We start from the raw sequence: 121,954 nt of genomic DNA, 5'->3' as shown, positions 1-121,954 counted from the left end.
ATTTAATAATATTCGTCACTACCGATGAGGTGATTTAATGTTTTTAAGCATATTATTTATCAACTTATTGTTGTAAAATCAGATATAATTAAAAGACTGCCAATTAAATATGATTTAAATTACTAATATATTATTTTTTCTTATTAGTTGATAAGTTATGAAAATATAAAATAATATTCATCAACTTATCGAAAAATTAGAAATATTGAATATCAATTGAGTAAATATGATTAAATTACTTATATTATTAACTATAATACAGCTTAGAAATGTAAAAATAAATATAATAATATTCGTAGATAGTAAAAAGTGGTTTGTTTGTATGCTAAGGAGGGTACATTTATTATATACAAATATGTTAATATTTATAGCATGATAATAAAATAAAAATATGTATAGGTCTAAAAAAAATTACATATAATACTCATATAGGTAAGTTGGTCTACAAATAATACTAATTTACATACTAAAGAATTTACTTAGGATCAGATTAACTGTCACATAATTTATGAAAAGGTTTTTCTAAAGCATATTTAAATCAGATTATATAAATAGGAGGAAGATTTTTTTATAAATAATTTTATTCATATTGCTTTACAATGATGTATTTGTTATGGAAATTACACGATTAAGAAGATCTGTCAGGTATTATATAAAATATATGAATGATTAAATATGAGGATAAATTCAAGTATAAAATAGAATGTTTTATGAGAGAATATTTAGTTTGTTAAAATGCATTGCCCAGAGCAGTATGTTAAAGATAATGGTCTGCAACGGAAGGATGCCAAGGATATTTCAAATACATATATTAAAAAAATGGTTTGGAAATCTAATGAAATAGTTTTAGACATAGGATGTGGACCAGGCGATGTAACCTCAGATATTCTTTATCCTTTATTAAAGAATAAGATCAATCAGTTGGTTAGTATAATATATTTTAATATTTTTTAAAAGTAATTTGTATTTATATTAATATTTTTTTTTTTAGGTTGGTGTTGATAAATCAATAGAAATGATTGAATATGCTAAAAAAACATATGGATGCTCCAAGATAGATTTCAAAGTTTTGGATATTGAAAATGCCAATGATTGTTCTTTTTATTTGCACAGATTTAATAAAATATTTTCATTTTTTTGTTTTCACTGGGTTTGTAATAAAGCTGATTCTTTTTGTAATATGAATTTGATGTTGAAAAGTGGTGGAGAAATTTTGTTAACCTTCTTGTTTATCAATCCAATAGTTGAATTGTATAAACGTATGGATACAGAATGGCAAAAATATATTAAAGTGAGTATTTATGTTATTATTTTTTTCTTTTCAAGTTTATTTTAATATAATAACTTTTTGTATATAATTATTTATTATGATATTTATACAGTAATTTGTAAATCATCAAGAAAAATTAAAATTTCTTAGGCCTTGGTTTTATTAAAATTAATTTATTGATATAAAAAGTTAAAGCAAATTGTTATTGGTTTATTTTTGCTTTTTAAATGTATGATCAGATCTAGATAGAACTCGTGAGTTACCAAGTATGACTTGGTTGGTTAGACATTATTTTGATAAATTAAGTAAATTAAGTAATTAATTTAATTGTTCTAACCCATTTTAATAGATTTTGTGTTAATAAGAATTCTCTAACTTAGTGAATCGGTACTTATTATATCTGGAACTGTGATAATGATCAAAATGATAACTTTACATATTCAATTTTTTCATTTTTTTAATTATATTTTTTATAATAAACACAACAAATTATTTACAGGATTTAAAACAAATATCATATGATTTTTACTCACAAGATAAAATGAGAGAAACTATTATCAAGGCTGGATTTCGAATTATTAATTTAGAATTAAGTGTCAAAAAATATACATTTCCAGACATGTCATCACTTTTGAGTAATTATGACCACTTGTTTTTTTTAATCTTAAGTTTCAACAAAAATGATTTTTTAACTATTTATAATTATTTACTCTTCATATTTTATAATTCATGCTTTAAATTGAATCTAATATCTAATTTCATAAACTTGAATATCTATGCTATTGTTCTCCTCAAAATGTTCAAGTATTGAAAGTCTTTAGTTTTTAATAAAAACTTATCAATTTAAACAAAAATCATGTCAATTTATTTTTAATTTATTAAAAAAATCTGATTTTATCCTAATATTTTTTATTTCAAATTTATATAAATAAATACACTTTTATTCATGCATTTCATTATATTTGGCTTATGAATAATATAGAATATTAAAAATTTAATTATGTAATAATTATTATTTACTTTTATTGATAAATTTTTATAACTTCTGTAATAACAATGAGTTTGGTTTATGTAGTTAAAAAATTATACTGTCATTTTACTTATCAAATAACCTAAATATTGCTTATTGCTATAATATAATTTACTATTTCATTATATTAATAATTTTTTCATATCTAAATTTATCTGTTTAATTTAATTTTTGTAACTAACTCCCTATTGTTCAGTTTAATGATTTAAAAATTAATCTGAATAACTCACACAATATTCCACTTTTCTATTAAATATAGTACATAACTTATGTATTAATAATTTAACCTAATCTTTATTTATTCTTTTTTTTTTTGTCCATTTAATTGTAATATAGTATTCATTTACTAGTAAATTCTCATCTACTTCATTTAAAATTCTTCAACACAATTAAAATTTTTAGATTATTTTTTTATTTAACCTCTTGTATTTTGCTTATGTATATTATATATGACATACATTTTTACCTAATGATTATTATAAAACAGAACTTTCTTTAATTCTGTTCACTTAATCTAAAGTAAATATTCATTGATATATAATAAATTAGTTTTCTTTAAAAATTTTTATTTAACTTTTATTCTGTTCTTTATCTAACCATTATTTAATTTATAATAAACAAATGATATCCAATGTTTTATTTTGAGTGTCTCGAAACCTAATTAGTATTTAGAAAATATGTTAGTTTTAGATTCTTTAATTTTTAATATATAGTTTATAGAACCAACTTAAGTGATACAATACTAGATTTACAAACTAAAATTATCTTTTTTAAATTGCTTAACATATACAGGTATATCCCTCTTTAAATAATTTTGGCCTATGATGCTAAATCACATTTTAAAATCAACCCTCCATAAAAATAAGTTAAGTTTTCTGGTCTATTCCATTTTTTATCAATAGCTTAGAATTGTAAAAATATCAAAGAAAAGTATTTCTGTTACTACAGTATTAAGCTATTAAATAACCTAGATATTAAAAGTTTTCAAACATTTTTGTTGCAACTTTAAAAGTAATTTATTTTTATATTGTTTCTTGATTATTTATCTTGTTTATTATTTATGTTTAATAGGTGCCATTAAATCAGTAGATGATATGTACAATATTTTGCCACAACATTTACATGACAGATACTCCTTACATATTAAGGATAAATTATATGAGACAAAAATGATTGAAATATGTCCAATTACTGGAATAATAATCAATCCATATCTTACTATTACTGTGCATGCTATCAAAGATTAAAGTTTAATTCAGAAATATTAAATATCATGATACTTTTTAGGTTACTTTATAACTAAGTATTATTAAAGAATTAGAATAATTAAGTAAAATTCCTCTATTTATACTAAGAGTATTACTTTGGGACGTGTTATTATAAAATTCAGTGACAGTGGGTGGACTACACTTCCTTAAAAATTGTGTTCAATTATTGGTTGAGAATCTACCTACTGAAAATCAGTAGTTGCTAAGAATTTTTTTTAATATACATTGACTATATTATATTATATGAGGTGTATAAAATAATTTATATTGTCATTTTCCTAATTTCATTCAAAAATTTATTAAACTAAACTATAAGATAACATCTTTAGAAATGTTTATTTTAAATTATTTTTAAATTTGAAAATATTACAATCCAATTTTTAATAAATTAGATATAATGTATCAATCCTATATTATATACAAAATTATACATTACCAATATAGATTTAACTAATATTGTAGTGATATACTCTCGTGTTAAACTCAATACCAAATTAAAAGATTTTAAAAAAAATGTATTTTAAAAATATATATTTTAGTTTTTAAGTGGTCATCCCCCTTATTTGTTTTCATATCTTACAAATGCATGATATAGCAAATATATTCTAAGCATTTAGCTTAATTAATTGTCAGTAATTTTTTGTAATTTTTGTTTTGTTGTTTAAATTTTGAAGCAAGTTATAAAAGTATATAAATTATTAATTTAAGTTAAAAAATGCTTAATACTTCCAATAAACCACATATAATGAGATTTCCTTTAGTTCAATTGTACTGATATTAAAAATGATTGCTGAGCGTAAATTTGCTATGTTATGTCTTATAAGTTATGAGCTAAAGCTTATACACTTATGTAAGATTTGGACAACAAATTTAAGTCAGACATCCTTTTAAATAAATTTATTTAGAAATATTGATTTGATTCTTTGTAATTAACTTAAAACTAGTAAGAACCATTGGATACCATTTAATTAATTTAGTTATAATTGAATTTATTCATTATATTTTTGCTAGAATAGTTGTGATTAGATTTATATTATATATTAGATACATAACAATTTATGCATAAAAAACTAAATACAGTAGGGTCTTGTTAATCCAAACACAGGCTAATCCGAATGACACAGTAATCCGAACGGGCTTGGAAATTTCCACATCGCTATACTAATACACACATGTATCATAATTCATAATAATATGCAATATAAGTACTTATTAACTGGCTATTTATACATAATTATAATGATTTAATTGATTTTGATTGAATTCATTGTGTTTTTCAACAAAGAATTTTATGAATTAATACTGCAGTATGAATAAAGATTAATTTCAAAATTTAAATTTCAAGAAAATTGATTTTTTTTTAAGTCATAAGTAATCTGAACAAATTTTTAATCCGAATGATCCCTTTTCTCATTCTTTTTAGGATTAACGAGACCTTACTGTATAGTGGCTTATTAATTAATTAAATGAATAAATTTGCTAATTGAATATATTTTGTCCTTAAAATAAAACTCATGTGTTGATTCTAGCCTTTTATAATTGGAATAATTTGTATATTGTTCTTATCACATTTAACTATAAACATTATTCTAGTTCTTAAAAAATTAATTTTTAAATATTAAATTTGTTCTTAATTTATAAAAATTAAATAAAAAATTTAAAAATAACAAAGTTTTTCTTGTTGTGTTTAAATTGTTTTTAGGAAAACATTATGTTTCGTTTAGGTGTTGACAAACTTTTGCCTTTGCTGTATGTTATTACTTTCAATATTAGATTCCCAGTATGTATTATGTAATTCCCAATTTTTTTACATTATATTTTTCATATTAATCAAAAACATTATTTTTAAGATTATATATTTATGGCTTAAATCTTAAATAATTTTTAATATCATATGATCCTTAGTTGTTTCACTCTGGACAAACAATAACAACAAAAAATCCACTAAAAGCATATTTTTAATGTTTAATTGTCTATTGATATGCTACTTCTACATTCAGTCATGATCTTATCATAGATGAAATTTCCTGTAAGCTTGCAAAAAGAAAAATCCAAAATTCTAAAATATTTATTTCTAGTTATCTTTTTTATCTCTAACCTAATACTGTTATTATTTTCCACATTTATGGTAATTTTCTATAGGTATAATAATATCTATATCTTATAAACCCCTTAATTCTTTTCATTCTTATATGAACTATAGGTCTTTCATAATTTTCTCAAGGATTTGAAATTTTTTTTGTTAAAACATTTTACTAAAGAAATCTTATTCGACTTATACTATGTGATTTGAGAAGGGATCCCATATGTCCCGTATTTTACTGGATTGTCTCATATTTGAATGAAGTATCCTGGTGTCCTGATGCTAGTTTAAAAATAATACTTTTGTCCCATATTTTGGATAATCTGTCTCGTATGTACCTTATTTTAAAAATTAAATTTTTTCATATCATTTAAGTTTTTACCTAAACCATTATATCTAAATCAAATGATAATTAATAATTATTATTTGATTATGATTGTGTTTAACTTTATTTTATAATATATTTAGTGACTGTGAGAAAAATGAAATGTTACATCAAGGCTAAAATATGTAATTTTAGCTACCAAATGTTTGCAAAGAATCAGTATGACAAACATCACATGTTTAATTTTGTAATATTTTAATTGCCTTGCCCCTTTTCAAAATTAACATCAATATAAATTATAAGTATATGTGTGATTTAAAATGCCTCGTATTAAAAAATAAAATAAATCTGGGATCCCTAGAATTAAGGAGCAAACATTCTATTATACCAACAAATTTATAGTCAATGAAATTTCCTCTTTGAAAAAAAAAACAATTTCTTATGAGTGGTTTCCTGAGTGCAACAGCCATTTTACAGCGTGATATCCAGGTCAATAAATGTTATTGAATAACAATAATAATTTGAAATTTTATTTTTATGGTAAAACATTTTTAATTTGTGAGAATTGTTGTTTCTCGTTGAAAACGTAACGAAAAAAAATATAGCCTAAAAAAGATATTATATAATGTGTATAAATGATGTAAATTATTTTATAAATATTGTCCATATTGTTTATAGTTGAGATAATAAGGCCATAAAGGAACTTAAGCCTCTCAAAAAAAATTTAATTTACCTTTTTACGCCTATAATACTCGATATTTCATATCAAAATAATCGTTAATATCAAGAAACCACAAAAACTTCCAAAGTCATATTTACGTATTCCCTTCGACCATATGAACAACTTTATTTCTTAGTTTTAAGTTTTTATGGTTGACGTTTACTCTAATTAATTTTGTATTGGTTAAGTTCTATTGGAAAAATTAGTTTAAACACCATGAAAATATACTGTAATAAATTCACTACCGTTTGTTTACCATATACTGTCAGGGTTAATATATTTTATAGATGGCCATTAAAGGAAAAACCGTGCAATTTAATTCATTGTTCTTAACAAAACAATGCTGAAAACATGCTTTTGTCTATAATATATATATAAATAACATATTGTATATAAAATTCATTTAAATGTATAATTTTTAGTACAACTAAGAAATAAACTACCATACTTATGTAAATATAAGTTAATAGTGTGTCAATGGTATTTTAAGCATGAATAATAAATGGCTTGAAATCGATCATTAAATTAATCGATTTTTTTATACAACTTGGCTTTAGTATACCTATTACTCAAAGTGACTAAAAAGTAAAATAGACTATACAGTGGTTTATTTTTTTTTAGATATTCTGGTTTTAATAAGAGCTACTTAAGAACTTAACCTATGAAAATATCGTACCTATGTGTATATATTTAAACTTCTAGTAAGTTATTCTTATGTATACAATCTTATATTAAATTAAAATTTCATTTTTATCAACCAAAAAATGTATTTAAATGACTGTACTTTCTTATTTAAAAAAAAAATATCTTGTTATGTTCTTCAATATAAATAACGGTATTAAAATAATAAACATCTGTTTACTAAACCCGGGATAATGAACGTCACCGAATACGATGAAATGCGCCCCCGTCAGTGTGGTCATTACATACTATTAAATTTGAGGATATTAACACTTCGATATTGTCTTTCAACGCAGTACTGTACCTATATTGCCTATTTGTTACGCCGTGCAATACGCATTACGTGCAAGTTTGCCACATAAGATTAAGTTTTTGTTAAAAACTGGGAAAGTCGCTCTACCGCATTACTTGTTTTGAGAGTATTTCGTTATTGAGCATAAGTCACTGTTTCGATGGACGTGTCAAATTCAATTTTGATTATAAATCATAACGTACTAAACATGTTTCTGAGCGAATAGCTGAACGTTTATAAATTATTGCCAACCCGTCACATTTCGCCCGTGATTGGGTTGTTTATTTTGCCTTCGAACAATGATATATTGATATGTAGAATTTTTTATTCAAATTTTATCGTTTAATAATGTGATCGGCTAGAAAATATAAAAAACGGTTAATGAAAACGTATCGAAATGTTTCTAGCGGTGTTAAGTATTTTGATAACTTCTTTAAAAAAAAAAATTGGAAAAATATTAAATAGTGTGATCAGAAAATTGGGATACTTAAATAAAATACACCCCCTCTTACCCTTCCAGACTAAAAAAAAATAATTAAAAATCAGGTGATGTGGTGACATTCAAGAGGGTATTTGGAACAACTCTGTGAAAAAAAATGGAAAAAATAAATAAATAGTGTTGTCACAAAATGGAAAAAAAAAAGGCTTGTCTTTGCAGACCTTGCAGAGAAGTCCCCCAAAAATTAGCTTTGTTCTTAATTTTTCAAGATTTTTATTATTAACTTTTGAGTTAATTAAATCTTACCTAACCTTTATAAATAATAGTCTAAAACAAAGATTCAAGTGTTGCTATAGAATACCCATTACGAGTAGTCATTACCCAGCAACACCCGTAAGCACGTCTATGAATATTAATATTATGTATCTAACTGCAGCCATATGCTGCAAAACATGTAAAATATTTATATGAAAAGATTATATAATAAAACACAAAATGTGTGTACAAATTTTGATCAATAGATATATTTTTAATATCAAAAAAAAAAAAAAAAAAAAAAAAAAAATACATATAAAATCAAAATCTATAAAATAAAAGTTTCAAAATGTATTATTATAAAAAAATACGAAAATACAAAAATACCTTACTCGAATTTAGGGTTAAAATATAGCTATGTTTTATTATAAGGTAAAGTAATAATGCACAATTCTATACAAATTCATTAGTTATGATAGTTGAACCGTTGAACGTACTAATCTTTATAAGATGTTTTTTGTTGGTTTTTTCAGTGTTGTATGTATCATTTAGTGACAAAACGTTGAACATTAGCATAATAGGTTAACGGAATCCTCTTGAAAATAAAATAACGAATTTCAATAATTTATTCTGTATTATAATAATCATAATACTATGTGTGATTTTTCGGATCGTGATATTTTAGGAGTTAGATTGACTATCTCTTATCACGAAGCGCTTTTCATATGTACTGCGTGAATTAGTAGCAAGTATAACATAGGTAAATTGGGATTTCGAATGTTAAGCTACTAAATCTGGATTTCGGATTATGAAAATCGAAATTTTGGATTTAACATTGTGGATTTCTGTATTCTAACTAAAAAAAGTCAATTTTTTTTTTGTATGTAGTAATCAATTTCACAAATTTTTTCTATTTTAAATATAAAAAATACCAATTTAATGTTTCAAAATCTGAATTCTGGACTTTAAGTGATAAAATCCTGATTTCGGATTTCGAATTCCAAGAATCCGGATTTTCAAAACTCGACAAATCCGGATTTTCTTACTATTATAAAATACATAATTATATCTCACAACTTGTATTTATTTTTCAGCATCATAAAAATAAGCTCTATGCGACTATGCATTTATATGATGTTACTTTATTATATTACTGCAAATGAAATGTAATATGCGATAAATGATAATATATGTGGTAAATAATCATTAATCGGAAATACTTGTCACTTGTTGTTATGGGACTAATATTATAGTCCATAATGGCTAGTGCACTAGCTATACGGTAATCTCAAGTTTTTTATTAATTTTTTAGATGGACTGATGGACGATGGTCAAGTAATGGATAATATATAATAATATATTTAGAAATTAAATAGATGTAATTTAATTTAGTTATTTCTCTGTTAATATTTTAATCTGAATATAGGTTATAAATAGAGCAAGGACTTTCATGCATTCGCATATTTTTTTGGTTTACTTTTGCGTATGCAAAGTAAGTACTCATAATGTTTGTAACAAAAATCTCAAAGTTTTTAGTGCATATTTTTGCATATTTTGACGTTTTTGTGTTTAAGGACATATTTTTTGTTTATAAGAGCATATTTTTAGTTTGCAATGCATATTTTGAAGGTTTTTAGAAAATCATGTTTTCAGTGAATATTTTTCATGATTAAGGATACAAATTATTTTATTTAACTATTTCTATACTCTCATAAAGATGAAAGAGACTCATTTTATCATAGTTGCGAAACTGTAGATTAGATTAAAATAAAGTGATATCAAATTCAGTTAAAACTTATAGAGAGATAATACAAAATTATTAAAATTAAATATTTAAAGAAAAAATATAATTTTTAATGTATTAATTTTTTTAAAGGGATATTTAACTGCATATTTTAAATTTTTTGATGCAAAAGTGCATATTTTTAAATCCATATTTGATGATTTTTTTTTTTTGCTCTAGTTATAAATAATTTATACAATAATAAATTAAATATTTGATCCCACATAATAGGCTATTTATCTCGATATAGTACATTATGACGTGGCTACTTTGACACAAGGTCCTATTTTAGTATTTGTTAATAATTATAGATTAATATATATCACAATACTAACTTAATTAAAATATACAAATAATCTAATTAAATATATAGAGAATGGCATTAAAAATGTATTATTTAATTTGTTATACTTATAAATTACGTGTTATTTATCTTAAAATATTTAGAATATTATATGTTCATCGACAAGGTTATGTGTATATTCGCATAATCTAATCTAAATTTTTGTTTTGGAAGACTTTTGCCTGTTACTAATATTTACGAAAGTAGGTTACCTCGTTTACTTTGTATTATCCTTAAATATATTATAAATGTCCACAATTCCAGGTCATTTGACTCATACATTTTCATTTGAAAATTAGGGTGGCAATTTTCAGTCATATCTATATTCGATGAAATTTTTTATTATTATGATCAAAAAAACGAAGAGTTTTTTAGTTTTTTTAAGTCTTATGATGAGTATTAAATGTTTTCAAAATAAATTAATAATTTCTTCTATTATAATGTTTGATTCATAATAGATAATGAACAGCATATTATGCGTTTAAGTACTAGACATACATTTTACAAAACTGTTGTAAAGTAAACCTCCCTTTTTTTTTATCAAAACTTTGCATTTTGTAATTTATGTGTCATAATATTTTGAAATCATATCACGTTCCATTATTTCAAACTTAGTCGTCACTCAAAACTTGTCGACGCCAGGTCAGCATCCAGCGGCCAAGTTGATAAATTATGTTGTAATTAGTCGTAAAAGTTGAGTCATATTTTTATTTTATGATTCCAATTGAGTTATGCACGAAAGATATGCCTATAAAATTTACGATTTTGACTTTAAATTACTCGACTAATGTCTACAACCAGTTAACAGTTTCTTTATTTTCAAAATTAAATTCAATTTCACCTTTCGGTCAGCGTTCATCGACACATTTTGTTATTGTTGAAATATCAATTGATTAATTTATTAGAAGTACCTATATTTTTCCAAAATAAAAACAACAGTTGAGTTTTTTTTTTTTTTTGATAATTTTATAAGTATATAAAACAGTTTTAGATACAGTTGAATAATTACCTATCTCTTTTATGCTAAGCTTATGTTGAAGATAGAGAGCAATAAAATTAAATTTAAATTAAATTATGAAATTTTATGATATTATTGCTTACGTAGTTTCGTTAGTTACATATCGTAATGGAATTTATGATTATTATCTAATCGATAAAATTAGCTAAGTATTATGTTTTAAAATAAAATTGGTCAAAAGCACTTTATCATTAGGTATGATTAAGTTAGCATTTATTAAAGAAAAATCACAGGTTTTTTGTTTTTGTGAGCGCTCAGCTCTTGTTTAAATGCGAGTATAAAACAAATTAAAAATTAGAACTAATTGAAAACGCCAGAAGAACGTCCCTTCAGCAAAAAAAAAAAAAAAATTAAACTCACTCGTTCGTCTATCTCTATCTGCTTAAAGGGAAATAACTTACTTACACACTTGATTTTTCAGATCTAATTCAAAAGTTTAGTAGATTAAAATCTAGAAAAAAAAACCGTTGTCTTAAATTCTAAATCGTGTAATTTTTTTTATTATTTATACATTGGCTAAGTTGAAAAATGCATCATCACTTTGATTTTATGTACAATGTACATGATGTATATCAGTAAACATTTATTCAAATTAAAAAACTGTATCTACATTTCTTTACTTTTATTTATATTTTTAATTTCATTGTTTTATTTATATTAATCATCATTAAATAATTACTTATAGACTTATGGTATAATTTATTTATAATCTTATAAAATAAATTGAATATAAAAATTCCTATAGCAAAATGACTGCATTTATAATTTAAGTTGATAATTTAGAATTTAGATAATAATTAATTTTGGGGATCCAAAACTCCTAAGTTGAGCTCTTGATATATATGAAAGTCAATAAAGGCGGTGTTTCATATGATGTTTAACTTTAAAATATTTGAGAAGTAATAAAAACAAAAAAAAAAATATATATATTAAATTTGTTAAATTTATTCGTATGTTTCATTTATAATGTAAGTCATTTGTATAAGACTGTTATTAAAGTATAAATTTTATGAAAACTTTAAATTCATCACTGGTGCCGATCAAAGGAATACTATAATTCACCCCTCCTCCCACACACAACCCTTAAACCGAGAATTGGAGATACACTAATACAAGTTTTATAGCCCCGTCATCCATATAAAATATGTGTTATATTTATATACATAGGTATACTTCAGGTTCTTTAAATTAAAATTATAAATCTATTATATTTTGATCAATATGCTGTCAGATTTCAGTCAATTGCCTAATTTGTATCAATTAATTTTTATATTCTTTAATCATACATGTTTCTGCATGCTTATATATTTATTTATGCATTGTGTATGAATATTTTTTAACATTTAGTATACTATAAATTTAAAAATCACATAATCATTCAAATTTACGTCGTGAAAATTAAGAAGCATTAATAATTTATTGTGACAGTAAGTACTCAGTAGTAACTATTAGAATAGGAACACTGAAATTGTATAGTATCAAACCATTTCAAAGCTCAAGTTTAATGTATAAAATATGATCCTAAGCTAATAAAATAAAGTTATATTTTGTTAAGTTTCATGAAATTTTGATAGTTGGTTATTAATAATAAATTGTTTACATAATATTCGTAAATTTATATTTTTTTAATTTAAAATGTAATAATTAAATTTGAAATAATTACGGAGATAAAAGCAAACATTTTGTTTTCATCGATATGCAAAAAATTGATTGTATATTAATATCATGTCAAATTTGACTTAGGAGTTCTATTAAATAATTAGGTAATAACAGAAACAAAAAATGTTTCCTGTCGATTTTGAATAAGTTACCAACGCGTCTAACTAATTTTTCACCATTAGAAAAATGACAATAGAAATGGGTCTTAAATAAGTTTTTGTTTTCACAAAAACAATAAAAATAAAAATGTTCATAATTTTATTCAGTAATTTCACCGTTCCCATGAGAATGGCGCCTGAGTTGCTTTACCCTCATGCTGGGCCTATATAATAGGTAGGTATAATAAACCATTTTCTAGTATTTACTATTTAGTGGTACACTATGTGATAGATATGGTATATCAACATATAAACCTTTGTAAAAAAATTGTCTTTATTTTATTTTTAGTACGTTGTATAAATTAAATTTAAGATGTATTTATTTACAAAATCTTTTCAGGTCACAAAAATAAATTGTTTTGTATTGTTTCTATTGGTGCAGTGCCTATTTGTTTACATAGAGCTCACTAAATTATAATACTTCAAACACTTGCACAAATGATTTTTGTCCTAAATTACCGCGCGTACTCTTTGCCCTTACAAGGCGAAATGCGTAATCATTTATGGTATATTGCGTACTATAAATTTGTTATTTTGGGTTGGTTTATTTCATCTTCGCCTTGAATGATATACTCCCAGTCCACCCCTATCCTTACCTAATAAAATTTATTTACGAGTTTGGAATCTTGGATGTTCGGTAGTACCTCGTTAGCCGCGGTGTTGTCCGCGGATCGTGTTCAAAAACGTAAATATCAGTCAGCTGTTCGGTGTTTTGTTATTTGACATCGACCGCGAGAACCAGTGGACCGGTAACCATGGTAACAACAATGCGCCGGGGAAACCGGTTGGCCCAGACAACTACTAGCACCAGCACAACCAGCAGCTGCTGCCTACTACAGCCGTCGTCGTCGTCAACTCAGGAGGGCTCAACATTTCGGAGTTTCGGATCGACCCGGTCCGTCCGGTCGCTGCTACGCAATCGTGGTAGCGGTGAGTAGACCGGCGGCCGAACTGGTTGCGTTTTGCGAACCCATGGAAACGAAATAGGTAACCTTTAAAATTATAAACAAAACGGTTTTTTTTTTACTATTATTATTATTATTTTATTTTATTTTTTGCGGCATTTCCTTTGTTCGAGTACACACACACATTTACTACATACATAAGCATAGGTAGATAGGTACCCGAAACACCAGGTGTTTTTCACGGACAACGGACAACGGATACGTAACTTAAGCAGCCGTCTCCTTTAGTTCTTACATACGTACATGTACACTCACCCCTGCGGCCGCACGCACCACCACCAAACACCAATCACCGATCACTGTCGTTTTTCAGCTGCTGCTGCTGCTGCTGTTTGACAAAGCTTACAGTGCGGCACCCGAATATCCGATAAACCGTACACAGTATACTCGCAGTCCGGTCGTTTTACGTATGCATGTGCGTGCCCAAGAATCCACCGGAAGTGCGTCTTCGTCTTTTTCTCTTACGTCGTCATTGTCTTCGTCTGCGTCGTACGAGTACGCGTCCATCCGGTTCTTCTCGTCGCCACCCTATAGCTAAGCCCTTTGCCACGGGCCAACGCTGTCCACAGGTGGTTGCGACTCGTCTATCTCAATCCGTGTCAAGGACATTGTGTTGTGAATCCATCCTCTCTCCCCGTGTGCGTTGTATATTGTGTGTGCAATCTGGACGTCATTTACTCGGTCATCTCGTCCAGGACTTGTTGAAACCCGTACCGTACAACCGTTTATGCTTACATCTATTGTCACTACCATGGTGTCCCCATTATCTCGATTGCAGTCCAAGACATTCCCGGCCATGTCATCCATGCTACAAGAAAAGGAAAACTATGAAGAGCTCAATCAGATAGGAAATGGTGAGGGTGACTTGGAAAGATATTTTTAAAAGTGTAATGTAAAATATTAATCTTAATAAATTTGTTACATAGGAGCATATGGTACTGTGTACAAGGGTCGAGATCTTGTCAATAAGGGTAAATTTGTGGCCATGAAAAAAATCAAAATCCCTTTAGCCCAGGACGGTGTACCCATGACTACTCTACGTGAGATTGCTTTACTCAAGCAACTTGATCAACAACAACATCCGAATATTGTCAAGTATATATCAAACAAATCCTGTGTAATTGTTGTAAATATTATTCTATTTCACCTAATTTTGTTACTTAGACTTTTGGATGTTGTACATGGTCCTAGACTATACAATGAGAAATGCATGACACTTTATTTGGTGTTTGAACACATTGAACAAGATTTAGCCACCTATATGGAACGATGTCCAAAACCAGGAATGTCTTCTGAAATCATTAAGGTATTGTCAATATTTATTTACATTATATCTGATTGAGTTATTTAATTTATTATTTAGTACCTTTATACATCCTAAATATTTTTCCATTTAAATTTTCAGTTTTAATCTAATATAAGATTATTTAAATATTGAATTTTAGTAAGTAAAAGTCTGTACTTAAATTGTTTAGTACTTTCTATTGAAATATCTACTTAAATATATAGAAAGCATTATTTTTTTTTTTAATTTAAAAGTAATAAACTTATTTCAATAAACCTTTTAAATCTTAATTTAAATCAAAGTTTTGTAGTATGTTTTATTAAAACTATTAACTTTTAATAGATTTTGATAAAAAGTTATGTTAATGTGTTTAATCACAGTATAATATTTTTCAAATCAAATCTAATAACTTGATTACAAAAATATTAAATGTCAACACGTTAGTTAATAATCATAAATAAAAATTTATTATCTTTCAAAATTCCAAATCACATTAATTTTAGAAAATTATAGTTCATTATTATTGAATATTTAGGATTAAAGTTCACTTCTTTACTAATAAATTATTATATTTTACTTATAAAATAAGATTTTAAAAAAAACCTAGGCTTCCTAATTTTATTTATTATTTTTTATAACGTAATTTAGAAAGTTAGTATCTAATTTTGGTCATAATAATTAATAATACCAGTCACATAATGTTATGTTTCTATAATAGATACCTTTAGTATAAAATATTATGTAATAGGTTTTTTAGAAATGATACTTATAATAATATAATATTGATATCTCAATAGAATGTTTATTGCGTTGACTTTTAAATTTTATTAATATTTAATACTTATACACAAATTGTATTCAAGTAAATAGCGGCTTAATTAAATTAAAGATGATTTATCATTAAATGAGTAATGTCATTCCTATTAGTTAATTAATTTTGTAAAAGCATTCAAACTATCAACATAAAGGTATAAAGTTGTTTATTTATTATGCCATTTTTTATTGTTGATGAATTTTCATTATCAATTATAATGTTTTTGAAATTAACACGTATGAATTAGTAAATAAATACATTTCACCTGTAATTGAATACATAAAAAAATATTTATTAGAAGGTTTGAAATAATTTTATTATACAATCATATTTTAAATTTATTTAATAAAATTAAAATTTGAGTAAAAGTTATACATGAATAATAATTTTATCTTTATAATTTAATTATTTTTAGGTATTTTTAGTATATTTTGTACCTTATAAATTATATGATATTTTATTTTTATCTTTAATGTTTAAAAAATCTTAAGCATTTTGTAGTTACTATCAATATTAGCTAAAAAAATTTGAGATGTGTAATATTGCTATGAAATAAATTTTGTTTTAAATGAAATTGGGCTAATTATTAGTAAGGCATCTTTCTTTTGTCATTTTATACTTAATTGTTTTTTCAATAGACACTTATATATACATTAAAAATTCTTTAATTATGCAATAAAAACCATTAAACTGTGCAATATAAACTCATAAATCCCTATAATAAAATAAAATCTATTAATAACCTTGTCCAAATATTTTTGATTTCAATCTTAAATTAATTAATGTATTTATATTTTTACTCATTTATATATTTATTATTGTTTTTATTAAACTGAATGATAATTATTATGCATGATCATTTAACTTTCTAAGTATTTTTTAATATTACATATTTATATATAGATCGTATTTTGAACATTTTCAAAAAAAAAAAAATTGTTTTTATAAATATTAAAAAAATTAATAACTGATAAGTTAGAATTTAACAATAACTTAAATAAAAAATTTGTCTAAAATTTAGAAGGTATTTTAAATAATTTTACAAACACATATCAAATATTCCAAAACCCTTAAAAAATAAAATTGTATATACTTAAACACACGATCTTAAGAAAATGTCTATATTATCTAGCATTTAATATAACTTATTAGATTAAATATAAATAAATTAACTTTCAAGCCAGTGCTTAAATACCAGTGTATTTATAACATGGTTTTACTGAATAAAATATTGTAATGTCTAAAATTTGACCTTATTTTGGGGGGATTTATTCGGGACATTTGGGTATTACCTTATTTCAGATGCACTTGGAACATTTAAAAAGGGTCATTTTAGGACATACAGAAAACCCCTAATAAAAAATCTTTGGATGGTTAAAAAAAAAAAATTATTGTTTTATAAATTTTACAATTCTTAAATTGTTCAAAACCTAAAAACTTTTAGTGTGTGCTTTTTGACATTTTTCTTATCAAATTAAAACATAAATTATTAAACATTATTCACTATTTATCATATAAAAATTTATTTTACTCGTCCATTTTACTTATTATGATTTAATACACAATAAGTAATTTTTTATTAGTGGTTTGTTTTTTTTTTTTTGTATTAAGAGGACATTACTCCCGTGTGTGTTGTCTCTGTCTTACAAATGTATGACATATCAAATATTTATTCAATTGTTCTTATTTTATGTATCAATATTTAATAATTGATAAAATTGGTCTGTAGTTTTAAAACTTTTTTTGGTCTTATAAGAAATATATACTCTATACAATTAAGCACAAAAAGAATATATGAGATAGGGAATTTAAAAATATTAATGGGGTTACGTTAATACCTATGATAAAACTTAAAAGTAAAAACATTCATTTGGGATTCATACAATATTTTTAATTTTTTAGTAAATTAAGAAAATGTAAAATTTTTGCAAAAAAAATTATTAGAGAGTAAAGCATCTCCTACCTTTATGCTTGATAATAAGTCAATTTTCTCCATTATTAAAAATTATTACACAAAATTGAAACTGTTGAATATAAATTTGCTATTTTTTATGTTTGTAATGATTTGTTAGACAGAGAAAACACATGTAGGTGTGGCATCATATCTTGGGTACATTTTATATAAACTAGAAATTAAATAATATTATTTATTTTATTTTTCTAGAGTGTTATGCGACAAATATTATCGGGAGTTGACTTTCTTCACTGTAATCGTGTTGTACATCGTGATCTCAAACCACAAAATGTTTTAGTGTCCAGTGACCTAAGAATTAAAATTGCTGATTTTGGTCTAGCCAAAATTTATGATTTTGATATGAAGTTAACCTCAGTTGTAAGTAAATATTTAATTTAATTAGAATATAAATTATAACTTGTATGTAGGCTTGGAAGTTATAGGAGTTTAATAGGCAAAATATGCATAAAAAATTGTTAAATTATGAAAGTATTAAATATGCTTAACAAACATTTAAGAACCAATGAAATATACATTTAACATTTTTGATTTTTATACTTACTGTTGTGTAGTTTAAATTTTTAAATTGGTTTACTATAAATCAAGAGCATGTAGAAAAAATATGCATTTCCCTATTACTTTCAAGCCTTAATTATAAATTTAATATTGAAAAATAAATTGTATGTGTTGTGTTTTAAATGTATTGCTACTATTTAGGTTGTAACATTATGGTATAGAGCACCAGAAGTTTTATTAGGTTTACCTTATGCTACTGCTGTTGATGTGTGGGCTTGTGGCTGTATTATGGGAGAGATGTACAAATTATCTCCTTTATTTAATGGCGAATCTGAAGCTGAACAGTTAGATAGGATATTTAGGTAATTAATGATTAGTAAAAATATTGATTATAAAATTGAAATGGAAAATAATTCTAGGGTAATTGGTTTACCATCTGCACTAAATTGGCCAAAGAATGTTTCTTTATTGAGAAGTTCTTTTGAGTCTTATTCACAGACTTGTTTGAAGACTGTAATTCCTGATCTATGTTCTAAGGGAGAAGATTTGTTAATGGTGAGATTTCTTTTATTAATGCTTAATGTTTTTTTACAAACTTATTTTTTTTTATTTTTAAATACATTTTTGATTAAATTGGTTAAGTATGAAAATGTTAATTTGTTGTAATATTGCATTAATTACATAAAACAAATAGTTTAAATACATGTGTGTGTGTTTTCAGAAAATGTTGATATTTGACAGTACTGAACGAGTGTCAGCTCGTGAGGCTTTGAAACATCCATACTTTAATGAAACATAAATTTGATTTTATCTTCCTTAGAGACTATTAATGTAAGTAATAAAAAAATAAACTAAATTGTCATTATAAAAATAAATGTATGGTACATTTATATGGACATTGTGTACATATTGTCAATACTTAAGAACATATTATAAGTATCTTAGTTTTTTATTTAAAATTCTTGTGCATTATATTATGCATGCTAGTATATTGTATCCTATGTTTATTGCAATATCCAGAATCAACTACAATATTTCAATCACATGATTAATATCATAATATTAAATAGTCCTAAAATTATTTTAATTACTAAATATTTTATGTTTTTAATTTTCAATATTATTATAGTATATACTATATAATATAATTCTTTTTTAAAATTATTTATGTTTACCCCTTAAATAGTGGGTTTGTGGTGTCCTCTTAATATTAAGTTACATTTTTTTGGGAATTTCATACTCCTAAAACACTAAATTAGATAATCTATTATTTAATATATTTTTTTTTTTTCAGAAGTTTATTTTAATGCATGCAGATACTTAGTTTGTATGAGTCTAAGGCAACGTATAAGTTATTATACTAAACAGTATTGCAAGTCTCAAAGAAAATAATAATATTCCTAATTAGAAGTTACAATTTGAGTTCCACTGTGGTTAACCATTTGCGTAGAACAGTTACCAAAATATTATAACCAGTACATATTTGTTTACCAACTAATTAATTTTAAGATCTCTCACTGTTTATATCCAACTTTGGATCTCAAAGTTTTGTAATTGACCTTACATTTTGAAAATTATTTTTATTTTGCTCAATGACCATACTTTTAAATCAGTAAATCAAAAGACTTGCCATTTTTCTGTCTTTGCTGACTTACTTTTCTGTGTTAACTTCCTTTTGTCTGTACTTGTATAATTTAAGATTTTTTTTTCTAGTATTTTTCATTTTGTGCACTGACTGGATTTTAGTGCAAAAAATACATTTGTACTTCCATATGATATTTTGTAAATATTTTATCTTATGTATTTTGATGAATAGTGTGGGTTTTGATTATTAAAATTGGGTCTGTACCTTATTTTTTTTTTAATTTAAAAATATTTTTTTATCTTCTTTCATTTTTTTTAATTTTATTTATTTCAGTCTTAAAATATATTTTTATGTTTAGATATGAAATAAAAGGACTGTTTATTTTTTAAATATATGTATTATTATTTTATACTAAAGCTTTTGAATTTTATATAACAACATTAGGAATGTATTTTGTTATAATTTTTAAAATCTAAATAATATCTTGATGTTATAATAATCAAGTAATCATTATTTGCTGTAGAAAGTAATCAATGAATTAAATTAAGCTTACATTGGTTGGGTTGCTGTTCTAAGAGACATCCACAAAAATTTACTTAAATGTGTCAGTGTTTTATTTTGATTAAAAATCATTAGTTGTGACTTTATATTAATAATTTTAATTTAATACACATTATACATTTATACATAATATTATTTTACTATATATTGCATATATTTAACTGTAGTAATTATAAAATTTGCTAGTAATAAATATTATAATCTGATAAGGATATGGTAGTAAAAAATATTAATTTTGTTAACATATAATTTATTTAAAAAAAAAAAAATTAACTTATAAGTATTATTAGGTAACAATATTTATATGATATTAATTATCTTTATAAACTTATTAACTTAATATTATTATATCACATACATTATTTTCTTTAATTGCAGTGCAAATATAGTTAAGATTTAAAAAAAATATAAATTTACCAAAAATTGACTTTCTATTACTTTAATAAAAAATATCTCTAGAATACCTATTTAATTAGGTAAATACTAGCTAGTGCGACTTTTAACATTTTTAAGGTTTGTACAGGAGAAAAAAAGTTGAGAAGTTAATTTGTTGGAAAATTTTTTTATATGTTTTTCTGTTTCTTTTGTTTTGAATTTATACCTAGTTATAATCAATCATTTGATAAAAGTCTTTTGATTATGAATTGTTGGTGCATAGCCGCACCAACTCACAGTAAGTCACACTTCAGTGACTCACTAGTCACTGTGTGCTATAAATTATTTGATAAAAAGTATAACCTACCTATTATTTGCTATAAAATAAATTATAAATTTAAAATGATGTAAGTAATTATTACATTTTATTAAAAATGTTAAAATACAATAAAACAACCGCAGAACAGATAAAAATAACATTGTTTTAGATTTATTCAGCAATCATAATATTATATAATAGTCAAATCCATTTAAGTGAACCGACATCATTAAGTTTATTTATTTTTATTAAATATCAATAGTGTTAAACTATTATAATAATATATTAATATGTATGTATTTGGAAAAATTTATGACATTAATTTAATGTTTATATCGTAGGTATTATTTACGCGTTTTTTTTTATTCTAATCATGTGGAGAACGGTTCTGTTTAGGCATAGTCGTTGAAAGTTTTTCGTTGTTGGACTTGTTTTTTGAAGTTGACGGGTTATTGATATGGCTGTTGCTGGTATTGTGCAAAGGTAGTCTGTCGTTCATATCCTGAAATACGAAGTTGATTTTTAGAAGATTTGTAACCATAATACAATTTCTTATGACAAATTTGTCCAAACGTAATTTATTATGTAAATCGCATCATAGGTATAATAAAAATCAATCATATTAATCAGTGGCGGCGGGATATAGGATTATTTGAAGCAATTGCTTCATGTTTGAAAGCTCTTTGGCCACTGCTACTTATTAAGGGTGGTGGTAAAAATATTTAAAATATACAATATGCTTCAAAGCCTCCACAATTTCGCGCCGCCACTGATATTAATTGTATTTGTATTATTGTTGATGGAGTGACGTCGTATTCAAATAAAATTATAGATATCGAACGCTTTAAAATTAAATACCTTATTTAATGTCTACCTATATATTTTTTTATTCTTCTCATTTTATAATATTATATGTTTTTATATTATATCTTGATAAAACATGATATCAAAACAATATCTGAATGATAAAAAAAGAAACAAATTGGTGGGGCTATTAAATTTATTTTTACACAAAAAAATTAAGTAGGTAAATCAAAATGTATTAAAGTTTCAACAAACAGTACGTTTATGCAATCTACACGATACATAAATGTAATTGTATAATAGTTTACATGTTTAATATTATATTGAAAGCTTGCGTTATGCACTCATGTGCAAGTATTTCAATAATGATTGGAAATGTGAAATGCAATAATATTATATAGGAACCTACCTATATTATATATTTATATATGTTCAAATATTTTTGTCGATTTACAAAAATAGTATATCTTTCATTTGTTACAGTGATCGGAGATCTATATTAGGAGGTAGGTACTTACGCTAGTATTACGAATTTTAGAACATCTGGGATAGTTTTTTTTTTTGTTAGTGCACGATTGAAAATGCTAAGAAATAAAAATATGTATAAAAAGCTTAAGGTCTGGGCTATTTTTTGATTACCAAGTCTCGAATTTCTTATATAAGAGGCATAGTGTTATATTATATTATTATAATCGTGCATAACGACCATTAAAAGGCTTACCGTCGTTGTAACGGTGACATTGCTGAGTCCACCACCATTGTGAACGGTCATCAGCGCATTGGAAATGTTCGTTAAGTCATGGTGTAACTTTAACACTTGGTTGGTGGAGTAAGCTACCGTTCTAGTCACTTGATCAGACTGTGTTTTGATGAGTTCCGACAGTTCCGCGAACATTTTTTCCTCCAGATTGCTTTGGGTTTTCAACGTTTTCGGTATTTGTTCCAAAGTTGTGCTCTCGGACTTGCTCCTGAAAATAGATAATCCTATTATCCTAAATTTATTCTATTATACTTTTTACAGATTATAGTATTATACTGTGTGAATTGCAAAGAAAATAAGGTCTATTTGAGTAAAACAAAACCGTCGAATTGCATTGAGGAATTTTTATTCTATATTTTTTTTGTTACTTGAAATAGGTACCTAATCTTACAATAAGTTCTGTACCTTATACAAAAGTTTATATTTAATAAATATAAAATAAAACAATAAAAAAAATCTGATGTGGTATTTATTCTTTATTGACTTAGTAACTAAAAAAAAAAACTAAATACTATTTAAAATATCCACTGTTTGCATTTATATACTTTTCCTAAAGATCTATATTGTATGGTCACTCGTCTATGACCATACGCATCAATTCTAATGAATTTGAGTTTAGGCAAGGCAATGAATTTTACATTCATATACCTACATTAGGTAGGTACGTATGTCCTATTTAAAAAAAGTACTTAAAAAAAATTGTAATTGCTCTCACTTGTTATCAATACGATCTAATATCCTTTTCAATATATCGACCATATCATTCTCGATTTGCCGTTCGTTTGATTGCAACCGGTGACAATTGTCCATAAATAAGTTTTGTCCATCTACGAGTAATTGCAAATTTTCTTTGAATTTGGCTTCGAGTTCGTTTTCTGAATTTTTCTGAATTACTGTTATTTTGTCGATGGCCGCTTCCAAAAAACCTATAAAAATGTATTAAAAAAAAAAAACTTACTCTATCAATATTTGGTGACTAGTTCGTTGATCGATCGCCAGGGATGGTATCTTTTTCAATATTTAATGTTATGTGTTAATGTAATAAAATTATTATTTTAATAATACTAGCGAACTTGACCTTTTGAAAATATGTGATACATGTATTCGATTAATATTAACTACATAATTTTATTGTTTATTTTATACTATGTACGATTAGATATAACAAATTGAAAATATAGAGCGTTCAAACATTCAAAGACATAATTCATTCATCATACATTAGGTAACCCATGGGCGTCCCTAGGGGGAGGCAAGACAGAGCACTTGCCCTACCCCCTAAAATTTTAAATTTGTTACCTAATTGTTATAATAATTTAATGTAATAATGACGAAAAATAATAATGTTCTATAAATAAAATGTATAAAAAAATCTTCATTTATTTTTACATTAATTTTGCCCCCTCCCTAGAAAAATGTCTGGATAACTTTAATGATATGCTAGTATCCACTATGTACATTATTGTAATATTACAAGTTTTTTCATTTTCTAAGTATTTTTATTTATTTCTGCTCTCCATTTCTAAGTGTCAGCAATAGAGTTGGGTTAAACCCTAAATTAAATGTTAGCGACAGTTGATAATTTCAATTGTCATTTAGTATGTTTTAAAAATATGTTAAATGGCGTGAACGAAGCACAAAATTATGTAATACCATAAATTCATACATGGATTTTGATAGACATACAAGATTGAGAAAAAAGACATAGAAATATGATCATTATCCATCGTCCAGTATAAGTGAAAATTTAGTGGATTAAATATTTAATTACATACATCACTAATGGAGCGAAAATTAATTTAAAAAAACTTAAACAGTAAATCTAATTTAGTAAGTGAATTCGTCTATGGCTAACGATGATTTATAAAGATGAACACTTAAAAAGTTTTTTGTTTTTAGATTGTTATTACCAAGCCGGATTGGTAAAGTATTGGCCTACTGAGTTTTCTAACATTTGATTACAGTTACAGTTACTACACGATTTAAATAATTCAAATTAATTATATTTTTGGTAATGTTTGTACCTACTAATTTATTACAAATATAAAAAAATAAATAAGACCAACACTCAAAACGAGCCTATATTTTGAGCGGCCTACCGAGTTTTCCTTGGTAGCTCGCTAGACCAATCCGGCTCTGGTTATTACAATCTTCAACAGTGATAAATAATAATTATCTTTCATTCTTACTATCCAAAAACTCGTTAATCACGCCACGTCTATCAGAGTCCAATCTCCGCCGATACTTGTCAGTGTTCTCCACCAATTCCTTGAGTGTGATGCTAATGTGATCTGAACGTTCTTTGAGTCCATTGTACATATTATTTATCTACGAGACATCATGTACAATTTTAATATTTTCTCAGAAACGTAAGGTATGTTATTTCAAAGTTATAAATTTTTATCCTAACTAGGTAACCAATATTAAATATTCTGTACAGTTAAAAACAGATATTTCATTGCTACATAACAATTGGAAGGAAAGCGATACTACTAAACTAACACTAGAATGGAAACCATACGGAAAGAGACCCCGAGGAAGACCCAGGAAAAGATGGATCGATGTTGTCGGAGAAGATCTAAGGAATATGGGGATAGATGCATGGAGGGAAATGGTGCTTGACAGAGATAGGTAGCGTGAGGTTGTATTGACGGCTAAGACTCTTATAGAGTTTTAAAAGCCAGAAAAAAAAAAGAAAGAACATAACAATTTTAAGACTACTCGTATTTAAAATAGTATTAGAACGGCACCTACCGTTGTCGTTAGTTTATGATTGTTAATTGTTATGTCTGGAATTTGACTGGAATCGCTGTCTTGATTACACGAACAGGTACTCAGTGATCTGTCCATGACTTTCGATTGTTGAGATAAATTTGCAATAGTGTCCTGAAAAAAATAAAAGAAACACAATAAACAATATAATTGCGACCAAAATGACTATAGCAATTTTAGAATAGGAATGAGACGATGAAAATTACACGAACAATTAAAATACGTTTACATTGGTATTGCATGGTATACATGACTTTTTTTTTTATCTATTATTTCTTTTCAAAGCAGTAAAAATGATTCAGTTATTCATGTTGAGTGTAGTTTCTAACTATGAAAATTGAATATAACATTTACTAATGGGATTTAGAAGTAAAAAAAAAAATTAATTTTGATTATTTATTTAGGTAATTAAATTTCTAATTTTCTAAATTTTTCCCAAGTTTAAAAGCTTGAAAATTAAATAAAAAGTTCCTCATAGGTTGTTCTTACAGAAATTAAAAAAATTAAAAGTACAGTTATGGCTTTTTAATAAGCGATAGAGGTTTTCAATGTTGATAAAATCATGAAACTATTAAATTATTTTTTAGTTCAATTTATAAAAATTTTAATTTTAATACTAATCTTGAAACTTAGTACCAACTAGATTTCTTAAAATTTTTTCTTATTGAAATTAAAAAAAAAAAACAAGTTTAGCTTACAATAATTACAATATTCTTCTTTTTATGATAGATAACTAGTCTTAAGTTTTAATTTTAACGTAGTTTGTTGAAAAAAATTAAATATTAAGTAACTTTAGAAACTTGAAATATTCCAATATCAGAAAAAATAATTACGAAAAAGATATAATAATGATAATTTATCATGATTAATTTTCAGAAGTTGATTTATATATTTTCTGATTGACAGATATTCCGAATTTGGAAAGTTTAATTCGAAATGAAAATGTAAATTATATGATTTTTTGGTTTATTCCTATTATTATGGTATTTATGAAATATCAAAAAATAAACTATAAACCTTATGTATATAAGTATATTGACAAAATGATTAAAAAAGTGTGTAGTATGTATTTATAATGCTCCTTTAAATTATGTTCAATTAATTAAGAGTTAGAAGTAAAATTATAAATAGTATTGTAAATTATTTATAAAATACATGAGTACAAACATTGTGTTTTTCATGACTATAAATTTCAAAACTGTTAATGACCTTTTATCTTTGTTTTAAATCAAAAAGTAAGTAGTTTGGTCCTATGTTGAAAAATAACTTTATGCATACGATATAAGGACTAAATTTCTAAAGAATTTGATTTAGTGATTGTGTGCAGACTGTAATAATTATTATGTTATTACTTATTAGTTATTAGTTATTAGTTATAGAAGTCGCTGTAAAATTTATGCATTCAAATAGATTTTTTTTTTAAACATTTTGAAAAAGAAATAACGGTATTTTTACAATTTATTTTAACTATAATATTTTTAAGAATCCATCTTGCCGATAAATAAATTGTTCTAAGGTTCAAGCATAGGTAATAGGCATACGTTCAATATTTTTATTTTACTTGTAACTGTTTCTTGAAGGTAATCTGATTAGAATTGTGTTTCTCAAACTCGGAGTTCATATCTTTTTGCATAGTTTGAATGTCAGTGGACAATTCTGTCTGTCTGTCAACCACTTTCTTGATTTCTTTCTCCAGTTCTTTCTGTAACACAGTCCAAATGGACAAAACGGTCTGTTAAGTAACGCATCGTTTTCTTTTCATCTTTGGCCGATTGCCTGTTAAAACCAGCCGGCAGCCAGTAGCCTCCGTTGATTAAAAACGCATGTTACCAGCGAGTTATTTATTTCCCTTTTCTCTCGATCCTATCAACACTACCCAATTAAAATGCATACGTTTTATTATCTATAAATAAATAATGTGTTTATTAATTATTTCGATGCAACGTATAATATCATGCAGTAATTTATTATTTGTTATGTCTTGTCAATACTTTTTCAGTAGCAAAAGTAGCATTATTTCACCATTAATCTATTATAATTATTTTTTAAATCAAAAATAATACCTACTTATTTTTCCAATATTACACATCACTCATTAGCCTAACAAAGTCGAAAATAACGAATTACGTCGTCATTGAAAGTATTGTTTTTTAATGAATTATATAGTATTAAATATAAATACTTATAATAATATACAATGCTTAGTACTTCTATACATAAATATAGTATTTATAATATTTATGTGTGTGTTAATAACAATTAATGTACCTATAATATATATATATATTATATATTATTATATTATTGAAAAATAAAATACTCTTTGGTAAAAATAGACTATATATTTTGTTATTAATTTAACATATCTGCGTGTTATTCATATTGACCTGATGATTTTGCACAGTCTGTAGTGTGGTCTCCATGTGTTCTAATGTAATTTCTAGTTGTTGCTGAGCCTTGTCGAGACGTCTGGTCATGTGGTTCGGACCACATTCCTCCATCACTGACTGAAATGCCAAATGGTTTACATAATTACATAGTTCGGTATAATAATAATATTTACATTATGATTTTTAGTCTAATAATACAATATTTTGTAACTCTAACGTAGTCTAACCGTCATGTTACGGTTCAAACACTGAAAAAAAAATATTTTATATTGCAGTTCAATAGAGGAATATAAATACATAGAGACTAATCTGTACATTGTAATAATAGAGTGGATAAAAGTGGGTATCGTTGTACTAGTGATACATATTAAAGCTAAATTATGGTACTTATATATTATTATACATAGTTAGATATTGATGATAATAATAATATCTTAACTTTTATTAAAATTTAACATTTTATTTTATATACCTGTTGAAATTTATCAAACCACATTTCGTTGGAAACTTCTAAATGACTGAGCTTATTGAATATTATGTCTATTCTGGAATTTATTCTTTCTGTTTGTTGGTCCCGTCTTAATGTATTTGACAAATCTCTTAGTCTGAATTCGATATTTGAAACTATAGTGTAGACCTGAAACAAGGCGAGACGTGTTACGTGAGTGAGTGGTTAAATATATTTCAATCGTGTGAAACAAATAATACATCTGAAGCAGTTTTAATCAGCTCGGAAAATTAGGTACAGAGTTAAAACACTAATATATAATTGTCATATAAATTTCTATGATGTATATGAATTATGGATATAAAGAATGAAATCAGTTGAAAGTTAGCAAACAGCAACAAAATGTAGTATTGTTTATTACTTTATTGTATATTATTATTTGCTTAAATTAAACTTAAACTTTTAATTATTCTTTGATGTGAATGTTATTTTACTAAATAATTAAAAATTAAATTAATTATTTTTTTAAATTTCTAAACATAAATATTGAAATATATTTGACTAGTATATTATGAACTATTTCAAATAAAATAAAAATATGCTTAAAACATCTTAGCTTCGTCATTTATATATAAAAAAAAAAACTATTTTTAATAATATTTAAATTTGTTTATTAAATTATTCAACATTTATAAATGATAAGTTATTAAATGATGTTTTATAGAAGTTTTTTATTAAAAGAATTATTTAATGTTTTAACTATTATTGGAGGTAAATTAATATTTGATTAAATATTTTTTATACAAAACGGTTTTAACATATCAAATCGGTTACAATTATTTTTTTAAATTAATATTTATTTAATACGTCTAGAAATTATTAATATTACTATTTATAAAATATAGTTATACCGTAAATAATAATATATATTATTGTTAGTTTTGATTCGGATTGTTTAACAAGGTCAGTCGTGACAATTATCGTTATAATATAATATCTAATGTTAACAACATGACACATATAGGTACATATTATCCAAATAAATCTATCTAGTAAAAATTAATATTTACTTAATCATTTCATTGGATTAATTAATTCATATATCGAATTGTCGTTGACAATAAAACTGATTTATTAATTACCCAACTAGAAATGGTTTTTATAAGTGGAAATGTACAATATTTTTTAATATCCACACGCTTCTGAAAAAACATTTGTTTATCCATTAGGATGCTTTAAAGTTTAATTTATAAGTACTAATAATTAATCCATAGTCCTTGACTTTTGAATCCATGAATATAATTTTATTTTACCAATTACATAAGTTATTAATTTATTAATCCAGAATACTCATGCTATCCGTCCAGGCATACAAGTCAGTAGCTTAAGAGGATATTATCGCGTAACATTTATTTTCTTTCCCAGACTCACGCGCAACATAGATAAAGTGCATTCATTTAAAATTTTTATTTATGATTAGTAAGTATTCTTGAAAAATAATATTTAGGATTTGATATATTAGTTTTAGATTTTAATAAATATTATTGGATTAAAAAAAAAAATAAAAAGAAGCATTTTGTAAATTTAAATATATATTATATTGTTTTGATACAATATTTTAACAAATTAACTAATTATACTTTTATAAATATCATTGTAAATATATTTTGTAATGGGTAATTTTATTCTTCACAAATTTTTGAATGTTGATTGTGGACTAGAAAAAAAAAATAAACAGTACGCAAAGTGCTTGTATCTCTTTAATAACGACATAACATCGTTAAATATTATTATTGACAGTGCTTGATTTAGAAAAAAAATAGAAGGTGGACTCATCGGATGTTTGATAAACGAGCGTTCCACACAAAATTAACCGTCATATTACCGTGGGGGCAAATAGAAGAGGTACGCTAAAAAAAAATTAAAAAATAAGGGGGACTCTGTCCCTTCACGCCCCCCCCCCCAAGTCAGGCACTGATTATTGATATTTATTTTAATACACTATAGTAAACAAGTATTGAAGTAGTAAATAGTTTCAAGTATATTATTGTATCCTTAAGTTTAAGTAGAAATATTGTATGGTATGTTTGTAATTTTTACATAATATACGTATTATATCATGCAAATTTGCTTCATAAAAATCAGTAGAATGATAAATTTATAATATGTATCAAACTCAAAAGCACATATTTTACTATAATAAGTTTATTAAATTTCATGTTTTTATCAAACGTTTTTTCCACATCGTAAACGTATTGAAAATTAACATACATTAACAATGGATACGAGCCAAGTGTACTTTTTTATTTTTCATTTTTTGGCAGTTGGGAGTATGAAATAAATCGTCATTAAACATCTATGCAATGAACTTATTTAAAGCGACAATAGTAGCTAAAATAAAATGTTTATCTCTTCACAGAAAAAGATTAACTGTCACAGTTAGATTAGGTTGATAAATAATAAGTAATAACTGTTTCTGTGAATTTTAACTAAGTAGTTGATTGTGCATTAAACATAATATTATATGTTATATATTATATTATAACGTAGTTTTCTTGTTATTCTATACTTTAATGAACAAAATAGTGTAATTTATAGTGAACTATCAATAGATAGTCACATTAATTTTGATTAACTATAATTAAATAATAAGAATAAAAAAAAAGTTTCAATAGCATTCATAGAAATGTCATTCTAATGAGGTGGGAGACTATATATTTCTATATTAATATATATATTTATCATATTTATAGTTTTATAAAAATATTTTAGATGGTGTCTCAGCGATAGACCGACTCTGAAATTTCGAATCCGGTTGTAATCTTAAAACAATGTTGTTGTTTTTAATGTTAGTTTAGAATTTTTCAATAACCGTCTCACCAAGTTATGATTTTTTGGTTAAAATATTTATCGATTTTGGTAATTCGTGTTAGGTACTGAGTAGGTACTTAAAAGATCAGGTACTATATTCTGTGACGTTATCACTGTCATCTATATAATTTTTACTTTTCATTCATAATTAAATTAAATTTGTTTACAGCGATATTTTCCTCGGAAATGTTTACACAGATTACCGGTAGGATAACGGAACGTTTAGAAGTCTCGAGTCTTGAGTAAATAGTTTAGTACGTTGGTGAAACGCTATGTTCAACAAAATGCACCATACCGCAAAACTTCAGGAGAGAATTTACCGTGGTTTGGGTAACATAATACAGTAGACGCCGCTTATAAGACTCATTTTGGGACCAGCACAAAGTGAGTCTTATAACCGAATGAATCTTATAGGCGAAGTAGAAAAAAAAAATAATTACGTATTTATAAATTTTATTTTACTACATATTTTGCTTTGATTTTAATACATTAACACATATTACGTATTACATACTTTATTATTGAATACATTTAATAATCCCCCCAAAAAAACTAAAATTATAATAGGTAAATATTACATATTACGATAACTGTGCAGCCGCCAGATAATCAGTACACTATAACAATTATCGTTGCGATAAATGTGAACTTTAATCTGCGATAAAAATTATTATACGTTATAAGATACTAACAGAAACTAGAAATAATCAACACGAATATTATTTAATTTTTCAATACCAATTTATTTCTAAATTATAACCAAAAAAGTTTATTTTCTACTATCTATTTTACGAAATTTGAGTCTTATAACCGATTTTTTTTTTAATGTATTTGGATACGTCCGGACCGTTCCAGATGATTTTGAGTCTAATAAGCGACTGAACCTTATATCCGTGAGTCGTATAAGCGGCGTCTACTGTATTAGACCGCGTACGCGCCTTTTGAATCGCGAGGAAATAATTAATTGTAATGTTATAATATCATCTTTACGTGCTCGTCATAACAATAACATTATGGTGACAACTAATGCGCGGCGTCCATCGCAGAAAATTCATAATAATTATGCAAGCAGTGTAAACACAATAATAGCGACAATCGTTATTGTAGGTGCGTCGAAAATTCGAAAACCGTTAATTCGATCTACGGTTTTCGAAATCAACCCCTCCTTCTCCCCCCCAAAATATCGCCGTCACTCAACAATACTACCGACCTGATTGACCGTGAAAGTGCTCGGCGTTCCACTACCGGCTAGGTCGCCGTGTATGGACATGGTGATGTCGGGCCGCAAGTCCATCGCGGCGGCGGCGGTCAGCAGCAGCAGCAGCAGCAGCAGGGCGGGGCGGCATCGGCCGCAGTGCAGTGCGACTGCGGGGCGGCATCGCGGCAGCAGCCACCACCGCCGCAGGCCGCGGTTCGCCCGTCGCTGGCCGCCGGTGCGCGCGGTGGCTGCAGGGACTGCGCGCGGTCGCGACGACATCTGGCCGGCGGTGGCCGCGATAGCGTTCGGCGCGTTACCGTGTGCTCGCCTCGTCGGGCGCGGCTACGACAGTAATGAGACGACGAGACGACCGGCGACCGACGGGCGGTCGGCGGTCGGTCGGGCCACGGCGGCGGCGACGTCGGCGATCTGCGTAATACGTATGTTATAATAGTCTCTCCCTGCGCCCCACCACAGTCCTATGGTATTACACATTATTGTTGTGTACGACATAAAAATATTATTATTGTCTTTATCCGTCTAACAGCAGTCGCTCACTCTCTCTCTCGCTCACTATCTCTCTCTCTCTCTCTCTCTCTCGCCATCACTCACTCTATCTCTCTCATTTCTTTATATTTTTCTCTTCGCCGCTATACACTCACTCGTGCCCGTGAACGCACCCACACGCACGCACCCACACGCACGAACGAGCCCCTTCGTGTGCATATGTTTTACGCCGACGCCGCCGCATACCACCACCGGTTCAGTCGAAAACCCCTAACACTAGACTCGAAGTGATTAACACGCATAGAAGTGGCCGTCACGGTCTTCGGAGAACACTGCGCAATAAACTGTGTTATTGAGATAACAAGACTCTGAGCGATGTTTTCGTCGACGTGATGATGACGTTACGCGTAGAATAATAATTATTGTACTGTTTCTGTACAGAATGGTAAAAATGTCGAGTGTCTTTTCTGTTAAATGGTTTTCTCAGTCATCCATTTGTTTTGTTTATTTTCCACTCCCGGACAAGAGTGGATAACATCATTCGCCAAGGGAGAAACGACGGTGAACTAAAGTGCGGTAAAAAGGGAAATCAAATAATCAAAAAGAAACGTATAGTTTTTGATAACAATAATAGCTTTTGATTATGACATTTCGATGATTATGTATCAAGATTTAGAAGTGGGGGAAAAAAAAATAAAAGATTTTCTCACTATTCATCAAAATAAAATAATCGATGTGTTGTCAGTGTAGTATCATAAAGTAACCATATTATAGATTGGATATATATAGCAAAGAAAAACAATGTGAAAAAAGCAAATAAATCACAAATACGGTTGTAAAAATTTAAAACTTATTCTGTAAAATTCGTAAATGTCTACTTATGAGGAGGTGTTTCGCTGTAATGGTTAAACATATACAGTATCTATTAAGAATTTTAAGGTAATCACTAATATGGTTGTATTTGATAAAATTATGCCTAAATTAAAAAATAAAAGATAGGATAATCATATTATGATGAACTTTTCGATAAATATCAGTTTTTCTTTAACAATCATCATAAGCATGGATTTGCGTTAAAATATTAAAATTCTTCAGAAAGTGTGTTCGGAATCCGTATTATTAAGAAATATCATTTTCAAAGGAGTGTATTCACTTCAGGGCACATTAAAAAGAGTTTACAAAAGAAAATAAAATCGTACTTAAAAACGTTCAAAATATACTTATGTTGATATTTATAAAATAAAATAGTTTGGTTGAAATTTGAAATTAATATATTATATTGATATCGTACTAAGAGTACATTTATATGTACACTAGTACACTGTTAATTGATTTTTTCTATCAGATGATAATTTTTTTCGGACTAAAATGGAAAATAATATAATCATTATATATATTTAATAGTTGCTGTTAGTTGTTAATTTAGTATATAAATCGTGTATACATTAAACATAAAACATAATAGTCTAAAGTATTAATTTCAATTTATTTTAATAATAGGGTACTCGTTTTGAAAAAATGTTAGGTATGTAGGATTATATAAGCTTTTAAACATACTATTATATACAAGTAATGCAATATTGAATTTAAGATTTATGTTTTAAAAGCATTGTGTTAAATGTTAAATATATATTAATATAATTGACTATACATTGATTTTATTCTAAATTTCGTCAAAATGTAAAATTTAAAATTTAGAATATCTATAAAAAAATTATTTTTTGCATTTTTGAGAATTTTAAGTTTCGGAAAGAACAACAATAACATATTATGAAGAATTTTACATTTTAAGACTAAGTTATCAAAAATTAAAATTGTTTATAATTTATTTAATTTCCACATTTCTGTGATTTTGACTAATTTCGTCATAATTTCAACTTTAAATGCATATAAAAGAAAGTCAACTTTTATTTTTGAGGATATTTCATAATTTGTTTATATTACAATTTTCTATTAGTAATTTATAGGGCTCGGAAGTTGTAGGAGCTAAAAAAAAAAAAAATATGCACGAAAAAGTTATAAAATATGCATTAAAAATGGTGTAAAGTATGCAAAAAAAATATTCTGAATTCCAAAAAAAAAATAAAAAAATAAAATACATTAGATTTTGTTAATAAATTGATAAAATAATAATATACTTAATAATTGTTTATAACTGAAAAACATTTTTAACTGGTTTTTAATATAATTAAAAATATTTTTTCAGTATTTTTAAAATCACCATAAATACCGTTGTTGAAAATTTTGAGTTTTATATTCAATATTAATTAAAATATACAAGTTAAGAAAGAAAAAAAATCAATGTTTTTAGAAAAATATAAAATATGTATACTGTATAGTATGCGTATACATCAATGAAACATGCACTTTTTTTTTTTGCTAAAATTGACAAAATACGTAAAATATGCATTTTCAATTTTCAACTCTCTATTGTACAGTTCAGATTTCTAGCTTGGCCTGCGATAAATTGAGAGCATACAGAACAATATGCAATTTTTACAATTTCCGAGTCGTATTTAATATTTTTATTAGAAATATAGTATTTAAAATCACTTTTTACCAAAATTTCGTATGTATAATTTAATAATAACTATTAGTATTATAATTTACAATCATATAGCAGGTATTATATCACATAAATCATCGTTATTAACTTATAAGTATTAGTTAAAACTTAAAGGTCAATATTATGTACCGTGGAACAGTATAGAAAAGTTTCGTAGTAAAAGGGACTTTAATTAGTATAGGTAAGTGTTTTGAAAATATCATATGTTTGAAAAATTATAATATGTGCCATGGTAAACGTTTCAAGTATCTGCAGTTAATATTTTTTTCAATTACAATAGACTAAAATCGTTATTTTTCGTTTAAATTTCAATGTTTATAAAAAAAATATATGTTGATATATTTTTAATATTCCTAAAATGTGGTAATAATATATTATAAAAAATTTCGTTACACATTTTTTAGCTTTGCCTACAAAATTAAATATTTTTAATCAATTTTTAACTACAAAATTAATTTTTACAGTTTTAATGAATTTTGTGAAAATTTGAATTTCAAACTCTTAAAAAAAAAATTATAAATGTTTAGCCGTATGGCTAAATATACTTCTTTACAGTACATAATAATAATTCAATTATTTTTTAAAAAATTTATAAATTGTTTATAAAATATTATGTAGTGACTGTATTTTGGGATTTTTAAGTAAAAAATTTGGTTCACTCGCCAGGTTGGGTTTACTCAACCTATCTAATAATGCCTATTATAAGTTTAACCACTCATTATTGTGGTCTATATAAATATAATTATTATTTTATCTTAGTTGAAAATGGTGATAGACCTTTCGTTTATCGATCAATCGATTTGCTAACACCACTTATGCATAAAAATACTAAAATATAAAATGTATTTTTATAGTAGATAATTTATATTATTTAATATGCATGTGTTTAATGTATTAATTTTATTAAATTATTCTACTAAAATACTAATGAATAAAGTATAATATTGTTATATTATTGTATAGATCATGGTATGTAAACATTATAAATACCGAAATTTATTCAGGAATCACAGTCAACAACTTATTAAAATTATGAAAAAAGCTTGTGATTAATCTTTTTATTACATTTGATAATAAGATGATGATGATAAATATTTATTCAAACTTGTATACAATATTAGATATTATTGGTATAGACGTGTTACAGTATGACACTATGTCACTTATAGTCTATAGTTAGTAAATTATAAATACAATAAAATATTGATTTATAAATGCATGTTAACGATAGCTGCATGTGAAATAAAAAGATAAGTATGACATATTAATTTTCTCAATATAGTGTGTGCTGTTATGACCTGTTATATGAGTCCGGTTTGAAGTTATTGAATATTATTTTGTAGAAACGATCAATTTATAATAGTTTTTAATAAAACATAATTTAAAAAATAGATTTTTAATAACCTTGGTTAAATTAACGACATAGTATAGTTAGTATAGAGAGAATGAGGGATCTTTAAATTAGTGATCTCATGATTCGGGAATGTAATTCTAAATTTAAATTTAAATTTTAATCATGTACGTTAATACGTTATATCTATATAATGTCAACGACAAATATTGCTTTTAATGAAAATTCTATAACGTTAATTTTATTCCTAAAAATACATAATGGTGACACTATTTAATATTAAACTAAATAAACTTTTTTTACACACACATTTAAGTAAAAACTAAAATGATATATATATATTTTTTTTTTATTGTTTATTGATTCACACTTAATTTGTGTTAAATAAATATGATTTTAAACGGTTTCACATTATTTACCAATATCAACAATATAATGTATAGCTTTTATACTTATTTTGATATGGTCAATATTCATTATTTATTTATTTATGTATTAAGATTAAACAAATCATACTGATTAAATTGAGGCCTTTTGTTACAATTGCAGTATTTACAATTTTACCATAGTATAACAAATAACAATATAGACTAATTAATTAAAATATTCAGTTTAGAGGTTGTTGGTTAACTTTATTTGACCTAATCTAAAGAGGATGTTATTTAAATTATACAAACGTATAATAATATAAGACGAATTTTATGTTCATAATAATCCATTTTATTACCGATCTATTATTTTTAAAACTAGAGTGAATTGATTTGTTATAAAATATTCAGGTAAGATTATTATTAATATAATATTAGGGATTTTTATTCATATTTAAATTTTAAGCACGGTATGACTACTTAAATCTGTAATAGTTTGGAATATTTTTAAATGATTATGTACGGAAATTATCAACTTGCTTTAAAATTAAAATAATATCAATAAAAGGCTCTGAGTTTCTTTAGATAATAATCTTACTTTTAAATTTTAAAATTGGTTCATTTACTTTAATTTTAAAAACAACAGAGTCAAATGAAATATTATAAATGTTAAATTTGTCATGTTATATATTTGTATAACGAAGACATCATATTCGGTGTCTTTTTAAGGTATATTCATAGTTAATGGTATAATTATTTTAGATATTTTAAAATAATTATTTTAAGTGGCACTATTAAGATTTACTTGGGTAGTTGTACCTAAAAACGTTCATGAAATCAAATTTTAAACACTGATAAAATGTATTATGTCTTACAATTTCTGTAGGTTAAGAAATTGAAAACAAAAAAATAGTGCCTTTAGAATATGAAGACGAATAAAAAATGTACCAAGTTAAGTTTGTGATCTGACCCTTTGAATGTATCATTAGCTAATTGAAAGTTAGTTTAAATCACAAAAACTTTGCCCATAAATTTAAATTTATATAATTATATTATAAATGCTAATACTATAATTATTATGCATACATAAAACAGTAGATATGTTTAGCATACGAATAGTTGACCTAACAAGCAGACTATTCAATATATTACCTATACGATCATATTAAGGCGTTAAATTAGAACCTCTTAAGTTTATAGTGTATGATATTATTTTAACCTTATTATAATTAAAAATATTACATATTACGTTTTTTGATTAAATGATTTATTTTTGAAGTTTTTTTTTAAAATTCTTTAATATTTTTCCTTCTTTCAATAATGTTATTTTAAAACAAATATTCATTCTTTGGGTGATTATTTTATGCTTTGCATATTATTATAAGCATGCAATATAATATATTAACACTATAAATAATATAATAAAAATATAACCGTACAACTTTAAATAATCTAAGCAATTCATTTTTATAATCAAAATTTGAAATATTGGATAAAAAGATGTTACACTTGATTGGGTTTTTTCAATATGTTTGATTTTTTTTTGTTTTAATTAAATGTTGGTTTATGTAGTTTATTATTTTCAGATAATTAAAAAAAAATAAAATGTTTACCATATTGTATTAATTTTAACCCTAAATATTTTTATTAATGTTACAGTATTATTAAATATTAAATTATATTATATTACTATTTTAGTTCTACAGAACTAGTCCTTTATTTAATTATTTTCAAGTAAATATTTTCCTTTAATAAGAAGTTTCAGATGCTATAAATATCATATTGAACCTACGAGTAAAGTAGATAAATAAATAGAGTAAATATTAGTAAACTATGGTATGCGCTGCAACGTACGCTTTACTGTTATATTAATATAATTTAATGAAATAGCTCAAAGTATTTGCTACTATAATACCTAATGAAATAATTTTGCTATATCATATTAACCAACAGATTTCTAGAATGCAATGTAGCATACGATTGTACTTTCGTGTACTAAGGCTATCTATTATCTGGATAGGTACTGCAATTAATATTCTGACACACTCATGTTCCATCTATCAACAAGATGTCAAGATGCACGAGAAAATCGCACGGCATATATATGCTTAAAAGTGATCTTAATGGAAACTGTGAAAGACATAATAATGAGTATAGAATGAAGAACCTTAGACTATCATTATCATAACTGTTATTACTTTTGATTATGAGTAGATATTTTTATGCCAATAAAATGTAGTTTTATAAGCTAATTAAACGATGAATTGTGGAATAACCTAATTATTATATCTCAATATTTCAGATTTATTCATTATTATTGATAATTTGTTCAATGTGATATTTAATTGAAACATAAAGAATATTTATTATTATATAATTTAAAACAGTAAATAATAAAACATTATGAGCTAGCCACAGTATTTACGTTAAATTATTTTTATATATACGAGTAAATATCTAAAATGCTTTTTGAGTTTCATAGATTATGCAATAAAGGAAAGCAAGTGGATGATACTATTTTACTGTACAAAAAATGTTGAGTGGGCCATTGTTTGGATGTGTTAAATTTGAATTCAAGTGTAATTAATTATACATGAATAACGATTCTAGACGAAGAGGAGAGGGTCAGTCTGCTTATATCACTAAGTACATTTCATGATATGTTTTTTTTGATATTATTATCAAAGTAATATATTTTACTATTAGTATTATGATGGGTTGATTTAATTTTTAACAAAAACATTGCATTTATTACATAATTAATATTTAATGATTAAAATAACAATAAATATAATTATACTCTATTATATTATTGCTATTAACTTTTGAGTCGATGCTTCCTACCTTATCGTTAAACAGTGTGAATAGGTTTATGTATAGATAAATAGGCGGTATCTTTAAATTAATCTACGTAAGTTGACAATGCCATTGTTTAAAGTAAAATTTATAATATACGCAAACTTTTAAGTTCCATTGAATTATGTTTTAAAATTATAACAAAATAATTAACATCATTATTCATGATTAAAATACGTAATTTTGTCCAAATTTGAACTTAAATATCTATAAGAAATAGTTGCATATTTCTTTAGATTTTCATAGTTCCTGTATGAACTACTTACAAAAAATATCTTATCCAATTTTCAAATCTTAGCTATAAATATTACATATTTTATAAACTGTTTACTGTAAAATACTTGAATCTTTATGACTTTGACGAATTTTGTAAAAATTTAACTTCAAATGAATATAAAAAAAAATTATATACATGGGTTTTTAATATTATGATGCAAATACAAGAAAACTTATGTATATCTTAAATTAAATGTTAAATAATTTGAATCCACTTCAATTAGATACTAAACAATCCTTAAAGTTGAAAATCTACTCATTTTTACTGATTAAAAAGGTGACGACAGGCATACAGAAAAAAAAACATACATCATTGTAAAATCAATACATTCATAACTCTGCTTAGAATCTAAGGCTTAAGTAATATTATTTATTTGAAAAAATGTATTATATTATTTGTTTTTATCAATGATATAGGTAACGCAAATGTTATACATTTTTAGTAGCTAAAATATGAGACATAAATTTGAGATTGTACATTTTTTAATTTCTGCTGAAAAACTGGGTCAATAATTGCACTTACTGAAATAGTAACTTTTATTCTGTTAGAACACATGTGACATGGTCAAGTTGAAAGAATTTTGAAAAAATGTTGCATGTTATTCATCAAATTGACTGTTTAAGTCTCCAATCAATGTCGGATAAAGACGAAAATCTTACTTTTTAAAAGTTAAGCCTCTTCTACTTTATAGTAAACGTATATAATAAAAACTCGTAAACTTAATGATTAATTGAATGTATGAGTTTGGTGAAATATGTACAACCACTAAAAGTATTGTCCATCCATTGATATTTTCAGACAAGCCACATTTAAAATTTGAAATGGAAATGTTTTTTCTGTTTCAAAGGTGATGGTAGACACAGAAGTAAAACAAATATATATAATAATTGTGTAAAATCAATAAAATATTTATTGCTTCTCTTAAAATCTAAAACATAATTTAATTAATTAAATATTTTAAAGTGGGTATTAATAATTTACTGTCTAAAGTAATGTAAGATTTATGTTGATTTTTTCTTGAATTAACCTTATTTTTTAATATATCTAAATAAAATTGTTTTATAGCTTGTATTCGATTTCGATTTCTACGCATAATGATTCTTCGTATAATATATCTTATCTTATTTATACTCCAAGGTTCATGCATAAAGAGGCCATGGTGTACGGTGAAATGATTTTGAAGACGTGGATTCGTAATTCAAGCAAATCGTAAAATAAAATGATTTCTAGTTGATAAAAATAAACTATTTATACATATGCACAATGTTGTAAGGAAATTACTCATCAAATAGTATAATGGGTTTTTTCAAAGTACCTATTTAAAATAATATCAATTATCGAATACTATTTTGGCTAATTTATGTATTTAAGTAATACTACTAAATATAATATCAAATACTTTTTATATGTGTTAAAATAATAATAATAATTAATGAATAACCGCTTTCTTACAAGTACTGAATGTATCTTGTTATTAACTATTAAGTAAGTCACTGTATCGAGTGTATTAAATTTGAATTCCATACGAAAAAAAATTAGTCTTAGAGGAGACGCGGTCTATCATCAATCTGTATATTTTATTGTAGACATTTATTTAACTATTGGTAATACAGTAAGTTAAAGTTATATTGTATTTATTATTTTACCAATTATTAAAATAATATATTTTATATCAAACATTTTTTAAATATTATTGTGTATAGTAAAATATAATATATGTGAGAGTTTCAAATACACTAAGTAGTACATACAAAATGATGAGATATTTAATTTGGTCGAAATTTTAACTGAATTAATTTAAATGTTTATTTAAAAAATATTGTTTACATATTTTTAAGATCATTGAGTTTCAGTAAGAATTATTTAAGGAAAACTTTTTATTTAGTTTTGAAGTCTCAATTATAAAAATTGAACATTTTATAAATTCTTAGCTAAAAAATAATTTTTAAATTTTCTTAAAGTTTGAATAATTTCAAATGCTTATAAAAAATAATCGTATTTCAAGCATTCTGTCAAGAATCTAAATATCAACACTTGAAATAACAAGAAAAAGAAAATGCAAACAATTAAAATTATACAATTTTTATTATACAATTAGGCATAAAAGATATATAAATTGTCATCAGATTTTGAAAATTTTTTTAAGTATAGAAAATGATAATTTATGTTATAGTTGAATTCTTTTAAATTTATACGATCAATATTTTAGTAATAACTTAATAACTCGTTATAAATCGTTATTAATACATTTTAAACTTTAAACATCTAATACCATAAAAAATTAAATTAATCTTTTTATAAAAAAGGTTTGTGACTACTCTACGTTACCTTTTTATAATTTATAGTAAATAAACTTATGAGAATTCTTGTATAAAATTTTAATTGTGACCACCTTAAAGTATCAACTAGTTATAATTTGTTACCAAAAACAACCACTAAATTTAATTATCGAAGTACTTAGTTATCTATAAGACTATAAATTGTTTACATATACATAAAAAAAACACAGACGTCATTGTAAAATCAATGCATTCATTGCTTACAGAATTTAAAAAAATAATGTTTATTTTGTTATTTTAATATATTATTGTTAGTCTTTAGTGTAATGTTTTTGTAAAAATGTAATAATTCTAACAAATTAAATATTTATTTTTTTTTTTATTTTACCTTATTATAATGTTAACATATTTATCTAAAAATATAAGGTATTTAATATTTATTAAATTATGTGTAAATATTTAAAAATTCTAATTATAAATTTTCATAGAGAAAATATAATTGTAGTTTATTGAATCGTAAATTATTATTATTATTATTATAGTTCTGCAATTATGAAAATTATATAAATAAACAATATTAAATATTATACTCAATTTGATGAAAATACAGTAATAATTATTATACTAGTCAACCGACATAATGAAGTCTTAATTACATATTCACACGTAATTAGATTCTCGAGAACGTTAGTTGAACTGAGCACTGAATAAGGTTCCCAAAATTATAATAATTATATAGTTATTTATTATGTACAAATTTACATTGGTTTTGATCTATATTTTAAATGGAATTATGTATTTTTTTGGTTTAATATATTTTTTAATTATAAATTAAAAAATAAAACAAAATATACCACCCAAAAATAAAAATAAATTAATAAGAATTAGTTTTCAATATCAATAATAAATATTCAAAGTTAAATTTAAATAACTGATAGTAAATTTATTTAATATTTGAATATTTTTATTTAAATATATTACAGTTTTGTCTATGTTATGACATATAATTAATATAAAATCATAGAAATTGCTAATATTTTATTTTGATGACTTTTTTTTTTTTAATAGTTAAAATAAATATGGACTGAAATAAATCTCTGGAATTAAATTATATACATTTAACGTTTTAAATAATTTTTTAAAGATTGTTGATCAGTATTTTATTCTACATTTCCTTGGGAAAAGTAATTCAAAAAAGTAGCTTAAAATAAAAAAAAAAAGTATTGAATAATAATTAAAAGTTTTTATAATAATACTATTAAAATTATATTTTATGATTAAAAAAAAATATATATTATATGAACACGTAAACTATCTAAAGTTTTATATTTTAATATGATTTTTCAAGCTATGAAATTAGTATACATTTAGTTATAGGAATGCTTCAAACATTAATAAGTGAAATTTCATATTATTTTTATAATAACTGTAATATGTATTTTGCTTTCATTAATTTGATTTATAAATAGGCATACACATGGACATAAACATAATATAAAAATGAATTATTTATTTTTTTAAACTATCGTAAAACAATATTACGATTAAATATAAATGTAAAAATAGAAAACAATTTTACAGTATAATTAGGTATCTACGTAGTATATTTCTCTCAAGAATAGACGTATCTAGTTACTACATTATAATAATGTACAACAATATAGTTAGACAGTTAGTATAATATTATATTATTATGGTTATCGAATACCGCTTTTTGAGGGCTTCATCCGCAACGATTGTGTTACTAGAATATTTTGTATCATGAGAATATTGCTCAGTATGGTATAGGCAGTTCATAAAAGAGGCAGGCAATATATTTTTCATTTCAAAATTTTGGTTTGAAAGACAAATAAAAAAAAAGTTTTGAAATGATTGTGGATTCTAGTGGTTTGACGGTGCCTTTCACAATTTTATGTATTGTTGATTTGTTTGGTATATTCCCAATAGTCGTATTACCAGGACCTGTAATAAAATGTGGTAAGTTTGAAGTGGAACAATATATTATTATTTATTATGTAAGATAGGGCATTGAGTAATAATTAGGGGCACACAGGATGGTTGGGAATACCACTGGCTATCATTGTATTTTCAATTCAAGTATACACTGCGATTTTGTTGGCGAAATGTTGGATCATGGCTGAAGAAGTTGAACCAAGTATTGTAAAAAAGAATCGGTAATATCATCATATTAAAATGTATAGAAAATTATTGAATAGAAATTTTTCATTAAAAGTTCTAAATCTTTAATACTTTAATGTAATTTAGGTATCCATATGCTGCTTTAGCTGAGCTTATTTTTGGTGATAAAGTAAAGCGCATTGTCACAGTTATGTTGGATGTCGCCGTATTTGGTGCGTGCATTCCAAACCTCTTAATTGGTAAGAGCTGTGATGTTAATTTTTACCGATCATATCCTGTTATCAGTAAACATGTTTTCAAATTAAAGCTTCCTACAATCTTCACATTCTTGGAATAAAACTTTCGAATGCTAGTTTTGACGTGTCACCGTGTATTTGGTTAGTGGTTATTGGAATAGTATTGTGTCCACCTCTTTGGCTTGGGAGTCCAAAAGATATGAAGTATGTAAAGTGTGATATTTATTTTAAATAATTTTGTTTTTGATTGAAAAATTTAAATATTTTAAATCAGGCACGTCAAACTCAAATTATCTACTGGGCAAAAAAAAATGTAATAAAAATCTATGCAACCAGAAATAAAAAATAAGCTAATTTATTATTTAAAGTTTTATTAAGTATTATTTAATTATGTTTTTATACACCTTTAACATTTAACAATATTAGTTACTTATATATTATAATCTAAAACGTAAATAAGTCATAATAATTATTAATACATAAAAAACACATTTTTGCGTATACTGACTTCCAACGACCAATGATAAAACTTATTATGTATAAAATATACATTATACATACATATATACAAACATACTTACTTTTATGTTTAAAATATATATAAGACATAATATAAAATAATTTACAACAATCATTGATAATATACAAAGCATATAGAATACTTATTTTTTTTGATTATGTAAGCTGTATTTCACTGAATTATTTTGTGCCAAAGGTCGTAAGCAAATAAGCTAAAGACAGTGAGTTTGTCATGTCTGGTCTAAATATTATATAGTATTATATGTAAATATTTTTTAATAAATTATTTTTGTTTACAATCTATATTAAGTAATAAGGTAAGTGAAGTTGAACTGAGAAAATAATGATATGAAGTTCATAGCTAAGACTATTTGATAAAGAGGATTTGAATGATAATGTAGATTTTTAATTAAATCGTTTGTAGAGCTTAGCCGCTTGATCAGAGAAAGTTTTTATGGAAAGTTTGATTTACGTTTATTAATATACCATGTGATATTAGGACAATGGTTATTGTTCTGACAGATATTGATTGAAAATATTGCATAATTTTTGGATTTTCCCCGAAATTGGATTTTATAAGAAGTCAAAAGATGAATGAGTAGCTTGCTGTTTTAAATTATTATTTTTTTTTACAGTGATAGTATAGCAACGTAATTAATAACTTTATTATTTGATTATTTGTATAATGTTAGTCTGATATTTTTTAAATTTATATTTAATAAGTTTGATAATAGACGCTTGTAAGTTATTTGATACGCGTAGTATTTATATACCTATTTTATATCGATACACAAAAGTTAAAATTATATTAGTTATTTACGTGTTACATACATTTTTTATATAAAAATAATATATGTATCAGTTTTTTAAAATTAATTTATTATGGTTTCAAAAGGACAGAATAATTATATTTTGTTTTTAGAAATTAGCTTAGGTTTTTATAAAAACTGCAAACTTTTTTTAATAACAATTATGATAAATATTAGTTTTATTTCATTAAATATTGAATTATTTTCATTTTATTATATTGAAATTGTTAACTTATTTTTGTGTTTGATAAAAATTGTGATACGATTTAAAACTTTATTATTCATTTTACCTAAACTATAATAAATAAAGCACTGACTTGATTATATTGACGTTACGAAGCGATCAATAGGCTTATTATTTGTTAATGTTATGAAATTCTATAGAGTATCAATATCTACTGTGATTTTGAATCAGTATGGTTCTAGTAAAATGTTCTTATTGTATTATTTTAGACATATTCAATTTTTCTATTGATTGATAATGAATGATAGATAATTATGAGCTTAGATATGTATAATTAGTTTTTAATAAAATTTCGTAAATAATAGCTAATTAAGTAATAGGAAAATTTACTTATATTACATAACTTACTATGAAGGTATATTAAAATGTATGATACATAACAATATTATACGCTTATAATATTTTAAAAAACTTGAAATTTACTAAAAGCCTAATCTTAGGTATGAATCAATGGTATGTTACATACTTTATGTTATAAATACTCTATTAATGTTGTATATGCTTGTATAGTGATGTAATATATTTTTATTTAGATGGATTGCGTCAAGCTCTGTATTTTTTGTGGGCTCTGTGAGTGTTTTAACATGGATATCAATGTTCAATACACAACGAGAAATGTATGCACCCATTATTGAACCTTCGTGGAATAGTATTGCTCTCGCTTACGGATTATTAGCTTTTCAGGTTTGGATTTTATTCAATTATTCAATGAAAGTCTAAATTGATAAATGTATATAGGTGCACCTAGAATATATATTGAAAGTACAGGAAATATAATTCACAAATATTGTAGTTTGACGTCCATCCTCTCGTTCTCACCATACAAATGGATATGGTTAACAAACGAAAATTGCCGCTGGCGATTATTTGCGCATTTTTAAGTAAAGCAATATTATTTAATGAGTTCAATTCAATTTTTTTTTTTATTGTATTAAATTTATATTAATGCATTACAGTAACGTGTAGTTTGTTTTTAATAACTACTACTATTGGATATGTACGATTTGGAACACTCTTGAGCTCTAATCTACTGGACCAACTATCCGATACTTATATATTGGACGTCAATATAACTTTAGTCACAGTTCAAATATGTTTATCGACAGCAGTCAGCACCACGGCACTGTTTCAACACATTGAACATTTTCTTAAAATACCTAAAGGTGTATTAGAACTTAAAAACATCTAAATTGTTTAAAATTTTTTAACACTGTGCATTATTATTTTTATATGTTAAGAATTCAATTGGAGAAGGTGTGTATTAAGATCGTGTATAGTAATGTTAGCGGTAACGATAGGAGAGGCTGTACCAAGATTTGACCTATTGATGGGCTTGGTCGGCGCACTGTTGACTGGTCCATTAATGTTCTTCTTGCCACCATTGTTTTACATTAAAATGCGATCACTCCGTCGATTAAAAATCAAAAAGTCCGAGAGGGTGTGTTATCGCACGTTTCCAAATGCAAAACCTACTCCGACAGTTGGTTTCAAGCGTTTAGCACTGTTAGTGTTTATAATATTGGCTGGAACGTTGGCGACCATCTTGTCAACGGTATTTGGGATTAGAGACACAATTATATATGCCAAGTTTACGCCTTCGTGCATAATGAAATTATTTGAATGACATAATTTGAAAATAATATGTTTGTTTTTCACATTTGTTAATCAGAGTAAACATTGAAAAATGGTATGTGACTGTAATTGCTGAATAAAAGTATTTGGTAACGTCAGTTTTTCTTAATCACTTTTAACTTGTCTTATAAGACATAAAAAATACCTGTCTAGAACTCTAGAATATGTATATATAATATTAATATATATATATATGCATTGGTATATTTAAGGTATGTTTTACTAGTATTTGATATTTAAATAGAATTCTTGGGAAATGGTACACACTCACGGATTACTTGGCTTATATTCCAATGAGAAATAAAACGTAACCGGAACAAATAACAATACGTATGTAAGTAAGTCGTTCGCCACTGTTAGCTTAATAATTTTTAGTTTATTTTAATGTTCTCATAAAGTTATGAGCGTGTACCTAGGTTAAAAATAATGTACATTTGTATTTGTTATGGGAAAATGTAAACATTGGTTTTAACGAGGTAATGAATATGAATCAAGGGCAATAATAATACTGTCATTTCCAGAGCATTGGCCTCTATTCACATGCTATTAGCATAAAAGATGCGTGGTCGTATGCATACGATAGCCCACTTTTAATCGATTTATTGTTGTCCGATTTTACGATTTCGCGAACGTTTCAAGGGTTTCCATTTTTCACGTATCACGCGTATATCCGGTAAATAAGTGTATATAATATGTACAGATTTTAGGTATATTATAAGAGGGGTTATGATCGATTAAAATTACAAATTTTTGTGTAAATAAATACTGTATTTAATTTAAATCAAGATGTATGTGCTCGTGCATTAGATATGAATGCATCGTACGTAGTACACAAATAAAAAATTAAAATCAAATTTAGATTTTTTAAGAAGATAAAACCAACCATATACGATTTACATATTGTAAAGAGGCGGCGCCTCGCAAACATAACTGACCTTAAACTTGAATGACCAACTTATTCGTCCTCCGTGAACGCGCGCATATGCCCCACCAAAGACCGGTTCGACATTCCATCTTACAGTATCTTCGAATAGAAGAGACAGTGACTTATCTATATTAGTAGCTCCCTATCGTTTCGTATGTTACAGTTGAGTCGTATTTAAATTGGCATTGTTTTATTGTTTGTAATATGACAGTTACGTGTTTCTAACACGGACATGACTACTATTCCATTTCCGTTTTAAGATGCATAACGTTTGGATATTGTGGTTGTTTGCGGCAGCGGTAAGTAAATAGTACAATATTAGTATTTATGTATTTAGTTAAACGTCACAAGGTTTTAATAAAACTTGACAATTTAAGTTTTTATACAATGTATATCAGATAATAATTTTATTAATATGATAATATGTATATTAGTATAAATAAAACAAGTTTTTTAATTATCTTTTATAAACTACCACATCTGTCAAAAATGTATAATCGTAATTTTATACTTAATCAGGTATGATATATTTATAACAAATAGGTATCTTACATTAATTTATACTGTATGTCTGTAAATAAACATTGAGATATTTGACAGCGCGCCACATCAGATAAATCATGTCATTTAGAATACATTTAAGTGATATACTATTATCAATAAATAGGTACAACTATATTAAGTATAATATCGACATAAAATTAAAAATATTTTCTTTAGCAATGTCAAAACATGTGTTTGTGTATAAAATATACATTTTGTTTTCAATAGAAATACATAAAAAAAACTACGGTGAATAAAATGTTTTATGAGTATAAACCAAATTATGTTGTTATGATGGTTAAATTTTTAAAATTTAAATCACATCATAAAGCTTATTTGCATAGCAAGTAATTAGTTAATAAAAAAATAGATTAAAGGAATTAAATTATTTTTTATTAAAAATGTGTTCAAATAGTACGATTATTTTGTTAAAAAAATAAGTAATTGATATAATATTTAAAATTTAAATTGATTAAACACAATTAATATTTATTTGTATTCACAATTTTATTTTGTTTTATTCTTCGGTCTATTGGTCATGCATCCTGTGAAAGTGAACTACTATATATTTTTTTTCTGATATTCCCAACCTCAGGTGTACACAATAGATGCAATGGATGAATAAAAAGAAAAATGAAAATATTGACTGTTTTAAAAGACAGTGAAAACTAGAGATGACATTCAATTGAGACTGATGCATTTACACATGTCCTGACGTTCAACTTTATTAGTTTTCATATTTAATCGAAAATATCATAGCAGTTATGATAATGAACAATGTGCTATAACGTTGATAATATGCTATTTAAATAAAATGTAATTTAATAATAAGTTAAAATTCATGATTAGTTAAAATATTTTATTTTTGATATAGTTTGGCTATATCTATACCTAAACCAATAATAAATTATTAAAACTTTTAGAAAGAACTATTTATCAAGTGTTTTGTATTTTTAATTTGTATTTTTGGATTCAGAAATTAATGAATAATATTTTATGCAATATTACAGTACATACTCATATGTATATATATATTTTTAATGGTAGACCATTTAAAATGCTATGCAAGATTGGTAAAAATTAATTAAAACAGAAACAATGATAAAAAAATAAAAGCTAAGGATAAAAAAATGCTATATAATAGTTGCTTGCTTCGTCCGTTCTGTAGTAGAAAACATAAATTAACATCTGTATCTCGGAAGCTGAATTTTCTCAAAATAAATGTATAAATTATACAGGGTCATACGTATAAATCGAAAAAGTTAACCCAAATAATTAACCAAGCCTAAACCCTATGTCTGTCATTTAAATAATATTTTTATTGTATAAAAGAATGTAGATATTAAACAAAATGCTGATGTTTTTTATTTTATAAAAATGTTTAATTTATAAAATAATATATTTATGGACTTAAAATATTTTTAATTTAATATTTAAAATAGTTAACTAAAAATAATTTAATTTTGTTAAATTTTCATTTGTTTATATTTCTGTCACAATAACGGCTAAATAAATTTTCTTAAAATAGATATTTTTATGAAAACCGAATTTAGAATATCATTTTTTATAATATATATAATACACATTTTTAATTAATTTTTATTGTATTTAAAAAATAAAATAAATTTCAATAATACAGATCATTTATATTAAACTATACACTTCATACGTTATGAATAAAAAAATTATTTAAAATTATATAAAATCCTAAGAAATGTGTATGTTTGATTGTCCAATCCTATATTTTTTTCAGTTATTTCTTTAATTTTTTTAAAATATATGGTTATTTTTGGATTTTTAGTTTATAATCAGAATTATTATTATTATATTGTTCATATTTTGAGTTCACTATACATGATTTTTATTATATGAGTAGACAGTCTAAATTGAAACTAACTAGAAAAAAGTGTTAAATAATGTACTTATTTATACCTAATATAAAATACAGTAATGCAAATATATTTATGAAAGCTTAATTATTAAATTTATCAATTTATTTAGGTGTTTAAATTATAAAAATTAAGTACGCTTATCAGTTGAAATAATATTAAAATATTTTAAACGAAGAAAAAAAAAGTGAACACTTATTTGTTTATTATCACTAAAACTATCTAAACGCAAAATACAAAAATATCTATAATTATAGAAAATATGATATAGATTCTATACTATCTATTAGATATTTTAAGTACTTTGCATTTGTTTTAGTACGTTGATAAAATTTTTATAAATACGACAAAATATATTTATTTTTTTATTCAGTATTATCTTGTAAGTAAATGTCGGAAAATGTGTATATATAGTTACGTAGGACGATAAATTAAATTAATAGTGTAGCGGCCAGCAATATTGTTGGCATTTGTGAATACCGTGGTCGTTAAAATGAATAACTTCATGTTCTAAAATGTGACAGCTGTTTCTAAAATACTACTTTAAATATTATTTTCATGTATAATATCAACGTGTTACAGGCATTTGTGGCTGTCGCTTGTGACGACCTCGACGACTTTCCTTTGGACGGTGGCGGTAATGACGATGTGACGGACAATGATGAATCTCCTGATACAACTACAGTAGAAGGTGAAATGTCCATGTCCAATCTCGATATGGACGAAGCACCGTCGGATGAGTCTGCGTGAGTTTATAATATGTCAAAAGTCATTATGTTACCAGGAAAATATATTTAAAAACGCATTATGTCATATTAGTTAGATGGATCGTTAAAAATCCTCTTAATGATTGGCTGGCGTCCAGCTTTCTCTGTAGTAGTTTTTAGTACACTACACCCACATTCGTGTAATAGCGAACAAACATGCTATTTTATCCATGAAAACATTTAATTTAACGTCTCGAGTTTAGTAAATTGTTGTTTAATATCAAACTTGTGGTTTCATAAAAATAAACTTACCAGAATTAAAATTGCGATAAATCTTTAAAAGTAAATGATTACCATTGTTCATTGATCCATTTAATAAAGTTTGTGTATAATTTAGAAAAAACTTAATTCATTTTTTTGCCCATTAGCTAAAACTATGTATGTTATCACTTATATTGTAAGTTTTCAACTAGAATCTGAGATTCGTTTTAAATATAAAAATTGAATTTAGTAATATACTGTAGTCCTGGTTTGTTTAAATGGATATATCACATCCATCCCGTGTTATATTTTTCTTTTTTACGATACTTTAAGAAAGTGAGGTTTGATTTTACTTTAAGTATGAAGTGCTTCATTTATATTAAATTATACTAATGAATGAAATTTAAGTCTCAACAACGTCGCCAAATTAATTTAAGAATATTTTATTATTTAGAAATAAAGATAAAAATTTTTTAGTTATCGCTCTAAAAAAAATTTTCATTTGTTATTTTTCAGCGTGTGGAGAAATAATAATTGATATTAAAAATGAATAGTATGTAATTTGAAAAGAGTAAAAATTGTAATTGTCGTTGAAAATTAATTTAAATATATTTTCGCAAAAAAATTAAAAATATTATAAATAAGTAATAATGCTGAAAGTTTATTCAAAAATAGTAAAGCAAAATTATATGTTATAAAAATTGATAAAATAACTAAAAAAAATTCATTAAATTATTTATATTATATTATTATTTGATAATTAGTTATATTTACATAGATACTAAAAATAATTAATAAAAACTATTGTAAAATAATTTTTACAATAGGAAAAAAAGTTGTGTTTGAAAATTTAAACCACACCTTAGAAATGAAAAAAAATTAATTTAATAATAAATTAAAAGAAAATTGATGATTTTTGTGAAAAACCAGTAAAACAATATTCAAAAAGAACTTTCTAAATTATGATGTTAATACTATATTTATCTATTAAAGTTTCTTATTTATTCATTATCATTATTTATCAAATATATTTATGAAATATTAAATAACAAAAAATTACTTATATCTTAGTAAAATTTCTTTTTATTGAAGACTGAATTTATTAGTATTAACTATTTAATATAAAAAAAAAAAGGTTTTTAGAAAGGAACTCAGATGCAGCCGAAGTTTCAAGTAGAAAATGTATTTCACGATGATTAGCAAATCTTATTATAAAAGTTAGATTTATAGTTTATAATTATATATGGTCACGTGACTTTCATAACTAAACTAAAAAATCAATTTTGGACAACGTTTGTTTAGACAATGGTACAGTCTGTAGATCATGGTGTACGTTGTATTAATTAATAAATAATATTATCTTCTACTAATATTAGAATACATAATATATCATAGTGCGATTTTATTTATGCCGATTATTCACACTACTTTTGATATTCTTTTTTTGGTTATTTTATAACCGTATATCACTCAGACATGGTTACCGAAGATTACTGGTTAGCGTAAAGTTAGGTTAGGTTATTTAAATATAATTAATTGTCTATAACATCTGATTTTCGTTAAATGTCGTTTTTATATCTATACACATGAATTAATCAAAATAAATATCATTATGTTAACGTACAAATACGTGTTGTGTACAGAAATATGGCAGATCGAAAATCCGACAGTATGCAAAAACTAGTACAGTCAGCGATGCGGAAACCGGGTATGAAGGAACGACTGGCTCAAGTCGTGCCGATCATCAAGGCTATGACCCCAGCGCAACGGCTTGCGCTCGCTGGCATGGTGATGGGTAAGGGCCAATCGCAGAACCTAAGCAACAAGGCACTGAACGCGCAACTCCTGTTGCCCATCAGCCAAGACATAGCGGCTATGCTGAGGAACGGCCAAGCGACCTCGGGCGACGGTGGTTCATCGGCTAGGGCGTCATCCGGTTATGGGGTCAGATATACATACTAATATCATATTATTATCACTTATTATAATATTGTGGCTATCGTGCCGGTCGATTTAAAAAATACTAAAACCATATTATTTTTATTATTATAATTATTGTAATTGCATTTATACTGTACGCGTAGCTCGCAGGTATACAATATTATTATGGCTCAGAATTTCATGTCTTATTTTATTTTTTTTTTTATTTTAAACAGTCATACCATTTGTCCGTTCCTCCTAATCGTCTCCGAATACCGAATACGTTGATCCGCCGGTTTCCGCAGCGGATTCTCGAACGACCGGGTAACTGGTTTTATTTATAACTTATACAAATATAGTTGGTCTCAAGGCCGTTGACCCAAATAACACGTTTGCATTAACGTCGAAACAGGTATGAAGAGACCCTACTCGCCACCTGTAACTATACTCAGACAACCTAGCAAGGTACCGGAATCGCCGCCCACTTCTGAAAGCCCACTGGACGATTGCGACTTGTTTGGTGATAACATTTGTTTAAACGTTCAAGCATATCCCGAGTTAGTATACACTTAACGAGCCTAGTATTTCAAAAATAAATTGATTTTAATGTGTGGGGGAGGTGAAATTATTAGATGTATACAAAACATATCAAAAGCGATCTTGGGTCAGTTATAATTAGAGGATAACATATCAATGATCCAGTTATTTAATCCACTTATGCAGTAACTGGATTTAAAAATATATATTATTTGTTGCTTGCTTATATTTAAGTTACTGATGATATTTTGAAACTATTTATTATAATCAATGTAAGAGTTTTGTTGCACTATGAAACTAAAAAAATAGTTATTATTATTATATGTAAGAACTAAGAACTAACATATTAATATACGAGTATACATTTTAATGGTTATATTCGAATATAAAATACTATGTTTAATTAAATCTATTATGAAATTGTATTAGTGTTTTATTTTATACATTATTTAAATACATTTTTAAATATTATGTTTAAGTATTTTTTAACAGTTATGTAGGATAAGGAATTTTTGGTTTTAAATTCGCATGTTACATTACTACATTAGTATTATAACCATATAAACTATATATGAACTTGAAACCATCAAGTAAAAATATTTAGGATGTTCATATTAAATAACTATTATATTATATTGAATTAAAAACTAAGCTGAGTATTTTTTATGAATAATCTATAGCTTTATTAACTAAATTAGTAATTAGTCATCGTATACTTCCATATTAAATTATACCAGGAATATTTTAATAAAATATCGTTTTGATTTAAATGATTACAGTCTAGAAATTATCGAAAGCATCGAAGATACAGCCAACAGTAGAGCTGCATTTCAAGCATTAATTAAGGATCCTAAGTATAATATTTCTGATTCTTTTGATGCAAATATATCTGAAAGGTATTTGATTAGTTCGATAAAAAATAAGTGAGTCTAAACAAATATTATTGATTTTATAGAAGAATTGATGGTAATCCCGAAGTTGCAATTTGTCAAAGTAAAGTAGCGATAGCTAGACCAAAAAAAGCTCGATCTACAAATGGTCAGTGGAAATACGTAGTCAACACGGATGAGTATGTGCAAACTCTACGACTTGAAAAATGCTTGTAAGTCCCCATATTTTTTGTACCTATATAATTTGTTTTATATGCCTATATTATTAATCTTATCGTTTATTATTGTTTATTATTTTTTTAGGAAACCTGAAACTAGATGTTCTCATGTCTCGACAAAGTTCAAATCTACGTGCCATCAGGTGTATAACTATCATAGGTTGCTTACTTGGGACCAATTCTCTGGATTAACGATGGATATATTTAAGGTATTATTTGCCATTATTATTATAATAATTGTATTAAAAATATTGGTTTATATATTTGTCTGGATATGAATATAATATAATAATAATATTTTTACAATTATAGTCCATCTAAAGTTTATTAGTCTTGTTTAGTTATATGTGTATAAAAATAGATCGAAATCAAATAATTAACCAATTAATTTATCACTTTATGTATTTCAGGTACCCACGTGTTGTGCCTGTCATATCCAAGAACTGAATCCACTAAATCCAGAAAACTTCGAGTCACATAACTCCGTTGTAGATGATCAACATACACTCCCTTCAAATACTAATCAAAAAAAGTTAGCACCTCATAAACGAGTACAACCGACTACTAGCCCTTCCCAATATACGGTGCATGAAACACTCCCTGCTAAATACCCGCCAGTAACTAGGAGACCATACAAGAAAAACCAGAATAAGTAATTATTATTTTATACAAAACAATATTTTACTTAAACAACTCATACATGAAAAGCATACAAAAAATATTGAACATCTTTTAACAACCTACCATCAACTTAATTTGACTATTTGTATACTGTACTAGTATTAGTTAGTAGTACATTACATGTTTTGTGAACACAAAAACTAACGTTATCTCAATGTAATTAAGATGTATTTAATATATTTCGGTAACATTGATATTCATTTTTATAAAGTTCTAGTCTTCTTTCTTCTTTTACATAAAAGTTTTTAATGCTACCTAGTAATAAAGAAAAAATATTTTTAATTTATTTTCTTTATTACTAGGTACCATTAAAAACTTTTATGTAGTTAAAAAACAACATAATATTTATAATTTATTAATATTTTATATTACCTGTGTAGTAAAATTTCAAAATAATAATAATTATATATGCATATAATAGTATATCCAACTGTAATCAACTGATTAAGCTTGTGAAAATAATATTTTTTAATAGTTATGAATGAAATTAAAATAGTATCTAAATCTGTTAGTTAAATTTTGTAATACATACGCATACAATATACATACTATTTAACTACATCAATACAAAATAAATATTAAACATATTTACAAATTATATTGAATGCTAGTTATTTTGAAATCAAGTTTAATATTCCATTATAGAATGTAAATTACTAATTACAAATCAATTCAAAAACCTTCTTATCATTAATTGTAATATTATTACCAATAGCTATTACCTACTACTATTCAATGACTAAACTCAACACTAATAACATTCATAACGATACCTTTCATAATCCTCAGTGTACCTTGTATTGCAAAGAATATGTACAATTTTCATTCACTGTTGACTATTATATTTTATAAACGATTATTTTACAAAACTTATTAAATTTTGTTTTTGTTTTTATATTATTTAAAATAAATAAAATCAAACAATAAATATTAAAATAAACATTAGAAATTTACGAATGGATACGTTTCATGTTAATAATACTTAGTCAAAATAATTTAAATGTAAAATTTCTTGCAGATATTATATGGATTTGTATTTTTACTTATCTTTTAATAAACGATTAAATTAAACATTTGTAAAAAATATTTTGAATTAATTTTTATCTATACATACAATGTATAATATACGTTTTTAAACAAAATAAAATAATAATTGTTAATATCTCAGATAAATTTAGGAGTACGTATTAACGAACAACTTAATAATTTTACTAAAAATTTTACATAAAATCTAAATTAATAGTTACTTATAGGTATGGTTAATAACACAAATTGTTAAACACATTATAGTTAAGTTATTAATTTTAGTAGATTTAATTATTAAGAGTTATCTTATGTAAATAAACATATACGTAATAATAATACAAAAATATATTAAAAGTATAAATGTTTTTTGAGGAAATAAAAATAAAATAAAAATAAACTTAATAGGTAGTGAAATATTATATTATGAAAAGTATAAGCAGATACATTTATTAGAATACAAATTATCTTATAAGTAAATTCATTGCCAAAACAAACATCACCTTAACATAATTTTGTCGAAATAACATGTGACCTAAATATTTTGTTTCCAAAACACATTGTATTATCTTAATATCTTAAGAACAACGTTATTTCTTATCACAACATTTTCCAAACTTTTCCTCCAACGGACCAATACAGAAAAAACTATGCTGGCGGATCCCATTACTAAAATAAATAATAATAGTGCTTTATTTTTTTAATTACATCTATAACACATTTAACAGCATGTTAAACATTAATATTTGTATTTTTATTATATTATAATAATTATTTTAAATTCTTATTACTAGAAACATTTTATCCAGGTAGTTATTAAAATCATTATTTTAATATAATATAAAAATATGAATTCGTTGACCTCTCCGGGTAAAATCGCAGTTCACAGTTTTAGAAACACTGTATTATTATGTATGAAACTTAATATTATTTAAGCATACTAAAAATATATTATTTTTATAGATTGACAACTCAAAACACTTCGACCACCGAATCACCAGATCCGTATCAAACTACTAGGACAAATTACAACTACCATCCAATCATGGAATATTTTGTTTCTCCACAACCGTCATCACCACCTGAAGTTCGGAAGCATGACATCATACAACGCAAAGCCGATTTGGTGGTTCCCAACACTGAATTCCAAACGCCTAGCAATGGCTGGACTCCCATGGCAGAAGAGTTTGGTCCAAGACACTTGAAATGATTTCCATACTATATTAATTTATTTGTTTATTTATTTATATTTTAATATTAAAGTTTTATACTCATTATACCTTTCACTTGTGTTGTTCCGGAAATACCAACATGGCAACACTTGACCGAAATAATTTCATACGTTATAGGTAATAGATTAACACTCAACAATTGTTTCGGTTCGGTCACGTACTAAGAACGCTTTCTTCCCTCGCTACAACAGTCATTGCTGTGGTTTTAGTATTGTTTTTTTCCAAGAAGTTCTCTCACTGTTGTTTATTTTGTTTCAACATGTATAAATAATATAAAAGTAGTCTCTTATTAAATATCTATCACTGAGTAAACTATAATTCACTACTCACATGATTTACGACATCGACAGTTTAGACACACAATTTGTGGCGTATAGGCTTCCCATAATATTTAATCGTTATTATTATATCGACTTCAAAATGATTCGACATGTTTGCAGTAGGTAAACTTGGTATTATTACATCTAATCAGAGGTTCTCAAAGTGGTCTATATCGATTCCCTGATATCGATTCTGACCTGCAAGAGATTTGTGTCTACGAAAAAAAAATTAAGGGTGCATGAAAGTTATTAAGTAAAAATGTGTGCATTGTATTTTTTACGAAAAACACATATACCACAGTGCGAATAATAAAAAACATTTGATATAAAAGCATCAGGACTCGCCCCTCCCATTAAAATTATATATATATTTTTTTATATTATTTGATTTAATTTACATTTCCTGTCGTTGAAATAATTATTAAAAAATTAAGTACACATTATCATTATTATGAAATATTTACTCCTTAGTGAATCTTATTTATAAGTGAGTAGCTCTATGTAAGCTATCAAAAACATAATTTTTTTAATTTGTAAAAATCAGGGCTTGCATTTAGAAAAAAAATTGTTATATGTTATTTACAATAATTAAAACGTTATTCAACTTTTGTGCTTATCGTTATTCAGAATTAAAATTTTTAGTATATTTTATAGTTTATAAATATTAAATAATTGGAAATTAATTATTTCTTTTAATGATTTACTATATATAACGTTTTGCGTATGTTTTGTTGGATGATATATCATATATTTTGTTAATCGTTATGTTTTGTTTTGTGTTATTTAATTATTTATGTTTATCGTTTTCCGTTATAATTATGTTTATAAATTTCAATCGAATTTTGTCAAATATAATGTTGTAATCATAACGTTATTATAACATTTGCAAGCCCTGGTAAAAATTCATAATTAGGGTCTACGAAAATTTAAAAATTGGCACGTGGTCTACGGAGGAAAAAAAGTTTAAGAACCTCTGGTTTAAACGATAATATTATTCTAGTATCCTTCTAACCGCAGTTTCATGTTGCTCGTCGATTATTATTTTTATTTGGATAGTAGTCCTTATATTTTAAAATTTAGATCAAAGCATTCGGTATTTGCTGGTCACGACCGTAAATTACGACCGGAAAACAAAATATGGCGTTTCGAAATGGTTTTGCGCAAACCATTGACTAGACGGTGTCACAGCTTTATTCGATAACCGTGTGACATTCTGTGATAGACATTTTAATTTTAAAACGCACGTACGACGATTAGTATCTTTCTGGTGTTCAACAAAATTAATTAATAAAACTATGTATAGGATATTGTAATTATATTATTTTTACTACAAACGTAGAAAAAAATAACTGAAATACACATTTTGGTATTTACACAAACGCACGCAATAAGGAACATAAACATAATCTGACGACCGACAAAAACGATTATAGTATAATACCTACATTCGAATTGAAATTGATTATATTATTATGTCACTATAATGTATATATTGTACATATTATAATGCCTCATGTTATGTAAATCAAATACATGATATTATATAAATAGATCAATAAATTCAGTTTTTATAATTATTATGTAAATACTAAATTGTAAATACAAATTTTAAAATGGTTACAGTTTAACTAGTAGGTATAAGGATTTCTTTAATATAATAGTGATCACACGTTATTATTTGTTTTATGTGTAGTGTATACATAAAAGTAGATTCTAAATAAAGATGTCTGATTTCTGCGTTCGTTTTATTAATGATCTTTAATACATTCGCACTTTGGCGCCATTATACATAATAAGACACATATTATGTACAATGAAATAAAATCAATATTAATTTTGAGGTTTGAGGCTTAAACTATCGAAATAACCACAATGATTAAATAAGGTACATAAATAATAATATTGTGATGTAAAGTTGTGGTAATAAAACCAATCCATACTTAATATTACGAGTATAAATGCGAAATTAACTCTGTCACATTTCACAATTAAGCTGTTGAATTGATTTTGATGAATTTTAGTACATAGAGATAACTCGAAAGCTAAAAAAATGAATATCGAGGAGATAAAACTAAATAACCACTTTAATGTGATTGACAATCAACTACATGGATACAAATTTGAAATATTGACAAGGGATGACTTTGTATAGTAGACATCGTTTAATATGAGTTTTTTTTTTTTAAATAAAAACTTACGAGGATTTTCCATTTAATAGTATAAGTATTATATTATTTTTTTGTTTCGTATTTAATTAAGCTTAACAAATTAAACAATTGTTTAATACCTTATTGTGTGTGTGTTTTTTGTTGTTGTTATCATTTTGGCTATGAATAATTTTTACTGTTTTTTTTTTTCATTATACATAAGCATTATTAAGTTAATTAAGCAAAATTGTTTTTTTTTTTTTAATGTTAAGAAAGTCCTCTTAAGTTCAGAAGTCGATTGTCATATAGTTGTTTGTTTATTTCTGTGTTTCTATATCACCTTTTTTTTTTTTTTTATTGGAGTTGGGTAGTTGTATTACCTCTTTGAATATTATTAATATTATTCATTTTACAATATGTCTCACAAACGTAAATATAAATTCAGTGCCTAACTATAACTGAGCTGAAAAACTGCAAAAGATACGCAATACTCAAGAAATCTCGAAGAAATCTCAAATATACTGAATATCATAAATTTAGAATGTAATTTACGTCTTACTCGTCATCATAATAAAATTATAATTGATATGCTAACGAAGCCGTGGGAAACAACTAGTTAAGATATATTATAATCAATAGAAGATTTATTAGTTTTCAATTTTAAAGCAGTAAACTTGTCATTATTTGACTGATTAAAACATAAAAAAAATGTTGTTTTTACATAGCTGATTTTTATAGTTATTATATACCTATGTAAATAGTATTATTTTATAAAATTATATCATTCATGGCAGTGTTTATATTATTTTCAGAATATTTTTCCGTATTACACTATGTCAGCTCAGCTTAACTGTAAAATAGAAAAAAAGTGGCTCAATCTTTATTAATTATAATATAACGTATAAAAATATGGTAAATATTATAGAATATTCATCTAAATAATAAACATTGCTTGATATAGTGCCATGTTAAAACTTTTTAAACAATAAGTAATAATAAATAATTGATGAAATTAAAATTTAATTATAGCCCCATTTCCAAGACTCTGATAAAAAATCTTATACAGCTCTAGTAAAAATGTTTAATATATATTATATACCTATATAGTAATATTAAAATAATGAAAATATTGTGTTGAGTAAAAAATGAATCAATATAGCCTGATATAGCACGATTATACATACATTTTTCTTATAACACTATTAAGCATAAAATATTTAAGACAAGGTTGCCACATATCCGATATTTGTTGACATGATTGAGCACAATACAGTCACGGCGGTGGCTTAGAGGCTACGATGTTCGTTTTACAGGCCAATCTCCCCGTTAATTGCGCGTTGGTGACTGAAAATCGCCGTTTATCTTTATACACTGCATAATATCGACAGGCTAATAATTATAATGAGAGTAAAATAAAATTGCTTATTAATTAATAAATATTTAATTATAACAATATCTATGGCTAACACAAAATATTCATGTAAACATTTATTACATTTTAATAAACATGGCGTTCCATATACATGTATAATACTATCTAAATCTGTGCAGTCTGGCATACTGTGCCTTTATACAAGGCTAGAAGTTGACCAGCTAGTTACTTTTGCACTTGTAGTAGGTTGGATTGTTTTGGTGTATGGCAACATCGCAGTATATTTTTTCCTCGATTCTTTTACCTTTGGGCTTTGATATTTCGACAAATTTGTTCAATCATGTCGAAAAATGGTTGTTATGTTATTATATTAAATCATATTGTAGCCCAGTATAATCATTATACTTAAAAAACGTTTTTCTGGTGTATAATGAATTTGGTTTTGTGTCACTATATACTTAAGTTGGTGAAACTCACTATCTATCACGTATTACTAATTTTATTATAATAATTTTTTTTACATGTTTGGAATTTACTCGGTTCTGTAATATTTAAAAACCATTTTTTAATGGACTATTGTCTAGTTTAATATATTTTAATACTTATTCATCTATAATAATGGTTTAACGTTTCTTTTTTGCTAAAATCTATTTAATATTGCCGTGGTTTCAATGTTCAGGTTTGTAGTATAAAACCACAGATTGAATTTTTATTAGAAAGGTTTATTACTAACCAATATCTAAACATGTTCAGTTTAACAATGATGAGAAAGTACAAAAGAATTCGAGACAATGTATAGGCCATATTACTGTTATCTAAAATAAAATAAAAGCCATAAAAAGGTTTAATAAAAAATTAGAATAATAATCAGTATTAATACTAAACGATTCAAAAACTATGATTCATAAGATATAAAATATGATCTATGTTATAAATTATCACCTTATATAATTTGTTAATTTTCAAAACATTATTGAATAATTCTAAGTACTCATACTTACTGACTGATGTGAATCAACTGCAGTTTAATAGATATGGGGACATACACTTTATATTTATAACTTATTAAACCATTCATTTATTTACCATAATATACAATACAAATATAATGTATAAATATAATGTTGTTGTCTTGGTTAAGCTATCTAGCTGTTGGTATTTACCTAGTAATTTATATTCGATCGATATAATGCATAGAACTTATAAAAAGATCCTAAATACTTACTTAATGAGTAATAGTTATAATATCTTATAATATATACACCATTAATATCTTTGATGCTTTTCAATTTGTTTTGTTAGTATAGTTATTAAATAAATACCAATGCATTTTGTTTATTTAAAATTAGTTTTGAATTAATTGGTATATAATATTATAAATGCATTAAGTTATTATATAGTGCAAAACTGATTATTTTGAAATTTTGAACTACTTAGTATATATTATACACCACTTTTGATCAATAATCAACATTTTACGTTCACATCTGCTAATAGTTTTTCTTTTTTTTTTTTTGGGGGGGGGGGAGGGGGGAATTCAAATTTGAAAAGTACCCGACTATTAATTATTATGGTTGAGAAAAATTAAGATACCGTTTACCTGACACGAAATTTAATTATTTGTAACAGTAACACGAATTGTCTGAATTTAACAATTTTAATTGGACAGTTGTTGGTTAGTAAATATTGAATTTTAATATTAGAATATTAATATTTTTATTGATGTAGTTTAATCATACGAACAGCGATAGGTATTTAAGAATAATTCGTACCTATTTTTTCTTATTTAGTTTAACTTATTAATCTGCTGTAGCATACTCTAAGTACCTGCAGTATACAATATTTAGTTTTAGGAGCTGCAGACGATACGAAAAATAAAATAAAATCAACCAAAAACGAGACAAAACTTTAACACTTGCAGGGTTTGACGCATATATATATACGTATATATATAATAACAAATAACATTACACCTAGGTATATCTATTGTATGCAAAAATTAAACTATTTTTTTATTTTTATAATATATAATATATAGAAATAATTAATTAATTATGTTACTATACTGTCATCCGCGGTCATCGGAGTCTATTGATACAACAGTATCAACGACAATTGACACGAAAACATTCTAGCATACGTCCATCTATTCATTTATTGTATTAAAAAACTGAATAGTTGATTAGAAATATCAAAGGGGTAAGTTGTAATCATAGATCAACACTTTATACGAATATACAGACGTAAAGAGGGCTTGATAGTTCATTAAGGTCGGCATCTAATCTCTGAACAGTGAGAGCACCTCACAGCTATTTACCGTATTATTTCATTGTAATGCTAATATAAATTTTATTTTTATAATTTTGTTTTGCATGCAACCCAATTTTTAGCGTTATTTGTAGCACATCATTTGTTGTTTTCAAGTGCACATTAGAGTACTAAAAAGTAACTTTTATAGTGTTATAAGTTCCGAGCCCCGGATATGAATAATAAATAAAATTGCTTACTCGTGTTGGTAAGTGGTCGTAATATCCGCCTTTTTATAGGAATTTTATCACTGCGTATTCCGGTCGTTTTGCGCTATTGCCGACATTATTATCGACAGGAGACATTTACATGTTATTTAAGCATTTCAAACTTATTATCATCATATTATTTATATGTACATAAAATTGACAATCGTCTAATTCCCGTGAAAACGGCGGTTAATGACGGTTAAACGGTTTCATTCGTTCAAACAGTAATACAGCATACATACAGCTTCTGCGGTTGACAATCCAAGTCGTATTGTCTTTGTCTGCGATGACCGTAAAATATGACGACGACGACGACGACGACGATAAATTATAATAACAACAACAACAACCACAACAACAACAACAACAACAACAACAACAGCAACAACAACAATAATTATTATACCAACAACGACAACAATAATAAATTAATTAACAACAACATTACAGCAGTAACTACTACAACAGTGCGTCGAGGCAAGACGACCCGAACGCCGATGCCGACGCTCCTGCGATCCTGATAGCCGGCGCTACGTCGCACGGCGGACAGACGCACACGTTGTGCTAGCAAAAAGCAAACCACATCCGGTGCCGACACGAACGTCGTCGTCCGGCCGATGGTATCCTAGTCGGGCGCGCACGGTGAAACGGATCCGAAACGGCGTCGTGGAAAAACGCGGCGCGTACCACGGCGGTCGGCCCTGCGGGCCACGGCGCGTCGGCCGGCGGCGTTTAACCCGGTGGAATCTGTGGGTTAAACCGACCGTGTCGGTACCAGGGGCCCATGAGCGCGCACGCCGCACGGCGGTCCGCTGATGCTGCACCTGGATGACACCTGCACGACGACGCACGCTTGCTGCGGCCGTGATCGCGTCCGGTTTGACGGAGCGTAGTGTAGTACCTATAACAACGACATTACAACGATATCACAGCGCTCGAAACGCAACGCCACCGAAACGACACCGTTTTAAATTACGCACGCAATATGGGCGCGTGCAAACGTAAACATTAATTGCTTGAATAATGTGTGGGTACACTCGCTTAATACATTTTTTTTTTCCTTTACACAATAATTATGACTTTCACGAGTACAGCTATTTTCCAAAACCAAAATATTTTATATATCTGAAAGACGATCTCCCTATACAGTGTAGTAACTGCTATATATAGTTGAGAGTACACTTTAAGATATAAACTATAAACTGTCAATAAACATTTTTTAATTAGGTTATAATGTTTGAAAATTTAGTACAAGGATCTTCAAAAGTGTTTCTACCTGTAACAGGAAAAAAAATTACCAGAAATAAATAACGTTGATTTTTTATGAACGTTTAAAGTTTGAATTTTTACGATATTGAAAAAATATTCTTCATCAAAATAGTACGTTTATTATTAAAATAGCCATCAACAGCTGATGACGAAACTTTTTCCAGCACTATCATAGAAAAAATTAATTAATAATTTTTTTTTACGAATAAATTATACGTTTTGCCTGTTAACATGCAAGCTTATTGTTTTGAAATGTTCACTTTTTACCCCGTAAAATGAAAAATTCATCGAGATGGCCAATAAAAGGTATTACCAGCATACTCTCTTCATAATTAAGATACATTTTACTCGACAGTAAAAACTAACTTTTTCGAAATTTTAAGAAACACGCCATATTTTATAAGCGTAATTAACTTATAATTGAAAAAAATTATTAAATGTCCAAGCACAACGAACTCGGCAATAAATACAATTTTTCTCTCTCTATTTTTTCGAAATGATATATATATGTACAATAACTACAATTTATGTTATTTTTATTGAATTTTTAAGTATGATTATAAAGGAAAATTAAAAAAAAAATAAGTTCTGTGGAATCGGTTAATAGAACCAAAATAACCTATATTAATATTATCAAACTATAAGCAGTATAAGCAATACCCTATACAGAGTGCCAGTGGCCTATTTAGGTTTTTGTCATGGGGGGAATATGACTTTATAAATGAAGATACCAATGAAAATATTGTAGGTACAATATATTATAATATTTTAAAATTCTTGCAAATTTAATCAATTATTGATAAAAAAAGAAAAACTAATAATAATTTTTTAAATAATATGATGGCTATAATTATTTGTGTGTATACAGTCTATGGGGTATTTATCCCTTTGATCCCCCCCCCATAAATACGCCATTGCAGAGTGCATCACAATGATCAGACACTTTAAAATGTAATTTTAATGTAAAATTGTCTTATCTCTATAATATATTGCGTATATTACTAATTATAATATATTATTCGTATATACCTAGCTATTAAAAATAGGAATTATTGTAAAATATAGAATACGGACTACTTATCTACTTAAATATTTTACTTTTATAACATCACGTCGTCAGATTTCCTATGGTTTAGCACTATACAAATATTCATCATCTGTGAATATACCTTCTATGCCATAGGAATTGTCAATAAAAATCGTATTACGAGAGAGATTTTTGGGAACCATTATTATCAAAGCATAATATTTTTCATAATTATGTTTCAATCGTCGTTGTCGATTTTTCGTATCAGAATGATAACGTTAAATCGTCAACCATAGTCCATAGACCTACGAATAGAATTTGAAACGGATACAGTTATTCCAGAAAAGACTGCAGCTTATTGTTTAATATTACACGATAAAATTATTACATATAAGTATATAACCTGTTTAGTGGTGATGTTAGAAAATTGTAAGCCTTGTAAATATTTATTGTAAGATTTAATATTAAAAAACGAAAATACATTTTTTAAATATCACGATTATATTATTTTTATTTTATACAAAATTATTTCACAAATATTATTTAAATAGTTTACATTACTTATTCCGTACTAAAATTAATAAAATTTCTTTTTAAACTGATCGGGCCGTCATTCTCATCAACTGCAAGAGTTTATTAAATATTCAGATGAAGTATTCCATGGTGCACGTTGCGCACAATCTCACATATCACCATAATATGTTCGTTGTTCTCATTATCAACCTATACAAAATAATTTGTCAATATGAACTTAGCAAAAAAAAAATATATATATATATATATTACAATGAAAAGAGTTCAAGTTTTGCGTTCTGCTGAGCAAATTTTTTCGTGGACTTGTCACCTGTGAAGCCGAAAATAGATTGTGAAGATAGCTGTAGACTGCTGCTAAAACTATCGCTCTCATCAATAAGCTATACAAAATAATTATAAATTAGCAATATATATTTATTATAAATATTATCTTTGGTTTTGTTTCCCGAATTCGTGAGCATATTACCTGTGTGGGATTCATTTTGGAGAATTTTGAAAAATATTCTCTTATGCCTCTTTCTTTGTTAGCTCCCCATAAAATTATAGTTATTAATACTTAAATTATTTCAATATATAAGTTTTAAATTATCCGTGACTGTAAAGGGTCTTCATCATCATAATATGAGTGAAACGGAGACATGTTCGAATATCTGGGTGGTGACGGCTGTGGTATGATGTCGACAATTAACTAAAAATTAAAATTAAATAAACATTTTTACAAGTGATATAAATTAAAGATTTACCTCTGGCGAGTTTTCTTCTTTGCTCCATAGTTGTGACCATTGTTCGGCTAATTGGCTTGTTGCAAACATTTTGAGTTGACTTAATGAGATTTACATTTTCTTTAGGAAAGGATCCAACAATTTGATCAACACACAAATTTTTAATAAACATTTTCATTTAATCTATGTTTTTTGGTGGTGTTTCAACTTAAGTAAATTCTCGGTCTATAATATAGACTCTATATAATAATCGAGCATTATAAACTGTTTTTAGACTAGTGATTGTATGATGGTCGACTATTGTGCAATTGTTTCGTGAATTGACCATTCTATATATTGAAGTTGCACCAAATCCGAGCGATTTAGCAATATGCGACATCCGTCTTGTTTTTTGGACTCAATGACAAGCATATTGTACCCTTGATAAACTATACTAGTCAACGAAATAATTTCTGTTTTCAGAAATAAGGTTTTTTTTGTATTGTAGTGGTTGGTCCAATATGTAGGAAAATAAATTTCCCATTAGCGCGAATATACGTTGTAAAAATTTGGTGAAAAATTTAAATATCGGGATGAAGTGATTAATGATTATTTACATGACTGTGTTAAATTTATCTCTTGGATTAAGTCTTATGTTCAAAAATTTACGACCAGCAAAGTCGATTATGAAATTATCGCAGTCAATGAGTTCTTTAGACGGAGTCGGTGGCGCGTATATAAACTTCTTCTCGTACACTCCAGCCGTTCTCTCAACCGAACCAGACATCGTTGTAAATAAATAACTTACGCGATGTTTAAAAATTAAACACAAGGTATACTTAAATAATGATAAAAACAATATAAAAACGTTTTAAACACGAATCAAGCAAGCAGTTATGGTGTACTGAAGTATAAGGCTGGAGAAACACTAAACGACGACTGATGTCTCTTTCGGTCAAGAGTCTCTCTCAAGTTAAAGTATTATATGGTGAAAGTGAATGTATCATTTATATGCGAATTAATTATGCTGCTTAATATAAATATAAATAATAAATATATAAAGTATCAATTAAGTTTTTTTTACATATCCTTGTTAGTAGATGTCTACCCCTCTACCCTATTAAGAATCAATAGAAATTGCCATTTTACTAATTGGAAGTAGATTCTTTGGGTATAGACCTACCTGGTTGTGTGACAATGCTAATGTCATTCCAGTATCAATGGGTTTTCTATACTTTATATACATTTTTGTGTATTATTTTTCCAAGTATAAGAGGGAACTATACGTTGTTAAAAAATTTATTTTTATAATATTCGTCTTAGTATACGGTAACGAAATAATATCACGTATGTGATATGTATGTTATCATTTGCGCGCGATAAAAAACTGATAACTGATAAAACATTTGTGATAACTTAAGCTGCTTACGTATGTGACGTATGTGTGGGCGTGGTGGGGGTGGTGGCTGAGGAGTGATGCAGAGTTTAGTAAGAGGGTCTGGGCGGCGGCAGATTGAGAGCCGATAGTGAGGATGAGCAAGACAGCACGGGATGAGTAAGAGAGCATTGGGATGAGTGGGCTGGTGCTCTATTTTTAATACTATTTTTTTTTTATAAAATTATCTATTTTCCAGTTATAACTTGACTTCCAGAAACAATATCAATAAGATCTGATGTAATTTTAAATTGTCTTTTGCGGTTATACTCCAAGGATAATTTTTCATTCAGCGATTTAACATTTTTAGATGCAGAATCCATAGCTATCATACGAGCAGAATGTTCACACAAGGTGTTTTCTACCATGGCAAAAAACAAAAGCGAAACAGTAGAAAATTCAATGTAACTTCTCATACTTTCTTCATCTATTTCGTCTAAGCTAGCAATATGAGCAACCGTAAGAAGGAAATCTGTGTTATAAATGGAAATCCAATCAACTTGTGATGTGCCTTTAGTAACAACCCGGTTGTAAAATATTTGACAAGCAATAAATTCGGAGTAATTACATTCATTGAATATTTTTGAAACTTCTAGAAATGTGGGATTATCTTTTCCTATCTTAGAAACTGTAAATAAAATATTAGATTTATGCGATTTAGTTAAAAGTTCTTCTGATTTTTGTCCTATACACACGACTTTTGCAAATTTCTGATCAGGCCTGTTTAGTTCTTGTTTAACTTTGTTCACAACAGCCGTATGTATACCACCACACAGACCTCGATCTGACGTAATGGCAAATATGAGATGATTTTCAATGTGATCCAGCATATTAATATGTGTATACTGCTTATAAAATGATAGCGTGCCATGACCAAATGGACGTACGTCTTTCAGGAGACGCTCGGTCTTTGCCAGTTTGGCAGCCGACACAAGTTTCATGGACGAGGTGATTTTTTTGATGTTGCCAAATGACTGTATGCTTTTTTGAATGGTTCTCAGAGACATTTTACTTGAAGTTTTTGTCGAACTGCAACAAATGACGTGAGTACGTAACACAAGACAATAAATGCGACGGTCTAGGATCTAAAGATACGAAAGAGAAACTGAATACAGAAATCGTGGTTTTATCAGGAATAGAAAGCTAGGCGTGACGACGAAGATGTGTCAGAAACGAAAAAATAAACATACAGGCTTTAGGGTGAGTGACTACTGACTTGTATATGGGACGGGTCGAAAGCACTTATTTATCGATAGATTCGCGATGACTGAGTGTGTGACAAGATGTTAGTGGCGGCGCCAGGATTTTTTTCTAGGTAGGGTCAATGTGAGGCCAACAATTATAAGGTAGGGCCACAAAAAATGAGATTTTAACAAAAAATTACAAAATATATATAAAACGTATGTAATTAGAAAAATAATATTACGTAATTTTTAAAAATTGTACAATATAATATTTTAGAATAATTTAAATTACATACAAACCGTACAGTGAACTAGATACAAATACCATTATTTTTTGCTTTTGAAAAATGAGAATATTATTATGTCTATGATTAGGCCAGTGGTAGGGACAGGCATTTTCAGTTAGGGCCATGGTCCTACCTGGCACGTCCCTAACGCTGCCACTGCACAATGTACCAATATTATCATAATTAATTTAGAATTATCCTTGTTTTTCAAAATAAAATAAAAATTATTTTTGCTCACCTTTAAGGAGATGGCGACGAACACGATACAATGGATTTTACTGTTAGTAAAACATATGTATTTTATATGTAACGTATATATAAATGAAAATTACCATCGACGAAAATACAGACAACGAATTATGAAAAACTGTGATTGAAATCGGAATTAAAAACAGAAAAAACAATCACATGCATTTTGATGATTATTTCTATAGCGTAGTGCTGGACAACGGAATAGAATGTAAACAAACATAAAAAAATAAATGTTTTAGTGGTTAATATTTATTATTTCTGGAAATTATCAGCCATATAAATAAATAAATAATATATGCACAATTTTAATTATTGTAATTAGTTATTACCAGGGATATGTGTTCAGAGCCTGATTAAAGAATTGGTTACCAGTAGATTAGGGTTGATATGGCGCTTTTTCGAAGAATCTGGGAAGAGGGTAAGATGAGGGCTATAGAAAACGTATAAACATCAAGTTTTTTGTTTAAAATAAAATGTTTTTTTATATTTGATAAAATAATATACAAATGCATTTGAAATTTTAAAATTTATGATTGAATAACTGATTATTATTCATTAAAAAATTAAGTTTTTGTTTTACACTACATTTTTATATACAAAAAAGTTTTTTTACCTTGATTTTAACGTTGCAAAAGACTCCACTATTTCGTCGAAAGAAATATTTTTCATGAATTCAATTTCAATAAACAAAAGTGCAAGGGCCTTCATTTTAATCTATCACCATGGTAAAACCAAAAACACCCAACATTAGCTACGATAAAACACGATTATTACGACCCAGATGTTATAAAACGTTATCGCAAATATTTAATTTTAAATTATATTTATTATTTTTCTTCATATTCCATATAAGATTAATAATGAACATTTAAAAATATTATGGGCTGAATTCTGATACATTAGGATAATTAAAAAAAATAATTTTACCTTTAATTGAAGTGTATATTATGGAAACATTCTTAATTCATAATAAAAATATTTTGTGGCGTCCTTAATTTAACATTGGCTGATTGGCGCCTAAGCTGTAACTTACTCAGCCTATTAGTCTATCAGGCCCTGCTAATATAAAGTGACTTCTTATTCCTAATAAGCACGTATATTCTTCTTTCTATCATTACATATACTTATTATGCTAATAAGTAAAGATCGTGTATATTTATAAATTAAATAAATAGACTTTAACTTTAATATATATATATAAAAAAAAAAAATGGTAATAATACAGTGGTTTCCGCTTAATGTGATTGCATTGGTGTAAGCAATTTTGATAAAATTAACTATAATTACCGCATTGATTCCATATCTCATAACCCATATTTTTATCATTGACCTTTATATTGTCATACTTGAATGTATACGTTTAATAAAAATAAAATACATACATTATAGTAGGAAAAATATGTTTATTCGAGAATTGATTAATAGTTATTTACGATAATATTATGAAACATAAAATATTTTTAAATATAATGCAGAAAAATGCGATGCAAATCGTTTTAATAGTACCTAGTGACTACGGTTCGATGGTTTTTCGATATAGTATACAGTCGATGTTTTTGTAGCAAAAATGCTCTGTCATATACAATAATGTATTCTAAATTTTATTATATATTTTTAAGTTGATGTAAGAAAAACTTATGAGGACCCTTAAATTAAATGTCTAACTCTTTATTTTGAAAATTTTAAATTTATGAAATTTTTAACTAAAAAATAATTTTAAAATGTAAGTAGTTTTGACGAATTTCGTCAAGATTTTAACATTGACCGCTTTTAAAAAAAAGAAATATGCAGAACTGTATTTTTAAGTTGTTATAATATAATAAAATATTGTACGAAATTTTGTATTCAATTTTAAGAATTTTTGTCAACATTTTTACAGTAGTAAAATAGAAAACTAAATAAATTCAAATGTTTCAATTGGCAATAGTTAGATAATCATTAATCCAAATATTTAATTTTTTTTTTCATCGTGCATTTATGAAAAATAATAAAAGTTAAAATGAAATATTTCAATTTAATAATTAATATTTTTCGAATAATACTAAAATATCAAGAGTAGTTTGAAGAGAAAAAATTGTTATCTTACATGCATATATAAGTCAAAAAGAGCAAAAATATTTCTATTTTATTAAGTGTGTCATCAGTGGGTGACTTTTTTATCAAATTTTATTCATTATCATTTAAGCTTATTCTGCTTATTGTATAAAACTTATATAAATTATTAAATTTAAAACAAAGAATAGAAAAAAAAATTATACCATTATCCCTGAAGGTGCTATATACAGTTTTAAAATAAAATAAAATATATACATAATATAGTTTATGAGAAGGTCACGAAATATGTCATTATTAAGGCCACAGTAATATAGGTAGTATTCTTCATTTTTGTGAAATCGAGACAAAAATGTAAACGAAATTATTGATAAATATATTATATACATATACTATTACAAATAATAATATAATTATATTTTAATTATATTTTATACTCTCATTAACATTAAAAATCTATTAAATTCATAATTATATGTACATAAATAACTACTTTGTATAATAAACTATTTATTGGGTATTTCTAAAAGTGACGTTCACATTTTTTGTTAAAACTAGATCTAATTTAAAAACATTAAAATTATCTATTAATATAAATCTGTTTAATTACAATCAATAACCAAAAGATCTAGTGTGTGACCATTTTTGTGAATTTTTACTTCCTTAAAAAAGTGTTAATAACAATTTTGTTATTGAAAAAATGTAATCGAACGTGTGAAGTTATCATGCATAGAGTTCATATCAATAATGTCATGATGTTTAATCGAAAGATATATGAAGAGATTAATAATATTATTATCTTCAAATTTTATAAGACATAAATTTAAAATAAAAGAAAATCTTGGGGTTATTTTTGTTTTGGGAATTTATCTACTGTATATCGTTAGTGATATTATATGTTTTAAGTGTAATAAACTAATAACTTAAAGTCAATATTGATTAGTAAGTATAATAAGTTGGATATTTTATATTATTATGTTATAGAAAACGTTTAAAATTTACTACATATTGGTAACTAGAACTATTAAAATAAGTGTTCAATGGTCATATAAAAAGTACAATATGTTGCGGACCCGATACAAATAATGAATTATTATAAGTTGGAGACTGCGATAGATTGTAGAGTAGAACTTTTAACATTTTTTTTTTTCATTCTTAAAAATTTTACACCCCATTTATGTATTTACAAAAAATATCTTTTCATGATTTTATGATTAGTAAATATAACTAAATATAAAATAGTTATTGAAAACTACGGTTTTTTGATTTAGTTGTGGATTTTTTGAGATTATTAGAAAATATTTAATTTAAAATCTAATATCTAATTCTTACTAATTTAATCATCTATGTAAATAGGTAAATTTTTTCTTTAGCTATAAAATAACTATAAATTAAATGTTTTTTTTGTTCAAAAGAATAAGTTAAATATTTTTTCTGAAATTTGATAAAATTTTCAGTGTATTTAATTTACAACCTAAGTCTCTGATAAATCTAGATTCTGAAATATTTACTTATTGGCTGTATTTAAAAACATTATTATCATAATTAAGTCAAATTATTTCTATATAGATTTCTATGTGTATATATATTAAGGAACATTTTTGGAATCGTATAATGGAAACTTACTATTTAAAACTTTTATCTTTACATTTTTTCAAAATGTAAAGAATCCTTGAATTATATAATTATCAATTATCCAGACTGAGCGGTAGGTATATGGAGTGTCCAGAATCCGGACTATCACAAAATTATACAAAAAGTAGAAAAAAAGAGAAGTATTTTTAAAGTTAATTATATATATATATATATATATATATATATATAACAAATATATCTATGTAAACGTTTTAAATAATCATTATATTTATTCAACTTTTTTTTAACAAATAAATAACATGAAAATTTGTGGAAAAAAAACAGATACATATTCTGTTATTGCGACAGTTCTTACGAATTAAAATACTATTTAGGTAACGTATATAAATGTGTTTCATCTAATATTCGATAATTTGTAAGTATTGATAAATTCCATGAAATTGTACTTACCTGAATAATAAAAAGGAAAATTACTATTTATTACACGATAATTTGAAAATGTGTATTTGATCTTAAATTAAAAGTGATGTATGAATCATAATGATGAAATTAAGAATTGGTTAAATTAATTATTCGTTAGGTGTTATCAGACCAAACGTACGTAAATTGTATGCTATGCATTTAACTAATTAAGACACCTAAGTAAAACATTTCTATGTAGGTAGTAAATTATATCTAATCGATTTCCATTTAGTAAATAATTATACTTAGAGATTTTTTTAATAAATATTATTTTATTACGTAATTTGTTATTTTAATTGTTATTTTATTTTACATTTACTTCATGATCATTATTAATATTTGTTTACGTAATTTAAGAGTTTTCTCCGGAAGTTTTCATAAATGTTTTACACGTTTTTACACTTAACTTTCACTTTATTTTACCTAAGCTCAATTTTGGTTTTAAATCAAAATTTCGTTATTTTTTTGAGTTATAATTAAATTTTGTTTTTGGCTAAATCTAATTTGTACCTATAAAAACAACGATAAATTGCTGTCATAAAATATTATATTTAAAATTTTTAAATGTCAAGACATAAATGCAATTACTTTAATAAATGTATATAAAATATAAGTTATTTTCCTGATAAAAATAATTAAAATTAATCATTGTGTATTAGTATAAATTAATAATTGTCAGTTTTGGAATGGTTGGAGTTAATAATTATAGATAATAATTAATAGGTATAAACATAATAATTTATAATACATCAATATATTATATTTACAAATGGTTATTGCATTATATTTTGTTTAATGAATAAAACTAATATTCACGATTCATAATTTGCCATTTTGCCCAATTAGTATTAGAAGAATATCTTTTTACAAATTTAAAACTATTTTTCTGGTTCAAAAAAAAGTATTCAGAATACGTACTTGAATACTTTTTCAAAAATGTTTTTAAAATAGTATTCGAATATAAAAAAAATATTCTAATAGTTTTATTTGAATACATTTATTGAATACTTTATAAGACTGATCCGACACAATATTATTATGCAATGAACAAATAACAATTTTTGTCGCCTTTAACACGTTTTTTTATTTATACCTAATAGGTAACTGTGTACATTTTTTTTTTATTATTATTGACATAATTGAATAATAAATAATAATTTCCAAAATGCAAAAATAAAATTTACAAAAAATAGATATCTTATTTTGAAATATAGATAATTTGTTTATTATATTACTGTTCAGTGTACACTGATACGATTCAGCACAAACAAAATTTAAGTTAAAGACGATGTTGGTATTGTACGTCGTATATCTATAACCATTATAGTAGTATTAACTGTCAACTGAGTTTTCCAACATTCCTAGAGGGGAGTGGAGATAAAATAAAAGCAACCACCGACGGCATTTGTAAATTTGCTCGTAAAAATAGTAGCTATAATAGTTTGCACCCGGCATTTATTGACTTCTATAATAGGTACAGTAGTTTTAGCTTATAGTATTTAACAATCTAAGTGATCTAGCTCGTGTAGATTTTTATAAATGCTGTTATACAATTTATTTACGGTAATTTTAGAATTTGTATTTGATTTAAAATTAAAAATACTGTAAGGTTAACCATAATATGTATTAAATAAAATAAAATACTCCTACAGTGAGTTTAAAATATTTATTGGTAAGAAATTCGAACGTTTATAAATTAACCGTGTGTCCGTGTATAATCTGTAATAAATTTACTAGGTACTCTATAGACAAGTTATGAACTACGAATCCGATCAGCAAAAATATTCAGAATTTTGTGTGAATATCCATTTTATAGTTTTTACAGTATAATGTTCTTTACTTCTATTCGTTATTCAGTTTTCTAGAATAATATGCAATAGATGTTTTCTTTATAGACAGTGTTATTAAAAATAAAAATAAATTAAATACTTAATAATAATTGATTAGTGATTACGGTTATTGTAGAAATCATTGTTAACATTCTATAATATAGTTGATGCGTAAAGAGAAAATTACCATAATATAATAATAACATAAACACAATATCAGCTTTCTAGTTTATATCCAAACCGATTGTAGCTACCAAAATTTAGCTGTGGGCTTTATTCAAGGATTATTTTTAAATACAATGTCAATTTTCTTGACTTAGTAAATATTTCGTGCGTACGAATAATTGATTTTACGAAACTTTCTTTTTAAGTAATATAAGTTTTAAAACGAAGTTATTAAAATATTTTTAATCAGAAATTGTTGTTATAAAACTATATTGTAAAAGGCAAGTAAAGAAAATCAGACATATAAAAAAAAAACTCAATACTAACCTGTGTATAAAACATTATTATTTTAATAATGTTTGATCGATGACAGTTCAATAAAATATAATCAAGTATTAAAATTAATGATGTATTTTTATTTTATATGTCCAACGTATATTTTTTAAAATGTTTACTCATCTTTACCTTGTGTAAGTAATGTAAGATATTATTACCATTGAATAAAATATAGTAATATATATATATATATATATATATATAGGTAATTTAATATATTAATATAATTTCATGTGTGCTTGCAAGCCTGCAGTATGGGTGTATGGCTGTATTATTGTCGTAACGATATAAAAGTATTTTTTTTTTCTATTAACCAATGACCATTAGTATTCACGATGACCAAAACAAACCTATTTGACATGATTGTAGCAGTGTTTTATAAATTTCCACAAAAAAAATTAAAAAAAAAAAATTATGAAACGAAAAAAACCGCAGGAGTTGCTAAAAATATTATATTTTTATTATAATACAGACTTCGTGCCGCAACTCGTGGTTTTAATGTTAAAGCCACTGTCATTGCTGATTGCCAGCTGTGTCGATAGTGTCATCTTTTCCCCACCGCCTCGATACAATTAATGAAATTATGACCTATAAAAATCTATCAAACGATTAGCTTCAGCAATCGGTTATCATAAAAATATACAGTTGTATACTATGGTTTACGATAGTTTATGTATTCGGAAAAGAATCAAAAACCACACAATTCACATAATATTAATCTAATATTATTATTATTATTATTATTATTATTATTGTTATTGCGGTAACGCGAAATCGGTTTCCGGATTTCGAGAGCGCGACCGGTAACACGGCAATGGCTGTGCGAGTCACGACGGGTCCGGTGCAGTGTACGTGAACGGTGGCGTGCCTCGCCGCCGATGGGCCCGACGTATGGCCGTCCGGTAGGCCGCCACCGCGGTCGTCGTCACCGGAAACGGGATGCCATCGCGTTCTGCACGCGCCGCGGTTGTACCAGGAACGCATAAGGCTGCGACAGCGTCGGCGGCGCCGGCGCAACGTCAAGTTAACGCCACCGCCGCCGCCGTTGCAGAGCGCGTCAACCACAACAATAATAATGTCTTCGGCCCGTGAAATGTGCCCGTAACGTACACGGGGCGGTTTAATTTGGTCGGGCCGGAAATGTCACCGCGCAACGAATTCATGCGATATTTCGCGTCCGCGTACCAGGGCGACATGCGGTCGGATCACCGGCGGACAGCGGACCGGCCACGAGCGGACGGCTGTCTGTCGGAATTTCCACAAAACGAGTCCACCGCGTACCAGGGCCTCAAAACGTGCGCCGCGTCGTTTGTCGCCCGTCGATCGCGTTGCGGCCGACCATAGACAATAAATGATACAATGGACAACAAGCTCACGTATTCGACCTCGTCGCGAAGGAATTTTTTTAATCGATCAACACAAATCATTATAATATTATAATCAAACATCGTGCTTGAAAAAGAAATCACCTAATCGGTATGCACGATAATAAATTGTAGGTGATTTTTTATTTTTCTTCCACAAAAAAAGACTAACTGCCGGCCATAATATATTGTGATTGTAGTGTTGAATATTTAAAAATATTGATCACAATATTTTCATTATAGAAAAAAAAAAAACAATTTTTCATGTTTTTATACGTATAGATGTCACATCTACTAAATACCTGTACGGACTGTACATTAGTAGTGAGTATTTACCATGTTCGTGTTTTATAACTGCTCACGTATTTTTTTAGTTCGTTCGTTTTTTGGGTAATTATTGTTATGATACGAGTATTATGCAGTACTGGATTTAACTACAGTGCCGCTGTAAATACAGAAAAATGTTTTCTGCCTTTTTAGGTATATAAATAAATAATTTTATTTTATATTCTGGTAAGAACTTTTGTCATTTTTGAAATCATCAAATTGTAATATAGTATTGTAATATTATTAGAACTAAGTATATTGGTAAAAGGTACATGTTATTGACATTTTACTATTACTTAAATATTACAAATTATGAAATAAAAATATAGTATGCTGCATGATCCATGTATTATATATGTATGGTACAAAAAAAAAAAAGATATAAATAATTAAAATGTGTGCTATTAAAAAAGAAAAGCTAAACTGTGGAAAAATACATTTTTTTAATCTACACAATCAATGGCTTTCGAAGTTATTTCTGAGATACAAAATCATTAACTGCATCATCAAATTCAATTTTGTTAACTAATTCTGTCTCTATTACTACCTAATTAATTCAATGATTTTAATCTATTCTCATTCACGTTGGATCTTAAATAGTTCTTGATGTGTTTTAATGTAGAAAAGATAAATAACTAGAAATAACATTATTATTTCATTGGATAATGGGTAGGTACTAAGAAAATCAAAGTGGCTTCACGTGGAGTTAGTTTTAATTAATATATTGATTATTTTTATATTTATAACCTTTATTAAAAATATCTAGTTTAAATATGTCAAAAATATTGTAATTCTGGGCGGCGGTAACTACGTTGGCGATAGAGGAAAGGTTCCTATAATTTTTATCTAAAATTTTACTTTGGAAACTTAAAGGTCTTGATGAATAGGTAATTGACATGTTTTGAGTTCTGACAATTTAAAAAATGTGTTAGGTTTTTTTCGTATAATATGTCTCCAAACTTTTACAAGTTTGTAAAATAAAAAATACCATTACGACGCAAATCTGCCGCTCCTAAAATATTGCTACTGTAAACATGTGCTTACTTTGTTTATCGGGAAATACGCTACTGATATTATGTCATATTATATAATTATTATTTGTAACTTATAAAGTTGGGCACGGTTAACTTTTAATTCCAGTAGAATAGTGTGAATAATAATATGCTCATTAAATAAATCGTTTAAAATTATTTTAAATATTTTGAAAATTTCATTGTACATAGAAAATATTAATATGTAAATTGTTTGAAATTTAAGTTACCATTACATAAGTAATAGTTCTTTTTTATATTTTAAATTTATCATAATAACTAAAATAATTATTTTTTGTTTAAATATACAATTTATAGAAATTAAAATTTATAATATTATTAGAATGTTGTAAAGCAACTTATGAAGGATGTTGTAAAATTTTCAAGTCTTGGTTTTTAAAATTAAAAGTTATGGAAATCAACTACGAGATAATTTGGAAAATTATTGTGATTTTGAGAACTTTTATCAAAATTTGAACGGCCAACGTTCATAAAAAATAATTGTACTTTGTTAATATTATTTTTTTTTTTTTTTATTTCAGTAAGAAAATGTTTAAGAAATCTATTGTATTAACTTATCAAGTTTCAGGTATTAAATACGTTTAAAATTTAGAATATATTGTGAATTACAATAAAATACCAAAATAGATGTATATGAAAATTGCCGTTTTTTTGTATACGTGATTGCGTAAATATTCATGTTTTTTCGTAGGTTTTATTTTAGTTATAATATTTATAGATAGTAATATTATATATTATTTATGTTCTACTATTGACATTTCCTTTATTAATTACCAGTTTGGTCTAATTTTCTACTTAACCTTTAAATATTACCTTTGAAGTGAGTTTAATATTGATTTTTTTTATAATTCTAAAACGTGACAATTGACTAAACAAAAACAAAATAAACTGTAATTAAATCATTAAAAAATCAATATTTTATTCATAACTCTGCTTAAAATCTAAAATGATAAAAAAAAAAAAAACTTTTTTATTAGAATACTGGTTAAGTATTATATCTTTCTCTGTTATGTATACATTTTAAATTATGAAAGATAAAATTGAATTTTTTGGAATAAAAAATATACTTTTTTTATTCAATAGTTTGTGTATCATATTAATATAGTTTTTTGTAAAATAACAAATAAGAAATTCTTTTAAAACTTTTATTACCTATCTTATCTATTTTATTAATAATGTAAAGACAATTATCTACGGTATTGTTATCAAATGCCTTGAATTTATAACACAGCATTAATACATTGGTACACACTACACAGTTATTTTATAAACAACGACATGACGTCTAGTTGTGAGTTGGTGCTTATACGATCACACCATGAAAGCGGTGCATGGACAATAATATTATACCTATACAACATACAAAAATTCTAAAATACAATATAAATAGAGTTAAATAAAAGAGAAACGTTTTTCTTTTTTGTTCGATTATCTATCCAGTTTATTGTCAAAATAATTTATGTCGTGAGAATAATATTAGTTAAATAAAAGTACCTATAAAATTACAATATTTTTGTTATATACTTAAAGTTAACCATTATAGATTAAAAAAAGATAAAGATTTTAATAATAATGATAAAATTATTTAAAATAATTTAAAACGTTAGAAACAGAAGATGTTTATTAGGAAGTTTTATTTTTTCGCCATGATGATTAATATTGATTAGATAATGTTTATGTATCATAATAGATATCTATAATGGCCAATTTGAGCTGAGGAAAAATAAAATAATACTAGAAAAACAAAATACTTTTCAATTATGTATGGATAAGAATAAATTTGATAAAGAATTTATAAGGTATATGCATTAAGGTAAACTACAAGCGTGTACGCGTTAACCGATTAAAATCAACGTTTGATAAATAGCTACTTAATTTATAATCGCAGGACGTGATATTAAATCATATAAACTTATATGGGTTTTGCCGTGAAGGATGTAGAATGATCAAGGACGCACAAAACCATAACTTCGTTCTTAAATTAAATTTTATTTATATATTTCATGTTTGTAATAAACCATGTAATGCGTATAGGTACACCTGTTAAATATAGTTGATTATGATCGGTTCGGAAGCATAATAATAATACCTATGCGAATTATATTTCATAATAAGATAATATATATTTTTCAGGTATTTTATTTTTGGCTATTTATTATTAGGTATATACTATATATATATATTCATATTTTTTAACGTTAATAATAATAATCGAGAACAATAGTGTATAGTTATTACTTATTAAAAAATAAAAATACTTTTTTATTAGGCGAGAAAATGTTGTCTACTGACTAGTATAACGACGAATTTTAGATATTGATAAAATATTATTATTGATCTGCAGAATGTTTAAATAAATATTTATTAGTTGAATAATTTTTAGTCTATGGAACTTTACCTCCAGCTTTTACTGGAAGTAGGTAAATCAAAACTGTATTTATATTTTAAAAAAAATACAATGGTTAATTTAAATTATTTATTATCAAAATAGATCACATTACAAATAACTTAATATTTTTTAATTCATGTTCATTTATGTATTAAATATTGTATGTAAAATATTTTATAAGTTCATCATATTATTTTCATTATTTTAATAAGTATAATAATTGATTATATTTTTTTACACAAAACACTAATAAGTATTTTTTCTACTTATCTATTTATATTTATTTATTAATGAATTTTGATTTGTGTTGTTTTTAAAATATATTGCAAATGATCTAACACAATATAGTTTTATAATAATAAAGAATATTTTTATGAATTAATTTCAAATGTTTATTTGTTAATGAATTGATGGTAATCATGTAGTGTTGGAAATATAATTTTTTTTTGACTGATTATGTATTTGAGGGTGATATATTCGGATCATAAAATAATGATTGAAGTAGATACACCAAACGTAAATATTCTAAAAACATAGAAATTACTTTTCAAAAATAGGTATGTAAAATAAAATAAAAAGGTAGGCAATAGGGTATCGCTTTATTATACCTACATTAGGTGTTGAATGGATAACTACTATTATGGCTGTGTTAAATTTTAATTCAATGATGTATACGAACATTTTTATTTAATTATTATAATATATACCATATTTTGTTAACCTATACGTACATATATCTCAAAATGTAAGTGAAAATGATGATACATTTTTAATGAAATAAAGAAATAAATTTTACTAAACTGGTTTAGCGTAAAAGTTTCCATTTTTTCTTATTTCTTTATTTGCTTTTCCCGGTTTTAAAAAAAGTACTAGCCCATGTTATAATTGTGATATATGTAAAGTATAAACTAAATCTAGTTTATATCCAAAAATATCAATAAAGTTTAAAATTTTATCAACTACCTATCGTGAAAATATATATATAAAAAAAAAAACACATATCATTGTAAAATTAATACATTTATCCCGCCATTTAGAATCTAAAATTAACTTTAGTTAGATATTATCAATATTTATTTTTTACTTAGAAAAGTCACATGCATTTATAAAAATATTATATCAATGTGTTTTATACTATTTAAAACAACAGTATAACATATTAGAATAATATAATTAAGATAATTTCAATATAATAAAATATAACAACATCTAAATGCAGCTAAAAAAAAGTTTTGAATATAATAAATATAAAATAATATTTAATTATAAAAATTTGAATAAGTATAAGTGTATAACTTTAGGTATCTATCTTGCAGGATAAAAATCAACTTAAAAAAAATTAGTTACCAAAAAATATAGAAAATATTGAGTTCTTAGAATTTAAATTTATAGATAGTGAACACGTAATAATATTTTAAAAGAGATGTTAATTTTAGATTTTGAATGAAACGATGAATGCATTGATTTCACAAGGATGTGTGTGTATGTTATCTAAAAACACTTTTTATTGTAGAAAAATTGCTTAAGTTTTCAATTTTGATTAAGATTTCTAGTAAAAAATTTAATTTAGTTAATAACTTGGGAAGTTAAAAGTAAAAGATTTCCAGTACTTTTCAATATAATCGAGAGGAAAAAAATAAAGAGAAAGGAAAATTAAATAAGTAAATAAATAAATAAATACTCTAAAAATTGATTCTTTTCGAGTAAATTTAATATAAATTTTTTTTAGTTTATTTTGTTTTTAAATGTCGAAAAAAAGTATAAGCTAAATTAATTAAAATATTTGTTATTTTTACCAAATTTTTAAATTAGAATATTTTATTATTGGTTTAATTTTAATATATTTGAATTATTCATTGGCATATGACATTTTCGAATTTTTATTATTTTTATTTTTAATAAATATTTAAAAAAAAAATCACTCAAAAAAATTGACATGTAAGATTCCTCCTAATTAGTTCATATAATAACCAAAATACCTCAAAAATATTTAATCACAAGTTTTTTATTTATTGTCATTTCAATCTCAAATGTTAACGAAATTATACATTTTAAATAATGAATGAGAGATTTTACTTGTTTTGTTGTAATTCAAAAATATTATTTATGATAACTTCAAACTTTCAACGTATATTATTATATATTACACACAATGAAATTTTCAAATGTAATGTTTTTGGGAAAAACTAATTTAATCTATCATATTTTTAATATTAAAATAAATTACTTTAATATTAATATAAATTTATACTTAGTTTTAAAATAAAAGAATTGATATCGATCAGGATTGTTTTTTGTATGCAAGATATATCATGAATTAAAATTTAACACATGCATTACAGTTATTTAAACTGATTGACGAGATAAACTCGAATTCTATAATCTGAGTGGTTACCACTTTTCCCTTTTTATTTTATGATATTCATAATTTAAATAATATGTCTGGTACATTCTTTAGAATTTTAGCTTGTAATTTCTTAGATATATATTTAAATTTTTAATATTTATTAAAATATTTTAAACCAGATAGAAAACATTTAGATATTTAACTCACAATATCTTATAGGTACAATTTAGTTCTTCGAGTAAATATCACCAAGCATTAGATGAACATAAAAAACAATTTCCGGATTTCTATTGAATGACGAACACATTAAAAGCGATTTGTTTTTCTTTGAAGTATAAAATATATTATTTTCACAATCACCGTTATACTGCATTTTATTGTTCAACAATATATAAATGTAGATATTCAATCTAAAAATATAGAATTATGACGTTATGATTAAAAAATTATTATTTTATTTTTATTCTTAGTTTCATACTATTATATGGTTATTATAGAGAATTGTAGAATATATACAAGTGTAAGTCCGTAAAGGTTAGTATTATTTTTCTCTGTAAAAATATTGATAGAAAAAAAATCGAAGATCATATATAATGATTATTTTATTTTTAACAATAAATTGAAAATTTAAGGAATATTAGAATTAATAAAAGTTATGGTAGATAATTGAAAGTTTAAACATTTTTTTTTTATTTTACAACTAGTTTACGATGATATTAATTAATTTTAAATGAACATATGTTCAGAAAATTGTACGATTATATTTCAAAACACAATTCAAACTAACTCTTTTCAAAATATTTTTTTAATATAAATATAATACACAATAATAAAAAAACAATGCATAAATTATGAATAATAAGTATCAAATAAGCAATAAATAATATTATATTATTTGTAAAATATAATCATGTATACGTGATAAAATTAATATTAAAAAAAAAATTGTGTAAGGTAGTAAAATGTGTTACATATTATTAATGTTAAAAATATCAGTTGATTAATAAATATTGCACTTTTAAGTCTTAATAAAGTATCAATTAGTCGGATAGTACTACTAAGTACCTTCTCACCTTATAATTTCCCGTTATTTAATTTAATATAAAAACGTTTTGTATAAATAAATGTAAAGATTGTAATCATGTTTTTTGATAAAATAATAATAAAAGTATAAATTAAAATTAATATTATTTTTTAAATTAGATAAAAAATTTAGTTATAATTTATAACCAATAAAAATAACATAATTTTCTATGAATATACCAATTCATTTTTAAAATTTAAATTTTAAAATGCCCGAGAGATTATCTAAATGTAAACTTCATTTGTACTTTAATTTTATATTTATAAGAATAAAAATAATAATCAAATTACGAGTACAAACTGTATTATTAGTTTTAGTCTTGTTTTAAAAAATATTGTTGTTTGCGCTTTCATATTTATTTAATAGATATTGTAAGAAAATTATATTGAAAAATAAACTAATAGTTCTTGATAAAATAATATGAATCTAATTAAAATTGGATAACTGTTTCATTGTTATAATATTGTTTAGATGTTACCTTTTTTTTTAAATTTAATACATTGAATTTAAAAAGAATGCAACATAGAAAAATAATTAAAACTGTGAGTATCAATAATTATTAACAATTGATCGTCTTGCCCTATTTTTAAAGACTGTCTAAATTAATATTCTATAGTTTATAGGTCATTCTATATGTTTGTATAGTTAATGCTATCTACATGATATTTTAACTCAGCAAAATATTACTTGTCTCTTTAAGCACGTATTGGAAACAGGTACATCATTGTTGCCTACATCGTTCTGAATGTCAAAATCATATAATCCGGAACAATTTTAAAAACTATCTACAAGAAAATTAAAAAAATGTATAACATATTAAAATATTTACAATAATTACAGATATCTATATAAAAATAAAACAAAAAATATCAATATGATACATAATGGCATATTCGTTACTTGCAAATTTACGAACAAAAAAATGTTAGCAGTATAAAATAAATTATCTACATGTTAGTGATATTTATTTTGTAAATGCTGTCAATTATAATAAATTCTTTTTATTTATGATAATAAACTGTAAATAAAATTTCTTAAGTATGTAATTTTTGAATCTATTAACTAGGAAAAATTAATTATTTTTAAAATACCGAGTTAAAGAAATTTCAAGTTTTTACATTTAGTTTTGGATACTAGAATAAAATAATCAATTAATAAAAGTATAGATTGTGACAACTGGGAAGATTGGGAAATAAAAATGCATATGCTTGAAATCACAGGCATTAACCAAGTGATGACTGTACCAGACGATGATCCGTTGACGCAGTAAAAATATTTCTATAGTATGGTACATTCATGATAATACTATAGATAAAAATTGAAATGTAGAAAAAAAAATGTTTGTGTCAGAATATTTTTACTTAAAGTAATTAATAAACGTGTATCCAACTTAAAATAAGTGTTCCCCATCAACTATCAAAGTATAAAATAATACTTTTTAATATTCATAACATTTAATAGAATTCTTTGCATTTTACAATAAATATACGTATTTTTAATATATTTAGTAGATAATAAAATTTAATATAAGTACACATAAAATGTAATTATTTTAATTTTATTCTAAATATAAGAGTGTAATTAAACCTAGAAATCTGACAAAATATATTTATTATAGTTAATAGTATAAATATAAATACCTATAGTATTTTATTTTATTTTTTATTAATACCTAGAATTTTATAAGCATTATAATATTTTATAATTCATAATTTTTTTATTAGTTATCACATTTTACCAGCTGATCCGACATCATTCAATGAAGGTAGACAATAGATATTTTTCTTTCTTTTTTATTTGTCATGGTTTTAATTGTTTTCACTTGCAGTTAATGAACCGGACGATAATCTTATAACCGCATGTCAATCAGTAGTTCCGGAGGCTCGAATTTTCTACATTGGTCAATGTTTATTTATTTATTTTTTTTATCATACAGTTTTTTGTTTCCCTTCGTTTGACTCCGGAGAAAGGTTTTCCCAGACGACCACTCCGAGTAAAAGTGATTTAGTATCGTGACGACGCTCTTGACATGCCGACATAACATGTTACTGATACGTCTTGTGTTGTGCGTAATATGTCCCGTTGTTTTTTCATCAAACGTGCACTCGGTATATCCCGAAAGTGATGATAGAAAAATTAACGACGGAGACGAATACGGTGTCCGAAACTATGTATCTGATCACGAGCTTCCTAGAGATGTACCAACAAGGGTTAAGATCGTTGGAGACTTGGGAACGCCACCACCTAGTGTTAAATTGGATTTTGTACCAAAACAGACGTACGTGCAGGTCCGAAGATATGATGCTGTTAAGCGACTTCCGCAGGAGGCCGCAATGGAAGAAGCTGCAACTTCGGAAGAAGTAGCTAATGCACCTAGACTTAGAGAAGTCGTAACTCATAAGAAGACACAAGAGGTCAGTCAAACATAACATACTTTGTGTTATTAACTATGATATTGCATTGAGATTGATTTTAACAAAATAGGAAAATTAGTTACTTATAGGATATAATATAATATATATTTACATTGCGTAAATTTACCAATTTATCTAGGTAATCTAGGAAGTTAAATAAATATCAATTTTATCGATAATATGGCTAACTGTCTAAAACTATTGAATCATCTAAAAACTCTAAATTATTAATCTCTAGTATATAATATTACTTACATTAGTTTTTGAAAAAAAACTTTTTTCCCTAAAATAAACAAAAGTAGGTACACTACAATATGTAGTATGCTTAAATAGTACATATAAATTTATTATTTATTATTAATTATTATGTAGTTTAATTACTCTACTGATTTCATAAATTTGTTATTTATTGACTTATTGTATAATCGTGATATATATATATGATATAATAATATTAAATACGTGAGGTAAACAATAAGAATATATAATATCAGTGCGTTAGTGCACTTTTTACCTATACATATAATTTTTTTGAATCAAGTAAATCGTGCTCCCTATTTTTTGAAAGTAATATACTATATCAGTAATTTTAGATACAATTTTTTATTTAATTATATTTTTTATTTTAATATTTAAATGTTGTACCTAGATAAAAAGAAATATTTGAATAAGGAATTACTCAAAAATTAGAAAAAAATAGGTGATATGTGTTATAACCTACAACTCATTTATAATTATTGTATCATCGTATCAATGCATATTTGATAACTACATAAATTAACATTAAACATAGTACAGTATAATTTATTTTTGTGTCCTTAATACCATTTAAAAAATGATTGTATATAAAACTTATATATTTTAATTAGGTAATCTTAATTTGGCTCCGACGTCTTGGCGGCTATTAGTGTTACATACAATTACAGTATTGTAATTGTTTAATATATATATATATATATATATTTATATATCGACACGTTATATTATAGTTAGATATTGGTAAAAAAATGAAATCAAAACTGAAAAAAAAATATAAAAACCGAAATAAAAATATCAAAAATGCTACATATAATCTTTTAATGATATTTTTCAAGAAAAATATTGGGAATTGGTCTGGTATGAAAAAGATCAACAAATAAAGCTCGACTTCCGGTTTTTAAAGTGGTATACAATTTTTAATTATTTGAGATTCATTAAGCATTACTTCCTGAGCAATTCCCATTATTTATTAACAATATTGTTTTTTTTTTTCATATAATTTATTAAAATATCTATCAAAAAATTTATAAAACATGTTTAAGAAATCTTGTATATTGTATCTAATATATATTTATAAATATAAATGGTGCACTATTAATTAAAATTGATTTTAGTATTTTTTTATTTTAAAGAACATACATTTTTAGTGTATAATTATTAATTAATTGTATAGTTATGTTAAAAAAAAAAATCAATTATATTAATTTTTCTCCAGTATGATTAATTATTGATCGATTAATTTAAATGTTAGTATTCATTAATTTTTTGTGTATAATGTACAAAATCAAAGATATTACAATTTCTTTGTTAACATTTTTTTTCTTAATGTTATTTTTATAATAGTTAATATAGATAAGCTATTTTACAGCTACTACTGTAGTGACATAAAAAGTAGTAAACACAAAATATTTTAAAGCACAAATGCAGATCTTACGATTATAATATTATAATGTTGGGATAGACAAATATATTTTTGTAAATTTTATCTAAATTTTTCAAGTATATTATATTTATCAAAATAATTATAGCTTTATATACACAAATTATAAATAATAGTTAAAATTAAAAGTCATTTTAAAGGTAAAAACAAAAATAATTTTTTACATCATATTATAATCGAATGATTAAACATTTCAATAAAATTATTTTCCAATACAAACTAATTTAAGTATTATTTTATGTATTTAGAGTTAATGTTTTTTTAATGTTGAAATGCAAAAATATTTAGAAGTAATTTTTAAATAAATTTTTTTTATTTGAAATCTAAAATATATTTCTAAGAGTATTTTGGAAAATATAATATAATAATACAATTTATACTTGTTAAAATAAAATTGATTTAAAATAGGCACAGCTTATTTATTAATCATATTAATAAATAATTATTGTTTTAAACAGAAGTATAATAATCAATTAAATTTAAATATAAATACATTTTAAGTAATATTATTCAAAATAACGATATCGTTAGTAATAAACAAAATAGTTTAAAACTGTAAATATAACCAATAAACTATTAAATGGTATATCAATTGTTTTTAAATTAATAACGCTTCTTGTATTTAAAAATAAATAAATTTTATAATAGAGAGTTATTTATTATAAAAAATTCTATTATGACGGAACACATGTCATAATAATACATGCACTTACTCGTTGTAGTCATATATGACAACGGTTTTGAAAACCACGTAATTAGGAAGTTTTAACCACATCATACTCGATTTCACGACTGTTTTTATTGTTTCCTAATAATTGCACTCAAGGCCTCCCGTATTGTGTATCGAAATATAGACTATCTTTCATCGAATTCAATATAATATCATCCATATAGATCTCTCTTGTAGTTTCTAAAATTTTGAACGATTTATTCATAATATGTAGACAAAACATTTTTATTATTTTTTTTTAAAAGTATAAATCAAACGTTTAGTATCTTGTATCAACAATTTTGTAATCTATTTGTTTTTAGTACTGCACAAAGTACATATATTTAAAAAAATACAATTCTATGTGAAAAAATAGTGGACAATGGCATATCTTATTGATATAAATGAAAACAAAGTTAATGAGAGTTCCTTATTATTCACGTAAACAATAGTGGGGAAATCGATACATTTTATGAATTCCTCGTGTTAAACGCTGTTTAAATAAAATAGAAAGTTATTGTCATTATAATTAATACTTTTAATTCTTAGGTGTATGAAGAACAAGGTTATGAAGATGCCGGATATGATCATGGTGGTTCAAAAAAATTAAAAGTTGAAGAAGAAGTAAAGGATAATCAAAGTATAGAGGTCTTTAGACCTAAAAATAGTTCTTCACAAAATGCAGAAGAAACAAAAGACCATGTAGCAACAGTGGCACCATCAGGTCGGGGAACTTGGAGTCGACATAAAACAACTACAGGCAAAAAAACTAGATATGAAGATGATGGGGATAAAAGAAAAGTAATTATTAATGATAGCAGCCCTATAATAAGTGAAAAATCGTCAGGTAATTATTCAAAGTTTGATGGAGGAAAGATAATTGTTGTGCAAAACCAAACACAATCCGAAAAAAAAGATTCTAAAAATGAAGGCGCGGAATCTAGACGAGTAGCTAATTTTAGTAAGACTAGAGATAATGTAGAACCAACAACTTATAGGCCAATTATGAGGCACGACAGCTCTCGAAATATGGCAAAACAAAATAAAAATGATCATATAAATAGAACTAGAAGTAGACCAAGAAAATATCAAGAAAGTGATATACAAAAATCTCAATCAGATGTAATAGGAAGTTATGATAATTCTCCCTGGATACCAATTTCACCACCAACGGATTATAAAAGAAATAATAATGTAAATAAAAAACCAGTAAAATCGAAAATGAATTCAGAATTACATGAATTAAATGGCCATGCTACAAAGTATGGGTATTCAATAAATCATGATACACAGCCATATCAATATGTATTTCCTACCGATTTATTAGCGCCAGCATCATCAAATAAACCGGATAGAAATTTAAGGCCTAAGTTTGAAAATTTAGGTGTAACTGATAGAAAACCACAAGTGTCACCATATTTAAACTATGAATTTATTCCTCAGACAAATTACGATGGTAGTGCCATAAATTCAAAACATAAAAAAATAAAGAAGACTTCGGGAGAAAATTTATCCTTTGATACTATAAATTTACCTACAAATAATTTAAAAACAGGTATTAATCATAATATTAACGAAAAAAATGGAAGTGTTTCGAATCAAAGACAAAAAAATAAAACAGTTCAAAGTGGATCTTCAGAAAATTTCAATATTAACGTTAAATCTGTATCTCATCAAGAGAAAAAAAAGAAAAATCATAGAGACATTATAACAGAACTAGGAAATCGAGGAAATTCAGGTTCACAGTACACAAGTTCTATAGTTCAAGATATGAGCCCACCTAAAACGTACAATGCACCATTTATAACAAGACTTAAAAAAAATAACTTCGATTCCAGAGGAGATCCAACTATACGCGTTTATCCAAAATATGAATTTTATCCAAATTATCAAAATGTGCAACATCACTTAAACGATGAAATCCATCATGGTCAAAGACCATTAAATAAAATTAATACAGGACATGCAAATATAGAATTAAATAACAGTCCACCACATAGTATAAAACACGATAGTTCACGTCTTTCTGAATACTCAAAATTTAATAATAGACCAAAAACCATTTATAAGCAATCAGATGAGACTTTTGGAAGCTGGGAGAATTATCCTAAAATTAGGGGCCAAACACCTCAACCATCAGAAGATAACTATTTTAAATTTAATAAAGGAGACGGTTATCCAACATTTGAATCGAGTAAAAGATTTGAAGAATCTGGTACTAAATCATCGTCTATATACAGATTAACTCCATATGAAAAGTCAGTGAAAATGAACAATCCTTATTCATATGTATATCACGATGACCATTATCCTTCAGGAAGTCGATACAGTGGAGTTAAAGTTGAAATGACGACTCAAAGTCCCAAATTAAGTGACAGCAATGTATATTGGAATAGCAGACATCCTCATTTACCAAAAGACTCTATAAAAAATACCGAAGAACTAAGAGGTCGAGATAAATCTGAGTATGAAAATACCCGTCACGTTGAAAATTTGACTTTGGCGCATTTTTCAGGACTTCATAAATCTGATTCTTATCGGCCACTTCCAATACAATACAATGAGCGGGTGAACAACTTGGCTAAACTTCTTAACGATAATTATCCGAGAAGAACACGTAGAGATTTAGAAGTAATAAACATTGCTTCAAGTGGTACTACAACTGAAATTCCAGTCGATACCGTTGTATATCCTCATTATAAAAAAGCTCCAAAACATTCGGCATTAAGGTATGCTACGAATCCGATATTGACACCGCGAAAAACTGCTGGGGGTATGGAGTTTTACGCTTCTACAGACAATGTTCGATGTACTGATATGTCAGCACCCACGGACATTGTACCAAAAAGAACTGAAGATGGAGAATGGAAGGGAGAGCCTTCTAATAATGAACCTAGAGTAGATGGTCTTGGTGATAAGATAGGATGCTTCAAAACAAAATATTTTGGTAGTGATCCTTTAGACAATCCTATTTTTAAAGAAAAAAATGTTGGATTTCCGGATGTATTATTCTCTATAAAAAAATCTCCAAAAAAGGAAGAAGGTGGCATTCAACCAGGCCAGCCACACGTGGACTGGAATTTTGCAGATGAACTAATTCCTGACCATTGGTTCCCTGTTAAAGATGTACGAAATCGAAGGTAAATTATAAATCATAAAAGCAATAACTTTTAATTCAAAATTAAAATTTATTTTTTCACAGATCATATAATAAAACTTTACCTATTAATCATAAAATTCAAGGTATGGATTCAATTATACCAGAACCTGTTATTTTAACATTTCCAACCAAAGCAACAACAGTTGTGTATAATAACGATACTAAAATAGAATCAGAAGATAGTGATTCTGATGTTTCTTCAAATAATAAACATATTTTACAATATTCGATTCAACATCCTACTCAAAAACCAGAACCTAATGTAAAAAATAACCATTTAATAGACAATAAAATTGAAGGTCTTCTTCCACCACCAAAAATCAAAAATAATTCAAAAAGATTTCAAAAGATTAAGAAACCCAAGGTAAAAAAAGTATTGAAAAAAGTAAAAGTGGATGACGAATCAAACGATGCCGATTTGCTTGATGTCTTTAGCCCTATTACTTCTTTTTTTACTGACGAAGATGACATTATGGTTTCATCAATTGTTCATAATTTTTTTAATATTAAAATGACTCCATCTGCGAAACTTAAGACCAAAACAATGATGGATAAAAACACCGGTGAAACAATAAATAGGTTTCAAATGCAAAATTTCAGAAGAATAAAAAGAAATATGAAAGGTGTAGATTTACAAAAACCAAAACAGAGAAAATTAGATATTCATACTAATACTAATGTAAGTGTATCTTCACCTACTGCTAGTGTTAGAATATATTCTCCACAAAATGGCTCTTGGTTGCGAAATAAAAGAGACCATATTTCAGTCAATGTTGATGTAAGAAGAAAAGAACCACGGTATTACTATCATACTGAACGGCCACGAGTCAGAATAAAAAGGGTAGTGCATAATCCTCCATTTTATAATAGAAGTGATCAGTTGTTTAGCAGTAAATATTTAGTATCAGATCAAGATAATTCTGAAACTTTACCAGAGGAAATAAATGTGGCATTTTCTACTACACCTAGGTATGAGTCAACGACTGTAAAGTTCATTCCAGCAATAGCATTTGGAGACAGCAAAACTAAAATTATTAATTACAACGATAGTATAGCTAATAGTACAAACGGAATTGAACGTACACAGTTCGATAAAAAGGGTTCATTGATATATGTTATTAATCCAGATACTGGAGTTGGAAAATGGATGCAAGTAGTTAAAGTGAAAAACGACGAAGACACAAAATCTTTATTACCAAATGGTCCTGTTTATTTAGAAAAAAAAATTAAGGATGGTATTGCAGAAGAATCTATTGGAAAATTTGGATTTAAAGGCTCTAATAAAGATTTATTCAAAAATGTATTAGGTCCGAATATAGACCATAGATTCAAATTAAGACTTCCAAATATTTCAAATAAAGAATTAATAAAGGAAAATGATAAGGAAACGCCAAAAAAAGCAGATTGTCCAAAAATAATACGACCGAAAAAAAAACAGGTTTGTATAATATGAAATGCTGTTTTATTTAAAAAAAAATATTTATAATTCAATTTTTAGGTAAGAAGACGAACTACAACGACGACAACAACTACAGAAATACCAGTGGAGGAAGAAATTGATGAGAGGCCCGAACAACAAAGTGGAGAAGATGAAAACACTGGACCTGTTCAAGATGAATATGAAGAAGAAGTAGGAGGAAGAGGAGGTAGAGGAAGAGGAGAAGGAGAAGAAGGAGAAAGATATAGAGGCGAAGGAGAAGGAGGAGAGAGAGAAGGAGGAGAAAGAGAAGGAGGGGAAGGAGAAGGAGAAGAAGGTGAAAATGAAGAAGAATCACATATTGAACGTCCTCAGTATCAACAAGAAAGTGATGAAAACTCTGATAATGAACAAGATCAAGATCTTGATATTCATGAGTCCAAACAAAAAAAACCACATACTATGATTAGAAAACCAGAATTTAGTAGGTATATTTTTGGCTCAAGAGATAAAAATAAGAAAATAATATAATTTGATGTAATTTTTCAACTTTTTAAGTATTTACATTTACTTCTTTAATTTATTTTGTAAATACCTGTGTTATATTACATTTAGATTATTTTTATTGTCATATTTATGTCTTCATAATAATTGTAAATAAAATAAATTTTAAACCCAACTAAATCTTTAATAACATGATAGTTATTTTAGTTTAACTTTTTTATAACGGATACCTATAGCATCATGCATAAGGATATATTAAAATATTGAACTAAAAACATATTTGACATGATTAATTTTTTTAACTCTTTTTTTATAATATTCATGTGCTATTGAAATATATAAATTTATATGAAACATTTTGTTCTAATTTAAAAAAGAACAACAAAAGTTAGTTAATACTGCTTTGCCATCATTGTACCACATATTATGTGTAATTATTTGGAAAATTTTAAATATTTTATGATACAATTATTTATTTATTTGATAATTGTTAGATACTAAAGGCAAAAATAATTGTAATCATTGTCATAATTTTGAGAACAATGTAATTTATAATAAAAGTAGGTAAGTAGGTACTAAATAGGTAATGCTCTGCTGTACATTAGATTTCAAGTGATTACTATTATAGGTGAAATTTTAACCCAATGATATATCGTTGTATACGAGAAATAATTGTGAGCAAAAATGGTTTATCAGTCTATATCAACAGGTGATATGCTTTTTTGATATTATAGGTATTAGGCATTTATATTACTTCTACTATTCTAAGCTAATACATTTTTTTTCGAAAATATTGCATTTATTTTATTACAATATTAAATATATTTACAATAAAATATACTCATACCATATCTTCTTATGTAAATCAAAATTATCTTTCTATAAAAACCATAGGTAAAACAGTAAAAATAGATCGATATAGAACAAATAAAAAAATTAATTTAAAAAAAAAACTAAGTATTTTATTGTATAGTAAAATTCATGATAGTATAAAATACATAAAATTATAAGTTCCCAGAAATAATGTTTTTAAATAGTTACAAATTATTAGCATGTCGTTATTTTTTATCGTTTGAATAAGTAATTTCGTTCAAATTGAAACTTAAAATGTTTTTAAAAACTAAAAAAGAGTTAAAAAATAATATCTTATCGTGTAGCAAAAATAATGATATAAAAATTAGGCAAAAGTTTTAAGTGTCTATTATCGTTATCGTTATTTTTATTATTATTTTTTTTTTTTTTTGAAGTACAATAAAATATTAAAAATTGTTTGAGTAGAAATAAACAGGTAAATATTGAACTTATGAAAAACTTAGTATTAAGTTTTCAAATATTTCTACACAGCAAAAAATTTTTTACTTTCATTCTTAAAAAAATTAAAAATCTTTTATGCTTATAAATAGCTCAAAAATAATTTCAATATTTTGAAAATTATTTATTTTTGAGTTATATAAAAAAACAAAATTGATTTTATCAAAAATTGGATTTATGTGAAAATTCTAGTTTTTCCTTAATTTTTTTTTGTTTTTCTTTATTATCAAAATAAGTAATAGGAATTTTTAAACTTGACGACCTGTTGAAATAACCTTCGTTTTTAAAAATTGAAGCATTTTATTGACAACTTATTAAGTTTATTATATAGGTATTTTTCCAAAAAATAAAAAATAAAAATAAAAATAATAAAACCAATACCTTAATTGGCTACATTTATTGCTCCGCTCAGAATATTAATATGTTTTAGTTATGTTTTTCATTTAAAAATGTAATTATAATTAATAAAAAAATTATGGATAAGAAGTTGATACACTCATCAATTAAAGTTTTAAGACTATTTGATATACTATATCAAGATTATTTTGATTCAGTACGTCGAATTTCTGAGTTCGATTTTAGCCACATTAAATCATCATTGATTATTAAATGTAATAATACCTATGTAGATATATTATATTACGTTAATTATAATTTATTTAAAATTTATAGATAATTAATTTGTAATGCATTCGAACCAAATAGTAGGATATAACGAAATATGAACAGTGATCTATCAATGGGAATTTTAAAATATATTATGATATACCTACCACAATAATTAGTAGGACAGTAGTGTAGTATAAGTAATAATCGTAACAACTTGTGTTTTATGACTTTTTTTTATTATAAAATGTATTATATTTTTAAGCACCATAATATATTTATTAATTGATCGATTAGGTTTAAGCTGTGGTTAATCTGTTTACTTTTATCTATCTATCTGGATTGTGTTTCCTTTTAGTAGTTGTAGTTCCCAGTCCTTACCAAGAAATAATAATAATTATTATGCGATTATCGAGGTTTCTTTAAATCGACATACATATTTTATATTTATTGTGAATATAAAAATGAGGTAGATAATGCAATTTTATTTTTGATCGCATTTAATGACCTTAGTTATTTCCCATCAGCTTTTCGTATAATTATTTTCAATGTCAAATCTAATTATTATTAATAAAACTGATTTAAATTTTCATGCGTGCATTATACGCTTGTGTTCACTAACACTATGTTATTACTAATAATTTATTAGTGTTATTACAGTGTTACTATTTATTCATTTTATGACGAAATTATTGCACTAGGTAAAAATGATAGTTGACAAAATAAGCGTCAAAAGTTTTCGTATCTGTTAAATAATAATTTAAAAGATAGGATTAATAAATAAAATATGTTGGATTACAAACAAGATAGTATAAAACTTCTAACTTATGGGATTTATTAGAAGTAAACTATTTTCCACTAAAAATGTTATCTAAAATATGTAAGTAACTAAACAAGTCAATTTATTTATTGTTAATTGCGTTTGTCATTTTATTTTAGCTTAATTAACTTAAAATTGTAGTATTCACAATTATATGCATAGAAAAATAATAATAATAAAAATATTATAATATAACATGACGTATCTTACTGTATTTGTTATTAGGGATATTATTGATTAATTAATTAATTAATTAATTAATTATAATGTCATTAGAATAAATCATACTTAATTTTATTTGAAATACGATGTAATTTTAATATTTATCGGCTTTTATCAAATGATTAGAACGGTCACCCATACCATTATTTTAAAGGTTTTTTTTTATAGATACCTTAAATTATGAATATATTGTGATTTCACTAAATAATAGGTAAATTAAATGCAATTTTAATCAGACTTGTTTAAAACGGCTATTGTGAAATAAATATTAACATAAACAATTTTATGTTAATCGTATTTTTATTTATACCAATTAAACCTATTTATCTACACTGTAATATCTTCTTATTTCCTATACAGTAAACAAAACTTAATATTCGTAATATAAAAATATGTTAATACTAAAAGATTATTTTTAAGATACAAAATATTTGTTTCGATACTATTTCATAATGACAATATTATTAGATATTTAACATATTTACGATAATAATATTTACACATATTTCAAAGTTTCGAATATTATAAAAGCTAATATACTTTTAGCAACAACTAATGCATTTTTTATGCGAAGCATAAAATTATAATGATTAATAAGTACTTAATGTATAATATAACATATTATTAACCATTTAATAATAACATATATTTATTGTTTATTTTTAACATATAGGTAAGATACGTATAGATGATCTTTTTTAAATATGTAGATTAATATTAAGTTACTATTTATTTATGCCATGTCCAATCCACACAATGTTTTATGGTAAGGCGGTATTGACTTAGTTATAAAATAATTATGAAATGTGGTATAAATGCATTATACTATTATAATGATTAAATATTAAAAACAAAAAAAAAATTACAATATTTTTGAAAAAAATAAAATCAACCTACCGTATTACTAATGGTAAAATTTATTATTTTAGTGAAAATATCCAAACACATATCATGAGTTGTACTTAGTGGTATAAATTGACAGACCATCTCTGCTCAGAATAGTTTTTCGTATACAATAATATATTATTGAATTTAAATTTATTACATTCATTACATTATTTACATTGACTCACTCATTCAAAACTATTATACAGGAGAACGGTATTAATACTTTTTTAGGTTATTATTGAAATGAAGATCACGTTGGTAAAATATATGTGCACTTATTTACTTATTTTTTAAAAAGAAAAATCTAAGGATTTACTTTAAATTTCTTAGTACTTACTATTTATTTATGTTTTACGAAATTTTCATTTTAATAATTTTGAAACCAATGTTAATTATTGATAAATAAACAATCAACAAAGTACAAATCATGTTGAGAACTGCTTATTGGATAAAATAATTCATTATTGTTATTAAATTAATAGCACTCGTTTCATTAATCATTGCCCAAAAAAAAATATTTTTTAATTACCATTTTAAATAAATTGCATATTTTAATCTTTTAATTTTAACACAAAATAATTACAATAAGTCTTAAATTTATAAGATTATATTTTTTAATTTACTATATCATTTACAGTATTACCTTCATAATTATTTGTTTTAAATTACAATATATCAAATATAATTGATTTTAATAATCGTCGATACTTTATTAATCGTTAAAAGAAATAGTACCTATTCATATTTATTTTCAATAACTAAGCATTATGAGATATGTAATCGATGTTGAAAATTAAAAATTACTTATTATATTCTTAGTTGTTATGTTTAAAATGAAGTAAAATTCAAAAATAAATGAAAATAAGAGTACCCACAATAGTCTTTAGTATTTTATAATTTATAATATTATATTTTAATCAAATGATTATAAATTATATGCTATACACATTGAAGGTTTTTCAACATTAAATTTACAAAAAAACAAAGTAAATAAAAACTTTAAATAGAATATTGTTTTAACGACAAGTGTTCCATTATATAAGCCACAGGGAAGAAAATAAGTTATCATTGTTTGAGTATCAATTGCGTATTTATGTTACATTGATCATTAGTGACTAATCACTAATAGCTTGTTGTTTGAAAAACCCATTATTGGTGGAAAATTAGAATATAAGAACAAGTAGAATCAAATGAAAATTAGTTCAGTTGCGTTGAGTCAACAAAAAAGTTCTACATTATTTCTAACTCTGACAAAAACCAAGAAAAATGGCTGCTAGATTCACTATAGTAAGTTAAATTTTATTTTAAATATTCAAATTTTTATTTTATTATTTCAATTGAATTTTATATTAACTTAAACAATGTTTATATAAATTTTGTTTTTAGATTTTCAAATATTAGATAATTTAAAATATAATACATTTTATGTATTTTTGTAGTAGTATCAATACATAACTTTTCTTGCAATTAAATAAGAACATTAAAATTTCATATCTAAAAATGATTTACAGGATGAAAAGTTGAAATAGTATGAGAATTTTAATTTATATCATAATTAGTAAACCATGATATAAATTATATTTATTCCTAAATAATTATTAAAAATAGAAAATATTAAATAAATATAATTATTTTGTATAACTGGAGTTGGAGTTGAAAATTTAAAATAACTAGCTAATTGGTTGATTTTTCTTCAATATGTTTTTGATAATTAATATCTTGGGATTAAACAGTAATAAATTGTTAGCTTTTAGTTTTTATAACATATTTATTTCAAATGTATAATTTTTATATGATGTAAATATGAAAATATTAAGTTAATAGTTAAATAAATTTCTTGCAAATAAATTTTTGATCAATAGAAGGCATTCAAACCATAAATATACAAGAACATATTTTTATTTAAATAATAAAATACTTTTAATGGAACGTCATACCGATCACGTGCATTGTTTCTGTCTTTCTAAATTAGGACTATAGTTTTAACTATTTCATGTAAGAAGAATTCATTTTTCATCAAATTTGCAACATTATTATTATTATTTACAAATATATCTATAGACTACAATACCCTTGATAATTTCAACTTAAAGTTTAAAAATATTTCAATTCACTCTAATACTAAAAATAACATAATAAAATGGTTTCTTCTAAGCTTTAAATATTTTTGGCTGTATAAAAGACGGAGTCAATTTGTACTGATATGATATCATCTTAAGTACTGATTATATTTGTTCTTAAATTCTGGAATTCTTTAGTTTAAATAATATATATTTAAAAAAACAAGTATAATTTCTTTAATTAACTTAAGTTATATAAATGAACAAATATTGGATTAAATAAACCATGTTTTGGTTTTAATTCAATCGCCAATATATTATAGGTAAATATAAAAATTAAAATATATTAATTTTAATCAAGTACTCAATAATGATCGGTTATTATAATTCTATAATAATTATAATTCTACTATTTCGTAGATCCGTGTGTTTTAAGTCTTAATAACCGATATATTTAAATGAGTAGTAACCATAATAGTAATACTATAACCTAACTTGACTAATAGTTATTCTTTTCATTCTATCTTCTAGATCTTGATGTGTTTGGCAATGTTGAGTGTTGCATTCGCAATGCCCGCTGCACAACCAACCGGTGCAGAACATGAGAATATGAAAACTGCGGAAACATCGCATATCCACTTGCCGTTTTCGTTTAGTTTTGGTGGATATCCGCGATATGCGCCTTACGGATTCAGAAGTGGCTTAGGTATTGAATTAATTTAAATCGTTACTATTTAGTTGAAAAACTTAAAAAGAACGTGCATAATACATATGAATATTTTATTTATTTTTGACACTAAATACTATTTGATTTGCAGGTATTTCTATTGGCTATCCATCTCCTTATTCTCATGCATACGGTTATTCGGACGACTACCCGCAATATGTGTTTTAATTATAAGATACAACGATCACATTCTTACACAATATCCAAAAATAATTTCAAATTTAAACTTATCTCTAATTTTATGTAATGATTAAAAATAAATGCAAACATCAGATTTAATTTTTTTCTTTTTGTCCTATGAGCGTGTTGTTGAAAAAATACAGATATATATTTTAAATGTTGATAAGATTACAATTTAGTTTAGTTACAGACTTAAAGTTTATGTTTTTATAAATAGGAATTAATTTGATTTGAAATAATCATCATGTTTTATTATTGCTCAATTAATTGAAAAACATGTATTTTTTTTTTTTTTACCAATTTACATTTAATAGCTGATTAAAAAATTACTGGCATAAGTAAATATGTTTATTTATAATACAATTGATCATTGGACGTTGAAATAGTTGAAACAATAAAAAATAATTATTTAGTTTCTCATTATTTTACCTATGGTCTATATCTATACTCTGTTCAGTTTAAGAGTACACCGGTTTGTGCATAATATATTGCTGACTCAGTCAGCCTGACTGCTGTAAGTAGCCGGATCCTTTTGGTTGATTGTTCGGTAACAATCGTTATCAGCCGTTTGTGACGGAAGAACAGGTGGTAGTAGCAAATGTGGGGATGATCGATGAGCGAACATCAGTATTAATAACCGATAGTAGTCATTCAAAGATAAAATAAGTTATCGTTCGTCAGCTGATGTACTCTCAAACTGAAAATAGTATAGCCATAATAGAACAATGATGTTTTGTTGGTTTTACGAAAAAATATTAAACTATTTAACTATCAAAGTGGTCTGATATTTATTCTATATATATTAATTTTTACAGTAACTTCTGAAAATAAGCAATGATATTATACTGTATCGAAGAACTACAGAATAATAAAAAAATCTATAAAAAATATTATATATTTACATGATGTTAAAAAAAAAAAAAAAAAAAAAAAAAAACAATTTAATGGATGCACCTTAAATGGGTGATCGTATATTATGAGGGGTGTAATAAACATAAACCAATTTAGAGGTTTTAATGTTTTCTTTAGGTTTTGTTGACTTACTGTTGTCACAGTAAAACTGACAGAGATATGGCCACATAGATAAACCAAAAGACTCATGGAAATAAATTAAATTAAACATCATGTTCTATAGTGATGAAGTGTACTTTTAAACAGCGTGTGGCTGACATATTTTTAAAAGTGTTAATATTGTATTGTATTTTTGAGTATTTTATTTCATTTCACATAATTAATTACAGCAGTTGCTAATTGGGAATACAATATGAGTGCACACAATTTAAACTAAAATGTATCAAATGTCCATGACACAACATTGCTCCAACAACAAAAGAGTTTTGATTGTTTTATTTATAACAAAACAAATTTCATAAATTTAATTTTTGTAAATCCTATCACGCTATAGTTTTTAAAATTACGAGAATTTGGATAATACTCGATGACTTAAAATATGAATGAAGAATAATTATTTAAGTTGTCTAAATTAACAAAAAAGGTACTAACCGTTTAATAATAAACAATTTCTAATTATGAATGCTATTAATGTCAAATGTAATCATAACACTTGTAATGTATTTTAACTATAGAGCGTAATTAGAATTAAGATATAGAATAAGATAATTTAATGTGTTACATATATATATTTATTTTTCAAAATTAGTGTCATTTTACATTTTTAAAAACAATTTAAGATAATAAAAAAATTTGGCTGCAAAAAAAGAAAGTCATATCTTTTAATGCAAACATTTAGTGTCTTATAAATTTACAATGTATATAGTATAATATGTATAATTATTGATTATTGGAACTTGACAATATTTAGCATTATTTTATTAAACTACACTCATTATTTAAAATCTAAAAAATTATATTTTTAAATATTTTTCTATTGTTATAATTTGTTAAGTGTTTTTCCTTTTTAAAACGATAACCAATATTTTTAATTTTCATTTTTGAAACAAAATATTTTTAGTTGCCTTTTTATATAACATAAAAATCGAAATTTAGATAAGAAGCTTATGAGTTATTATAATTTAAGTTTTTAAAGTTTAGATAAGCCAACCATAAAAATGTTTTATTTTTACAGGAAATTATGTAAGATAAATATTATCAAAAAAATGTATTGATTTTGAAATAATAAGTATTGTCCAACAAAAGAATTACCTTGTATAGAACTATGTATTAAACTTTCATAATGAAAAGATTAATAGCTGTTTCAGTTAATGCGAGTATAATATTATATTATGTAAATTAGATAAAATAATGAATACCTATTTTATTTGTTATGTTTTTGGAACTTGGGAGTTCTAGTTTTAATTTGAAGAGATGAAAGTTATTGCAAAACTAGAATTTTCGTTATCGATACACATTTTATATACAATCACATAAGCATTATTAAGGGTTTGTAGTTTTTAACATGTCTGAACAATTTTGTTTTTCTACCGACATCTATATTCCACTGTTTACTGTTTACAAATATGGGTTATTTAATTAAAGTTGTGTAATAATATTCATTATGTTTGTATGAGTTGAGTAAAAATTAGAATTTTGTCAAGTACACTGAACAATTGAAAGAGCTATGAGATACCTGAGTATATAAATATACTTAAAACATCAAAATTAAAAAAAATAATTTATTACATTTTAACAAAATTAAAATAGTAAATACAAAAAACAGCACGTTTTATTCACATTTCAAAGTTTTCAATTTGTCACATACAATTAAAATTATTATTCATATACAAAATAATGAATTATAAAGCATTTTATACTAAGATTATGTATTTGAACACTTTTGTACCAATATTATCTTTAAAGGTTCAAGTTATATATAAATTATACTATATTACAATGGAGTGATGATTTATATGACATAAATTTTAATTATTTATAAAATAACATAAAAATATTTTTCAAGCAATTATACATAAATTATAGTAAATTATTAATATTTTGATTATTTTTTTCACAGTTTAAATAATAAAAATGTATCAAAAAAAAAAATAAAAAAATAACATTCATCATATATTAATAATAATAATAATAATCATTAACCTTATTCTATATCAGGTAGGTATATATAAGATTTATAAAATATATTAAATAAACTAAATATTTTTATAGATTTTAAGCATGGCTGTATTCTTCATTGATTAGCTATATTGGCTTCAAAAATAAAAACACTAGGAGTATTATATATATATAAAAATATTTGAATTTGATTATGGTACGAAATACACATGATGTTAATATTTTTTCAATTGGGTATATTTTTAGTTATACCCTGTTTTACATAAGATTGAACAATTTCAATAGCTTTTAGAAATTATTACTTAAAATGAATGAAATAGTTTTCAAATATTTATTTTGGTTTATCTAAACATTCAAAACCATGTAACTTATTTTAGTTTATAAAGTATAATTAAATTTTGTATAGTTAAATATATCTTAATAAATATGGTTCAAGTCTTGAGTTAAGTATTATTGTGTTTTTGATATATTTGCTATATTTTTTGATTCCGACAAATATTCATAATCAAGTACTTTTCCATTTTCTTCTTTATCTAAATTTTTAACATTAAATATTTATAAAAAAAACAATAGGTATTTTAAAGTACATTTAAAAATATATTTAAAAATATTATACGATATTATTACCTTGCAGTGGTTTATACGTTGTCAAGTGAATAATCGGATTAATATGATTCTCTTGTTCTTCGTCTTTCATACTTTTAGAACTAAACATATAATAATGACATTAGTTAATATTTAAGTCTTAAAATTTAATAATATTATTTTATAATAGTCGAAATTATTTATAACGTTAATGGCAGCGAAAAAAAAGTAAAAACTTTCTTTTTTATGATTAAACCAAAAGTATTCCGTCAGTTAGTATTTTTTTTTTTTTTATAAGAATAGCATAAAAATATGTTTGGGGGTAAATTGCATAATTTGCCATTTACAATAGTAGCAACATATAATAAATATTCAATTTCCTAACTGCTAGTTGTACTGAAGTATTTAAGACACTTAAAATTTTCATTTATTTATAAATAACAGTTTTTTTTTAACTTTTTTTTTTACATTTGGTATTATTATTATAAGTGACAGCGCGAGAGGGGACAATAGGGGCAGTTGCAATAGGGGACCCTACAATTTAAGATTATAATTTAGGCCCCGCGAATAGCGGTTCAAAGACTTTGTATAGGTAGATAGTGATTTATTTTAATTAGAGCCCCAAAAACTCTAGCGCCGTCACTGATTATTATAATTATTATTTGTAACACTTACATTCTACGGCCACCTTCGCTGAATTTAGGAAATAGGTTTAATCGAAACATTAATTTATTTGGATCTAAGTGTTGAAAGTTGTTTTTTAACGAAGTAATTATCTCAGAATTATGTTCTTCTTCATCTTCTTCAGCTAAATATAATAAATATAATATATTATTATATAGTAAAAAAAATCGTTATTAATAAATGGTTTAATGATACTTTAATTATGAAATACGAGTAGTACATACGTAACTATTTTTTTTTTTTATCAATTTCAAAATTGTTAATTTAATACGATAAAAACATTATGTATTATACATTTAATGAAATTTACTATATCTGAGAGAAAATAGTAGAAAATAGGATTTATGTTTAATATACATGTTTTAGAATAGTTATATTTTATCTTTATATCTTAAAGAAATATATTATGAAATCTATGATTATTAAATTATAATTATTATTTTAAAAATACGATCTTTTTCTGTGATATTATTGTAATTGTAATTTAAGTACGAATTATTATAGAAAAATAATAAATTTAAAGTTGTGAAATTTTATTAAATTACATTTTAAATTGTGTTATCAGTAATAATAAAAAAAATATATTACTAAATCAGTAGTAATATAGATTTATTGATCAAGTTCTTCTTAAGAAAATGTATTCAATTTAATTAATTTAATTAATTGTTTAGAATTTATCAATATTGTTGATAGTTTACTATCACAAAGTATAAGTTATGTATATATTATATATTTAGGTATCTGATTCACTTATAAATTGTACTTATAAATACCTACAGATAATAAAATATTTTATATTATTTTGTTATGTATAATTAATTTTAAATTACTAACCTTGTTCGTTTTCGTGTTCGTTATCCGGTAATGGATATATATCTAACATAACACTTATTGGCTTTTTGTTTCTTTTATTTTTAACTTTTTTTGGTTTTGGAGAATCTGGTATAGGGTAAATATTGTTAAAAGATGGTGGATGAAATATTACATCAGTATGTGACGGTATACTAGCTGACCCTTCTTGTAGCGTAAGGTCTAAAGGAACGTCTCTCTCAAAATCCATTGAATAATGGGCTTCTGGGTTAGGTGGCTTCATAAAGTCATCCGGTAATGACATGGTAGGTGGTGTCAAGTATACTGGTGGACCAAATTTGTTGCGGAATCTCCTTAAATTGGTACTTGGCATATTTACATCCGGGAGGAATCTGTTGACTTCTTCTGCCGGTCTTATAGGATAATACCGAGGGTTGGATTCTTGTGCTATCATGTATTCCGGAATATTTGCCTTATGAGGGGACCCGGTTACGTACTTCATTACGTCCAGGATGCTTTTTGGTGGGAATGGTGCTCGATAAGCTGCCAACTGTGGAAAGTCCGATCTTCGATTGAACCCGTATATACTATCGGCATACTCGAGCTTATTGTTTTTATTTGAATTAGTTCTCCAATAATTTGAGTCGTAGGATAAATAAGTCGGCCGTTGTGGTGTCAGATGTGGATAAAGTCGCATTTTTCTACCGTTTTCTAATTTATTGTCATCGATTCTCTTGGAAATAACTACGTCATCCACTGGATTATGTGTCGTGTAGTTCTCAGAATTTTTTATACCGAGAACTGCAGCCAGAAGCCCGTCTGTTGAACGGTTAGCGGTTTGAGTAGTCATCGTATTTTTTTCTTTTACATATTTTGCGTAACTCACTATTGGTCCAGTAGATGCACCTTGATTTGTTGGAATCGTATAATTATAAAACGTGAAGTACAGCTAAAAAAATATTTATCGTGTAAATGAATATATTTGATCAATTAAAAAATGAAATAGTTAAATTACATTATAAACGAATATTTTTCAATAAGATTTTATTTATATATAACGTATTTTTTAGTTATTTGTTTTTTTATAAACAAAGGACATAAATAGAATATATTGTGGTATTTCGCATGCATTTGATACCAGGTACAATCATTGGTTATGCGCGTATTGTATATTTGAAGCAGACATTTTCAGAACTTAATAGTTACTCTGAACAAGTAAATATTATAAGAGTATGGAATATGAAGACGTATTAGCTTTAAAACGTAAATTAAAAATTTATTTTGTAGTTTTATTATAAATAGGTAACCAATGATTTATCTTAATAAGGCACCATATTTTTAAAAAAAATTATTATTAGTAAAAATTTATCTTATTCTTAAAAAGTACTTGGTGGAATAATCATTTTTTTTTTTAAATTTATGTTTAAAAGTAGGTGCAATTATTTTGTTAATATTTGATCATCCAAATATTTTAAAAAACTACAAAAATATTGGCTTTGTCATTTTACCAAAATACGTTTTTATATTTAATTTATGTTTTTTGAAATTGTTATTATCTCCGAGAAGCTCCTTTTAACTCGTTTAATATCAATGTACACCACAAAAATGAAATGAAATAAGAATTTGAAAATAAGTATTTTAATTATCCGCTTAAACTTAAATCAAATTGCTACTATAAGCTACTAATAAGATTGCTGAAAAAAGGTATATATTTACAAGTAGGTACTAATAATTTTAAACAATTCAATTCACATAATATTGTGATTATATAATTTATATAATGTTATACGAATTTAAAAATAATCTGGTCTTTTAAGAGATATTTTATGATTCTATGTCCAGATAAAATTTCTTTTCATTTTTCATGTAACACTATAACAAATATACAACTTAGCAATGTGCATAGAAATTTACTTTCGTTTTCGCTATATATATTTTACCTTATGCGATACAATAATACGTTGATTTTTAGTGTAATTAACACGATAAAACCAAATTAATATATTTATGGTTCCTGTCTACAAAGCGGAAAATAAATTCGGTGTTGCGTACATAGGTGTATATTGATGTGTATATTTGAGGTAACAAACTGTAATTATTATTGTATTTTTAATTTAAAGTTTTGATTTTGGTTTTCTAAAATTTATGAAAATAAATCAAACGCTTTCACGGTAAAAACGAGAGTGCATGTCCGACAAATAACTCAGACAAAATAAATATATTAAAAATGTTGTGAACTCAAAACGCGGTTTGACATAATTACCACCGAAAGTATACCTATCTATTTATAATTATCATAACCACGAGGTTTCGGTGACCATAATGTTCATGGCTCGATTAATACACTCTATTCGTGTAACTACTTGTAAATGCATGAAAAAACCTCCTGTAAAATTATAACTGTTTATTAAAAAAAAAAAAAATGCATTATTTTATTGTGTAAGACATACAAATAAGAATCGTATGTTTTTTGAAACTGTCATTATCTTAGAGAAGCTTCTTTTAAACGTTCATAATTTAAAAACGATTCTTACTTCTTGATAACATTAATGCTGAGTTATTGTATGATGAAAACTTCAATACAATTAATCTAATGAAAAAAAATGCAAATTTGTGATATATTATTTGTTTAATTGAGATGATGAGATTCAATATTCATATACAAAGAGACATAATTAATTAACCAAAATATATATTAGTGTGTATATTATGAAAAACAAGATTTTAGCACGAGTTTAATCATAAAAGCATCAATTAATGCGTATTTTGATTATTGATTACTGATAAGTGTCCCAAAATACGGTGTTTAAATATTTATCATTTTAAGATTTAAATTCTCAAGAGTAAAATATATTATTAATGTTGTGTTTGTATTTTAAAAAAGATACATAACTTTATAAAACAGTAACGGTTACTATTGAAATTTTCTAAAATCGTACAAAAAATAGGAATGAGAAACTATAAAGTACACGTTGTGGTTTTAAACGATCATTGTTCACGTGCATGATGCGTACATGATAGAAGATGGCCAAAATCAAAAGGGTGAAGATAAATCGCTGCTGGGATGATAACTTAACTAAAATCACCAAAAGTTTTAAAACAATTGCTGTACATTAAAGACATCAGGTAAGATAAGGTGCCATATGTGGTGAAAAAGGGTTTGAATCGATGAGGAGTAAAGTTGATCGGGTAAACTTTCGTAAAATGTAATAAATTGTGTATTGCCTGTCTTGAGTTTTTAGCTAAGGGTTTAGTATGGTGTGATAAAATGCTTCATACCTATACCTATTGACATCACAACCAACCAAGTTCTTTCTTATTGTATTATACCGAACGTGCTGTTATAATACAATTTTTAAAAACTAAAATTTAAAAATTTCTAACTCTTCACAAGTATATATTTCTTATAAATATGTTTTATTAATTTAGTTTCAAATCGATTTAAATGATTAGGTTATCGAATTTGTCTACAAAAATGAATAGAATTTATACATAATATTTGTATTATTGGATATACATATATATTATTATATATTATAATATAGTTTTAAACCATGGCCTAGGTGTACTTAAAATTATAATATCATTGTGTCATACATGTTATTTACGAGTATACTGTATAATTATTTTATGTACAGGGTTGTAGAATTGCTTACCGCTACCGCAGCAGCGGCGATCAGGGATAGAACCAGGAGACATCCTGTGGCCCTGTCAGTGCCACGCAGACGTTTCTTGTTGGAAGGCTCCTTGTAGATACCAAATTCGGATGCTTCGATCGTGGATTTCCTGTCGGGTGGCCATTTGGCTTCCAGCTTGGTCGCGTCCATGCGATTTGCGGGCCCGTGTTACGGTACAGATGGTAGTCACAATAGTATGTGCACGCTGTACAGCCTACGGCGACGGATTGCAGCGATGGGAAAACCACGTCTTATTCGACTAAATTTACTGAGTGATACGCGCATAGTTTGAGCCGCTCTGTTAATTTTCCCCTCTGCATTGCAGAGCTCTCTCTCACACACACACACACACGTACGCATGCATACACATATTTCCATAGCGTGACATGTCTTCGTCTTCGTTTTACCGCTCCCTTTCACCCCCCCTCCACCAGGATATTGTGATGTTATGATGTATGGACTTAACGTACTTACTTTTGTTGCCTCGTGACATCGGTTAGAATATTGTACATGTAGTGTTGAGGTGAAATGTTTAAATACTTCAGGTAAAAGATGTTTAGAAATAACTCACAACTGTTAATCCCTTTTATAGATATTTTTATCCATATTTCATCAATCACAACCGTATCTACATCATTTGATTGATAGCTTAAATTATTTACTTCTTAAAAATTGCTTACTCAGATATGTGTTAAATTTATATATTTTGTTCCACCTCATTTTAGTTTTGTTCTTATATAATTATAAGTGCAATTAAAATAATTATTGTTGAATTACTTGAATGTTAATCATCATGCTATTTACACATTTAGTACAACATTATATTGTTATGATTTCACACAATCGAGCCCATCTAAATCCGATAAAAAATCTGGTAGGTTAGACGCCATAAAACTATACTAAATACCATGTACGTAGTAGGTAGACTTCATAACATTATTCATTTCTTGGTGTGTTATTGTAATGGATGATTTGAGACAAGTCAACGACTACTATACGTTAGGAATGAACGAACGGTACATGATTATTCGAGAAGGGTACCTCTGCCACACCAAGCTGAACTTGGGTCATAGGAACGTGACGTACAAAAGTGATTTGTTTGGTGAAAATATAAATTCGTTTGACTTTGTACTTGAAATAAACTCTGTACACTTGACTCCAAACTTGGTTTTTATCGCTTAATTTCCCATTTAGTTTTCATACGAATCGTACAATAATAAGAATTGTACATAAATTATGACTTATAAGTTTTATTCGATATTATATTGCATCAATAAGTCTATATCAGTTTATAGAATAAAAGTTTTACCGCAGTATAAATTACGATTTACAGCTGAAATTCTATAGTAGCATATTATTATGACGGATGATAAGATGAAACAAGTAATTTATGCCAAGAGATTTTATATGACAACGAAATGATAATCATACTTGAACTCATCATTGTCATACAATATGTAGGTACGCCACGACCGTAACGAGCCACATACCAGGTGATATGATACATTGAATCATATGCCTAAATTAATATCTATTCAATGATAGATTTTAATATAATAATCGAAATTATTAGATTAGCTTTTATAATATAATAACTACCCAAAATCGTTATAAATTTTTTTCTGGGATTTCATAGGTTCAAAACATATATTTTAATATGTTAAGGAGCCTACTAATACTATATATTTAATAAGGAAATATTATTTAAGCAATACATTATCGCGTTGTCACAATTAGTCGCATTTAAATTTTTATAAATGGATCTAAGAAATAGAATTTTTTATTAAAATTCAATGTTAGAATTCTTCTTCTAATTAAAAAACAAAAAAAATATCAAAATTGGATTGTTCTACGAAACCTGAGAGTTTTTTCCTGCAATTTACAAGACAATTTTTGTGCAAAAAATAAGTCACAAGTAAGCTTTTTAAGTTTATTAATTTCATGCATATTAAGTAGACGTTTCTCAAATGTAAAAAAAGTTATTTTCCTAATATAAAACGATCTACTCTAGTCAATTGCATATATATATATATATATATGAAAACAACAATTTTAATTATTTATTATTATCACATTTTATATATATAATACTATAGTATATAATATAGTATTACGACTATAGGTACAATATTTTATTAGATTAGATATTTTAGTTTACATATAATATGTGTTAAGTAATTGATTAAGGTTATCAGTTAATATTAGGTATTTATTTACCCGCGGCAGAGTACCTATTAATTAATGTAACATTTTTACAAATATAAAAGATAACAATTTTATTTATTTTATTTGTTAATAAAATAAAATGATTATGGAAAATAGTGTTAAAATTAATTTATTATCAATTAAAATTACTTAATTCTATTAAATGAATAATTTTATTCAATACTAATATATATATGCATATAGTAAATTATCAATATTGCTTTCATTTATTTTATACAAATTAATTTTAAGACTATTAAAAAATAAAGGAAACTAAAAATGGTAAAAACTCTTAATTAGATCATTGAAAATTTTTAAAATATTATAGGTTAATTCATTGATTAGATATATTTTTATTTTTTATTTTGTTGTAGATTAATAGATTAGATTAGTTTTCAGATTTAATTAACAACACCAAATGAATTAGTTAATTCACTTAAAGTGTAAATTATCTAGCAAAATTACATTTTATGTTCATGTTTAAAATTAGTTATATTATACGTAAATTACTATATGTTATATATTATGCATACTATTGGTTAATTTATAATGGAGATCAAGTATTTAATATACTCGGAAATGATTGTGTTACCATTTTGTTATATATATATATATATATATATATATATTTATTTATTTATATTGCAAATATAATTCTTGAGTCATTGTTTAGGTATAATGTATTTTAAGTATCTGCGCAGAAGGTTAATGGAATTTTAGTAACATCCATCGTTAAAAGAAATTTATAATAGCAATTAATTATCAAGAACTTTATGGGATGTATCGTTCTTCTGTCAGAAGAGGAGTACCAATGGGTTAGTCAGTACTAAGTAATGTTGAAATACATTAGCTTGATGGCTTCAATAATATAATATAAAATATCATACCGTAAGAATTTTATTTCACTTGCTGTAGTTATGAGCAAAATCATCAGCGTTGCGTAATTAATAGAGATAAATAGATAGATGCATATTTCGTTCAATCAAACACTCCTTAATTATTCGCAAACATTACAAATAATAATCAGTAATTTAATGACTGCATTTTTTATTTCTAGGTATGTTTCTATGATTGTTGCTCGTTACATTAATTGGTTTCAACCCCGTAATATGTGTGTGTTGTTATATAACAATAATGTATCAATGTTGTAATATGAAGTTTAAAAAATGAGTATATATGATAATATAACAGTATTATGTATATAATGTGTATATATAAATTTAATATTTTTTTCGTTTAAGTACGTTTACGAATACACATAATATACGCTACAATAAATATATATATATATTACGACTATACGCTCTTCTCTGGTTACTTGGGTAATGACATTTGAACGTTTCTGTAATATACATGCTTATTTCGTTTATTTATAGTTCTTGTATTCAAAGTATATAGACATCTACAAAATAAAATAAAATAATGTCTATTTTAAAACTAGAAAAAAAACTTCTTGATTATTATTTGCACTTAAAACAAAAAATAAAAATAAAATATCATTTAAATTAAAGGACCTTGGTCTTGTTTTGATTGGCTTAAAATTTTAGTTGATCAAAAGTAAAAGCGAAATAATTTTAAATAATGTGTACAGTGCCTCAATTTTTAAACAACAGTATGTTCGAAAATTAATTATACTAAAATAAATAAGCTTATCATAACCACATCATTAACATTACTAAAAAATAAATAAAACAAGACTTGTTAGTATTATGTTTCTATGTATAGTTTGACACATTTAGTGTAAAGTGTACTACGGAGACAACTGATAGCAATTATATATTAACAGAAGTAACGAGTTACAGTTAATTATATTATTATAGGTGCAATTTATTATTTTGGACACCCGACATTTGAATTTTAAAATTTTAATCTAATAATATAGGTAAATTTAAATTCAAATCAAAAATGAATTAATTATTTGCACTTACCCATTTTATATCCTGAGTGATAATAATATGTTCATAACTAAATATAAAAACACAAAAATAAATGCCGAAACCATTAAATAAATTGTATTACCTAATTATTTTTACTTAGTAATTATATTTAATTATACTTATCAAGTCTTAATCGTCTTGTCTACCATGATTAAGATATTATATTACATTTTTAATTTTATCTTAGAATATTTTGGTTAATGTAGGAATTAAAAAAATATTTATTGTATTAATATTTTATAGTTTTGTATAAAACGTAGGTAGATATAATATGAAAATATTAATATTTAAATATTATACAACATAATAAATTATATTATGTGTTGAATAAGTATATGAGTTTGGTACATCTAGAGAAACCTGAATATATATGTAATTATATTAGGTAAACTCCTTGTTACGATGTTTCTATTATTTTTATTATTTCTTCAAACATTCGTTTTCAACACGAATCGAGTGAAAAAAGAAGTATAAGATAAGACAGATGTATTTTTATATATTTTATGTTGTGAAAGACGTTTGATTTTGTACGGTATTTTTTAATCATTATACTTTAAGTACTAAAATTATTATTGGATACTGTAAGGTGTTACTTTATCAATTTATCGATATTTTTAAATTGATGATGCATAACATTTAACCATCGATTACTATCCGATGAATTTTTGGCATAAATAATTTAGATAATTTGGAGTTGCATTTGTAAATAAAACGTTTCATAGAATATTATTTTATATTATTATATTATATGTTATTTTTTTTTAGTACTGTGTAAGTCATTACTTTATTAAAAGTTATGATTTTTTCTAACAATTTTATAGACAACAACTGGTGTAGTTTGTAATATATCAAAGTAGTAAGACATATCTATCATTCATTGTTGAACATATATAAATATGCTATTTGCACAACTACCTTTTTCATTCATAATATGAAATCTGATTGGAATAAAGTAATCAATATCTTTTTAACAATGCTTTGGAGAAAATGAGATGCATAATATCATAATAAAAGAAATATATAGTACACAAACGTTATCGGTTACTATTCATATTTTATGATACATGAACCGCCTGTATGTATCGTCTCAAAAAATATGATATTTAGCAATAATAACAAAGTAAAAGCTATAAAGCATTAAAATTATACTTGATAACGATATTAAAGGAGTTTTGAATAGGCAATTTTTATTCTACATAGATAATCATGTTATAATTTTATCATAGTATTGTATTCATGATTTCTTCACTTTTCTTTTTACATTTTAAATTTCTTGGCTAACTTATTACTCCTAAATTTAATTATTATTTTCATGTGAATATTTTTGACCATAAGTTATTAGTGTGTAATTATTTACTAGGATATCAACTATGTAATAGAATAATTTTTAAACACAAGAATTAAATAAAATAAATGTTTAACCCACTTCTATTTTACCCATTTTAATTTATTAATTATACCTATAGTGGTATTTGCATACCACTTTAAAAATATAAACGTATCTTAGTTATTATTAGTTATTTTTATTTCATCATACGTATCTTGTTTTATTAATACATATTAAGTATACTACAGTGTTTTAATGTAATGATTACTGACTACTGATAAATTTTACTATTGAAAAGTAAATAGTTGTATAATATTTTACTCGATTTTCACAATAAATTCAAACAAGTTTCTTTTATGGTGTATTTTACATAACACTATGATATTTTACTTGTCGTCTTTTAAAATTACTGTTTATAAGTGGTTTTCACATGTCCTCATCTTTTCATCGTTTTATAGATGATATATTTAGAAATATACTAAGTTACAAAATAAATACTAAATTTAATTAAAAAATTTTTATTTATTGTGTAAATGATTAACTTTTCGTGACCTACGAGCAATTAAATCTCTATTTTGAATATTTTTCATCAAATAAGTGTACAATTTATTTCTATACTATAAATAGTATGCTATATAATATTATTACACTTATGTATTTTATTTTAAAATCAAAAATGTGTATTCTAACAAAAATATTATATTGAAAATATTGATATATTTCTAATTTTTCTTTCAGTGGAATCGATTATTTTGCTATCTATCAAATTCATAAATAATAAGCTGAATTGATAATTAGTTCAAATAATTACAAGAATCACAAGTATTCGATGGGGAGACTCGTTGGAAATGCTTTATCATATATTTCTGGTTGAATAAGCTTTTATTGTAATACACTTAGATAAGTACTTACTGTACACTTGTTTTTACTTAACTTTAAAGCCAAATATTGTTAAAATAAGTATCTATTAAAAATTTATTTATTTGACAAACTATAGTTCACAATAACTACTGCAGTAATATGGATAGTGAAATTTAGATAACATATATTTTTATGAAAAATATAATTAAAAAGTATTTGTCCTGAAAATTTATTTTCATTACAGTTTTAGTCCTTGGATAATATGTAATAATTAATAATTATTATGTTCAGAAAGTTAAAAAATAAATTAGTTTAAAGTTTACCTAACTTAGCAATTATAATACAAATAATTATAACATGATATTTTGTAATCTAATTTATAGTATATATTAATATTTAATCCAACTTTTTTGATCAAGCTCAATTGACAACAGTTTTCATTTGTTTGAAAGTGATTGACTTCATAATTTTACTCAATTGTAATCAGTTATTCAGTTATTGGTTTTTAAAAGTTTTTTTTTAAACATATTTTTATCTTATACATTTTAATTAATGAATGGACAGTTATTTTTTAAAATTATATGTCATGTTTTATTTTATTTTTAGTAATTCAATAGTGATTATATTTTTAAACTTATAAAATATTTTTGAAAAAATCTTAAAGCAGGTTATAACTTACATAAAAATACCTAAGCAAACACTTTTTCAACATAATCGTGATTTTAGAGAAATATAGTTTCACGCAGTATCGATTTGAATACGATATTTTATCATTGCTTTCAAACATAAAAACATACGGATTAAACAAATCTATATATTCGTACACAATATTTTTTTCTTTTTTTAATTACTTTAATTAATTCAATATTTTTAGTACATAATATAGTATTATGTTGTAGGTATACGATAGCTCATTAATTATAATTGTCAACAACACTTAGGTGGTGTTGAATTGCACTTATAGATTTTGTGTAAGATCAAACTTTCTTGTATCAGATATTGAAAGGAAAGATAATAATTTCATCTTATAATTATGACATCGTATACATTATATTATTTTATTACTGTTAATTTTTTTTAGATTAAATATAGTTGATTATTTATTTGTTCAAAACTTTTCTGTCAAACTTATTTTTTAATGATGTTATATCATTGTGTAAACTATGTTTAAAACAGTTGTAATTTAGTTTAAGGTTAAACGATTATTATTAGGTTGATTCTTTGAATAGAAACATTTATTATTTAAATTTATTTTTGAATAATAAGATTATATTATTACAATATTATTTCATATTATTCATATTATTCATATTATTTTTTATCCATTTTGTTCACTAGAAACTTTACATATTTTCTTTTTTATAATATAAATGAATGTATTCAATGAACAAAATATTCATAATAAATTAACAGTCTCGACGGGCCTTGGAACCTCTTAAAAGGACCTTATGTGTTTTGGTCAGTGGGAATCGTAAGTATCCATAATGCATTTATGTTACCACTCACAAGCTGGAAAATTACATCACACACACGTAGTAAAGTTGACAATACATCGTATCGAAGAAAGATAACAATTAACGTATGAATACGTGTCACAAATTATTTATTTATCGTTCAAAAATAATAGCATTCACTATTTGGTACATCATTATAATATTTTAGACAATATTATGTCCTCATCCATTCATGCGTAGGTGTATCAATAACATAAATGAGGACACATATTTATTTTATAAGTTTGTTTTGAGTTTTGATATTCGAAAAATCTATATAGATATATATGTATTTATTTGATATTTGATCCATGTTACTATGTTACTACATTATTATATATTATTTACGTATTTATGTACTAAAACTTTATTAAGTCTCACCGAAACAATGGTTACTATTATTATTATTATCTGTTATCCTATATTCTTTAGTAATATGCTAAATGTATAAATTTTAAATTATTATTTAAATTAAAAAAAAAAAAAAATGATATTGTTGATATTAGTTGACCTATTTTTTACTAGTATAATTGATCGATTAGTTAAAAATATTTATGATTAAATATTCAGATAGATATATTATATTGTGCAAGTTAGAATTTAATTGACTCTAACCACATTATTAATACAATCATTACATTACATATTATTATATTTGAAAGCTGTTTAGATTTCACAATAATTTTTAGTATTTTTACTTGGAAAACACGTCTGTTTAAAGTAATATAATAAATAAACATATTGAAAAATTATGATTGTTATGGATTTCATTGCATATTACACCATTAGAAAATAATATATTAATATTTAATATAGTATATTGACTGTATAGTTTCGTGAATTCGTTATTTATGAATTGGTTCTATTATTTATTTTTAATGAAACAAATGAACAAATTTCAAATTAACGAAACTCGAAATTAATATAATTATTATCCAACTACTTAAAAAGTAATGGAAAATTGAACTGTTATACAGCTCGGAGTAAATACTTAATGGATACTTCTGGTATTGAGTGTTTGACATCAAAT

At 25.3% G+C, this 121,954-nt stretch overlaps 8 protein-coding genes across 11 annotated transcripts; 5 read left to right on the top strand and 3 right to left on the bottom strand.

The window, feature by feature from the left end:
• The first annotated feature begins 285 nt into the window (after positions 1-285).
• LOC112592136 (juvenile hormone acid O-methyltransferase-like) lies at positions 286-3,847 on the top strand. The gene is made up of 4 exons (XM_025336128.1): positions 286-924; positions 992-1,291; positions 1,770-1,905; positions 3,372-3,847. Exons 1-4 carry the CDS (start codon positions 736-738, stop codon positions 3,545-3,547), a joined length of 801 nt encoding a protein of 266 aa, XP_025191913.1. The 5' UTR covers positions 286-735; the 3' UTR covers positions 3,548-3,847.
• A 10,523-nt stretch (positions 3,848-14,370) lies between these two features.
• LOC112597864 (cyclin-dependent kinase 4-like) lies at positions 14,371-20,701 on the top strand. Its single transcript, XM_025344102.1, is given in 9 exon segments — positions 14,371-15,015; positions 15,018-15,144; positions 15,217-15,385; positions 15,455-15,596; positions 18,554-18,721; positions 19,061-19,221; positions 19,279-19,414; positions 19,581-19,690; positions 20,154-20,701. Coding segments are annotated over 8 exon segments (1,293 nt in total). The 5' UTR covers positions 14,371-14,703; the 3' UTR covers positions 19,659-19,690; positions 20,154-20,701.
• Positions 20,702-21,995: 1,294 nt separating this feature from the next.
• On the bottom strand, positions 21,996-33,221 carry LOC112603656. The gene is made up of 9 exons (XM_025352348.1): positions 32,955-33,221; positions 28,898-29,062; positions 28,423-28,542; positions 27,597-27,737; positions 26,018-26,149; positions 25,453-25,591; positions 23,979-24,189; positions 23,225-23,471; positions 21,996-22,201 (listed from the first exon to the last, which is right to left on the bottom strand). The coding sequence occupies exons 1-9, from the start codon at positions 33,219-33,221 to the stop codon at positions 22,067-22,069; spliced, it is 1,557 nt and encodes a 518-aa protein (XP_025208133.1). The 3' UTR covers positions 21,996-22,066.
• An 11,715-nt stretch (positions 33,222-44,936) lies between these two features.
• On the top strand, positions 44,937-48,823 carry LOC112594272 (amino acid transporter AVT1C). Of its 3 annotated transcripts, none has more exons than XM_025338975.1 (8): positions 44,937-45,123; positions 45,200-45,320; positions 45,412-45,524; positions 45,593-45,725; positions 47,627-47,777; positions 47,887-47,974; positions 48,050-48,256; positions 48,332-48,823. In XM_025338975.1, exons 1-8 carry the CDS (start codon positions 45,015-45,017, stop codon positions 48,715-48,717), a joined length of 1,308 nt encoding a protein of 435 aa, XP_025194760.1. In that variant the 5' UTR covers positions 44,937-45,014; the 3' UTR covers positions 48,718-48,823. The 3 variants fall into 3 exon arrangements, with proteins under 3 accessions (XP_025194760.1, XP_025194767.1, XP_025194771.1); XM_025338982.1 differs by having other exon boundaries at positions 45,034-45,123; positions 45,190-45,320; XM_025338986.1 differs by lacking the exon at positions 44,937-45,123 and having other exon boundaries at positions 45,257-45,341.
• A 932-nt stretch (positions 48,824-49,755) lies between these two features.
• Positions 49,756-59,603, top strand: LOC112597553 (neurotrophin 1). Of its 2 annotated transcripts, none has more exons than XM_025343664.1 (10): positions 49,756-49,949; positions 52,665-52,828; positions 54,694-54,994; positions 55,207-55,294; positions 55,383-55,527; positions 56,287-56,403; positions 56,463-56,609; positions 56,701-56,824; positions 57,026-57,147; positions 59,283-59,603. In XM_025343664.1, the coding sequence occupies exons 1-10, from the start codon at positions 49,911-49,913 to the stop codon at positions 59,527-59,529; spliced, it is 1,494 nt and encodes a 497-aa protein (XP_025199449.1). In that variant the 5' UTR covers positions 49,756-49,910; the 3' UTR covers positions 59,530-59,603. The 2 variants fall into 2 exon arrangements, with proteins under 2 accessions (XP_025199449.1, XP_025199440.1); XM_025343655.1 differs by having other exon boundaries at positions 49,758-49,949; positions 57,026-57,267.
• Positions 59,604-71,060: 11,457 nt separating this feature from the next.
• LOC112600465 (ATP synthase subunit gamma, mitochondrial-like) lies at positions 71,061-71,888 on the bottom strand. Its single transcript, XM_025347700.1, has one exon. The coding sequence runs from the start codon at positions 71,877-71,879 to the stop codon at positions 71,061-71,063; it is 819 nt and encodes a 272-aa protein (XP_025203485.1). The 5' UTR covers positions 71,880-71,888.
• A 17,651-nt stretch (positions 71,889-89,539) lies between these two features.
• On the top strand, positions 89,540-97,528 carry LOC112595877. The gene is made up of 4 exons (XM_025341268.1): positions 89,540-90,012; positions 92,970-95,560; positions 95,623-97,018; positions 97,079-97,528. The coding sequence occupies exons 1-4, from the start codon at positions 89,641-89,643 to the stop codon at positions 97,526-97,528; spliced, it is 4,809 nt and encodes a 1,602-aa protein (XP_025197053.1). The 5' UTR covers positions 89,540-89,640.
• A 10,252-nt stretch (positions 97,529-107,780) lies between these two features.
• LOC112595377 lies at positions 107,781-113,618 on the bottom strand. The gene is made up of 5 exons (XM_025340539.1): positions 113,081-113,618; positions 109,449-110,373; positions 108,606-108,738; positions 107,973-108,052; positions 107,781-107,878 (listed from the first exon to the last, which is right to left on the bottom strand). Exons 1-5 carry the CDS (start codon positions 113,249-113,251, stop codon positions 107,796-107,798), a joined length of 1,392 nt encoding a protein of 463 aa, XP_025196324.1. The 5' UTR covers positions 113,252-113,618; the 3' UTR covers positions 107,781-107,795.
• Positions 113,619-121,954: the final 8,336 nt, after the last annotated feature.

Source organism: Melanaphis sacchari, unplaced genomic scaffold, assembly GCF_002803265.2.
Source record: "Melanaphis sacchari strain LSU unplaced genomic scaffold, SCAv2.0 Contig0_pilon_pilon, whole genome shotgun sequence".
Lineage (NCBI taxonomy): Eukaryota > Metazoa > Arthropoda > Insecta > Hemiptera > Aphididae > Melanaphis > Melanaphis sacchari.
The sequence above is the reverse complement of the archived record's forward strand: the minus strand, read 5'-3'. Positions and strand labels throughout refer to the sequence as shown.

Bases quoted from the DNA above. Each gene is read 5' to 3' on its own strand.
- LOC112592136 (XM_025336128.1), top strand. From the start codon at position 736: ATGCATTGCCCAGAGCAGTATGTTAAAGATAATGGTCTGCAACGGAAG. The intron at 925-991 runs GTTAGTATAATA...TTTTTTTTTTAG, and splicing joins AGAATAAGATCAATCAGTTG to GTTGGTGTTGATAAATCAAT. The intron at 1,292-1,769 runs GTGAGTATTTAT...AATTATTTACAG, and splicing joins AATGGCAAAAATATATTAAA to GATTTAAAACAAATATCATA.
- LOC112603656 (XM_025352348.1), bottom strand. From the start codon at position 33,221: ATGTCGTCGCGACCGCGCGCAGTCCCTGCAGCCACCGCGCGCACCGGC. The intron at 26,150-27,596 runs GTAAAATAAAAA...TATTTTTTTCAG, and splicing joins CCTTCAAGAAACAGTTACAA to GACACTATTGCAAATTTATC. The intron at 25,592-26,017 runs GTAGGTGCCGTT...GATGTCTCGTAG, and splicing joins ATCATAAACTAACGACAACG to ATAAATAATATGTACAATGG.
- LOC112594272 (XM_025338975.1), top strand. From the start codon at position 45,015: ATGATTGTGGATTCTAGTGGTTTGACGGTGCCTTTCACAATTTTATGT. The intron at 45,726-47,626 runs GTATGTAAAGTG...ATTTTTATTTAG, and splicing joins GGGAGTCCAAAAGATATGAA to ATGGATTGCGTCAAGCTCTG. The intron at 47,778-47,886 runs GTTTGGATTTTA...CAAATATTGTAG, and splicing joins ACGGATTATTAGCTTTTCAG to TTTGACGTCCATCCTCTCGT.
- LOC112597553 (XM_025343655.1), top strand. From the start codon at position 49,911: ATGCATAACGTTTGGATATTGTGGTTGTTTGCGGCAGCG. The intron at 52,829-54,693 runs GTGAGTTTATAA...TGTTGTGTACAG, and splicing joins GCACCGTCGGATGAGTCTGC to AAATATGGCAGATCGAAAAT. The intron at 56,610-56,700 runs GTAAGTCCCCAT...TTATTTTTTTAG, and splicing joins CTACGACTTGAAAAATGCTT to GAAACCTGAAACTAGATGTT.
- LOC112600465 (XM_025347700.1), bottom strand. From the start codon at position 71,879: ATGTCTCTGAGAACCATTCAAAAAAGCATACAGTCATTTGGCAACATC.
- LOC112595877 (XM_025341268.1), top strand. From the start codon at position 89,641: ATGTTACTGATACGTCTTGTGTTGTGCGTAATATGTCCCGTTGTTTTT. The intron at 90,013-92,969 runs GTCAGTCAAACA...TTTAATTCTTAG, and splicing joins CTCATAAGAAGACACAAGAG to GTGTATGAAGAACAAGGTTA. The intron at 97,019-97,078 runs GTTTGTATAATA...TTCAATTTTTAG, and splicing joins TACGACCGAAAAAAAAACAG to GTAAGAAGACGAACTACAAC.
- LOC112595377 (XM_025340539.1), bottom strand. From the start codon at position 113,251: ATGGACGCGACCAAGCTGGAAGCCAAATGGCCACCCGACAGGAAATCC. The intron at 110,374-113,080 runs GTAAGCAATTCT...ATATTTTTTTAG, and splicing joins TCGCCGCTGCTGCGGTAGCG to CTGTACTTCACGTTTTATAA. The intron at 108,739-109,448 runs GTTAGTAATTTA...TATTATATTTAG, and splicing joins CGAACACGAAAACGAACAAG to CTGAAGAAGATGAAGAAGAA.